Source organism: Vigna umbellata, chromosome 8, assembly GCF_029865625.1.
Source record: "Vigna umbellata cultivar VRB3 chromosome 8, Vumbellata_1.0, whole genome shotgun sequence".
NCBI classification, from domain to species: domain Eukaryota; kingdom Viridiplantae; phylum Streptophyta; class Magnoliopsida; order Fabales; family Fabaceae; genus Vigna; species Vigna umbellata.
The window spans coordinates 45,159,325-45,276,719 of NC_142172.1; the positions used below are offsets into that span (position 1 = coordinate 45,159,325).

At 31.9% G+C, this 117,395-nt stretch overlaps 15 protein-coding genes and 1 long non-coding RNA gene across 36 annotated transcripts; 9 read left to right on the forward strand and 7 right to left on the reverse strand.

Moving 5' to 3' along the window:
* Positions 1–2,425: 2,425 nt before the first annotated feature.
* Positions 2,426–5,495, reverse strand: LOC124840307 (uncharacterized). Its single transcript, XM_047316347.2, has 3 exons — positions 4,822–5,495; positions 3,825–4,172; positions 2,426–3,734 (listed from the first exon to the last, which is right to left on the reverse strand). Exons 1-3 carry the CDS (start codon positions 5,242–5,244, stop codon positions 3,117–3,119), a joined length of 1,389 nt encoding a protein of 462 aa, XP_047172303.1. The 5' UTR covers positions 5,245–5,495; the 3' UTR covers positions 2,426–3,116.
* A 13,049-nt stretch (positions 5,496–18,544) lies between these two features.
* Positions 18,545–27,256, forward strand: LOC124840310 (transducin family protein / WD-40 repeat family protein). 5 transcript variants are annotated; one of them, XM_088097308.1, is made up of 10 exons: positions 18,550–18,775; positions 19,197–19,263; positions 19,629–19,910; positions 20,399–20,987; positions 21,974–22,600; positions 22,975–23,415; positions 23,731–23,922; positions 24,312–24,368; positions 26,205–26,267; positions 26,890–27,256. In XM_088097308.1, the coding sequence occupies exons 2-10, from the start codon at positions 19,199–19,201 to the stop codon at positions 26,974–26,976; spliced, it is 2,403 nt and encodes an 800-aa protein (XP_087953434.1). In that variant the 5' UTR covers positions 18,550–18,775; positions 19,197–19,198; the 3' UTR covers positions 26,977–27,256. The 5 variants fall into 5 exon arrangements, with proteins under 5 accessions (XP_087953437.1, XP_087953434.1, XP_047172309.2 ...); XM_047316353.2 differs by having other exon boundaries at positions 19,657–19,910; XM_088097309.1 differs by lacking the exon at positions 19,629–19,910 and having other exon boundaries at positions 18,551–18,775.
* Positions 27,257–30,633: 3,377 nt separating this feature from the next.
* Positions 30,634–31,283, forward strand: LOC124840311 (Gibberellin-regulated family protein). The gene is made up of 2 exons (XM_047316354.2): positions 30,634–30,793; positions 30,884–31,283. Exons 1-2 carry the CDS (start codon positions 30,688–30,690, stop codon positions 31,066–31,068), a joined length of 291 nt encoding a protein of 96 aa, XP_047172310.1. The 5' UTR covers positions 30,634–30,687; the 3' UTR covers positions 31,069–31,283.
* Positions 31,284–33,601: 2,318 nt separating this feature from the next.
* LOC148194799 (uncharacterized) lies at positions 33,602–37,638 on the forward strand. The gene is made up of 5 exons (XR_015781793.1): positions 33,602–34,099; positions 34,193–34,488; positions 34,597–34,693; positions 34,861–34,930; positions 37,385–37,638. It is a non-coding gene; the product is annotated as an uncharacterized LOC148194799 (long non-coding RNA).
* Positions 37,639–40,182: 2,544 nt separating this feature from the next.
* Positions 40,183–41,972, forward strand: LOC124842679 (thioredoxin domain-containing protein 9 homolog). Its single transcript, XM_047319220.2, has 3 exons — positions 40,183–40,682; positions 40,828–40,986; positions 41,552–41,972. The coding sequence occupies exons 1-3, from the start codon at positions 40,383–40,385 to the stop codon at positions 41,732–41,734; spliced, it is 642 nt and encodes a 213-aa protein (XP_047175176.1). The 5' UTR covers positions 40,183–40,382; the 3' UTR covers positions 41,735–41,972.
* Positions 41,973–44,738: 2,766 nt separating this feature from the next.
* Positions 44,739–46,730, reverse strand: LOC124842681 (pumilio homolog 12-like). The gene is made up of 5 exons (XM_047319222.2): positions 46,126–46,730; positions 45,894–46,056; positions 45,639–45,802; positions 45,299–45,557; positions 44,739–45,163 (listed from the first exon to the last, which is right to left on the reverse strand). The coding sequence occupies exons 1-5, from the start codon at positions 46,728–46,730 to the stop codon at positions 45,044–45,046; spliced, it is 1,311 nt and encodes a 436-aa protein (XP_047175178.1). The 3' UTR covers positions 44,739–45,043.
* A 4,242-nt stretch (positions 46,731–50,972) lies between these two features.
* Positions 50,973–54,881, forward strand: LOC124842678 (MAR-binding filament-like protein). Its single transcript, XM_088097602.1, is given in 7 exon segments — positions 50,973–51,277; positions 51,657–51,862; positions 52,191–52,464; positions 52,760–52,867; positions 53,874–54,109; positions 54,304–54,363; positions 54,365–54,881. Coding segments are annotated over 7 exon segments (1,116 nt in total). The 5' UTR covers positions 50,973–51,097; the 3' UTR covers positions 54,417–54,881.
* A 2,866-nt stretch (positions 54,882–57,747) lies between these two features.
* LOC148194800 (putative pentatricopeptide repeat-containing protein At3g08820) lies at positions 57,748–60,144 on the forward strand. 2 transcript variants are annotated; one of them, XM_088095845.1, is made up of 2 exons: positions 58,142–58,317; positions 58,407–60,144. In XM_088095845.1, exons 1-2 carry the CDS (start codon positions 58,288–58,290, stop codon positions 59,895–59,897), a joined length of 1,521 nt encoding a protein of 506 aa, XP_087951971.1. In that variant the 5' UTR covers positions 58,142–58,287; the 3' UTR covers positions 59,898–60,144. The 2 variants fall into 2 exon arrangements, with proteins under 2 accessions (XP_087951970.1, XP_087951971.1); XM_088095844.1 differs by having other exon boundaries at positions 57,748–60,144.
* A 2,722-nt stretch (positions 60,145–62,866) lies between these two features.
* LOC124842676 (B3 domain-containing transcription factor VRN1-like) lies at positions 62,867–69,238 on the reverse strand. 5 transcript variants are annotated; one of them, XM_088095750.1, is made up of 11 exons: positions 68,778–69,238; positions 68,493–68,630; positions 66,737–66,909; positions 65,174–65,356; positions 64,836–64,989; positions 64,290–64,704; positions 64,072–64,151; positions 63,703–63,958; positions 63,554–63,619; positions 63,358–63,443; positions 62,867–63,222 (listed from the first exon to the last, which is right to left on the reverse strand). In XM_088095750.1, exons 4-11 carry the CDS (start codon positions 65,278–65,280, stop codon positions 62,989–62,991), a joined length of 1,398 nt encoding a protein of 465 aa, XP_087951876.1. In that variant the 5' UTR covers positions 65,281–65,356; positions 66,737–66,909; positions 68,493–68,630; positions 68,778–69,238; the 3' UTR covers positions 62,867–62,988. The 5 variants fall into 5 exon arrangements, with proteins under 5 accessions (XP_087951876.1, XP_087951877.1, XP_087951878.1 ...); XM_088095751.1 differs by having other exon boundaries at positions 68,493–68,639; XM_088095752.1 differs by lacking the exon at positions 68,493–68,630.
* Positions 69,239–72,353: 3,115 nt separating this feature from the next.
* Positions 72,354–80,488, forward strand: HAT3.1 (Homeodomain-like protein with RING/FYVE/PHD-type zinc finger domain-containing protein). Of its 3 annotated transcripts, none has more exons than XR_015781626.1 (10): positions 72,354–72,534; positions 73,067–73,977; positions 75,319–75,484; positions 75,575–75,698; positions 75,780–75,892; positions 76,035–76,592; positions 76,746–77,021; positions 79,067–79,156; positions 79,247–79,624; positions 79,997–80,488. XR_015781626.1 is itself a non-coding variant. In XM_088096830.1 (10 exons), exons 3-10 carry the CDS (start codon positions 73,130–73,132, stop codon positions 79,496–79,498), a joined length of 2,427 nt encoding a protein of 808 aa, XP_087952956.1. In that variant the 5' UTR covers positions 72,396–72,534; positions 72,796–72,926; positions 73,067–73,129; the 3' UTR covers positions 79,499–80,488. The 3 variants fall into 3 exon arrangements, 2 of the variants coding, with proteins under 2 accessions (XP_087952955.1, XP_087952956.1); XM_088096830.1 differs by adding an exon at positions 72,796–72,926 and having other exon boundaries at positions 72,396–72,534; positions 79,247–80,488; XM_088096829.1 differs by having other exon boundaries at positions 79,247–80,488.
* A 1,655-nt stretch (positions 80,489–82,143) lies between these two features.
* Positions 82,144–86,431, forward strand: LOC124832156 (TIP41-like family protein). Its single transcript, XM_047306289.2, has 8 exons — positions 82,144–82,357; positions 82,566–82,751; positions 82,976–83,066; positions 83,268–83,378; positions 83,765–83,824; positions 83,929–83,970; positions 84,238–84,366; positions 86,023–86,431. Exons 1-8 carry the CDS (start codon positions 82,215–82,217, stop codon positions 86,125–86,127), a joined length of 867 nt encoding a protein of 288 aa, XP_047162245.1. The 5' UTR covers positions 82,144–82,214; the 3' UTR covers positions 86,128–86,431.
* Positions 86,432–86,873: 442 nt separating this feature from the next.
* LOC124832157 (zinc finger protein 7-like) lies at positions 86,874–89,245 on the reverse strand. The gene has a single exon (XM_047306292.2). The coding sequence runs from the start codon at positions 87,843–87,845 to the stop codon at positions 87,267–87,269; it is 579 nt and encodes a 192-aa protein (XP_047162248.1). The 5' UTR covers positions 87,846–89,245; the 3' UTR covers positions 86,874–87,266.
* Positions 89,246–92,324: 3,079 nt separating this feature from the next.
* Positions 92,325–94,581, reverse strand: LOC124832154 (uncharacterized). 7 transcript variants are annotated; one of them, XM_088095744.1, is made up of 5 exons: positions 94,342–94,581; positions 94,009–94,169; positions 93,675–93,744; positions 93,146–93,163; positions 92,325–92,596 (listed from the first exon to the last, which is right to left on the reverse strand). In XM_088095744.1, exons 1-2 carry the CDS (start codon positions 94,494–94,496, stop codon positions 94,019–94,021), a joined length of 306 nt encoding a protein of 101 aa, XP_087951870.1. In that variant the 5' UTR covers positions 94,497–94,581; the 3' UTR covers positions 92,325–92,596; positions 93,146–93,163; positions 93,675–93,744; positions 94,009–94,018. The 7 variants fall into 7 exon arrangements, with proteins under 7 accessions (XP_087951870.1, XP_087951872.1, XP_047162241.1 ...); XM_088095746.1 differs by having other exon boundaries at positions 94,051–94,169; positions 94,342–94,580; XM_047306285.2 differs by lacking the exon at positions 93,675–93,744.
* Positions 94,582–95,588: 1,007 nt separating this feature from the next.
* On the reverse strand, positions 95,589–102,162 carry FUC95A (1,2-alpha-L-fucosidase). Its single transcript, XM_047306284.2, has 10 exons — positions 101,808–102,162; positions 100,879–101,024; positions 99,681–100,573; positions 99,344–99,476; positions 98,978–99,136; positions 98,077–98,301; positions 97,892–97,993; positions 97,595–97,730; positions 96,839–97,034; positions 95,589–96,266 (listed from the first exon to the last, which is right to left on the reverse strand). The coding sequence occupies exons 1-10, from the start codon at positions 102,088–102,090 to the stop codon at positions 95,951–95,953; spliced, it is 2,589 nt and encodes an 862-aa protein (XP_047162240.2). The 5' UTR covers positions 102,091–102,162; the 3' UTR covers positions 95,589–95,950.
* An 8,079-nt stretch (positions 102,163–110,241) lies between these two features.
* LOC124832131 (uncharacterized) lies at positions 110,242–112,142 on the reverse strand. Its single transcript, XM_047306262.2, has one exon. The coding sequence runs from the start codon at positions 112,092–112,094 to the stop codon at positions 110,523–110,525; it is 1,572 nt and encodes a 523-aa protein (XP_047162218.2). The 5' UTR covers positions 112,095–112,142; the 3' UTR covers positions 110,242–110,522.
* Positions 112,143–114,821: 2,679 nt separating this feature from the next.
* Positions 114,822–117,172, forward strand: LOC124832138 (basic helix-loop-helix (bHLH) DNA-binding superfamily protein). 4 transcript variants are annotated; one of them, XM_088096055.1, is made up of 5 exons: positions 114,822–115,506; positions 115,617–115,736; positions 115,926–115,988; positions 116,109–116,283; positions 116,368–116,844. In XM_088096055.1, exons 1-5 carry the CDS (start codon positions 115,189–115,191, stop codon positions 116,415–116,417), a joined length of 726 nt encoding a protein of 241 aa, XP_087952181.1. In that variant the 5' UTR covers positions 114,822–115,188; the 3' UTR covers positions 116,418–116,844. The 4 variants fall into 4 exon arrangements, with proteins under 4 accessions (XP_087952181.1, XP_087952182.1, XP_047162222.1 ...); XM_088096056.1 differs by having other exon boundaries at positions 114,825–115,506; positions 116,109–116,231; XM_047306266.2 differs by having other exon boundaries at positions 114,839–115,506; positions 116,109–116,231; positions 116,708–117,172.
* The last annotated feature ends 223 nt before the right edge of the window (positions 117,173–117,395 follow it).

Consider the following 117,395-nt stretch of genomic DNA (forward strand, 5'->3'; position numbering starts at 1 on the left):
CAAAAACAATCCCGTCGATTATAATTTTTTGTATATGAAATATTAATATTATTACCATACATTGCACGAGGTAAATCCCTTTTCTTAATGCTAAATCAGTCAACGGAAGAATAAGAAGAGCTCTTGGGTTCAGTAGGAAGGCTCCAAGCATTTTCATGATTAAATTAAAAGTTGTGTGAGTCAACTTGGAATATAACATGTTCATGCAAGGAAGGAGACATGTTTAAGGAAGTCAAACAAATATTACTCGGGCACTGTCATCTAGAATTTTGTCTTTGAATTCTGCGTTGTGTAATTTTTAAATAGTTGGATCTTATATTAAGATAAGCAAAATAAGGTGAGGTTTAAAATGGCAGGCCTATGTTACCAAGGAAAGCATCACCAACCCAAGAACCTTAAATAAATCTCGGCAACAATAGCATACACTTAAAAGAATTCTATTGTTTTTAACTGAACCCAGTAACCACATGGTGTTGTTTGGTCCACGACTGCTGAATGATCAGGAATATAGTAAGGATGATACTGTGAGTTGAAGGAAGATGTCACATTTTTTGGTAACGAGCATGAGGAAAACTACTTAAGGAGTAAAATTTGAGTGTCTTACTACTAAAGAGCAGAGTAGGTGTAGTTGTTGTATTTGGTAGGAACTTTGGTCCAATGTTGCACGAGCAATTGAAGTTTGGGACTGAATTCTGAGACGGCTAATTAATTTGGATCTTGAAATCCATTTGACCCTGCGCTATATCCATTGTTATCCTATTACAGCGCCACGGTAACTGTGTCTGCATGTGTACACAAGTACCTATACACTAGGCTTAGGATTGACCACATATTTTCCAAGTTTACCGTTTTAGAATGTACACGCTAAAGGGAGGTTGGCTTGTCTGTTTCCTTGTGTTAATTACATTCACATCTTTTAAAAGGTAAAATAATTGAAAAGCTACCAAAGCCACCTGGACTTGACTCCACAGTGATTAGGAAGACAGTTTTAAAATCTAAAGGAGGGGCGTAAGAGAACAGAGATGAGGGACCTAAGTTAATTACGTTCACCCGATCCCAGAATGTTAGTCTGGTTTTTCCTTTTTAACTGCTGCTATATGTGATAAGTTGATAGAATTTACAAATTAATCCAACCTAACATAAGTCACATTCCAGTTTCTCTAACCACGCACAATTAATTTAGCAAGCATGGGGATGGTGATGGCCATAAATGTGTACACATTTGACCTCGCCCCCACAAAGATGTGAAAAGATAACAATATTACTATTTTAAAGCTAGGTTTTCTATGAAGTACAGAAGTAAGAGCATATACTCCCATATTTAATTTATAGTTTAATGTAGTTTTAGAGTCGTTAAAATTTAATGGATGGTACACGTACATTTAAAGGAACTTTTTATTAAAGGTAAAACTATTTACCAAGAGAAAAGAAAAGCTCAGAAGATTAGCTTCCAGATTAATACATTAACTTAGACTGCAGGCCACTGAAAATGGGCAAACAAATATATCAATGCAACATTTGCGTGTTAGAGGCTAGACAACACGATTCAACAAGGGATCACTAAAGAGAAAAGGAAGAATACAGATGGAATAATTAAAATTAAGAATAAGAAACAAAGCTTAACTCATATTGACTGCTTTGGGAATCTTCCTCTAGGAATATTGCTCAAGAAGATAAACAGGTAAAAAACGCTATCTGATAAAGCAAAAGAAAACCATAAAGACTGCCTTAGAATTGAGCAAGAAAGCGAAAGAAGCTGCTAACATCCCTTGGGCTTTGGAAGCCCCAAAACTCGTGGTTGGTTGTTCCATAATCATGTTCAGACACACAAAGAGACACGCGCGCGCCTTTCATCAGAAACGTAACCAAATTAACTTTATTTATTCCCTACTCCCTGTCTTCTGCACCCTATACTTAAAAAATTGTTATATTTCCCTTTAGGTCACCATTTTCTTCCCTATGCTCAATTCATTTGACCAAGACCGTCAGAAAATGGGCGAAGGTTCCACACATGCAGTAACATGTGGAATGACAAGAGTTTTTAACTATCCCTTGCACTGACAATCATTAATTTGATATGCTTACTTAAATTTAGCAATTTGGGAGTTCTAAGATGCACATTTACTAAGTTTTAACAAATGAGTAAACAATCGACATTACAACGTCCCCTGTCTCACCTTCATAAATATAATTTGATACGAACATTTAATTAATCAATATATGATTGATGATGTGATTCAATAATAGACACACTGGACTGATGTGCCCGCAAATAAGATTGAATCCCAGAATGCGATTAGTATATACTAAAAACTCGATAACTACTGTTCTTGACGATTCTAGTCAGTGGTACCATTCCGTTTTTCTTTTGCACACAACTTTCCCATATATAAATAAATTTGGGAGAATACCCAAGACCATAATCTCTAATGAGAAATTAAAGTGAATTATGGTTACTATTTACAAGCACACAGAAACTATGTAAAAACATAATGTAAGGAGTGACATATTCATCACGAGCATTCATTCTCTGACAATTTCATTATCAGGAGAACTGACAAAATAACATCATAACACAACCGGAAATATAAAAGAGATGTTTGGTACATCAATATAGACTGAGCATTGTTCCTGTAACCCTACTCCATTATCTCGGCAAAACACCCACGTTGCCTTTTCAAGCACATAACTTCCACACCATGTAGAAGCTGTTAGCGCCAAACTGGCTGAGGTCGATGGTGGACTCTTTAATATTACCACCATCGACGCTTAGATATGTTGCTAAGTAACAAAAGTTTAATGGGTCCACTATACCTGAGTTTCGCCACCTTACCTCGTTTATGGAAGGTAAACTAAAATTAACCTCCAGTTGCTCTATTCCGAAGTGGAAAAACGAGCTCCAACTCCATAGTTGGATTCTGCATTGAGTATAAACATTCACTCAGGTGTGCATAATACCCGTGAATTTTTATGCTCTATTTACAGAACTATATAGAGGCATGAACAAACTTCCACAAAAAGAACCAACTGAACCCCCTACTCTAACCTCTAAACGTTAGTAGTCAAAAACTAGTGACTGCTATTAACAATTGCCTTGAATTGATCCTACCCCAACGTTAGATTTCCATCTTCCAGATCATGTTATCAATACTGCAATTATGTGATTTCTCCAGTGCAACAACTTTGGCTCGGTGTACTGCTAATGAGTTTTTTCCTCTGTCGTCCTGAGGAAGTTCACAAGCTTCGCTTACAGACCCTGTTCGCAAATCAGCTGGGGGAATGAAGCAATCAACTGAAAGACCCGGTACATTGAATGCAACCTCTTCAATCGTCCAGGCCTCTTCCATTTTTGTTTTAGTGTGGCTCATGGCCATCTCCCCAAACCTGAAAAGGGTTACCACAGAATGCCCAGAGTGGGCAATCATTATACCTTCCACAGGCTTGTAATCACCGAGGAATGAATTGATTGTGGTCTCCCAATAAACTGCATCACCCCCATTAGATTGGATGCGCGTCAGATGAGAGTCCTCAATGTGAACAAGAAGACCAGTCTTCTGGCTGAAGTAGCCGAACAAGACATGCCTTATGATCTCAGCAGGACCCTCACTCCGAGCCTTCAATGTTTCAGGGTCAGTACAAAGCTTCAGGATGAAGCAATCCTCACCATTGATGTTTTTCTCTCCTATGCATCTGGCATCGGCAAACATACTTGCAGTGGTTCTAGGATCAATACCCTGATCAAACAAATATACACACTTAGAAATTACAGAGAAAAATGGAACAAGCGGCACATGTGCAGTTGCAAATTTTAAAACAAAATCAACCTGAAGAGCACGCCGCAAAGGCCTCACGGGTCCCTTGGCCGTATGAGCACCGAGCCAAGGGGTGTGCCTCCAGACAAGCTTGCCATTGCAGCCAGCATGAACCTTGCTACCCCCAACTACAAGCTCTACATACCACATGTCCGGATTCATCTGCCAGAGCACGAATCCGCCAGACTCCGCACACCTAGATGAATTTCGGTTCTTCACTACCTTAGTCGCAGTTTCAAATTCAGAAGCCACCATTCTAACCTTTCCCATCGCATAAGCATTTCGTATAGAGTTCTGCAACTTTAGCCCCCCAGACGCTGCTAGGTACTGCTGCAATATGTACTGGGCAGAAGAAGTTTCCTGCAAGGTTACCCATGAACAAAATAAAACCCAAAAAATAGTTAAAAATATTAACCTATCACCATTGAACTTCACTATTAACAATTAACAACACTTTTTATACTCTAATTTTCTAAAAAGAAGAGGTCCATTTCTCCCCCTATACTGCAAAACAGTTCAATGCATCAATTTAAGAAAATTATTTGAGTTATTACCAAATGAAACTATCTCATAATACACAACCGGGTTTAAAGGTTCTTGTTTCCCTCCCTATTCTAACTATTTTTATCCCAGATTTCTGTTCTCAGCAGGCACTCTTAAAGTGAAATTACAGAGAGGAGGCACGTGACTGAGTGTGTCCCTGGTTAACGATTTCAGCCAAACACTTGGAACAAGAGATAAAACTAGAAATCCCAGAGTGAATCTTGCACGGGATCAAAAGACGACAAGGAGCGTAAAACGTTACATAAGTTACCAGAAAAGCCATATTATGAGTAGCCGAAGAGAAAACGACCAAAAATCCAAAACACAAACATCCAAACAAGAGAGAGAGAGAGAGAGAAAGAGAAGGAACGAATTCATTCACTGTAAAGTACCGAAGAAACAGCAAAACACCAAAGCATGTTCGAGAAAAAGAGAAATTGGAGAAGCGATATGACTGAGAACTCACAATGGGAGTGTCTTTAATGCTGAGGTGAGGCAAGGGGTCGGTGGAGCACACGTGAACGGGAGCGAGTGGGGCGCCCATGACACCGAGAAGGAGTCTCAGATCAGACCTCTTGTAAGACACGGAGGGGGCACGTGACAGCTGGCCCTTCATCCAGTGTCCGAGACCCGACCCGATTCGCTTGGGATCCCCGTTTTCGGAGGCGTCCGGGTCGGGCCCCTCGATAAGAGGCGTGAGCGTCTCACCAAGCGGGCGGAGACTGGCGGATCTCGCAACGGAGGAGTCTGGGTTGTGCTTCTTGCGGCGGAGGAGACCCGAAATGGGGGAGGCGGTCCGGGCAGGGCTCTTGGAGCGAGAACGCGAGGGGGAGAGGCCGCGTACGACCTCGTCTTTGAGAGCGGAGAAGAAAGACTGCTTATTTTCCATTTGAGAGAGTAAAAAAGAAAAAGAAAGAGAGAAAGAAAGCAGTCCTAGAACGGTGAGGAAGAAGTGGTGAGTAGTGAAGAGAAGGGAAAGAGAAAAAGAGAGAATTTCATAGATATAGAAAAAGAGAGTGAGAAAACGGTTTTGGAAGAGTGGGAGGAAGTGAGTTTTGTTTGGAGCAGTGTGTGTGGTTTGTGGGCGTACGAAAAAGCGAAACAGAGAGAGAATGGTATTTTATTTGCTGCTTTATGGGAAGGCTGAAAGGTTGTGATAATATTATATAGCTCTTTTTGGTCAGTTGCACTAGCAGTTGCAACCGCGGAATATTTACCTTTTTTTATTTTCTTCTTTTTTCCTACACACATGGATTTCATTTTCATTAAATCCTCTTACCACATTTTATCATTTAAACGCTCTTTCCTGCTGTAATAATGGGTATCTCTTCCTAACGCACCTTCCTTTTTTTTCTCTTTCGGAGTTCCATTTAGTTCTATGGAAGAATTGAGAATAAAAAAAATATTAAAATTAACAGTTGCTATTCAATAGTTTTCAGAATCAATTAAGAAATAAGTAATATAAAAATATACCGTAATTTAATATATTTTTAAATAAAGCTCTCTTTTAGTTCAAATTCATTTGCGTCTGTATCTCTCTCTATATAATATATATAGTAATTTAGTATGTTTCCTTTTTACCTTATGAAATATTTAAATTAATTACTATTTTTTGGTACACAATTAATTACTATTCGATAGTTTCAGTTTTTAAACATGTATTAACGTTTTTAGATATAGCATAAATTAAATTAAGAATACCTTCGAATTTAGGAGAGATTCAAGTCTTACCAAAGCAATTTCCATCCAATATAAAGGAGGAACAGATAATTGATGACATTCAAGGCAACTAAGAGTTGTTCCGGTAATAATGTTAATTACATTTTTTTTTATAGTAAAATCTTAAAAGAGTATAATTTTTTTCTGAATTCAAATTTTTAAGAGTCATAATAAAAATTACTCAGAAAAAAAAATGAAATGACACATGGATGTTGAAGGAGGATATGATATCCTCAAACATATATAGAAAGTATTTGAAAAGAAATATTTGTAATTCAATTTTTTTTATTCTTATAATGTTTTATGAAAGAAATAATTTAAAAAACATTAATATCGAAAAATAATTTAAGAAATTAAATAATTTATAATTTTATTTTAATTTTACATTATGTTAAATTTGTTAAGTAAATTTATATAAAAAAACTTGATTTTATAACTCCTATTTTTTTCTAATGTTATTTTTATGTGTTTTGTTTTGAATTTTATATTAAGGATTTTTTATTTTTTTTAGATTTTCTTAAACTTACATGTTTATATATATAAATGTATTAAAAGTTAATGTAAATATTTTGGAGTTATGTTATATGTATATTTAAAAGAAGGGATTCTATTTGTTCTTGATTAGAATCTTTTTAAAGATTAATATTTTTATGACAAAACATCACTTTATTTATCAGTTTGTTAAATGATATATTTCTATCACTGTCTTATTTTGTATTATTTTCTAATTAATTTTTATTATGTCTTTTAATAATTCAAACTCATAAAAAGTCGTACTTTTTACTTGCCATTGATCATAAAATGATTATTTTTTTAAAAGAATTACTAAATTCTCTTATAATCCCTAAAATATGTAATGAACTTCATTAAACGAATGCATATTATGTTATGCAATTTGGGTACTAATGATAGATTAATGATTTGAAACACTATAATTCACGATTCTCAAACGAATGCAAATCGATTTCGAGTATTTTTGAGGTGCTTATTAAGACTAACGAGTTAATTTTAAGTAGGATTTACAAATTTTGAGGTACTATAATGTTTATTTGTTTTGATAAATTCAAAAGAAAATTACTGCGTACAATTTTTCTGGTAAATATTTATAGATATTTTATTATATTAATGTGAATTGAAAAAGTATCAAGAATCCTTCCCATATCTTCTCAATTCAGGAATCTGAAATATATTAAAAATATAATCTAAAGCTAAGTAATTGCATCATAATGTAGCCAAAAAATAAGTAGCTGGTAACGTGATCTCTTCGCTCCTATGTTACAATTTAATTCACGTGTTGCTGAGAGACTACAAAACAAAGGAATAAAATCTCTACCAATATTGAGAAGCAAATAAAAAATGATCAGACCAAACACCTCCATGAAGTTTGTTGCGAAAGATTTCTTAAAATATCAGGTTTCTTATTCCCGGTCACGATCCAATCAAATAATTTATTTTAATTAAATATAATATAACTATTTCGTGACTAAAGTATAGCTAAAATGATCATATATTTAGTCATTTTCATAGCTAATTCATGTTTAACATGTACTTCCAGGTTAATTTATAATCATTTTCTAGCCAAACTCATTCGTTAACTTTGTTACTTTTGAATTGATGGGCTTCGGGTAAAAAATTATTACATAATAATTAGTCTTGTTGTTGAAATTCTACGTTAACAAGATGAATCACATATAAAAGAAAATCACAAATATTAGATTTATCACTTATTTTTCTATTAAATATAAATAAATAAATGACATTTTGAATATGCAAAATTTTTATATTTATTTGACATTTTTTTTCCTTCTTAAAAGTATAAAAATATTTTTTTTTATGATCATTTTATCATTATAATGTATGCCAAATAAATATAAATGTGTGTCATTTTACCATTACTTTAAAATATTACAATTTTTTTCAAATCTATTAACAATAAAATAATTTTTAAGTTGAAGTATTAAACATCGCCATGGTTGAGTTATAGAACGCTGATTTATTAATTTAACTTTCTATAAGATTGGATATTTTATTTTAAATAAATAAAAAAATATTGCATATAAATACGAAGTAGAGTTGAAAATAAAGAAGAAATAATTTGGTAAAAAGAAATCAAACTCTGAATTGAACACGTGGTAAAATAATTGATTGACAGATTGAGAGAACTTGATGTAATAAACTATAATAGGATGTCGATTTGAGAAATTCATCCCTCGTGTAAACTACATAAAAAAATTATGTTTCTAAATCTCGTTAAAGTATTTAATTTTTAATTATTTACGTAAATGATTTATTATAATTTTAATCTTTGATAAATTATAATCAATCAATTAATACTATAAAATAGTATTGTAAAGATGTAAAATTAAAATTAATCTATTCATCTAATCAACTCTAAGTGTTATTATCAACACTAGATTAGATGTTTAAATTAAGTCTTAAACATCAATTATTTATAATTAAATTTAAACAAGTATAATATGATTAACCAACAAAAACCTTAAGTATGTAGATATTTTTTATTATTAATAATAAATATAACAAATAAAGACTCAATCAATATAAAAACTAATATGTAAAAAAAAAATATACTTTCTATCTATATGCCACTGCAAAAAAAGTACATAAATAGTAATATAATTAAAATAAACTTTTTGATGATACTAAAATCAATTGTCTATATGAATTTTTAAGTTTTATCATTTAATTTTATCTAAGAAGGAAATTAATCATTTAAGCTCTGGTGAGAAAGAATTTTTTATTCATAGATGAAAATAAATTTACTTTCCAATATTAGTTAATATGTGAAACGAAAAGTACTCTATATAAATATTATAAACGAATCCCTTTTTAGGGTATTATGTATTTAAACTTGTAATTTTGACGATAAAATTTTCAACCATAAGGTATTATATATGTTTTTCACACGTGATAAAGAAAAAGTTAGATATATTTGAATCCAGTACGTGTAGTAAAAGTTGATGATTGTTTGTTGTTTGAATTTAAAAATGAGTTTATGTATAAGAGTGTGTTAGTTGTAACTAACTGGATATACCTATAGAGTTGTTGAATAACAGAAAGGAATCTTGTTGAGACTTTTTGTTTATGCAGAGAGAAAGTAAGAAATAAAGGATGGGTTGTGAGTGAAGATTCGTTGTTGTTATTGAAGAAGTGTATGAGTATGGGTTGTGTTTGAATTTGGAAACATGGTTGGAGGAGGAGGAATTGGCAGTTAGAAAGGTGGGTGGTGAAGGAAGTTGTGGCGAGACGACCTTCAAAGGGACCCGCACCTTCACTCTTCATGATTCCTTGACTTGTTCCATTCCATAGCTGCGAAATCAGTGACTACACAGATCAATCATGCAAATTTCCTGTTTAATTCTCGATCATCAACCACACCATGGTGGGTCCTATCAACTTCATACACGCCCACCGTGTAACATGACCTCAAATAAAAAACACCTTATTTTACTGCATCCTAAACTTCATATATACACATAAAATTTCACTTGTCCGTATGCTTAATTAGTATCAATTTATACAGCCTCGAGTAACCAAATCTAAGTAACCAAATCTAAGCTTTGTAGATTTGAAAACTTCAATTTCATTAGTTAAGTCTATGTAACATGGTATAAAAAAGTCACGGACAAAACTTTTTTATACTGGTTAGATTGCTTTCTGGGTTAAGTTCTCACCTTGTTTTTAGTGTCACTCAAAAAAGTTTATTAACAATGAAGGTATCTTATGTGTATATAACTTATGTTCATATCTTGTTTTTATTTAATGTGAGACTTTGTTTATATCCTAACAATCCTTTCTTCAAACAAAGGACACCTCTTTTACAACAAAAGGTTTTTTTATCCTTGAATACACTATGGTTTACATTGAGCATCTCTTGCTCTCTTTCACCACCCATGGTCACACCACTGAGCATCTCTACCTCTCATGATTTATCTAGTTGTCTATCACCGACCACCTGTCAGGGTCTCACCTTACCATGGAGAGACGTACTCATCTAAGTCTGGTCACAAGACTTGAACCACTCGCTCTAATAAACCTAACAAGTGATATAAGAGTCATGTCAGACCCAAATGAGTACTAATCTTTATATCGAAAGTCTTCATGAAAAAATGGTTAGAGGTAAGCGTGTCCTGTTAAGATGAATAGCTGTACGAAAAGGGATACTTGAATGTTTCCACTAGAGATGAGTGTACCAGTGTGGAAGGGATTCATCCTTAAAAGGAGAAAATTGTTAGCATTTCAAATGTGAGTCTAAATCCCACATTGAATTAAAAATGAGAAAGTAGAACACTATATATATAAAGGTCAAAGACCAATTAATTCATTGACTTTGAGGTTTTGAGTGAAGAGTGATATCGATTCTTTATGTGGTTAGACTTAGATCTCATTGGTGTTATATTCCTCCTCTTCCTATCCAACATTTAAGGATATCAGATAGAAGATTCGTGATAGTTAACTTTATTATTTTTTATATTGGTTGATGAAAAATTTGGTTCATACATATGAAAGATCTCTTCTCAAATACATTTTTTATACTAATTTTGAAATTAATTTAAAAATTTAACTTTTTATGTCATTTTTAAAATTGATATAAAAATTTAAAGTTTATATTAATTCAAAAATCAATATAAAACCATTTTTGTACTCTATACTTTTATACGTATTTGAAGATACATGTAGTTCTAGAATAATATCCAAACTATATCATGAGAATTTCACTACCTACAAAACACCAAATCAGATCAACAAATAGTCATCTTATATTACACACTAGTAACCATTATCCCGATATTTATATTACTTATATCAAGCTTTTTACTTCAAAATAAAATTTCAGAAACTCTTAATCTCACAAGACAACATGCAATTAGAACTCATACATTGCATAGCTTCCAAAAATTGACTAAAAAATATTCAAAGTGATGATGTTTTTAAAATAAAACTTAAACGATGGACTTTCCTATTTATAAATGTAACATCTTAATAATAAAATACTCAAAATTCACCACTAAAACTTATGTTATTCTTAATTATACTTTTTTTGTTCTTACATTTTATCTTAAATTGTCTTCACATTAATTAATTTAATTAATTATTTGATAAATAAATAAATATATTCTATATAGCTCAAACTTTTTATAGGTAAACTAAAACAAAATTTAAACAGTGAATAATATATATATATATATATATATATATATATATATATATTAAAAAATAATAATATAAAAATAAAGCACAATATTCTATATAAAAATTATTAAAAAATATGTTCCTTTATATTATTAATTTGTGTTTCATGTCAAATTTTCTCATTTTAAAGAGTAAAGTTTTGTTGTGACTTCTTATAAGTTTTCTTTACACATCTGTTAAGAAACAACTCTTGTAAAATTACACTCTCAAATCTACATAATTCATATAATCCATAGAACCAAGAAAAATTAAGTAGAAAAATAAGTGAAAAAATTAGTATATTTAGAAAATAGTAAAGATTTAAATTTATTTATAAATATTAATAAAATATTGCTTATACTAACATAATATATTGTGTTATAATATATATGTACCGCACATGTTTGAAATATTGGCTTGGATGAAATCGTATTGGACATAACATTAATAATTGATAAAATATTATTAAGTTAAAGTATACTTAATCAAATTAATTATGTTATATGAATCAGGTCTAGGTCCATTAGATAAAAACTTATAATCATAATATAAATAATATATACAAATTAAATTAGAAACGCTTATGTATTATTATATTTATTGTGCATTTTAGTAGCATAAGTTTTAAAATGCTTTCTATAAGCACATTTCAATTTAACTTGAGGAGGACAAACACTAAGACATTTCGGTCTAAAGTGTAAAGTTTGAGCTAAAAATGTTAGGAGTTAAAGTTTTTTATAAAATTAAATCAAAATATAATTATTAATACAATATTTATGAGAACATCAATTATATATTATCATGTTAGAAATATTATCTATTATATAAACTATTTGATAATATCATAAATTTTTATTTAATTTAGTATATGATATTATATTTGAAAAATATTATGCCTTACATTTTTACTCGTAAATTTTCTTAGTAATTTTGAAAAGAATAGCTTATTGTTTTTTTATTTTTTTAAATTTTTTTATTCTTCTATGTACCTTTTTTTTTGGTATATTATTGATAAAAGGTGATAATTATATTTAATATATAATGTCATTAATTCATGTCAAAGTTATTTTTGACACTTTTTTTTTCTTTGAGATGCATCCAGATTCCTTATCACATGGTTATGTATTAGGTATAATTACAGAAAGAATTACGTGATTAATTAAGAATTAAAATGAATATACAAATTTAATTTTATCCTAAAACTCTAATGCCAATTGTAAAATAAGTAATAATATAAATATTAAAACAATCGATATTTTGAATCGGTATATCTGTATTCCAGGAAAGAAAAAATGAAAGTAAGAAGATAGACTTGTTTTTCTTCTTTGTAATTTAAAATGTATAAACATATATGAAAATACAATACTTTAGTGTTTTTATCTTGTTGAAGCTCTCTTTCAATTTTATAGTATTTAAACAATCATGTCCAATTACACTTTCCAAAACTAGAAAGTGCATTTGAAATTAAGAATGAAAGACAGCATGTATTGATAGAGTTTGAAATTGAATTGGTAAAGTGATATAATTTTATTTATGGCATGGAAAAACATCAAACACAAGAATAATCAACAATGGAGCATAATTTTCTAAGGCTTTGGGGCCCAATAAACGCGTTTTAACTTTATCCTTTTCGGTGCATCCAACTAATCACATACCCTCACAAAATCTCCCACCAAAATCTTCTCATTCCTATCAAATCAAACCAAAAATATGCATACACACAAAAAATTCGTTTTTTATTTTTATTTTTATTTTTAAAAACACCTGTTTGACTTCGTTTAACATTTTCCATTATTTATTTATTTATATATTTTTCGTTTCCCTCTTTTCAACAAATAAAGTTTACAAAAGTAGCTTTATTTCAATAATAACGGTAACAATCTTGACGGCATGGCTATGATGCGAATTTGGTTTGGAGTCTCTTCATTTTTTTTTTAAAATTCTACAGTTGTAATTTTCAATATGATTTTGAAACAACAACTGAACAGAGAAGTCGTGATTAATGATAATTGTATAAGTTAAGTTATTCCATTAAAAACTCCTTTACACTAATTTTCACACATTAATATATATAAATCAATTTTTTTATTATCATAATTCTTTTTATTAATCAATTTTCACAAAATTGTTCGTTCTAAGTTTTATTTTATCTTTATCATAACTTTTCATGATAGCCAATAGTTTTTTATATTTTATTAAATTATATCTGGGTTCATTCTTGTTTCATATTAATCACATAATCAAATTAATTTGTCATTTAGTTTTAACTAAATGTTACTAAAATATTACTCAAATTTTTATATTGCCATAATTTTAAACATACAAAACTCAGGATTATGGTGTTTGTGTATGTTCATTAGCACATTGTGTGTGGTTTCTGAGTTGAGATGAGATCAGTTAGTTTAATTAAGCTGATTCCCATAGTCCAAAAACAGAAAGCATTGTAACCCCTACTTTGTTAATTAACGAACCCAGTTATCAATGAACTAGTGCTTTTTAGGTTAATCATATAATTTAATAACTGTATGAATTCTAAATTCTAATATTTTGCTTAAAGAAATATTAAAATATATAGCTTCTCTCTCTATGCATATTTTGAATTTGATATTGTACATGTGAGAATTAAAGTAATCATGAGATTAAGCTAATAATGCGTTATATGTACTGGACTAACAATTAAGAAATGTATGATATGTATGAGAACAGATTAAAAATCATTGTATATAGAGACAAAATATTAAACAAAGTGTTTTATATAATTCACATTTATTTAAAAAAAGAACACAATATTTAAGAGTATCAATGTCATGCTCAAATTAATCTTTAAACAAAACAAAAATAGAATTTACAGTAATAAGTATTTTATGATTTAGAATTATTGATGTTAGGATTCAAACAAAAAAAGTCACATATAAAATAAAAATAAAAGATGCTCTTCAGTTTATATACATATATTTTTAATTAATAAGAAATTTATGAAGGTTTAGTCCAGAACAAACAATATTTTACTCGAAGAGTAAGAGATGTTAAAGTGAGATGACCATGAATATGCAAACCATGTACTCGTGGATATTTTATTTTTTTCATAAATAAAGTAAAGAACCAGAATCTTTTATTTAACAGAGAATGATTAAAGTAAAAAATAAAATTCAACTAAAAATAAAGATGTATATGGATTTATATATTATAATGTGTGTAATTAATATTTTATTTTCGTGTGTAAACACATTCCATACGGATTATGTTTAAGATGGTGGAAATACTAATGGAATATAAAGTTGGTATAATGTTGAAAATTGGAGTACTATAAAGGTGATGTGGGGGCATGCAACTAAATAAAATGATTGGAAATTAGTGGGCCAATCTCATTTTTATCCAAGCAGTGGACAAAATTGTTGTTCCTTATCGACAAAGGCATTCTCTTCCCAACAACCTTTTCCTTCTTCATCTTCTATATATTTTTGTTTATAACTTTGAAAAAGTAGGATTTTTCCTTTTCCAGTCCCCCCTTCACTTAGATTTGATGTTGCACCCTTCTACTTCTAAACCTGCATTAACACTTCCCACTTTCCTCATAAGCTTATTTTAATTAAAACTCTCTCACATTGTCACTGTCTACAACCATAAGTGATCCAAGTGAGCCAGCTTACACATATCATTATTAATTATAATTTGACCTCTGCACATAACTTCATTAACTTTCTAACACCTCTTCAAATTCTCACTTAAATATAACTATCTACCACAACCACACCATCTCGTGTTTCATAATAATAATTTCAAAGTTAATTCTCGTTCTTATGTGGGAATAACATTCAATGGCTTCATTTGTGTATTCTTTTGCAAACAACTAATAAAAAAGTGTAACACTAAACTGTGACGTTTTTAATGGTTTAATTAAATTAGACTATGATGTTAGACATGAAACAATGATTGTGTTGGTGAATCATCATGCTAAGAAATGCACGTGAGTTATGGTCGTGTCTTTATAACAGGATCTAAGCTGGTTAATTAATGGGGGGTTTTCTGAAGGTAGGTTTCTGAGAGCTGGTACTAGTTTCCACATGGAAGTAGTCACTCGTTTGTTACACTCTGATTTTTTTTTTCCTTTTCCTTTTGGAAATGCATGTTATGTTAGTGAGTTCTTTGTAACTCTGGCATGTTGAAATATTCTTTCCCATCTTGTTGCATCTATGTTTGTTGGTTTTGACTAGAATAGCAAAAGGAATCCATGTTGTGCTGCAGTGTGCTATGTATCAGAGTAGCATAATAATTTAAGAATCAGCTCGAACATTAAAGCAGAGACTCCATTTGGGTCCCAAAACCATATGCTATCGTTTCTTTCCTCTTGCCAGCAACCTTCCTCTTTACGCGCTACAGCACGTGCCACGCAGGTTTTCGGTCTTAAAAGAGAAATACATAAGCAAAAATGTTCACTTTAGTTATACTCCTGGTTGAACTTCTCCCGGAGATATAGTAGCAATAACAGTTGAATCTAATTATACAAGATATTAACGTTACTTTTTATTCAAAATTTATGATAATAGGTTAACGAATTTTATATGATGTTTTTAGTTTTTTATATAGAACTTAAACTCATACTTAGAATACAAATTATATTGTATAGTCAAACGGTTGTATAGTAGGATTGACCGAATGAGACCTCCAAAAGGAGACGATTAGATAAATAGTTTTGTGTCAGCACTAAGCGTTACATGATTTAGATAACTAACATGCATACCGTTTGTCATAGAAAATGCGAGACTGAACGAACAACCTACAATGATAATCATGTTTAAACATCTCCTCTAATCAAGATTACTAGTAAACATTATTTAGATAATGGATAATGAAACTCATCTCAAAATCCGTAAATAAAAGTAAAAAAATAAGAAGATAAATAATTGTATATTTATTAAAATTTAAAACTTTATTATCATTCTCAAATTAATTACTAACTTAAGTGTCGATTACTTATCAATTATACTCAAACAATTTAGACTGCAACCATAAAAGGATTTGGACCGAAAACATTCAGAATTACCTAAAGTCTTTTCTCTAAATGAATGAATGATTTGTAAAAGATGTTCGACCATGATACACTGACAAAAAGTTATTCTAACAAAAATTTTATGTGTGAAAATAAACCATAATACTTTTAATATACGATGATTCATCTAAACATATTAGTCAGATGTAAAATCGAAAGAGCTAAAGTGAGCGATATTGTTGATGTGGTGGGCTCGGCTTTACAACTAATCTTCGAAGAAGAGGAAAAAGAAGACATCCCGTTGAAAAGTGAGAAGATGTGGGCAACTTTTTCTTCTTTCTTTTTCTTATTTTTTCCAAGTTGTGTAGCTGTCAAGTCTGGTGCATGACCAACGTGGTTGGGTTTTTCAGTGACAAACATTTTCTTATTTGGATTTAAAAGTTACAATCTCGCATTCAATGATGACCAGATAGATCAAAGCATGGTACCTTCATACTTATGCACCTTACTTTGTTTTTTAGTTTATGTTTTTTCTACAGATATTTATGTAACAATTGTTAAGAGTATCTCTAAATGGTATCTTACTCAGAAAATTTCTGTCCTGCTCAAACATTAAATTCATCTATTGTAACACCTTTTTATCTCAAAATACCAAATTTCCATCCAAATCATTCTAATTTTTCTTTTTCTTTTTACTAAATTGTATTTAAACAATATGACTTCATTAAAAAATAATAATAATATATTATGTATAATTTCAGTATAAAAATAAATATATGAACCGAAATAATATGTATCAAATATGACTTCCGTTTTGTGAAAAATAGAAAATTAAAATTATACTTACAAAATTCATATTCTTGAAACCGAAGTGACTTTCAAAACGAATTATCCATTTTTAAAATTATATTTTTATTTTATAAGTTGTCTTTAATATTTTTATCTTAGTTTTTAGATACATTCTCTTGAGGAATTTAAATTGACTATGGTCTCTCGCGTGGACTTAAAATTCATAAATTGACTGCGTTTCAAATATAAGTCTTAATCCTAATTTAACAAAAACCCTAATCATCTCTTTTTCCTCTAGAACTATTTATTCTCATAATAGCCAGTCTAAATTAATATATTAAAAATATAATTAGGCATGTTAATTAAGATTCCAGTTTTATTTTGTTGAAAAAAGTATCAAGTAAGATGGTTTTTGTATGACAAAGTAAAATTTAAAGATCAAAACCATATAAAAGTATATAAAAGATTGAAGTAAAAGTTGTTTAATGATTATATGACAACTTCAAAACGTCAAACAACCTTTTCCTATTTATAATTGAGTTTACCGCGTCTTTTCATTTTTTTTTAAATACTGTAATCTTATGCTATTTTTAAGATTCAATAATCTGACGATAATTTTTTTTCATCCACTCGGAATAAAACTCTCCTCATTTTATATACTACGTAGGCGTTTATATATATATATATATATATATATATATATATACACACACACACACACACATACATATATATATATAGAATATATTTTCACATTCTGATTCAATAAACAAATAAATTACTATTGTGACCAGAATAAAATTAAAGCTATTTATTTTTTAAAAATAAAAATTTGTTTTCAAAGTTTTTATTTTTATAACTCTTTGTTTATTACTTTTCAAAGTTCATCTGAATGATATGTCTTTATTTTCAATTGGGCCTAATGTTTTTGATACATTATACAATAGTGGGCCTACATGGACTCACCGGTGATATTAACTTCTTCTTATACTTCCATGTTTTTTAAAATTTTCATTTTCCCTTTGTTGTGTATGGGAGTATTCGGTTTGGATTTCGTTTGAATTCTACTTATTTCAGATTTAGCAGTTCGTAAAGTAATATGAAAACTTAGTGTTTTTGTTTTCCTGAATTAATCCAAAACTCGAAAACAGTGTTTTGAATTACCACGCCTAAAATACAACTTTGACTTTTGAGTTTATATTATTGATTTGTAATTCAAATCATGGCAATAATATTTCAGATTTTACAATAAAAAAATTGTGATATGATTCCATAAATTGTTAAATCTGTCATACGTCGAATATTTTACTTTTAAATTGTGTAATCTGCATCACTTAAATTGGAGTTTTTATGGCAAAAGTGTATAAAGGGATATTTTTCACATCTCTCACACCCATGAAGTTGGAAGAAGAAACTAACAGGGTGCATAAAAAATATATATTGGGCTTGGACATATTCCAAAACGTGACCCATAACAGGCCTAAAGAAAAAAAAACTGATAGAAGAATAATCGATAGCCAAGATGACCGTAAGAGAAACTTGAAAAAAGAAAAAAATAAAGTAAGAAAGATAGAAAAGAGATAAATGTTTGAATCAGAGCGTGGTTTGCATTGTGACATAGTAAATTTTCGTTTTCCGCTTTGGATTCCGTAAGTGTTGATCGGAGATATTCTCCAATCACTCTGTGCTGTTCGATCACCATGACCATCGACATCCAGACCTTGGAAGACAGGTACACTTCATCAACTCAACAAAATGCGTTCTCATTTTTTTGTCTGTCTTCTTCAATCCTTTGTTATTTTCGGATTTCTATTGGCTGTTTCAGTACTTCGCTCTTAATTTCCTTTGAATTCGCCGTTGCTTGTTGAAATGAGGAACTTCATGTTCTCAAACGAATTCGCTTTTTCGGTTGTATTGTTTAATACACTGAATATCATTCCTCCTCCCTTTGCATTGTCTTGTCGAATCAAAATATCGGTCTATGAAGAGAAAATATGAGCAATAGCAAACTTACTAGTAATTTGTGTCACGCCTCTTGCTTAAATTCATTGATAGTTTTCGTAATTGCTAGTGAAGTCACTGTACTCTTTTTTTTTTTTCGTTTTTGTGTTATTGATTCCATTCTAATTAGCTAATATTGATTTTGGTTCTAGGTATGTTGATTCTTGCAGGAGACAGGGTGTCTTGGCTAATTCTTCTATTTTGTCAAGTCTTTTCAAGGTCAGTTATCAATTTGAATCACAAAATCTGCTAGACCACTGGAAAATATTTCACCATTTTTTATATTCAAATATATGCAGCTTTGCTCTTGTCGTGGTTAGTGCGTCAACTACGAACCACACAAACACTTATAAATGTATAATGAGTGACTCTAGTAAGAACATTTGGTTATATTCAATTCAAAACTTGCCATATGTGGTCCAAATTTGTAGTCCTATATTCTTACAAATAACGAGCTTTTAACATGAGTCAACCCTCTATACAAAGCAGTGTATATATATTTATTACTCCATTTCTTACTGTGCTTAATCTCCCTGAGTAGGGAGCAGCGAATGTATTCATTTTTATATTTATTATGGGGTTAGGAATCTAAGCCTGACCATGATCGAACAGGCTGAGGTCAAAAAGTCCAATCATGAACTGTGCAAGCTGGAGATTTTAATTGATGACCTAAAGGATGTTGATATTGCTCCACTTCTTGACTTGTGCATGAACTTTGATGCTTCTGAAATAGAAGCTGTTGATGTTCGTAATGAATCATCATGTGTATTAAATGGAGAACATGCATTGTCATTGATGCGTGCTGTTAATAAAAAGCTTCGAGTAGTGCATCTACAGGATCTGTTGCATGGGAAGGACTTCTTACGGTATATTATGGTATTTATGATGAATTATTTTTGTATAAACGACATAATTTCTGATTTCTTGTTTGTTTTCACCTCCTTAACAAATTTAAATTGGTGACAGGGAATTCCTAGCCTTTGAAATTCTGGCTATTCCAAACATCTAACAATCTTCATGTTATTGAATTTGTGAGTTAGGTTTTTAAGTGATTAGAAAAATATCTTGCAATGTGTTTTTATATCAATGTGTCTGACATTATTATCCTGCTACTGGCTCTTTTCTCTCTAAGGATTCCCTTTGTCATTGACTGTAGCCAATTAACATAAATTCCATGAGGTGCTTTGTTCCTATTAATGATATATACCAAACTGGCTTATGTTTGCCTAAAAGTCTAAAACGTGAATGGATAATTCATCATTGGGAGAACTGGCTTTTTATGGTTGTATTTTCTGATTTTATAGGTTTTGTTGTATATTTTCTTTTTCATGACTATGTTGGATCTTACCATTAGGGATATTTCACAAAGAGGTTTGGCATGCCAAGTTTTGACATTGAGGTGCTCATGTTTCCGAAAGCTGAACTTAACGGGAAAGTTCATGCATATGCATACCCTAAATCTTGATTTCAGTACTTCCCTTACGAGTTTCCAGGAGGAATGTTTCAATTGTATGCCCAAGCTAATGCGCCTTTCAATGTGTGATACAAGGATTACAAATCTTTGGACAACTGTTGCAGCTCTCTCTAAGCTTCCTTCTTTAGTGGAATTAAGGTTTCAATATTGGCAGTATTGCAATGATGCTGGGACATCTTTTACCTCATGCAGTGGGAAGTCTGATGACACTGCTGATTTTAGCCTGCTTGATAGAATTCCTTTTATTGTTGAACCCTTGACCAATACAACTGAACTGACAGATCCCAACTTTAGTGCTGAAGATCCACTAAGGAATTTTTATTCCTTGGATGAAGAAGTTATAAATCATGATGTTCAAAGCATGGCTGAGGATTCATCTGATGACAGTGAAGTTGACTTTACTAGTCGTCATCATAGATACTGGTTGTCTTTTCCTGGGTGGAGTGCTGAAGTGCCTCTTCTTTATGAGGTAGTCAACTAAGCCACTTTTTCCCTGTTAGTAGATTTCCTTTACACTCTGTTTCTTTTGGATGAATTAGAGTTGAAAGAATTAGAAGGATGAGATAGTCACTTCTAGTTTGGATTGTGATACTCTCTCATCGTGGAGGGATGTGTGTGGGAGACAGGTTTATTTTATTTTATTTTATTTTTTAATTTTGCACTTTCTTGTTTTATTATGAGTGCTTATAATGTAGTTTTTGTTTTCTAAAAAAGTTAAAATAAATACTTAGACAGGATAAAACGTTTGTAAAAGATTTGGGATCATCATTGTTTGGTCAAATAAATAAATTATACAGAAAGGTTATTTTATGTAATATTTAATTTTTTTTACTCTCTTTACCAACAGTCCTCATAAGTTGATGTAGAATTCTCTGTTATTCTTTTTCATTTCTATTCATCCAAACAACATATATTTTCAACTCCATCTCTATCTTATTTCTTTCTTCCATTTATCCAAACAAAGTATTATAGTGGCCTCAATAATAGAATAACAGTAACAAATCTCTCTTTGTAGCTAATATGTTTTTCATTATTGTAAGATAATAAATTGCATACCATCAGTTAGTGAAAAAAAGATAATAGTTTGGGTTCTACAATAGCAGCATCATTAGAAGTTCAGGCTTGTGAGGTTATGGTGTCACCTTATATTTAATATTCCTTTATCTATTGTTTAGAATGCCATTTGGTTGTGGTAATGAATATGGCTTGGATACTGAAATAGTAGCCTGCATCAACATTGTTTTTATGGAATACAGTATTTTGAAAGTTTAGTAAATGACACTATTTGTTGAATTTGGACTACAATATAATATGCCTGTTTTAAGGAAATCATAATGAAATGCTTGATATTGAATTGCTTAGAAATGATTTCATGTTACTGTAAGTTTCTTCTGATCACATTATCCAAGTTGTTGTTTCTTAGGCCTTCTTGATCTTTAATGGTTCATGTTACAGAATGAAGATGAAGAAGATTCATCTCAAGGCACTTTTATGGAACCTATTACTGATGTTTCTATGAAGTATATGTCTCGCCATGCATCACCAATATGCTATGAGAAGCATTACAGAGAGTTCATGATTGCTTCATTGCCAAATCTGAAAAATTTAGATAATATGCCTATCAGAAAGATTGACAAGGAAAGGGCTACTGGAATATTTTCTCAATACTTTGAATATCTTCCATATAAATGGAAGCACAAAGAGAGTGTTGTAAGTATCTTACAGAAGAGAGAAATAAAATCAGGCCAGAATAAGGTGCACTCTTCCAAGAATAGGACGTCATATCCTTCTAGACAATCCCAATATTTTTATACTAGGTCTCTTTCTGCTGCTAAATTGGGATCCTCAACTTGGCCTTTCTTGCATCCCCTTTCTCTAATAGGATCTGAACTGGACAAGGGCTTTCATCCAAGGCAGTTTGAGTATCATCCATCTGACTCCAGTTTGATGGTGTTTGGAACTTTAGATGGTGAAGTAGTTGTAATCAACCATGAGAACGAACATATTGTTAGTTATATTCCATCACTTGGAGCAATGAATAGTGTTTTGGGTCTCTGTTGGCTCAAAAAACATCCCTCTAAGGTATGTGCTTATTGCATAAAAATTGATCTTGTAGTTATGCTTAGTACGGGTATTAACTTCTCTAGTGGATGCTAGCTGCAACATGTATTGGCAGTTAATCAGATTTTACATAATGTGTTGTTTGTTATACATAGCCTTCTAGAGACAAAAGTACGTTTAAATAGAGAGATACTGTATTCTGTAAGAATGCCAGTACAACCTTGCCAGCTGTAAGGATAATTGGGTATTTCGTTACAGAAATCAGAATGGGTGTAAAGATTATTTATCATAGGCAAAACCTGTTCTATTCTGCGTTGTTAGAGAATTTAATCCAGCACTTTTTTTATTTGGTTGTCAGTTTTTTATTCTTTTATTTTCCTGTTATTGCATGTCAGCTTATAGCAGGATCAGACAATGGTTCCTTGAAATTGTATGACATCCACCACATACCAAGAAAAGTTACTGGCATACATGGGAATTTTGGTCGGGTTACGTTTGATGAATTTGACCAGTTGACATCTGTACATGTTAACTCTACGGATGAACTATTTCTTGCAAGTGGTTACTCAAGAAATGTTGCTTTATATGATATCAACAGTGGGAAACGCTTACAAGTGTTCACAGATATGCATCGTGGACATATTAATGTAGTCAAGTTTGCTAATCATTCCCCATCGATTTTTGCCACTTCATCGTTTGATCATGATGTGAAGATGTGGGACTTGAGACAAAAACCAATACACCCCTGCTTTACAGTTTCAAGCTCCAGAGGAAATGTGATGGTTTGCTTTTCTCCAGATGATCAATATATTCTTGCTTCAGCGGTGGATAATGAGGTAATTTTCATTCAGTTTTGTGATTGGTTTCTGGTGACCGCATTTGAAGTGAAACTTTTTGTTATCTATTTAGCAATAGTCAGTTGTAATACTGTAATGTTTAGTTAGTAGTTACCCCTTAATGGTTCGGTAGAGTAGACTTTGAAACAATGCAAAATCTGATTCAGCTGTAAAACTAGTAACATATTCCATTGGATTCTGTTGTCTATGTAGTAAAGCAATTTAAGTTGATTCAGTACTTGTCTGTCTTTCATTTTGAATTTTTTTTTCTCCAGAACACGTTTTTTGTATCCAGACTGACATGACTTTATTCAGGTTAGACAATATCTGGCTGTTGATGGTAGACTTCACTTAGTTTTTGATATAGCTCCCACTGAAAGTTCTCAAAATTACACCCGTTCTTATTACATGAATGGGAGGGACTACATCATAAGTGGGAGTTGTGATGAGCACGTTCGTATTTGTTGTGCTCAAACAGGGAGGCGCCTAAGAGATATATCCCTTGAGGTAAAGCAATCTTCCATTTTTTCTTCTTTATACATCAACAAAATGTTACATTTACAGGAGGCATGTATAGACACCTAAAGCTTTTTTTTAGGAAATTATTTCTCTTTTGAAAAGATCCCTGGAAAGCTGCCAAAAAAATAAAATAAATCTGAAATCAACCACTACATATATGCACTTGCATGATAGAGCTGGACCATTTTTTAAAGCTAGACTTCTCTAACTTACCTGTCTGTTTATATTCCCTTTTATATTTTTTTTTCTATGAAACAAGCAGTGTCTCAGAAACCATCACAAAAAGGAACACAGAATTACTAACATCTGCTGCCGTATTTTCATTTTATTGAATTATTGTTTCATTGTGGTACGATTATTCATTTATTTTTATGCAGGGAAGAAACTTAGGAAGTTCCGTGTTTGTTCAGTCTCTGAGGGGTGATCCTTTCCGGGTAAGATATTTTTGAAAGCTTTTCCCTGCCGTCTCTTAAGGAAAAAGAAAAGGCTTAAACGGGTTATTACGAGCAATGTGTGGCTTTTTATAGTTAAATGTATTCTACTATATAGTTTTTGGATATTTTATGATTTTTCTCTTTCGTTTTTTTACAAGATTTTCTCCATAATTTCCGCCTTCTTTCTTTAATTGTTTCCGGGGGGAAACTTTCAAAATGTCAAGTAGCTTGAATATGAAATTTCTTGCAGTATTCTTGCGGAGTTTTGTTTTCCTAATTAAAGATGTCTTCCAGTTGATTGTGATTATTATTATTAGGTTTAATACATCATTTGGTTCCTACTTTTAGGAGTTTGGTTCAAAGTAATCCTACCTTTTAAAAAAGTTCAGTAAGACCCCATATTTTGTTAAAAAATGTTCAATCTGGTCCTTTTCGCTCACGCCGTTAAAAACATAACGGTGCAAATGCCACTGTGGCATCTCATAAGCACGTGGCACACGTTAATAGGTGGACTTAAATGATTTTTTAATTTAAAAAAAAAAGTCTCTGCCACGTCATCATCACCATCTCCAGACAAACCCTAATTTCTCTCCAAGAAACCCTAGCCGCCACACCACCATCCAGCGCCGTCACCGTCATCCTCGCCGGCAGCTGTCCTCTCCAACGCATCACACGCCCACACCAAAGCTATGCGACGAGAACGCGAGAAACCCTAGGTCTCCACAGTTTGCTTGCAGGTCTGATTGTGGTTGCAGGTGGAGGCAAGCAGCGGCGCGAATAGTGGTGGAGAAGAGTGGCGATTCGCGATCTGTAGCAGCTGGCGATTTGGCTGGTGGTTAGTGGTGGACGATTCTGTGGTGGAGATTGGACGGCAGTGCTGCTGGCGCGACGACAATTTGGCTGGTGCGAGGGTGAAAATGGTGAAGATTGGTGGTCGCGGCATAGTAAGGGATCGCGTTGGGTGGTGGCGCGAGAACGAAGGTGAGATGCGAAGGTGAGATGCGAAGGTGATGGAGGTGCAACATAAGGGAGAAGACACTTTGGTGGTGGCACGTGATGTGTTGGAGAGGACGGCTTCCGGCGAGGATGGAGGTGACGGCGCTGGATGGTGCGGCGGCTAGGGTTTCTTGGAGAGAAATTAGGGTTTGTCTGGAGATGGTGATGATGACGTGGCATTTGCACTGTTATGTTTTTAAAGGCGTGAGCAGAAAGGACCGGATTTAACATTTTTTAACAAAATATGGGGTCTTACTGAACTTTTTTAAAATGTAGGATTACTTTAAACCAAACCCTTAAAAGTAGGGACCAAATGATGTATTAAACCATATTATTATTATGACGTGATAGCTATTCTGAAATTCCTTATATTGTGACAACCTGACCCTTCGGCGTGTGTTTTTTCTATAACCATTTTCTAAAAATCCAATCACGGCGTGAAAATTGAAATTACTGTTTGTTGAGTAGTTTATACTTGCAAAATTCCTCACCATGCAAAAGTATGTGTAGATTGGTGACAACCCAATAACTTTGTGCCTTGTTATTGTGAGCTTTAACATAGTTAAAGGTGATTGTCTAGTTGGGAAATGCCCTTCAGAAAGAAAGGAAACAATTATTTTATATTTTCATTTATCTTGTATCATGTATTTTTGTTCTTTTTCCCTTGATATTATGAATAGGATAGAGTACCACGTTTTGTTTTTTTAATTTCGTCGTATTATGGGTTTCTCTTACTTCAGTAGATTGGAACTGGAACTGTCGCTGATCCGAAAAGTATTCGCAACATCTTGTTTCTGCAATTTCAGTTCTCCTTGTTTCATTTAAATGGTTTGTGTACAGGATTTCAATTTGAGCGTGTTAGCAGCTTACATGCGGCCAGGCTCCAAGTCTAAAATTGTCAAGGTTGTACCATATTTTCTTGTTTCTTTTGTGCATTGTTCTAGAGCACGAAAGTCTCAATGATATGTTCGCTGTTTTCTCAGTTTTCTCTTACTTGTCCAGAGTGTGAATAAGAAAAAAGAAATTGAGGTTGATGGATCCATTGAGTTCGAGCATCTGAATGTGGGAAGATAATGACTGCAATACTGATAGAAGAATGCTACATTGCTATTTTAAAAAGACCAAGTTTCATTTTCTAAAACTAAATATTTTGCATTAAAATATTTCTAAAAAAATGTTATATAGTTTGAAGAATTCTATAAGTAGTGCTTTTGTGGTCATTTGTTGCCTTTAATATTAATTGTTAAGAAGTTCTTCTGCTATATTTAAAATTAAATGCATTTTATATCTAAATGTAAGAAAGCTACATTATTAATACAACAGTCAAGTTTTTCGCCTTCATTCTTTCGTCACAGGATATTCTTTTCCAAGTTCATTTTTTCAATTTACACTCATTTCCATATATTACTACAAGATTTCTTTTTACATTCGTTCTAATTATGTCTTCCACATTGGAAGATTCAATTTGAACTTACTAAGCTGGAGATAAGTGTTCTGAAATTTGTATTCTTGTTTATTTTTGTAGATCAACTTACTAGCATCTAGTGGCCATGCCAACAAGGATGATTCTTATGATCTGCACCCTTGTCCATTTCACAGCATGGGAGCTTGATGTACGATACTGTACTTGTTGTATAGAGGTTAGTTACAGTCTGTTTCATAGAGTTATAATTTGAAGCTAGCATGCCCATAGTTTTGCTTGCTTGTAATGAAAATTTAACTAGTCTAAAATAAAAAGCATTCACTGTCTGTAAAAACTTTTAATGTATAATGATGTTATATGATGAAACCTGACATCTCATCTGGTTGTTGAAATTCTTTTTAAATCAATGCCAGCTGGGAATAATATGATGAAATAAGACGGAGATAAATTGACCGACGGTTGCACTTTACCTCAGAGCGCTTCAAGATTTTAATTGAACGATTTGAAATAATTGATTTTGGTTGTTATAATTTTTACTTATAAATTTTAAAATTAATATTTAGTCTTTTATAAAATATTTTTTTTACTTTTAAAATTTTAATTAACTGAATTTAGTCTCGCGTATATGTTTTAAGATAAATAAGTAACATTTACTTTGTGGATTTTAAGTTTTTTTTTTTTTGATATGATATATGTTGAAATGGATATTTTCTTTTCTCAAACTCTTTCCTTTCACTTTTTTTTTTTCATTGATGCAATCATTTAATGATCTAAATAATTATATTAGTACTAGTAAAAATGGACAACACACTAAAGGAAAATGAAATTGTCAGTTTTACATGCTTCTTTTTCCTTGTTAAAAGTGCTTCTTTAATTTCCAGCTTTGCAATTAGAATTGGAATAAACCTTGTCCAAAACGCTGTAAGAGTAAATTTTATACAAATTAAAAATAAAAAAATTTGTCGAACAATAAAGATCACTTTGCAAAACATCCAACTATTACAAGTTTTTTCAAATTTTTGTATTACTGCACGTTCCATCTCTCTTGGCACCATTTTCATGCCACTGTTGCGGAATGTTTGGATCATTTTAAAGTTCCTTCAAAAGAGCAGCTTTGTAAGTGATTTTTTCCCTATCATTATGTACATGATTTTTAATTTTACTTTATGTTCTTTTTAATTTATGTATATGATTTATAATTCAATTTTATAACTGTAATACATATATGATTTTTTAAAACTAAATCCAAATACAATAAGAAAAAGGAAAAGAAAAAACTTTCGCTGATTATTTTATTATTGTGTTTTCTAGTTTTCTTTAGAACTAAAATATAATTATTTTAAAAATTATTTAAATTCAACAGCTTAAAGATGACACGAGAGAACCCTAAGAGAGGAATGGTTGGAAAAGATACTATGGACATAATATTATAACACTAATAATTAAATAGAATTATAGTTTAACTTTTTGTAATACATAAGTAATTAATTAGTGTAATCTAATACTAAAAATTAGTGTTATCAAAATGTGTTAAGGTAACCTGGTTCACTACGGATTTGAGTTGGGTTGGGTTCGAAAAAAATATAATTTTGTATGTGCGTTAGTTTTCAACCTGGCTCATCCGAATTGAACCCGTGATGAGTCGGATGGATTGACTCACCAACCCACCTAATTTAATTTAATTATTTATTATTTTGTGTTTCAATATTATAATATTTTTATTATTATATTGTAGATAGAAATAAAAAAAAGATGTTTCAAGTGAGAAAATATATTATAAATTTATCTATTCAAGACTTTAATATTATAAACGAACAAGTGATATAAAAATTATCAATATTAAAAACTTATTTGTTCGCCTTTTGTGTTTGTGTTTTTTATTACGTTTGGATGATATGATTATTATATTTAGAGTTTAACATTATTTTAGAGTAAAATTTATTTAGATTTGAATTAAAAAGATTATGATTTTTTTATTTAAAAAAATTTATAATTAAGTGAGTCACTGAGCTTCAACCCATGTGGTGGATTGGACCGGATTTAATTTTTTTTCAATTTGCTAATAAATGAGTCGTGTTGGATTGACTCACTAAGTTGCTCAACCCATGATGGGTTCAGTCGCATTACCTTCAAATTTTATGAAAACAAAAATACATAAATAATTTTATAAGGAGAAAATCAAAACTTCCCTACTTTAATAGAACTAAAAATTTGTTTAAGTCTAATTTGAATCACTTGCCTATATAAACTTAGTTTGAAAATTTATTGGAGTGGGATGAAGAAATATTAAATTGTAAAAAGTATAAATGAGTTGTAATTGTAAAATTCATTTAAACAGTGTAAAAGAAGCATAAATAAAATGTTGGCATGGAAATGCTCCAATATAATCTGAAGAAGGGTAGACATTCGAAGACAAACAAAAATAAGAAAATAAATAAATAAATGAAATAATATAATAAAAATATATGTGAAATAAGTGAAAGAGCAATGAATAGAATAGTTATGAAGTTGTTGTTGTGGGATACAGCTTACATACAAGGGAAAGAAAGAGAGAGAGAGAGGACGACAACAACACAAAGTGACAAACAAGTGTAAAGCTTCATGCGCAGGTTGTCAGAAAACGCGTTTTTTCCTGCTTCTATGCTCTATATTACGTTTACAATTTTTTTCATAACAAAGACAAATTAATTTTAATACAAATAATTAATATAATGACAACGAGGGTTAATGAATTTCACCTTTTGGTGAAACCTAATATGAATCTTATGATTTAGGTCAATTTAAGTTTCTTTAACTAAGAATTCTTTGAAATTTTATGTTTAATGACTTTCCTTTTAGTTTTATATCACAAATATTTTTTGTTTGCTTATATATAGCTTTTAAACTCCGCAAAGAAATTAAATAATATACTCGAAAAATTAATTAAAAACAACATATGCAGAATTAAAAAGAGATATACAAAAAATACGATTTTTTTTTATAAATATAAAAACTAAACAACTAACTTAATCTATTTCTGAAATAAAATAAACCTAAATTCAAACCTTTTTCAGTTTAAAGATCAATTTCGTGTGATACAAAAATTCAAATTAAAAAGCACTTGTTCTAAAATGATATGCAAAAGGATTATACCATAGACTTATATTTTTAGTTTATAAATATGACGTGTATTCAATTTAAAAATATTTATAGTCTGTCACTTTAGAAAAGAAAAAACATTGTTTTTAGGTTTTGTTTAGTAGAGGAAAGAGAAAATAAATAGGCTAAGAGGAATAGATTTAAATAAAACAAATACAATTAATTAAAAAAGATAATAATTAAAATAAAAAATTATTTTATTTGTGTGAATAATGCCTATATATAATTATTGTATACAATAAAAGATTTACTAATATATGATTTTATTTATTAATAGCTGTTTATTTCTTTAAACTTTATCGTCCAAAAGATAAACGATTTTCACAATCATTTAATTGTTTCTTTTCTCTATACTCACTTATTCTCTTTTCTCGAGTTTCAAAACATACCATTTAACTTTTTAACTACTGCATTTAAAGAATTAAACTACTTCTTTTAAATTGTTGTTAGTTTCCAACAGTAAATAAATGAAAAAAAATCTTATTTTCAAACTTAAGAAACAAAAAAAAAATTGAATTTCGAGAATAAAGATAATTTAAAAAATAATTTGAAATTTCTGAAACAAAAATCATAATAAAGTAAAATAATATTTACTCTTTTGGATTATTTTATAAAATAGAACTCGACTTGGTTGTAAAAAGGCTACTATCCAGTATTCCCCATTTTCATTTACTTTATTGCTACCAACTTCATAAAGAAGTCACTGTCTAGTAGCTTCCAATTTCAAGCTTCATCACTATAAGTACACGCAGCCTCTTGCAAATGCCATCACAAAGCAAAATGAAGCTTCTCTTTGCCACCCTACTGCTTTCTTCTCTTCTTCTAAGCTCCTCTTTCTTGGAGACAGCCACGGCGTACGAAGAATCATGTAAGATTTTCAGTTGCTGCTATATGTTGTCTAAGTATACATATTTTGTGAAACTAAGTGTGATGTGTTTGTCTTGTGTGTTGATGGTAGCTTATTGCAGCAGCAAGTGTACGGATAGGTGCTCTGCCGCAGGGGTTAAGGATAGATGTCTGAAGTACTGTGGAATATGCTGTTCGGAGTGCAAATGCGTTCCTTCTGGAACCTATGGGAACAAGCATGAGTGCCCTTGCTACAGGGACAAGCTCAACAAGAAGGGGAAGCCCAAATGCCCTTGATTCCTTCAAACTCATGGAGACAGATTGTGTGTTGTGTACGTTAGTTGTTTACAAATGTTTAAGTTTTGTGTTAAGTCTAATCTGTTTATCTGTTATCTGTTATCTGTTATCTCTGTCAGCTCATGTGTTGGATTCTTGCATAATCCTAAACTTCAAGTTTCCAATATCTGTTGATGTTAGATCTAAATCCGAATAAATTAGACATTCTGCGTAAACCTTGTCTTCTCAGTTTGGACTCTTGGACCTCATCATCAACCAATGAACAATTTGCAGCTTCGAGGACTAATGTAATCAGTTAAAACTATAGTTAAGATTTTATGACAATTAATCTATGTGCTTGATGGAGATTTAAATTTCATGCCAAGAAAGTAGCTCAGTTATTTATTATCATATATAACTGATGATGCATGTACACAGAACTATCATGTCTAAGAAACATTTTCTTAAGAACATACCTCGGATTCTCCCACATGTGATTCCTGGATGGATGTTCAAAATTTAAAGCACCGTCATGATGTCACTGCGCACTTGCACGCATGTGACATGTCTGTAACATTATAGTAAAAAATACCCAAACAAGGTGCCACTATACTGCTCATACTAGCCGTGCATCTTACTAAAATGAGATTTTTTGCCTTACTCTCTCGAGTTACTAAAATGAGTTTAACATAAAAAATTCATGATATTTTTATTTTTTCAGTTAATATACCTGAAAAATCTCAATTGTTCTCCAATTTTCCATCTTTATTAGTTAAGTTCAATTAGGATTTAGACTGTTTAGTAAAAATAGTATTCAGTTTTATGTTATTTTGGAGTTTTGTTCTTGGGAAAATGCACGCTATGTAGTAGCGGGAAGCTGGTATTGGTGTATGTTGTGGTGGGATGATGTGAGTGTTGCAGCTGTAACGCCCGGCAACTCACAAGAACATCGACTGCTCTCACACGTCACCACGTGGTTTTCCAATGTGCTTTGTCCTTACTCGCACATTTTTTGAGAAAACTTTCCAGAAGGTCACTTATTTCTAAATTACTCCAAGCTAAGCACATCCTTTTAAGCTATCCTTCAACTGTATAGTCTCATATTTATACGGTCTCGAGATCCCTCTCATTCCGGTGTATGTTCGATTTGTCCATGTGCTCCTTCCATTGGAAGCCTGCCAAGAGCCGTTCCTTGTCTGTGTCCCTTACACTTCATGTCTCTTGCATCGGCAATCACTCCCCGCCTTAGTCAGTGCCCGGATGTCACAGCAGCAGTGGAGGTAGCAATGATGTGTGGTACTTGGTGCGTGTTTGGTGGTTCTGGTAATGGGGATCGTGTTTTTGGAAAATTTTCTTGCTTCTGATAGTTGTTGAGAAGCTGGATTTGTTAGTGCATTATTGCTAATAATGGATGGGCTAAAACATTCACTTACAAGTTTAATGCAATGAATAATCACTTCTTAGAAACATGTAATAAACTAAGTGCATATTTAAAAATGTAATAAGTGCTGCAAATATTGAAAAACAAAAAATGAAATTCAAATAAATAAGTTACATAAAACACTTTAATATATATAAATTCATTAAGTGTTAAAATTATTTAATTATACCAGTTTGGATAAGATATATCTTTAATCCCTCGGTTTAATATGAATGAGATGTAAGAAAAAGTCTAAACTATCCATGTAATATATTTTAATATTGCACAATTCAAAAATGTATTTTGAATTGCAAATTTCAAAATTTATAATTATATGGTTACATATTTAGATTTTATAGTGTGAAACATTTCACAAATCCATTATGAATATACAATACAGAAATATATTATGAGCGTATAATTTTAAAAAAAATGTTTTGAATTGTATAAGTCAAAATTCATAATTATGTTTTTAGATTAGAATAGGTATTTTTATTGAATTTCATAATCCAAAAATTAAAATTAAAATGGCAAATTGTACAATAATTTATTTTTCAATTAACATACCTTTTCACATTGTGTAATAGATAAACCAGTTTATTATAATTACAAAAATGCTACAATTTCCCTTTTCATTGTCCAGTTCAAGAGACTTCTAATTATACAATAAATTGTAAAATGAAAAAATGAGTCAAAAAAATCAAAGTCAGCTCCAAGGTTGTTAAAATTCTTTGATACCTACAAATAGTTTATTAACTTCAATACCTACAAAAACATCACTTGCAACTAGGGATGACAAAAATATCGCGGAGACAGATATCTGCGAGTAAAATCCGCGATGAATAGTTATTATTTATGAATATTTACTATCCACGAGTAACGGGTAACGGATATTTTATTATCCGTTTCTAAATGGGTTGGGTATACATAATATACTACCTAACTACAAAAAAAATGGTACTTAAGGGAGGTTATTTTGCGGAGGTTATAAAAACCCTCCGCAAATTAATATGATTTAATTTGGTTCTATTGAATTGTCAAAGGCCTAATCATAGCGGAGGTTTTAAGTTCTTTTTAAAGAGGTTCATAACTAACCAAATTATAATACATTTTTCTTTTTATTTTTTTTCGTTTTTCAGTCTTTTCCTTCCAAAATTTTATCTTACTTTATTTTTTCTCCAAATTCCTAAACCTAAACTTAACTTCATCAAACACTTCCTTTTTCTCATGTTCATCTACACTCTTTGAGCCGTCTTCCCGTCACAGCCATTCTCGACCAGGAAAAGCGTAATGATAACCCGCTGTAAAGTGCTGAGAAGGTGATCTTGTAGAGGAGCTTGATGTCGCCTGTCATGAAGGTGGTGAGGAGTTCGGGGTCGACGTTGGACTAGACGAGGGAGTCGCAGACTTGGGAGACGCATATACAGTCAAAGGGGTTTTCAGTTCTACGTTTTCCATTTTTGATTCAAAACTCAAATCTTAAAACTCTTCCCCAAACCTCTCTTTTAGGTTTAGGTTTCATGTTTCAGAGGCTTTACCTTTCACTAGTGTCCTCAAATTCGTGAAATCATAAAACCCTAATCGAAGATGAGACAGTTCTCAAACGCCTCCGCACTTATCGCGGCCACAACGGTATCGTTTGGTGTTGCAACGCCTTTCCATATTGATTTCACTTCCAATTCAACTTTTCAAAATTGTCTCTCACATTGATTGTTAATGGTGCAGGATATTCTGGTTAACTCATAACAGGGAGTGGGGATTATTGCTGCCCTGTACGTGTTTGATGAAATTCCTAGGTTGAGTGCAATACATTTTTGTTGCCCACCATCGTTCTTCTAATAAGAAACGCATTTTTATAGTGTAAGTGCTTTGTATGCAAATTTTGAACAATGCTACACCGTATTTTGGAAGTAGTGGTTGATGGGACAGTAAGGGATGCATGGATCCCTCTTAAAAGAGTGTGTTCTGGAGAATTAAGACTTCAAATATCAATTAGAGTGGATGACCAAGAAGGACCGAAGGTGTGCTTATTCACTTTGAAATTAGTGATTCTTTCAACCATTTAGCCATTTTACTCACAACTTTTTTTCACTACTTGGATATTCATGCTAACAATTTTCAATGTACAGGGTTCGGGTTTTGGCTCAAGCAATGGTTGGATTGAACTTGTCCTGGGAAGGGATTGTTATTGTCTATCTCAAAGGCATAAGTGATCCATATGTGAGGGTACACTACGAAAACTTTAAGAAACAGACAAATTTTATAGTAATGACAATGAATATGTTCAATTGGCTACAAACCATTTAGACGAGGATATCAATTAGTCAAATGTATAATTGACTCATGGTTGATTTCTTAAGGTGATGATATGTACCACATATTTGATTTCTCAGTTTCAGGTTAAGAAGAAGTTACCTTTTCTGAATTGTGACTCTTTATTAGCTCGTTCTCTCATTTGGAAAGGTAATAAGATCCTAACTCATTCATATGTGCGATGTATTTGGCTGGATGGCATAAATTATCATTCATATGTGCTATTGTTATTTCAGAATTGATTTTCTTGAATCTGATTGCATGAGATGAACTTGTAAATTTTACAAAGTTAATTATCAGTTATTAGATCATTGACAGATATGTGTTAGTGTAGTTTAGGTACTTACAAAGTTACATTGACATATCATTGACAGATCATTGCTGTTTTGTTTCACATTTTTTCCTTAGTTTACTACCAGAAAGCCATTTAACATTTAAATAATGAAGAATCATTTCTAAGCATGAGTCTACGAGACCTGTGAGAGTGTGCAGAGTGATATTAAGCCAAATACAAACTAATAAGTGGGCTTGAAGCAGCATGTCTATGCACAAGAAGCTTCAACAGCTAAACTCTTTGCTACTCCTTTACATGGATCTCCGAATGTATTAATTGGTAGTTCAATTCTACAACTGCTTGATCCAATGCAGCCCTGTTAAAAGATACTCTTTAGAGTAAGTATAATCCGAATGGAAAATTAGCTACTGCAGTTTCCATGATTAAAGTTTCCACAAGTCCCATGAGGTGTTCCAAAACTTGCAAATTTAATGGAGGAGATCACCTGATTAGGATAAGGGCATTCCAGTAACATTAGTAGGCTTTTCACCACATTTTTCAAGGAGACTAGTTAGAGTTAGGGTGTAGATACCTTTACCTGATTTCTTTTCATCCAGTTCTTGCTCAGAGTTATTTCCAACAACATTATTATAGTCTTCTTGTATGACAAACATGTCATTAATTTATTTATCTTTCTCCTCTGTTTCTCTCTATCTGTCTTTCTTTCTTATTGTAAAAATTTGTGTCATCTTTTGCTGGGTATGAATAACTTTCCAATTAAAGACAGTCCACACTTGGCTGAAAGAAAATATGCAAACAGATCTCTTACTTCTTAAAGTTTAGATTGTAATCTATACCAGAAAAGTCTTATAAAGAATGCAACTAAATACAAAATCATAACTCGCAATTAGCATCAATATCTGTAGTTCATCATCTTTCTGACAAGGTCAAGAACACAGCGCCACAAGCACTGTATAGAAAGCTTTAACCTTGTAATATGTTGATGATGTAATAAATTCTTTACTAGAGCTTCCAGAAATAAAGTGGAGAAGATATGAGTAGATGGGCTTAAGCATGCAAGATGATGTTCTTTTCCTAGCTAACGATAAAAATGTGAGTTCTTTGTGGTTATGTACTGACTAAATATAGGTGAACTTAATAAAATAATAAAGGTTAAGATATAAACATTTAAAAGAAATAATAAGTAAAAACTATCTACTAGGTGTCCTACATCCCACTTATGTATAATTATTGTTAGGAAATTTGCTTAAGATTTAACAGCACCCACGAAAAAAAATCCAAGTTTGATACTGTTATGTAGATATAAATAGGAAAATAATGTTAGTTAGAGTTAGGAAGCCAAAAAGTTGCTGCTACTGTAAACTACAAAGGGACTATGAAGACTATAAAATTGCTTTTGCTACTAAAATAGTTAGTTTATTCTTTAACACATTGCAACCTGAAATACAAACTCAAAAACTAACTAGATATTTGCGAACTATAGTGCTCATTAATACAAATAGGATTGCAAACACGATTGACCGTGTAGAAATGTACTGATATATCACCAGACTATCAATATCACTGGTGCACGTAATATAAGTAGAATCGAAACCAAGTAGTATAATTCCAGCAAAGTATTGCCTGATTTAATGAAATATAACTTTTAATGTCTTCGGACTTTGTAACGTGTACTGTACTTCTTGATTGAGAGGGCATATCACATAATTATACTAAAACATTATCATATAAATATAAATGTAACAAATCATTTAGAACATATAACTATTTAACAACAGATATTCAATTATTATATATATTTATTAAAATTTTATCTATTATAAATTTTTTATTCTCATGTAACATTAATTGAATCATGCTCCAATTAAAGTGCAACTAACTGGCACATTATTATACCTAGTGCATGAGCTACACGTCTTGTGGTTAGAAAAATTAAATTACATAATGGAATGAATGTGGATTACGATAGTAGCAGGACAACACTATATCAAAGTGTATATAGGCATGCCCAGATATATATATTCATTACACAACATTTGTACTGTATTTTAATTTCGATACATAAGATGATTTTGACTCAAGTATGCATATCTGTATTTATAGTTTGTAGCTGTTGTCCTCAAGTTATAAATTCGTTATACATAAGATTGATTTTTTAGAACATGTTTATTCTATTTGATAGAAGATGTTTATTCTATTTGATTGATAGAACATGTTTATTCTATTTGATTGATTTTTTATATATTATTTTCAAAATGTGAGCACATGTAATTGAGTTTATTTTATTAATATTTTTTATATTATTTCAGCAAGCTCGTGATGCAAATGAGCCAGAGTCTCCTTTGGGAACAAGACAATCATCTTATGGAAGTAACTTTTAGGAAGTTTATGATATTGTTTTAGGGTAAAACTATACTTAGTTTATTATGAATTAGGTAACATTTCTTTCTTTGTAACTATTTCTGTAATAGGATTACATTGACTTCTAGCCTATCCTTCTGAAACATACAATTGTTTCTCAATTTATTTTTCTAAATTCCTTCCTACTCAGGGGTTTTTGTTCTATGGTATCAATTTTTTATTCAGAGGAATCATATTTGTTTGGTATTTAATAATTTAAAAAAAAAATTAAATTTACTTAATTTTGAAATAAAAAAAAAAGAAGAAAAGAAAGAAATTGGTGAAAATAGGTAGTTATTATATATTTTAATAATCATTAAACAAAAAATGATATATATATTTTAATAATCATCAAATAAAAAAACTGACAAAAATATAGAAAACTTTTGTGATCAAATAGTTGAAAATAAAGGAGGTTAAAAACCCCCACAAAGTAATAGTCAGTAATAGAGGAGGTTTTTACCCTCCACAGAAAAACCTCCGCAAATTGAACGCGATACCAGGGGTCGCAAAAAACCCCCGCAGATAGTTTGTGGCGACTCAAACTGCGGCGGTTTGAAAAACCTCCGGAATTTATTTTGCGGAGGGTGAAAACCCCCGCAAATCGAAAAAAAAACCTCCTCTAAATAACCTTTTTTTTGTAGTTGCGGGTACTCGTTACTCACAAAAAAAAAATTAACTTATATATTTTTTAATTAAATTTAATTAAAAATAAAGTAAAACTATATTTTATTAGGTTAAATTTAATTAAAATTAAATTTTAATTTATATTTAATTTATATTATATTATATATATATATTGTAATTTTATTTAAATTTTATTTTGAAAATGTATAAAATATATATTTTTTTAATTTTTTATGGGTATACGCAGATATCTACTGATTTTAAAATACTTGTAAGTATTTTCTAAATGAGTATTCACACAGGTAACGAGTACAATTTTATCTGACGGATCGGGTTACGGATAAGCACTGTTTATGCCCGACCCAACCCCGTTATCACCCCTACTTCCAACTATAGTGGTCTTTGCCAACAGAATGTTTAAAACAAAGATGTTACAAAGTATATTGATGGGAATAAATAACATAACACAAAGGTAAAATGTAAATTTTAAAAAATAGATGTGCATCTAGAAATCACAAGCCAAAGGCCCAAGAAATAACCATTAATTTAGATAAAAAGATAATTGAACACACTGTTTAACTCTTTCTTTCAAAATAAATAATGTCTAGACATATTTAAGTGATGTATTACTTGACATCGATTATTTTAATTTAATTATTAGATTTTAACTCTCAACTTGTAGGATTGTGTTTGTTTCCATGAATGACACAGTTAACGTATATTTAGAACGATTAATTTACAAGTAATTGAGACGTTTGTTTCAATGGATGTAACACAATTTGTAAGCGTCGATTTACGAGAAATAAAGTTAAAGCATTCTGCGTGATCATGAGATTTGAAAGGATTAATTGTTTATATATAACTCAAAAAAATATCAAAATATTCTTAACACATTCATGTATTAGGAAGGGAAACAAGTTAACAAATCGATTCTTGAATTTGTAGAATTGATTATGAAGATGTGAAAGGTCATCGTTCAAACAAAAAAGCATGGATTCGATTCTTTAAATTTTGTAATTGATTCTGGTTGTATTTTAAAAATGGTGAATCGATTTTTCAGCTTTTGAAATCAATTCAGTGTGTTTTAATGTTTTTGATGTTATATGTTCCTGTGTCCATGTTGGAGAGAGGAATTGATTCCACGTTTGCTCTGTTCCACTTCAAATTGCTTTGTTTAATGCCACCATAAAATGTAGTCATTTAATAAAATCAATGCTAACAATGAACCTATTTTCTATTTTTTGAATTTACTCTACTGTAACTTGATTTCAATTACAATATTAATAAACAAAGACTACAAAAATTAATAACAATAATTATTATATTAATAATTATAATTATAGTTAATATTAATGATAACAAATTATAATTATAATTAATATTAATACTAACAATAATTAATATTAACAATAATTTTAATAACAATAAAAAATAAATTAAATAAAATAATATATTTAAAATTTATTCATACAAATCCCTTTTATGAATTTTAATTTTATTTTTCTAATTTTAATTTTTCTTATCATAAATAACACGTTCAATCTTATTTTTAATATAATTTCTATTACTTACATTTAACTTTATATCACATTTCTATATAAAAATAAATTAATAACGATCTATTTTTATCAATAAAAATAATTTTATAATCTATCATATTATATGCAAACTTTTATGAACTTTTCATTCAAATTCTTCTATTCATCCATTAATATTTCTTAATCTAAACAACATAAAAATAAAAGTATTTATCTCCTTAAATTCTTCAACTTACTCTTCCTAAAATCTACTTCCCCGGCCACTTACTAAATGTTAAATAGAAGAGCTTTTAAGTGTGTAAAGTGATTTTTTAGTTTTTTTCGCAAAGCTTTGGATAATTTGTCTCAGGAATAATGATCCGAGGAATTATTCATTTCTTAAAAGCAATTAACTTCTTTAAGGCAAAGAACATAGAAAACATAAGTAATATATTTTTTATTATTTAAATAATGATAAAATAAAAAAGCTAATTTTAAAAATAGGAATTAATTTAATTCAAAATTTTCTTTCCTCCAAAAATGAGTAGATAGTTTTGAAATCCTAAAAGGCAATGTTGGTGTTGTTAGATCTTGCAGTAACCTACACCATCAATATTTCCTTTGTTCGTGTTTTTGAGTGACATTTGCGGCAAACCTTAGATCCTGAATTGATTCAAAGGATTAGAGGAGAAGGGAGTAGCGAAGAACTGAGACGGCGTCTTATCGGTTAGAGAGAGATCTTGTGTGAGAGTGGTAGCGGAAAATGGAGAAGGGTAAGATCGAAGAGGTAATTGAGCAGCAAGTCCTCACGGTGGCGCGCGCCGTCGAGGACAAGATCGACGACGAGATCGCCGCCCTCGAGCGCCTCGACACCGACGACATCGAGGCTCTCCGTGAGCGCCGTCTAAAGCAGATGAAGAAGATGGCGGAGAACCGCTCCCGTTGGATCTCCCTCGGCCACTCCGAATATACCGAGATTCCCTCCGAGAAAGACTTCTTCTCCGTCGTCAAGGCCAGCGAACGCGTCGTCTGCCACTTCTACCGCGAAAACTGGCCCTGTAAGGTTCGTACATATATACATACATCCTCACTCACCTTTCATTTCCAATTCATTGGAATTTGAGTTACCTATTACGTTGATTTCTTCCTGAGAATTCAAGCTGAGTTGAAAAGGAACATTCATGTTATTGTTCGCGATTCGCTTGCAGGTTATGGACAAACATTTAAATTTGTTAGCTAAGCAGCATATCGAGACTCGGTTTTTGAAAATCAACGCTGAGAAAAGTCCGTTTCTGGCTGAGAAGCTCAAGATCATTGTTCTTCCAACTCTTGCCCTCATAAAGAATGCCAAAGTCGATGATTATGTGGTATGTGTATATACGAGGGCCGTGATATGTGTTTGCCGGGAATGTTGTGTTGGATAGGGTTTTTGCTATCTGTTTATTCTTCAGTAATTAGTTTATGTATTGATGTCTTCCAAATCTCAATTGTCATGTATTAGTTTGTTGAATATTACCCTGATTGTTTTAAAAATCATATCTATCGTGATTTTTGATTGTTTGACACTTAAAGTAGTCATATAATAACGTTGTACAAAGGTTAAACTATTTTAGTGGTGTTTGTTTCTAGGTTAGAGCACCCTGAATGGGAATCCACGGTTAGAGTAGGGTTCCTTTTCAACAGGCTTTGGGGATTTTTTAAATGGTCTGTTTACTGATATCATTAAATAGTCTGTGATTAACAGTGTGATGAGATTTTCTGTTATCACGACAAGTTTGTTCAATTTTATCCTCACTATCTTAAAAATTGTACTCATCATGAATTGTGAATTGTTGGTCATTTAAAAGGTTTTATGATGACACTGAACATAAATTGAATTTCTATTAAATTTTAGCACAAACAATATAATAATGGTGGTATGTGTGGTATTAGGTTGGGTTTGATGAACTTGGTGGGACTGACGAGTTTAGCACAGAGGAGCTAGAAGAAAGATTGGCTAAAGCTCAAGTAATTTCTTATGAGGCTGAATCATCATTCCATCAAGCAAGGTCCAGTGCCAAAACCACAAGAAGTGTTCGGCAGAGCTCAAGAGCAGACTCCTCAGATTCTGAGTAACATGCATTTCTTGATGACTTTTATTTGCCATGTTCTCCTGAGCACTCTGATTTACACTCTAAACTCAGTCTTCGCGCCATGCGTGTGTCTCTGTCTGTAAGAATTCATCTTGATTCTAGCTTAGCACATGTTTCGTGAGATCACCCCTTTTTATAGTATAATGTTTTTGAGATAGTCCTCTGTTTATGCTAACTTCATTCATCTTTGTTAATATTTTTATTTTATTAGTTTTGATCTATACAGTGCTTTATTGTTGTGTTTTGCTAATGTGGTGATGTATTATTATACACGGATGCATCGTGTATAATGTAAATGTTGGCTGATGATAAGTTTCTATGTCGGGAACATATAGAGCTATATGTTGTGGATGGAATTGGGATACTTCAAAAGAAATTACGGTTTCTTGTTATATAATACTATTCACCAGGATGAAATAAGTAGACTGCATTTGTCATGTTAAAGATAGTCAAGCTTAAGATGGGAGATTGGTCTAAATATTCATCTAAATATCAAGTATCTATTTTGTGGCAAATTGGGAATTCTTTAAGTAGAAGCATTAAGATGGGAGATTGGTCTAAATTTTCCAAGTATCTATTTTATGGGAATTCCTGAAGTAGACACTTGATGATTGGAGAACATGTAGCACTCTTTGCTCGCAGTAATATCGGTTAGAATTGTAGGATTGAGTTCAAAAAGAAGGTTGAATTAAATTATCACCATTTTTTGGAAAACAATATCACATACTTAATCAAATTTAGTAAACAAGATTGCAGGAAACAAAGTTTTATGTATAGAGAAGTTTGATTCAAAAGAACAAGACAATTTACGATAAATACATCAACTAAAAAACATAGAGAGAAAAAAACACACAAAGGTTTATTCTGTTCATTCTAATTACAGCTATATCCAGTCGCTCAATGGTTTTGAGTAAGTTAATCAATTGAACTTTTAAGCTTTACAAAGATACTTAAAACAAGAAAAAAAGAAACCTTAAGAACTAGAGTCTTCTACTTGATAACTCTATCAAGTTTATAGCCTTTTCAGAAAAAAAAAAAACTATTCAATATAAGATCAATGTCACTCGAGAAATTGAAGTGCACCACAAAACAGTGACAAAGATAGGTGATCACACAAATGTTCTTCTCATGACAATTATCAATCACAAAAAAAAAGATAATTCAAAAAAATATTGTATTGCTCAAGTCTCGATCTCCCTCGACAGGTAAAATACTTTCTAAAAAAATGCACTTAATTTCGTGTAATTTGATTTTGAAACTAGAAATATAAAAAATTTAAAACTTGATTGTTTTAGTGTATTAAAATCAGTTTTAAATGGTATTAATAAATTAAGTTATCGTTATTAAAACAATAAATTTGAATTACTTGATAATTAAGCAATTTTATTTAATTTTAATTATTCAAATTTTAAGTAATTTTAATCGATTAATTCATCATTTTAATCTAGTAAATTCTTCACTAGCGCTTATGACACTAAAAATGTTAAAACACATTTTTATCAATTATATTTTAATATATTAAAACAAATTTTAATCAATTAAAACATAGTTACAAACACATTCCAATAAATCGAAACCCAACTGCAAACATGGTTCCATACTACTTTCATAGGCTTCTTAAAACCTAAATCAAATTAAGATAAAATAAATTTGAAAACCTAAAACCATCATCTAAGACACACCTCAATCAATATTGACTTGGGATGTGCATCACTTCTTCTTCTCTCCTTAAGTCTTCCAAAAAATGGTTTGAAATTGATTATCAAATTCACCTAATGCAGTACACAGATAAGATGGTAAAATTGCAAATTCATATCATGAAAGGAACATTATATTCACATAAGATCAGTTATTAGTGATTTATTTTGGATTTTTTATTAGGGTTACTTATTTAGGTATTTTGCTATTTCAAAAGCTACATATTTAGGGATAGTAATTACCTTTCTATTGAAGTTTTTAACACATGTTTTAAAGTCACAAAGCTTATGTTTTTGCAAAAATATTAATTTCAAAAATATATGAATCATTGTGATTATGCTAATTAATATTGAGAACCATTTGTAAAATACTATTTATTTTTTAAATATATGAATCAGTTTTCATACCTTTTTATAAGTATATTAATATTAAATTAATTTTAGATATTATATTGATAAATTTATGAAATGATTTAAAAAAATATATATATATAAAAGCAAGGTTAATAAGTTATGAATAAGTCAAACAAGACGAAATTCAAGGCTAATTATTTTTTCAAGCTTAAACGTAAGCTTTTATTTAATTATAAATAAATGAGTTAAACTCTAAAGGGGAAAAAAATAACTATGCAAGGTTCTAAGGGCATGTTCTTAAAGGACCTTCAACACGAGATGCTTACCAGTTATTTTGGATTTAAGATGTTTTATGGGACACTTCAATTTCTTTTTAAAGATCTCACCAAGCAACTCAACTTTGATTTTAAAAAATTATTTTTTTATTCATTGAAGTAAGAAATGTTATTATATGCAATAATTAAACCTAAGTTTAAAAAGATAAAATTATGAATTGATTAAAGTTTTTAAAAATTTCGTTTATTGAAGCAAATTTAAGGATAAAACTTTTAGTGATAATATGACACGGTAGAAATCACAAATTTCATATTACATTTTGTAATGTATAAACTAACTCATCTAAATCACTTCTATTTGAAATTCCCTTATTAGTTCGCTACGGAAGATGCTACTGTAGATTATCTAAGCAAAACTCTCCCGGTTCGATATAAATTTATAACCATTAAATTATTTTATCTAATGGTTAAATTTGTTTTAATCGTTAACGGCCTCTTAAATGTGAAATAAATAAGAATTGAAACTACGTAATTTATTATTAAGTTAATTAACTCAAGATTTCAATTACGATAGCGTCAACATAACAATGAGCTAGAATAAGGTAAAAAATCATAACAGATAACGTAAAAATCTGAAAACTCTCGTAGATAAAGTCAGAAATGAGATATAATTGTTCAATGAATAACACTTAGATACTTAGACACTAAAAAACACCACATAGATTCAATGTTTCACTCTGCAAAGACACAACTACAGACACACTGATAGTAATAGAAAACGAGGCCAACAAATACATAGAGCAGCATCAGTACAGTCATGGCCAAACACTCTTTTTTCACAACAACATCTAATATATAACATCCCAACATAATTAAAACTCAATCAAACTAAACAAAACAACGACCCAGACACAGCAATTCATAATATAATATAATATAATGTAAACCTTCTTCAGACGCTGTTTTCTATCCTCTCACCCTTCTGCTCTTTTGGGCAACATGTAGAACCATTTTTCCATGGAGACAGCTACTCAGTCTCTCATGATTAGATAAAATGATGGCACAGAGATTTTCATGCAAAAAGCCCTGCAATCGAAACACAACCTTAACCATCCAGAACAATTATACATAAATAAGGTTTAAATAGAAACAAGATTGTGTATGTTGGAGTTGTTAATGTTATTTTTTAATTTAGAAAATGCTTATCTGACAGATTCAAACCTTAGTGTATTGCAAAGCTCTCTGAACAACGTAATTCCCGTATTGATGCTGAACAACTTGAAGAAAGTTTGGGCTCTCCATGATCTCCTCCACTATAAGAGCAGCACTTTCAGTTCTCGAATAGTGTAAAAGGTCTTCCACTACGTTGCTGGCATACTTGTCTATAGATAAACCAACAAATTTATAGCGAAGTTCTGATACCAACATTGCATTCACTTCCAACATCTTCTTTTTGACCAAAAACTGCAGCACGTAATTTCTGTGAACAATAAAATGAAACAAACGTTAGAAATTGATCAAAGGGAAAAAATTCAAATTAAACGTGTATGAAGAGACAAACCCGTATTGATCTTTTGCCAAGTCCTCAGCGTTTGAGATTAGATTCTCGATCAGAGCATAGAAGGCTGGAACATCATCGTGATGGATAATTTTTTGAATATTGCAGCATCCGTTTTTATTTACTGCAATATCACGACAGTTCTGCGCTACAACATCCAAAATAGCCTGCAAGAAAGTTTTCCATCAAGAAATGTGGGCAAATTTATCAAGAAATTCATTATTTCTGGATTAGTAAAAATTCAAGATTGTGAATTACATTTTTATGCTCGAGTGGGAAAACCTTCAGGCACTGTAGAATAACATAACCACCATTATAATTTTTCATAAGTGCAACAGTGACACCGCTCATGGCATGTGTAATTCGATCTATCGCGATCAAAACATCTTCAACCTCAAGAATCTGCTGAATAACCCGACCTCTGTAACAAGAAATCTAGGTTCATTAGTAAATAATAAATAAAATTTAGTGCAGAAGTTTTAATACGTACCCCAGATCATGGATGCACAAATCTCTCAGCTTTGGCTGGTCAACGGTAATCAAGGAGATAAAAGTGTTCTTTTGGATAACGCTGATATTTCGTGATTGAAAAAGCTTCAGAATCACGAAGCTTCCATAAGGGTGTTTTATTAACTCGTGCAAATGATACTCGAGTTCTTTCACCATTTGGAAGTTTTCCTGGATTGTGCCCTCGTCGATCTTCTGCTGAACTACACGAGACCCACGTGGATCTTTTGCCATTGAAAACCAACCTCCCCGAAGAGTTTCAAGAGTATAATGTGAGTGTGGCCAAGCCAATTCTTCACCGCTTGGTGGGCCTGAAATACCTCCAGTAGCATGAGGAAGACGATGGTGACGGCGCGTGGGAACCGTGGCGTTGGCAGACTCGATATTCCTCACGCGCTGAAAACAAGCTTCATGGTATTGGTTGGTCTGATAACCATGGAAAGTATCAAGATTGGACAAGTTGAGTGATCCCATTCGAGACGCAAGGGTTTCCACTTGAGAAGAATCTTGCAGAAATCTTGGTGAAGAAGAAGAAGAGCTTCCCACCTGCATGAAGGAAATGGGATGGTATTCGTTCGTTTGTGCCATTGCGAAAGAGAAACAGCTGAGACTACGAAAACAGATTGCAACAAACTTCTTATATAGATTCACTTTTCAGTTTCGTATGATATCAAATATCTCATTCCTACGAATATAAGTAATAAATAAATTCTATATTTTATATAATTAATAATCATGATAATTTGTTAAATCAGCGACGAAATTGTTGACTCCTAACTATAAATTAGAGTACTTGATAACGAATCCAATTCGTCATTAAGTAATTAGAGGAAATTTTGTAAATAATTAATACCCAATTGAAATAAGAGGTGAATATTTATAAAGCTTTAATTTTTTTGGACAATTTTATTCTCTCTTGATATCCACATTCGTGTTAAATGTGATAATTAAGTTAAGGAACAAAATCTAAAATTAATATTAAATTTTGGAAAAAAAAATATTGAAAAGGTATTAATAGAACATATAAATTTGAAATAACAAGTTGTACTATTAATTTCTCCCTTGTTGGGACTCTTGTTGGAAATATTAAGAGAATTAATATTCTCCCAATTAACAATGTATCTAAGAAAGTATCTTTGTATTTACAATTTCTGTTTTTATTTTTAAATGACATGTTTAATTTTTTTTTAAATATATGTTATATTAATTTAAAAAAAAAACAAACTAAAGCCACCGAAACGTCCGTTGGGTAAAATATTCTTTGAAAAGAGTATATCTTTTTAAAGACTTCAGATTCTTGGTTGGTTATTTTGGCCTTGCCGTTGGTCAGATAAACTAATTTTAATACTGTTTAAAAATGTTAAGTATGGCTGATTTTGACACATAATTTTAGATGTTTAAATTTTCATAAAATCTCAAAATTTTATAAAAGTTAATCAAATTGAATTTATAAAATAGAAACTCAATTGAGTGTTTTAAAAAGTAAAAACTCAATTTCTTTTCATAAGACCAGATGGAATAAAAAAAATAAAACCAAAATGAATTAAACGATTTCATAATTAATTTTTTTAAAATATATTTAAAAACATCAAACTTAATATCCATAAGACAAAGAAATAATATCATAAACTGAATAGAAAATTCAATTTTTTTAAGGAGTGTAGCACTAAAATTAATTTATAAATTGAAGTAATTATCCAAAATTGTTATTTTTAAATATATCTACATTATATTTTAAATTTATGACACAATAACAAAAAATTTCTTGATAGTCATAATAATTTACATTATTTTATAAATTATTATATTAACTTTACAACGTCTCAATTAAATTGTTTTTTGTTTTAATTTCAAATCATCATAGACTAATTTGGACATTTTTTTTATTTAAAAAAAAATACAAAATCATGAAATAAGACTATGAATGTTGCAGTGATACCTGAGCAAACGAAGATTGATGGACATTGTTGATTCTACTACAATCAAAACCATAAAGTATTGAAAATTGAGGATATTTATTTATAAAATGATCCACCAAACTCAGATAATGATCCTCCCAACTCAGTTCCATGTGTTGTACATTGCTTGAAGACGAAGGAACTAAATTTTCTTCTTCTCTCACCGTTCCACCACTGTGATGGTCTACCATGAAAGGAAAAGGATGATCATCATCTTCTTCCATAGCCATAGCCATTCTCCTTCAAATTCGATTCAAAGCGGGTTCATCATCTATATATACATATGAAAATATATGGTTTGATAGGATCTTAGGGTATATTTTCTGTTGTTATTTTTAATGATATATTTTAAATTTGAATCTGTGATTTAGAAAGATAACCAAATATCTTTATCTTTTCTTCACAAGTGTAATTTTTTAGTTTTTATTTTTAAATAAGCATATTCTTTAACAAAGTATATATTTACGCATTTTCAATAATTGTTATTGGATATAATATTGTTAATATTTTTAAAAGCTTAAATATGTGGTTAGCAAGTCCATTTAAACCGTATTTCTTAAAATAACAACCTATTCAAAAATGTTAATCCCTTAATAAACATCAATACTCTCGATGTATTAAAAGTTATATTATATACCATTAAATTTCATGATAATTATGCACATAACATAAATTTTACACTTAATTAATTGTCTTTTCTTTTCTGTATTTACCATATTCTTGATATATATATATATATATATATATATATATATACACACTTTGAGATCTTTGATTTATTTTTTTAAGCTCCAACATCTATTTTTTATATTTCTAAATAATTTTTTATACTTTTTTATTTTAATTTTTTAAAAATTAAAATTAAAATTTTGATGTTGTTACATTCTAAAAATTTTATTTTTATATTTTTTCTAAATGACTTTTTTATATTTCAATATCTATATTTTTTATTGTTTTAAAATAAAAAATATATTTTAAAAAATACAGAATTATTTTGTATAAAATATATTAAATGGATAAATTTGAGGAATGATAGATGGTAAATTGATATTGTTTGTTTTGAAAGATATTTAAAGATAAAATTTGTAAACGATTTAATAAGATATAATTGATAAAAAAATGTTTTGCAAGATTAAAAAAATGTTTTAATAAATTAAGCAGTAGTGTTAAAATGAGTTAGAATTTGCCGATCAACTTGATCCACCACAAGTTCGGGATGAGTTGGGTTGGAAAGAAATGAAACTTTTTCATACGAGTCAATTTTTAACTCGGTTCACTTAGAACCTAGCTCACCCGGATTAAGCATGTGGTGAGTCAGGTTAGTTACCCACATAATTTAATTTAATTATTTATTAAATATGAATAAAGAAAAAGATGTTTTGAGCAAAATATTATAAGTTTATCTATTCAACACTCTAATATCATAAATTGATAAGTGACACCAAAATTATCAACATTATAACTTTCTTATTCGTTTTTTTAGTCTGCTTTTGGATTACATTTGAGTTGTATGCTACTTTTTTTTTATTTTTGAATTGTATTTGGAGTTTAACATCATTTTAGAATTAAATTTATTTAAATTTGAATAATAAAAAGTTGTTATTTTTTTAACATTTAAAAAAAGAAACTTGTAATAAGTGTGTCAACGTGTTTAACCATGGATTTGACCGAATTTACTTTTTTTGACTCATTAATAAATGAGTTGGGTTGGGTTGACTCACTAAGTAGTCAACTTTTGATAGATTCGGGAGACCCGTTTTAACACCACTAAGTGAGATTATATATTTATATTTATGGTTGAAAATAATTAAAATAAAATATAATTAGTTAAAATTAATAAAAATAAAATATAATCAGTTAAAATTAATTTAAAATAAAATATGAATGATTTTTTATAAAAAAATTAATAGGTGTGACTAATTTAAAATAAAATATGATTGGTTAAAAAATAATTTAATTAAATATTAAATTTTATAAAAATGAATACTTATTATTAATTAATTAATTTTGTTATTAAAACTTTTATTAGTATTATATTTATATGCATTATTTCCTACATTAATATTATTTTTAAATATTTATATTTCATTTTTATTTTTGCTATTATGGTTATAGAGGTTGTAAATTTCAGAACAAACTAATAAGAAATTTGGTAACTGCATTTTTCATCCATTTAAATTACCAGGAGAATCTCACATCACATCACTTCCTTAAATATTCTTCCTTATTTATTTACAAATCTTTTAAATAGAAAAAACATATCATTCACACTTACTCTCTCACAAATAATAATTCCATTAAAAGAAACAAAAGTTTAATCTATGAAACGTCAGTTGAACTTTGTTTTTCAAGGACTCAAATTTACTTCATCTAGTCTACTGAAATAAATAAATTTGAGGTAAATAAATATTAAAAGATAGTGAGTGTTAGAAAAAAAAATTGATTTTTTCATAGAAAGATAAAAATAGAACACAACTTTGAAAAGTAAATATTTTCAATTTAATAAAAAGAAACTTAAAAAGTGTTATCTAACATAATCATGTATCTAAATATTTTATTAATATTTATATATCATGATTGATTATATCATCAATATTGTTCTAATAATTTAAAAATAATAACAAAATTGTAAATAGACTTATTCAAAGTCATTTTTCTGTCATATCATTCAAGGAATCCCAATCTCAATCTGAATTTTTATTTATTTTATTTTCTCATTTTTAACTCCTCACTTTCTGTTATGAATTGAAACAAAATCATTAATATTAACTAGAAAAGAGTTATGAGAGATAAGAGAATAATTAAACATAAGAGAAGGAAAATGTTGTCGTAGGTTTTCAATTGGCGGAGGAGGAATCGATCGCGATCGTGTGTTGTTCTGACCTTATTTTTATCACCCACATACATTTACTCTGTTTTTCGTGTTTATTGTGGCTGCAAGACAACGTCACAGAGAGAGAAGGGAAGGAAGAGTGGGTGTTGGTGGTTGTCTTCCTCATGGCAACCCTTTCCTCCATCATCTCCCTTTCTTCTCTTCCTCCTCTCCGTCGCCACCCTTCTCTTTCACCCTTTCCTCACTCTCTTTCTCTATCATTCTCTCGCACAAAACCTCGTTCTCCCTTTCTCCTTATTGCTTCTTCTGCCCATTCTTCCGATGATTTCACCTCCAAATCCAAGGTACCCTTTTTCCATTCCTTTATTCCCTATAAATATTTCTCTTCTTGCTATTCTTCGCATAGCTTCTCTTGATGTGGCTATTAATTTTCCTCCCCTCTATTGGAGTGTGTATTTGATTACAGAGTTCAATTTTTAAATAATTTCTTTTTAACTTCCTGGCGTGAACTCTTTCACACAAGCCCTTTAGGTGCTGTGAAAAATAATTATAGTGGAAAAAGAGCCTTTCTTTGCGATAATCGAGTGTAACCTTTTTACCTCGTGTCATTTCATCCGAGATATCTATATGTATTGCTAAGCTTTTGACGTACACGCTGTAAATTGCTTTGGGATGTTTGGCAAGTAAAATAACGAATTTGACTATCGAGTGTTGTACTTGTAGAAATCAGTGCTCACTGAGGCGATACAAGAGATAGAACCGCTGGATGTTAGCCACATCCAGAAAGATGTTCCACCAGCAACAGCGGCTGCCATGAAAAGGATTATATCTGGAATGCTGGGCCTGCTTCCATCTGATCAATTTCACGTTGTCATTGAGGCTTTGTGGGAACCCCTCTCCAAGTTGCTGATTTCTTCAATGACGACTGGGTATGTTCAATTATATATGTTCTACGTGCAGCCCGTTTGGGTATTATTTTATGTTTTTGCATTATTGTTTGTCTTTAAATCTCGTATTCTTTTACTTTCTTGAAACCTGCAATTACTGTCTCTTATTCAACAACTTGTGTACATAAATGGATTAGCCTTTTGAAAAAGGGGGGTGGCTTTATTTTCCAACAGCTTGGTTGAATATACATTAACAAGTGTCCCACATTATTTGAAAATTCTAAAGTATGTTATGGTGTTCAGTTTTTACGCATGACCTAGTGACGTTTACGTAGTAGGGAGCATGAAAAGTTTTCTTCGTGTATCGCAGGTATACGCTACGCAATGCTGAATATAGGCTTTTCCTTGAGAAAAATCTTGAAATGTTTGATATAGAGAAGCCAAAGGAAGAAACTACGAAGGTGGACTTACAAGGGTTAATGCATGACAGTGTAAATGTGATTGACTTTGGTAGAAATAGGAATTTGTCTTCCAAAGTTGAAAAGCTTCGTGAGGATGTTGACATTCAAGACCTTGGTGAAATATCTGCAGAAGCTCAGCAATATATTTTCGATTTGCAATCTCGTTTGTCTTCCATGAAAAAGGTACATTGTAAAATTAGGGATGGTTTTTTTATATTTGAACTGAAAGAGTTTAAGCATAGGATTCATGATGCCTTGAATGGCCTGTGAAATGTATTTTGTATTGGACATTGTTAATTCTTGATTGTCTCATATTTTATGGTATGCTTCATCCTTTGGTTCGTGATTTTTCCTTTTGTGCTTGATAATGGTTGAAGATCCTTTGCTTCAAGATCCTCAATTGCAAATAGGTCAGCAATATATTTAACTTATTTTTCTCACTTGGGTTTCTTTTCCATTTTTCGGGACACTTTTAAAGGAGCTACATGAAGTAAAGAGGAAAAGTGCTGCTCTTCAAATGCAACAATTTCGGGGAGAGGAAAAGAATGATTTATTGAATTACTTGAGATCTCTTAAAACTGAACAGGTTTTCCCCTTTTCTGGAATTTCTGAAGCATTTGGACCCGCCCCTTTAGTCTCTTTTGCTATGTTACATCTGTGGCACGTTCTCAATCGTGAAAGGATTTTTTCTGATATAATTTTTCTCATATTTAATCTAGTTGTTTTTCTTGCTTTTTTTAAATTGCTGTCAATGATATGATATTTGGAAATCTTTTATCCATTTAACCGAACATAAGTGGTGAGAAGATTTTTTGTTGTTCTGAAGGTTGTCAAATTGATATTCAAATTGTGAGTCGTGAAACTAACTTTTGAATCATAGTCTATGGAGCATAAATTTGATCGAGTTGTAATGTTTAGGGATAGATGATGAAAATTTACTTTAAATATATGATATAGATGATGTATAATAATTTTAAACTAGAAACAGGTAGAACAAAATTAGTAGTATATTTGAGTTTGTGAAGCCTTTCTTTTAGAAGAATGGAAACAAAGCAAAGAAATTGCTTAGAAGAACACATGCATTGAATGAATGAATGACAAATAAAGCAGTGGAATAATAGTGAAATATTGTATGCTTAAAAATTCTTCTTCAATTCCTTTTCATTTTACAACTTTAGCTTATAAAACTTTTCATTTTCATGTGAAAAAAAAGAGAAAATAAATAGTGTAATTCATATACATGATACAAAATTGCTTAGGTTCATTTTTGTATGGTAAGATACAGAGTCGCGAGGTTCATCTTATGATATGAATGAATAGTTAACTGAATTTATTGAATTATTGGATTCTAATAGTGAATTGTAAGATTCTCATAGGTTTATGTCTCCTGGTCCTCAATACTTGTTTTTTTTTTTCCATTGCTACACTGGACGTTTGATGAATTCAAGTTTTCATTCAAAACATTTGAAGATGACATTATTCCTTCTTAATCATGACATTATTAATGTGAATGCCTAGTTCATTTAACTATATTTTCAGTTTTTTTTAATTAATTTTATTAATTTGGTTGGGTGTGTGTGGCTAATGAGCAGGTAGCTCAGCTTTCAGAATTTTCATCCCCTGAGCTGAAGGAAATCATGCTCTCTGTTGTGCATGGTCTTCTTGCTACCCTTTCTCCTAAAATGCATTCTAAACCTTCCACCATGTCAGAAGTTGGGCCAAAAAATGTTAGAAGTGAGGATTGTGCTGAGGTTGTTGAGAACTCTGCTCTTCCTTTTCAGCCTGTTATTTCCTTGACTAGGGACTATCTTGCCCGCCTGCTGTTTTGGTTAGTTCCTCCCTGCTTTTGATTACATTCCTTCGTACATGTATTTTTTTATTCGCAAGAACGAGCAATTAGTGTTAATACTGCTGTAAAGGAGATAAAGAATTATTTCGAAATTTGTTAATTATGAGTGCAGTGTTTGTTGATGATGAAGTTATGAAACAAAACTAACATTTTCTTTATGTTTCCCCCTAAAGGTGCGTGCTGCTGGGATACTATCTGAGAGGTCTGGAGTGTAAAATGGAATTGATGGATTTGCTTGACAAGTGAAGCTGAGAATGATGCCCCTGGCAGTCAACCAATTGCTTGAATGAAGTTCGAAATTCAGTGGTTCAATCTGTATATAGATGTGTGTTTCCGACAAGAATTTTTCTTCCAACACCAGGAGATTCTGATACAGACTCTAGTACTGATCACTTCTGCTAAGGAGTTATCTATGCTTACTGTACAAAGTTGCATTCTGGCACTTACCAAATCTCAGTCTCTTCTAGTGTCAGACCAACAGTAGAATCGAAGAGGGTTGACATTTGTTTTGGCCGGGGGACATGTTATAGAACATGTTATAGAACATGGAAATGCTGTTACACAGTACCAATTTATTTATTAGGTGATCTAGATTTTATATTTCTACTTGTCTCATATTTAAGTCTTTGTCCGGGTAATATAGACATTGCGAAGATCAAATGTTAAAACTGTTTAAAATTTTCTGCAATTATTATTTTAGTGAGAAAAATTAATTCTCTGGCAATATCAAATTGCCAATTGTAACTTTTTATCTAAAGTCTCAAGTAACTGTGTGTAGCTATAAGTTTTTTCTTATTTATTTCATAAGAGAAAATTAAGAAAAATAAAATAAAATGAATATACATATAAATTAAAAAATGGAGGTTATTTGAAAAAAAATATTATAAATGAATATGTATAAATTGATTTTAACTGATGTCGTTTTTATTTTTGAGCAGTTTTCCTGTACCTCCATTATTTTTTTCTTGCACATCCAAAAATTTATATTATGCTTTTTTAATTAATAATAATCTACGCTGGTTATTTTTTATTTATTTTAACTTAATAATAATAATAAAACATATTAAAAGAATTAAAAATTTAATATTTTAAATGAAAAAATTAAATTAGAAATATTATTTATTTAAATTTGATAATCAAAATATTGTTTTTTAATATTTAATATTAAAAATTTAATATTTTTTTATATAATTAAATATATATTAATATTTTAATTTATAAAATATTATTTATTAAAATAAATAAATAAAATATATTATAAAATTAAAAAAACTTTTAAAAAAATGTTAACCAGTTACTGTTCCAAACAAGGTTAACATATTTTTTTAATTCTTTTTTGTTTTTAATTTTTTAATATGTTTTATTTATTTTGGTTTATTAAATAATATTTTATAAATTAAAATATTAATATATATCTAATTATATTAAAAATATTAATTTAATTAAATATTTATTAAATAAAAAATATTTATTTATTATTGAATTAAAACAAATAAACTTTTAATTTAATATTTTTTTAATTTAAAATATTAAATTTTATTTTGTAATTTATTATTATTATTATTATTAAATAAAAATTAAAAAAGTAAATTAAAAGAAATTAAAAAAAATAACCAGCAGATGGTTAAGTGTTATTAACGAAAAGGACATAATAGAATTTTGGTTTAATAGGTTCTGAAGTTCCTATATTTGCGGGTTAGTTTCAATTAGTTCCGAAACCTTCTCCCCTTCCCCTTCCCCTTCCTCTCCAACTCCAACCTCACCTTCTCCCATCTTTGGGAAACTTTCTTCTCACCCTCCCACACCCACCTCTTCAACATCTACATTCACGCTCATCCCCCAATCCAACCGTCAAGCGCACCTCCCTTGCCTCCACATCTCTCATCGTCGCTTGCCGTCTCATTACTGCCGCACTTCTCCACAATTCCCCAACCTCTACTTCGCCCTCTGCCGTCGTTTCGGAGTTGCGGTGGCGCACCAATGTCTACGGTTCAGGTTCGTGACAGAATCGACGTATCTGATACCGAGAGAAGCATCTTTGATAGGCTTCTTGCCACTCTTCAACACTTTGATCTTAGCTCTATGTCGCGGGTGGCTGGATTCGCGACAAGGTCACACACTCCATTCATTTTTAGCCCTAATTCCTTCCTTGTTATTCTTTTTGTCCTCTTTTTATTTGTTCTATTCTGCAGCTTCTGGGAAAAGAGTGCTATGACATCGATATTGCTCTCTCGACAGTTTTTTTTTTCTTCCAAACTATTTCGCAATATGCATAATTAAGTGTTTACTTTTTTTGTAAAGTTTTTTTTATTATTATCCTTTCTTTTTGCAGCAATATTCCTGACCAGTCCAAACATTTGCAGCAACTCCTTTCTTTTTTCAATTTCTTTTTATGTTGGAATCGCATATATGCAATGTTGGTGTTATTTGTTGTAATGTCTGAGAGTGATTTGAGAAAAATAAAAATAATTTGGAGGTGCTGCCAAGTGCCATATTAGGAATCTGGCCGGAGAAAAAGTTGTCGCCGAGGTAGAGGTGGCGGAGGAGGGGCGCGGCGGCGACAGGGAGATGGCGTGGGTGTGTGGGTGTGGGAGGGCGAGAAGAAAGTTTCCCAAAGATGGGAGAAGGTGAAGTTGGAGGGGAAGGGGAAGGGGAAGGGAAGGGGAGAAGAGAAGGTTTCGGGAAGGGGAAGGGGAGAAGGTTTCGGGAAAGGGGAAGGGGAAGGGGAGAAGGTTTCCACACAACGTGCCACGTACTAATTAAAAGCCACCTCAGCATGCCACCTCGCTAGAAAGTTAACACCGTTTACTAAGATTAACGACAAGGACATTATTGATTCAATTTTACCAAAACAGGGACTCAATTGATCACTTCCAAAATTGAAGGACCCAATTAAAACTAACCCGCAAATATTGGGACTTCCGAACCTATTAAACCTAGAATTTTTTTGGAGATGTGCTGGGACGGAGAACTATTCCTTATGTTTTCTCCTATATTCGTTTATAAAGTTGGTTAAATCATATCTATACCTTATATGAATTAATATACACGTCCTGGACTGATAACAGGTTATGTTGGACACAGATCTACTGTAATTTGACCCAAAAAAAATTTATTCGTTACTCAATTTGCTACTAGCATAAATATTTACTTAAAAAACAGTTATAAATATTTTAAAATCTAAATACATTTATGAATATATGCATATATTCATAAATATTTAAAAAATATATATTTTTATAATTTATTAAAATAAAATTATAAAAATATAAAATAAAATTTAAATTTAATTTTAATAAAAATTAACTTTATAAAAATATAAATTAATATTAATTTTAATTAAATTTAACTTAACAAAATATAAATTAAATATTTATTTTATTTTTTATTGATAACAAATATAATACGCCGTAAGAAGGTATTTTAATCCTTTATCTACAACCCACAAAAAAATCTTTTTTGGCATCCCGTTGTATTCATCTCTCTCATTGAGTCCATTTTTATCTCTATCTTTTTAACAGTACATGTCAAAAACTACTGCAATATGTCAACCATTAATGGTAGGTTTCTTTGAATGAAAAAACATATTGTTATAATTTGTCCTAACTTAGTAGCAGTGTTTTTGTTTGAAAGCAGTTTTTGTCCTTCCTTGGGATAGCAAGGAGTTACTAGTATTTTTTTTCCTTCGTACATGCCATGTTCATATTGGAGCGTGACAATGAGAGTTCTTAATCAATAATCTTGTCTTCTGCAAGCTTGCAACGATGGAGGACGACTCCTAAAAAGAACATATGTTAACACAACATTCGTTGACATCAAATATGTAACAATTGCAACGTACTTCAAATGAAAATTGAATCAAACAAGCATGTTCACCCTGTCTCACGAGTTGGTCGTTCCCACCACCCAAAAGTTCAAACCCATCGTTGCACTTCTTCACTCTCCCTGTTCATGTTCCATTGCAGAACCCACCAACCTTGCCGACCTCCTACAAGGCAACCTTCCATATTCGTACCTTCACCAAATCCACACACGCATTTTCCAACTTGGTGCACACCAAGACAACCTCGTTGCCACGCGCCTCATTGGACACTACCCATCACGCATTGCTCTTCGCGTCTTTCACCATCTCCAAAATCCAAACATCTTCCCTTTCAATGCCATCATCAGAGTTCTCGCCCAAGAGGGTAACTTTTTTCACGCCTTTTCTCTGTTCAAAGATTTGAAACGGCATCCACTTTCGCCCAACGACTTTACTTTCTCTTTCCTCCTTAAGGCATGCTTTCGGTCCAAAGATCTCCGTCACGTAGAACAGATTCATGTCCACATTCAGAAGACGGGTTTCCTCTCTGACCCTTCTGTTTGCAATGGCTTGGTTTCTGTGTACGCGAAAGGGTACAACCACTTGCCATCTGCCCGAAAAGTGTTTGATGAAATTCCTGACAAAAGGTTAGTCAGTTGTTGGACTAGCTTGATCTCTGGTTTTGCTCGGTCTGGACAGAGTGAGGAGGCTTTGCGGCTTTTCCATGTGATGATTAGTCAGAACTTGCTTCCCCAAAGTGATACTATGGTCAGTGTTCTATCAGCTTGTTCTAGCCTTGAGGTGCCAAAAATTGAGAAATGGATTAACATTCTTTCAGAATTGATTGGTGATGGAGTGAGTACTAGAGAAACTTACTGTGATTCAGTTAACACGGCGCTGGTTTATTTGTTAGGTAAATGGGAGAAAGTTGAGAAGAGTAGAGAAGGGTTTGATCGAATTTCTGCAATAGGAAAAAGAAGCGTGGTTCCTTGGAATGCTATGATAAGTACATATGTTCAAAACGGTTATCCTGTGGAGGGCTTAAGTCTTTTCCGTACGATGGTAGAAGAACCAGCCACTACACCTAACCATATCACAATGGTTAGTGTGCTTTCAGCATGTGCTCAAATTGGTGATTTGAGTTTTGGAAGTTGGGTTCACGATCACCTAATATCTCTAGGACATAAAGACACCATTGCCTCAAACCAAATTCTCGCCACATCTTTAATTGACATGTATTCAAAATGTGGCAATTTGGATAAGGCAAAGGAAGTTTTTGAACATACAGTCAGCAAAGATGTGGTCTTATTCAATGCGATGATCATGGGTCTTGCAGTATATGGTGAAGCAGAGGATGCATTGAGACTCTTCTACAGAATGCCAGAATTCGGCTTACAACCCAATGCTGGAACGTTTCTTGGTGCTTTAAGTGCATGCAGCCACTCTGGACTATTGGAAAGTGGGCGCTGGATATTCAGAGAAGTGTCCCTTTCCCCTAGTCTTACATTGGAGCATTGTGCTTGTTATATTGATCTTCTTGCAAGAGTAGGATGCATAGAAGAAGCTATGAAGGTTGTGATTTCCATGCCTTTCAAGCCTAACAATTTTGTCTGGGGTGCTTTGCTCGGAGGCTGCTTGCTCCATTCTAGAGTGGAGTTGGCCCAAGAGGTTTCCAGGAGGCTTGTTGAAGTAGACCCAGACAATTCTGCAGGCTATGTTATGTTGGCAAATGCATTTGCATCTCAGAATCAATGGAGTGATGTCTCGGAGCTGCGGTTAGAAATGAAAGAGAAGGGAATCAAGAAGCAACCAGGAAGTAGTTGGATTGTTGTGGATGGAGTTGTGCATGAGTTTCTCATTGGCTGTTTGTCACATCCTAAAATTGAGAGCATATACCATACATTGGGTGGATTGGTGAAGCATATGAAAGTAGCAAGCCATTGCCTGCTTGTATGCTGTTGTTAAATAAGCCGTGATTGCAGCAACAGGAAATTGCGCAAGTAATTTCTTGTCAAAGCTTGCACCTTTGGTTATATGAGCAAGGAGTATTTTTGAGGGAATTAAACTTCAATGTTGATTTTTTTTTATCTTTGACCATTTATCAGCATGACGACAGTTTTGAGACTAAACCCCCTGGGTGGTTGTAGATTGTGTTGTGAATAACAAGTAATTAGGTAGCATCCTCCTGCATGAGATGTTCATTTTATGATCACACTCCACTTATACACGACCATTTAAAGGTAACTAATTTTTTTTTCCATGTATGAATAATTTATTAATTATATATATCTTGCATCAAATATAAAAAAGTCAGTTTTTTTTGTCAATGTAAAATGAAATTACAACTAACAAAATGTGTGATATTTATACATTGTACTGGAAGGTAGTATGAAATTTATCGAATTTATCAAAATCTTTCTTAAAATAATCCATAAAATACATATACTTTTAAGTACCAACACAATTTTTACAAGTTATAAAATTTTAAAGGTTAAATTTTACTTTTAGTTTTTTAATTTATTTTTTATATTGAGTTTGGCTCTTCAACTTTATACACATTTCAATTTAGTCCATGTTAAGTCTGTAAAATGGTTTATTTTTGTCATTTCCATCACAAAGCTTACGAAACATGATAAGAGTATGATATGATCACTATATACTCACCTACGAATATGAGTTCAATTATTTTCTTGCTTGCAATATTTTATTTTTTTAAATAACGATTGAAAAAGTTATATTTGTGGCTAGGCAATTTTTTTAAAAGTTACTATTGTTGGTCCTCTAGGCAGTACATTAGTGATTCTGTTCAGATTTTGTAAACTGCTTTTTGAATAGTTGTGTTTTCTTTTATGTTTTGTTCAGAGTGCAAAGGCTTAAATGTGAAGGTGTGCTAAGTCCCTATTTTCTTGTATTTTTCATAGTTAATAGCATTCCTTTTGGGCCTTGTTTAGTTCTAATTTTCTCTTTTTTGTTCAAATTTATTTATCATTGTAAAAATCTTAATTTTTGTGAAAATGTGTTAATTTGGAGTTTTTATATAGACTTTTTGTTAATAAGTTTAAAAGTAAATTCTGACAGCTTTGATTACTGCTGCATGTTTGATTCATAACTTTTTTCATAGTTATGTAATTAAATTGATTCTTTTTGCATTGCTTTATTGATTCAATTATTTTTAATTTGGATGTAAGAACGTAATTTTGAAAATGTCAAACAATTTGTAGAGGTGTTGACTTTAGAGTTTAGTGCAGTTCATTTTCTTAGCTTGCTGGTGCAGTGAACTTGAGAGGAGAAGCTTGGGTAATTCTGTGCTGTGATAAACCCTGCAGTTCCAATCCAGTGCAGTTAAGGGTAGTCATTGCTGAAGTGTGAACAAGACTTGAAGTAGGCTGGAAGTGGAGCTGAAGAAACTGGCTGTAGGCTGTCATTTCTAAAGAATTAGAAGCTAAACAGGCTTGGAAACTGCACCTGACCTGAACGTGACTTGATGGAAGAAGCTTGCATGGCAAGCTTGAATAAGCTGGAGATGTGACCTGAAGCTGGTTGGACCAAGGGAAGTAACCTGCTCCTGCAAGTTGGGACTCAAAGAGACAAAATTAATCAAGCTAAGCTGACCTGCACTAGCCTGGCCTGAAGATTGGAGCTGACTTGTTTTACTTGCTACCTATTAGTCTTGTAATTGTGTTTTAACTAGTCTAGACAGATTGTATATACTTTAGACCTGTCATTGGCAGTTGCTTTATGACTGTTTTTAGGAAGTTTTATAGGTTTTCCAGTTTTAAATCACAGCAGCATATATAAGGCTTGTTCATAGACAGATTTACTTGTTTACAATACAGCTTCCTTAGCATAGTTTTCAATAGTAGTAAAAGCTCTAGAGTAGGTCCTGTAATTGGAGTTCTGTCCGTTCATCTGAAGTTCTCTTGCTGCCTTATACTCCAAAGGAGCTAGGTTGCAAGTGCTTCAGAATCTTTGTACTTTCACACCAGTTTACATCAAATTCAAGTTAGTTTACATGCAATTTTACTTTTCTTGCAAACTTCTACAGATTCCTCTACTGCTTTTGCCTTTACGTTTCTGTCTTTTACTTTCTTGCACATTTACATTTGATGCTTTTACAATGCTCTCACTTCTACATCAGAATTCATTTTTCTGTTGATGATCATGTGGCTTTTACTTTTGTAACCTACTAAACTCAATTATGGATTCGTGCTGAGACTTAGTGAGTATAAAGTAACCGCCTATAGACCAAGGAATCCGAAATGATCCTTGGCCATCAAAAGTAAAACCTAATGAACATCAATTGAGAGTTATTGTTTTCTTGTTAGACAGCTTTTACATGCTTTTCTTTACTGCCTTTAGAAGCTTTCTTTAAATTCCCAGTTCTGCATTTGATTTCAATTCCAGCACTTACTTTCTAACCTGTTTTTACTTTCAACAATGCAATTTAATCATTTGAAACTCATTCCAAACGTTTGATTTCAGTTTTGTTCCAGATTACTCATAGGTAGTAATTCTCGTTATCTCCCGGGCACCAGTTTTTCTTTGTTTTGAATGTTGAGTTTTGATTTCTGCTGCTAAATTCCAGTTCCAATTACTGTTTCATGATTGTTTCTACATAAGATTCATGCTTCTGCATTCAATAATTACAGATTTAGCTCTTAGTTTCCAGTTCTAGCCATTTAGTTAGGTTTTCTAGGTAGGTAGTTTGCTAATTTTAGGAATTTGATGTGTATATATTGTCAGCATCTGTCTCATTCATTGGCTTATTTATTTGTTCATTTGGAAGACCTCTCTGCTACTGCACCTTTGTCTGTTAGTAACACTTCACAGAAGAAAAAAGCTTCAGCTACCTACCAAAACTAACGAACACATTTAACTATTAAGTTGTGGGAACCAAAGTACGCATATTCATGGCAGTGTTTACACGTTGTCCCTGTCCACAAACCTAATAATAGCATTGCAAACATGATAGCGTGTTCAGGTTCTGTATACAAGTTTGAGGATTAAAAACTAAAATGAATGGGCAATTTTACAATAAATGCTTCAAATGAATTCTCTAAGATTGTCCCCTAAAAATATGAACATCAAGTACTAAATCTTCTTCGTTTGTTAACTCAAAGACGCAAACATTTCCAGGTTGCAACTTACATTCTTTTGCAAATGGGCTCCAACCTTGAGACAGCTTTGTTGGAACAGCACCAACCAGTTTTACCCGCCATGATTTATTCCCAAACTGTAACGTCACCTGTTTCTTGTGGAAGTACTCTCTCACAAAATCAAGTGGTACACGCTACATCAAATTATATTTCCATCAGCTAGATATGATACATCAATTCTAACTATCAACAAAACTATAACAAATAACTAAAACCGATCACATATGGTGGCTAATAGCAACTTAATTTGCTTCATAACTAAAACCTACCGGTCTGAAATCTCCCCTATGATTTGCCCTTATTTTGAGCGTGAAAAAAGGATTTACGGACGTGAACTTTGCTGCTTCTTGCATAGCTCCATTTGTGAATGGCATGACAGAAAAACCACATGAATTTAGAATGAACCCTACACAATATTCAAATATCTTGGAAGATGTTATAAAAGTAATTAAAGCTATTATTTACCTTTGATGGAAAAAGTATCAATACATCTCAAGTCTTGGATTTTCGTAAGGTCAACATATTCTCTATCTGATTCAAAGGAAGAAATCTACAGTCATTACTTTACACAAATAGTACAGTGTAATTTGAAAGAATAACCAACTTAAGATTACCTTGTGAACTCGAACATTTATCTTGTGAAATTGGAATTATTGACACTTTAAAACATGGATCTTGGCTCTTGGTTAGCTCAAAAATGCAAACATCCCCAACATTCAAATAGTTATGTGATACAAAAGCCCTCCATCCCTTGAAAAATTTGCCATTCTTTAATGAAACGTGCCAAGTTCTCCCATCCAAGACTTGAAGGAGGATATCTTGTTTGCCGGTTTCCTTCAAATACTTTTTAGTAAAGATGGACGGAATGACCTGAGTTTATTCTTACAAAAGTTAGGAAATATAAAAATAACGTAATTATTCCGGCTTCAAACAAAAAATATTGAAAACTATGTTAATGGTTAAAAAGAAGCTTGACAGCTCACCAAAATATATCCATACACGTTTGTATCCTTCAGGGTAACCATAAAAGAAGGAGTTTCAGATCTGGTTGCACCACTATTCTCTGAAACAATCGAACATGATATGTCATGAAAAAATCACTTAAAAGCTCAAAAGATCCCTATAAAGAAAAGGATGGTCATGAAATAGATAATGTTTTAATCTAACGTTTCCTTTTTAAATAACTCCACAAATCTAGTACCTTGAAGCATATCAACTTTAACTTGGACGTGCTGAGGTAAACTGGAGCCTGGCCCAATTGGGTGTTTCCTTGGTTTCTTAGAAAGCCCAGGAAGAGATGGTGATGTTGGAGCTACCTCAAACAAAACATTACTAGAACTGTTTTGAGTGTTGTTGGAGGGATAATTTATTTCTACGGCACATGTATTGTATATGTGTACCTCTAATGTACATGTTTGTTGGTATTTGAACGTCACAAGATGACCGTAGCCAAGGGAGTAATAAGTGGCAAATTCCTTCCATCCCTTTTCCAACCAAACATTACCAGCACCGTCTTTAGTCCAACATAGTTCCCATTCAATGCCATCGGGAACCTTGAGAAACAAAGGGTTTAACAATCTACCACCATATTTCCGAGTGAACTCCTTTGGAATCATCTGCAAAACTTTATGTTAGAACACATGAAGAAATTCACAAGTTTCATCCTACATTTATATACCATGACAAAAGTTTCAGTGGAAATGGAAATGAACATAGAGAAAGAGTATGTAAAGGAAATAATGCTCACAATTTTTCCCTTTTGGAGAGTAGTATCCACAATAATCTTGAAGAAGCGGAACTCGGAGGGAAGAGGATCAATTCCTGGGCAAGAAGAAGTCATGGCTGATGTGACTCGGTTGGAATAAAAGGTCCCTGAGGTGAAACTCAGCAGGTAGCTAGCACTAGTGGAATCAGAAACAATGAATCAGCCGCCAAGAAAAACACATAAAAATCACAAAAGCAGCTAGCACGGTAGAGTGAAAATGGTAGACAAACCTGTTCATACAGATGGCACGCACATTGTAAAGCAGAAAAATGGAAACAAATTCAATTCAGAAACATTAATTATTTTCAACTTAGCTACACCTAGGATAGGGTGAGGACAGAAAGCATTGGCGGCTTGGAAATAGGGTGTTCGCCAAGTGCACCTTATCGACAGGAAATAGAGAAAATATCTTATGATGATTCTGCATTTATCCATCAAGCTTCTTAGTGTGAGGCAAAACCAGCATGCAATTAATTTGATCTGATGATCTTCGGGGTTTTAAACTGTGAAAAAAGTAACAAAAAATCTTTTCTTATCCTGAGCAGGTTCAACCACGAGTAGGAGTTTAACATATGGCTAGGGGTGGACAAAATAAACTGTACTGGACTGTATTGTTAAAAACTACACTAAACTAAAAACTAGTTTATCGGAACTGAACTAAAAAGTAATTCAGATGAAATGAAATGAACTATAATTTGCTTTATGAAACTGCAGTATACTAAACTGGTCTAAATTGCAATGAATTATAATATAAATTGAACTGAACTAACTATACTAATTTTTAGAATATATTCAATAGTTTTTTCTGGAAAAAAAAAATTCTAAAACAGAAACTGATAAAACAAAATAAGTTTCACTGTAAATTCAAATCTGCCCCATGTGTTGGTACCTAAAACCAAGAAGCAGTTTTATGAACACAAGGCCTGATAACATCATTCCTTATAGGATAAACAACATTCAGAAAGTGTAAACACAGAACATAATACTTCAAAAATGAAGTCAGCAAGTTGAGTGCTCCACAATATTATCATCCATAACATATGAAAGCCACGTAACTACTATTTACTATTTCCAGATCCATCTTAATAAGGCACGGGTCCATTGATCTCAAATCAAGAAAATGCATTTCTTTATACCCATCCTAATTAGTAAAGAGGTCACAATTATGACCCATTAGAACAGGGACAATGCATTGAGGTTGACATCCTTAATATATACCTCCTGGAATAGATCCCAATTTCAAGATTAGATTTTTTAAAGAATATATGAGAATTTCATCATTAGATAAGTTGCATTTTGTATTTTCTCTCTGTATCTTAGCCTTTTCATTTCCTCCTTTCATATTATTTTCCATGAAATTACCGTTTCCAGATTTTCGATTTCTTTTCATCCCACATACATATAGCACTCATAATCTTTGCCAACTATGTATAGTCAAAAGGGGTATAACATTCTCCATATTGTTCAGCTTTATCTTCATGAATATCATAAGCCTAACTAAAACTAAAAAGTTCAGTATTTGGAACAATCACTTCCTCACAGATTTCTCCTAAACTCTATCCTCCTTCAATCAAAACAAACTAGTTATCCAATGTCACCCCGCCGGTCTAAACGCGGAGTAAACATAAAACCAGAGTTAACCAATGTGCCCAATTGACAAAAAAGCAAAAAGATCATATAACACCCTTTCAAAGCAATAATCTTTCATTAGTTTCCATCAAACTCCTCATAAAAAAAGTCTAAGCTTTGAACAACATACAACACTAAAACATACATAATCTTGAAAGAAACCTAGAATTAGCAAACAAGAAGATAAACACAACACAAGTCATTGAATTCATGAACGAAAAAAGAAAGAGAAAAAGTGTGTAAAAGAAAGACACCAATGGCAAATGCAGCAAGCCTCCCTCAGCTCCAAACATTAAGACGCCTCGCTCAGGCCACAAATGTCAGGGTCACGGTGAGCAGTAGCACGGCAGGACCAGGGCAGGTCACCGTAAGTTGGGTTTTCGTTCAAGCTATCCTTCTCTGACCACGTTCTAGGACAAAATGGAAACTGTGGTGTGATGGAAAACAATAAGGTTTAGTTGCTGGATCTGGGAGAAATTTGAAAGTTTATTTTTGAATTTAAAAATAAATAAAAATGAATTTAAAAATAAAATCTGTAAAAATTAATATAGAATTTAATTAACGTTGCTTGTTAAAAAATTTATTCAAATTATAATTTAATATAAAATAATACAGTTAACTATAATTTAATATATTCATAGTTAAATGATTTTTATCCACTAGTGTAACAGATTGCACTGACGAGGGCACACCATCTCATCATTTAGTTTAGAAGGACAAAACAAACTTGTGCTATTTTGGGAAACAGCGACATAATGTCCGAATGAATCCCCTCTTACCATTCCACTTATGCCACTCACAAACAACTGTTGTCCAAGTGTTGTGTTTTCACTTGCTTCCTAATGTCACAACATTGCTTTATATCAGTTCATTAATAATCTTTTAAATGAAAAATACAGTGTCATAATTACAATATTTTTAGAAGAATATTAACTCCTGAATAATTATGTAATATATAAATATTAAACCGATTATTAATATAATTTATGCACATATGTTAAATTTTAAATAGAAGGTAGTAAATTTGATTTAAGATGTCTACAATTTTTATTAAACATGTGTCTATAATTTCAAATCCTTTTTCTAACAAAATTGTCATAAACTAGACTCGTAACCATTATCTCTTTCTACTTATCTTATTTGCTTGATGTTCACTCTTACTTAATTTTATTTTTATGAAAAATTAATGTAGAATTAATAACATAAAATAAGAATTTGAATTTTCCACGTTAAAATTGTTGTTATTATTAGTTTGGATTACTGAGTACATTTGTAGGTGGTAAATATAAATTTTAAGTTTGAAATAGATTGTAAGTATTATACCTAGCAGTAAATTTAATTTTCTTACATCAGGTAAAGTTAATTTTGCATTTAACTAACATACCGTCCTACATATATCAGGTTTTTGTCTTAATATCATGTCGAGTATCAAAATTATTTTATTTTTAATTTATATTAATAATCAGTAATAAAAAAGATAATATCAATCAATTTCAAATTAGTATTTATTTTCAAACATATATTTTTATCATATGAATTTTTATTATTATATTTATCTCTTCAATTATTAATATACTGTTATTTTAATTAATATATTTTCGTATACTTTTTAAAACTACTTTAAACCTGTATTTAAATATTTAATAATTTTATTTTTCTTTATTTTAAATTGCTAGAATTTTTCAATTTTCAATTCTATAAGCTGACGACGGCGCCAGTTACTGCCGGAACCAGCGCCGATGTCACAGATGCGTGGGCAACTCTATCAGCACAAGCGCCGCTATCGTTTTAACCTTTTTTCATGCTTAAAACTGTGTGTGGGAAGGATGATGGAGATGGTTCGGTTTGTGGTGTTTCTGTAGGAAGTGGCGAGAAATGAAAGTGATGAAAGGACGAAAAGGAATGGAAAGAAATATGATGTAGCGGGTGATGAAAAGTAGATGTCATCTACCCTTGCAGAAGAACATTTTGATGAAAAATTACAAAGCATGAAGAAGCGAAATTGCGCACCTAAGAAGGAATTAATGTAAGGGAATTGTCTCTAGATTCTCCAACTCGAAACAAATGATATTCTGTCTCCTCCTACGTCAAATTTTCAATTAACCTCCCTCTCACTCTCGGCATTAGCCTTATATAATCTTCACGTTCCTGCAAATTCTACCCAGAAGTCATTATTCACCAAATGGATTGACCCTTTGCCAGAGTTCTTCCTGAATAAACCTTGAGATTTTTCTACTACAGAGCTTTTATGAGAAAACAAAAACCCTAAATAAGAGATTTTTGGATTAAACTTACCTTCACTACGAAACTGACCGATTCTGATTGGGCTCAAGCATGTGAATCCTACCGTGAGTCCAAAGTTGACAGAAACCATTCAAGAATGCGAGAGAGGATCTCCAAAATGTCACACAGTAGGTTTTTGGAAATGCTAGGGTTTGGAAATGGCTGAGAGTAAATCATGTACCATGTGTTTGAAAAAGTGGAAGATCCCGTGTTTTTGACCAAAATCTGGAAGCTCGAAGAATGTGGAAGCACAACCGTTTTTGTTTTCTTCTGCATCAGAGAATGGCCCACCTTATTGACAGGAAAGAGAAAATATCTTGACTGTGATGATTCTGCCATTAATTTGAACAGATAATCTTGGAGATTTCCAACTCTGAAAAAAGCAACAGAAAATCTTTTCTGATCGTGAGCAGGTTCAACTACGTATTACACAGATCTGCATGACAACGGCATTTATGGAGTAGCATCTCATCGTTATGGTGGAAGAGTTACTTTTGAAGCACTACCGAATCCTCTCTTACCATTCCACTTATACTAGTTACAAACAACCCTCCAAGTGTTGTGTTTTCACGTGCTTCGTAAAGGATTTTCACAACATTGTTTTATTCATTAATAATCCTTAAATAAAAAATACAGTGCCATGATTATAACTCTTTGGAAAAAAAATTAGCTACTGAATAATCATGTAAGATATAAATATCGAACCGATTATTAATATAATTTATGCACATATGTTAAATTTAAATAGATGGTAGTATAATTTGATTTAACATGTCTATTTTATTTTTTAACTTTTATTCTCTCTTTTTATTAAATACGTGTCTCTAATTTTAAATTCTGTTTCTAACAAAATTTTCATAAGCTTCAAGTTTTAGACTCGTAACCATTATCTTCTACGTATCTTGATTGCTTAATGTTCATTCCTAATTAATTTTTATTTTTATGATTAAAAATTAATGTATAACTAATAATATAAAGTAAAAAATTTGAATTTTCCATGTTATTATTATTATTATTATTACTATTGGTATTATTATTTGTTATTTTGAATTACTGAATACATATTTATGTGGTAAATATAAATTTTAGGTTTGAAATAGATTGTAAGTATTATACTTACCGGTAAATTTAATTCTATTACTTTGAGTAAAGTTAATTTTGCATTTAACTACCATAACATCCTATATTTATCAGGTTTTAGTCCTAATATCATGTCGAGTATCATGATTATGTTTAGTTTATATTAATGATACCAATATCTCGTTATATTCAATATTAACAATTCAACATCTTACTTATACAATACATTGCTAATATCTATGACAAACATTATATTTCAACTACATAAGAACAATTACAAATATCTCAAAAATCATCACCTATATTATCCACATCAAAATACTTTAAATATATATATATATATATATATATATATATATATATACTTTGCTAAATTGCGCATGCTCTTTTTTAACAAGATTTTTGTAGACAAAAATATCCTCATATATTATGGATTTTAAGTTTTAAAGTCAAATGTATTTGAATAACAAGAAACCTCCAACCCTTACTCACCCCCTCATTCCTCTCAATCCTTTCTTTTTTATCTCTCTCACTCCAACATTTTCTCTGTTATTCCTACGATAGCCCCAACTAAAAAAATCAGAAACACTCGCGGTTAAATAATTTCTTACAAAAAAAGATTTTATAATGAGTTTTCATTTTATAATTTTTGTCTTATATAATTTTATCTAATTTTCACAAGCATAATGACATTAAAAAATTGGTAATTGGCCTGAAAAAAAATAAAAAACATTTGATGTTAAACAATTTCTTAAAAAAATGATTTTGGAATGAATTTTCATTTTATAATTTTTGTCTTATCTAATTTTATCTAATTTTCACAAGTACAATGATGTTTGAATGAATTGGTAATTGACCTAGAGGATTTTTGTAGAGATGTCAACATCCGCATATGATGAAATTAGAGAGGTTAGTAAAGATGATGAAATTAGAGAGTTTAGTAAAGATGATGAAATTAGAGAGGTTAGTAAAGATGATGAAATTGAAAACCTTTGCTTAAAAATGAATATGCCAATGAATTTACAAATGTAAATTGTTTAACTGTGTTTCTTATTTTTTTCAGTTACACGGCTACAGTAGGAATGACAGAGAAAATGTTAAAGTGAAAGAAATGAAAGAGAAATAATTGAAAGGAATGAATGAGGTGAGTAAGAATTTGGAACTACTGTATAGATAAGGTATATATATATATACATATATTCATGAGTTAGGTTGAGTATAGGTAATGCGCTGTTTATTATGTGCCCCTCGGCTAAAAATTTCTGTTCATTACCCGCCTGTTTCCCTAACAACGCATACGTAAACTTTTAATATTACAACACTCTTAAAAGATAATATTTTCAATAGTTGAAAATTTTTGTCCTGTTAATTTTTCTTTATTTATTTTAATAATTTGACAAGTATATGCACTAAGATAATCCGTATTATTGTATAAGTTAGCATATTAGATTAAATCATAAAACTATAAAGTGTATTAATTTGTAGTTTTTTTTAGTTATAAGTATTAGTAGTGGGCCAGTCTCCAGAAAAAAGAGGTCGGTTGAAGGTAATTTCTTCACGCACCCCTATGTTTACTTCCTTCACCCATACTTTTAGAATTTCAATTATACTCTAACTGAAATTAATAGAAAATAATTTTTTAAGTTCTTCCGTGTTTTAGTTATAGTTTCAAACTGTGTAATCATATATATTTTGGATTTCATAATTTGGAGTTCAAAAATTTTATTTTTATATGTTTCATATGGTACAATTTAAAAGGTAGATTTGCATTTTAAATTATACAATTTGTAATAAAAATTTGAATTTTAAATTGTATAATTTGTTATATGAATTTAAAATATATTTCCAAATAGAGAAAAAAATCTTCCAAAATCAATCATCTTAGAAAAATCACAAATCGAAATTTTAAATTATATTTTGAATTATATAATTTATAATCTGAGTTTATATTTTTGATTATATAATTAATGATATAAACTTAAAAATTAAATTTCGAATTATATAATATATAATACAAATTTAAAAACAATCAAAATGTAAATTATATATTACAAATAGTAAAATCCACAACGAAAAAGTCTCTCCTCCAATAGCACTGTTGTCCCTTTTGACGTGGCTTTCCAAATTTTGGGCCATATTCTCTCCCACAAGGAGAAAATACTAACGCTAGGTTCCAAAGGCATTCTCTCAATAAAATGAAACGGCTCTTCAAAGTTCCCAAATGGAGTTGGGTGTAGGACGTTGCAGGCTTTCGGCAGTGGAGGTGTAGGCTTTCGACAATGGAGGACGCTGATGCTGTGAAAGAAGGGATAATATTAGGATTTTTAATATCTTTTAGTCAAGGATAGTTAGGTAATTTTGGTAAGACTATGGGGGTGTAAAAAAGAAAACATGGAATTGCAGTAAGAAAGACCCCTAGATGAAATCCACGAAGATCCAGTACCCGCCGTTGTGTGTTTGGTGGCCCATATTTGGAGGAGTAAGAAATATAAACGAAGCACCGTTTTTTTCTCACTTTGGCGCTGAGATTGAGAAAAGGGAACTCTCACGAAACTCAACTCTCTCTTTCTCTCTCTCTCCTTCACCCTCTTCTCTCTGCAGCCAATCCCCATTTCAGATCGAGCCCTTCTTCTTCCTCCACCCTTTCCCATTCGCTGTGGTGACTGCTCTCTCATCTTCACCACCAAGAGTAAGTTCCTCTTCCACACCACTTTCTTCTCATCTCGTATTAACCGTCAGCTTCTCTGACTTTGTCTGCTTTTCCCTCTTTGAACTTTCCGTCTCCTGTTGAATATTTTTATTTGAACTTGTCCCAGCTTAAGTGAATGATATCCAAACAGCTCCCTCTCTTTTGTTCATCTGTTTTGTTCATTTTTAGGCAAGGGCTTTGTTTTTTCATCCTGTGGAGCCAAATGCTTAAATGTTCTGTGACATTGTTCTGCCATTGTAGGTGTTGTTTCGGAAGTTAGGAAGTAGATTTGGAACTGAAAATTTCTTGCACTGTGCCAATGCTGGTGGTTTTCATTAGCAGTCAAAATCTATTAACAATTGGCTAATTGGCGTATATGTGCTGCATGAAGAGTATTTTGATTGTTCTTTTAGTTTTAATGTTTGATTCACTCTCCCACTTCCGCATCGTGTATATAGTTATGTTACTGCTCCAGATACGCAGTGTATAATCTCAAGTTTTATTTTTATTTTTTTTTTTATTTTTTTTGTAGTTACTTGACTCACGTTTAGACTATAGTGGTGGATGCTGTGGTGTGCGGTTTTTCCTCGGACCTATGACTAGACCATTTGGAGAATTGACAAGCAATAACAGTGCCGCTGGAAGGATGAGTACTGAACGATCTGAATTGTCTGAAAAAACACAGTTAGGGACTGAGCATTTACTAAAGGAACAACGGGAGTCTGGTACTGTGTTAACCAGTTCAGTTATCCATGAAAAATCAAATCAAGTTTCTGCTAATGCGACAGAGAATTCTGTTATTTTACTGCCTGCACCACCTCAACATGACTCAGAAAAGAATTGTCAGACTGTAGAAGGTTCACACCTGCAACAAAGTACCGATAAAGAAGTCTCTTTACAGTTATCTAACGACAAGCCAGAAAACCCATCCCAACCATTGTCTGAAAACGAACCTGTGGAATCCGTTTCTGCCTCTGCTGGGGATGGCCAAAAGCAATTCAGTCCAGCTCAAGCGAATACAAGTTATGTGAATAAATTGTTGGATCCACCTTCTGAAGATGTTGTGACCAGTATTTCAGAAAAAGTGTCTAATAGCCCCGCTAATTCGCAATTGAGGCGCAAGGGTAAAAAAAACTCAAAATTGTTGAAGAAGACATATATGCTACGATCAATAGGAAGCAGTGACAGAGCTTTGCGGTCAAAAACAAAAGAAAATCCCAAGACACCTGAACCAAGTAGTAATTTGGTTGATTTTAATAATAATAATAATAGCAATGGTGGAGGGAAGAGGAAAACTAGTAGGAAGAAGAGAAAGAGTGGAGAGGTTGGAATCACTGATCAATTCTCCAGAATCAAATCTCACTTAAGATATTTATTAAACAGAATAAGCTACGAGAAAAGCTTGATTGATGCTTATTCTGGCGAAGGCTGGAAAGGATACAGGTGTGTACATTTTATCATTACCTTGTGCCTTGTATGGCTTGTAACCTATATTTGCATATTTGCATTTGTATCTTGATCTATGTTAGATATCAGCTTATGTTTATTGATTTAATTTCTGTTGGTTAATTGGTGTGAAATCGAAATGCAACTACATCTGAAATATTCTGGAGGCCTTACCATAAAATTTCATGGTAAGATGCTTTGTAACTTACCTTTTACGGAGCAAATGATTGTATTGTATTAGCTGTTGTATCCGGGTATCAGGACTATTATTGCATGAAGTCTCATTATGATTTCAGAAACAGTATGCAATTGTGTGCTGAACGAAGACTCTCCTTTTGTTGCACAGTTTAATGGGATCTTTGGATTTGACTTTGTATTTAGATCTTATATCAAATGTTATTTTGATCATTAAATCCTTTCCAAAAATAAATGTAATGGATTTAATTTTACGAATTCCTTACTTTTCTGGTACTTCAATCTTTTTTATCATGTGTTTATCTTTACATATAAGTTTTAATTTTCTGGGAGGTCATGGTCTGTTTTATGTTCTATGTTACAACTTTTTGATTTGCAATCATTTACTCCATCTTGATCCTCAATGGACATGGCTTTTGATAACATTGCAATCCATGGCTGGCTTGGCCGAGATCGATGAACGTATACCATTTGAAGTTTATCTTAATTACACAATTATTAATGTGTATCATGATGAACAACTTTTTATGATTTCTATTTTATCTTTAATTCTTCGTGTGCTTTGGGATTCAGTCAATTTGGTCCGTTGCAGTTTTCTTCTCTCACCTTTCTATCTCTGACCAAACTGTCTTGAAACTAATCTTTTTGTGGAGTATCACAACGTTACTACAGGATAAAGCAACTGAGCTATTAAATCAGTCATTCAAAGCTTATTACCTATGTACTTCATTTTATTTGTGTTGTTGAACAAAAGCCTTTTTAACTCACATTTTGGAAATTAAATATACGCACTATAATCAACACACACTTCATATGCTGCATTTGTAATTGAATGACCTCTTTTCAGTAATTATTTTTATTACATTCTTTATTCCTACCCTTTCTGTTTTTGTAGAGATGAAGATATTGTTCTAGACTATTCTGTAACTTTTATTGTAGTCTTTGATAAGAGCTTGTCTGTTCTTGTTTTCTAGGAGTTTGTTTTCTCCTGTTTTCTAGTAAATCCGAGTATGATTTGTAGTTGCACTGCTAAAAAAGTATTCTCATGCATTTGTGAAACTTCAAATGCTAGAATTTTGTTTTCATTTTTGTTCTCAACGTGGGTAATTTGTGTCTATTGGTTTGATTGTGATTACTTTGCAGTATGGAAAAATTGAAGCCTGAGAAAGAACTTCAACGGGCCAAGTCTGAAATTCTTCGACGCAAATTGAACATTAGGGATCTATTTCGAGATTTGGATTCATTGTGTGCTGAAGGAAAGCTACCAGAGTCTTTATTTGATTCTGAGGGAGAGATTGACAGTGAGGATGTAGGTTAATATTTTATATTTAGTTCCTGAATTTTGTATTGCTTTTCTAGGGCTTTTGGAGATATGAATACTTTGAAGTTTATGGTGCAGATATTCTGTGCAAAATGCCATTCCAAAGAGTTGAGTTCTAATAATGATATAATTCTCTGTGATGGTGTCTGTGACCGAGGCTTTCACCAGCTCTGTTTGTGTCCTCCGTTGTTAACTGAAGACAGTAATCCCTGGTCTACCTAATTGATTAGTTGCTCTGTTCTTTCTAGTTATTTATTATTTATGTTACTTTTGTGAATTACAGTTCCACCTGATGATGAGGGTTGGTTATGCCCTGGATGTGATTGCAAAGATGACTGCATGGACCTTATTAATGACTCCTTCGGAACAAGTCTCTCTATTAGTGACACCTGGGAGGTCAGTGGGCAATTTTAGTGTCTTATCTGTAAATAATTAATGTTTTGGATCTTTCGGTCAGTGGGCAATTTTAGTGTCTTATCTGTAAATAATTAATGTTTTGGATCTTTCTTTCCTGATCATGTCTCTGATCCTTGTTTAGAGCGTTTTTCCTGAAGCAGCAGCAGCTGCTGGGAATAATATGGATAACAACTTGGGACTCCCTTCTGATGATTCTGATGATGATGATTATAACCCTAATGGTCCAGAGGATTTGAAAATTGAAGGAGATGAATCAAGTTCTAAGGAATCTGACTATGCTTCTGCTTCTGAGAATTTGGAGGGTTCACATGGGGATCAATACTTGGGCCTTCCATCTGAAGATTCTGATGATGGTGATTATGACCCTGATGCTCCAGATGTTGACAATAAGGTCAATGAAGAAAGTTCAAGCTCTGATTTCACATCTGACTCTGAGGATCTTGCCGCTGCAATTGTGGATAACACATCCCCTGGACAGGATGAGGAAATCAGATCTGCATCATTGGATGATGTTAAGCACTTGAGAAGTTATGGCAAAAAAAAGAGTAAAGCTGGTAAGAAGCTATCTATGGCTGATGAACTGTCTTCTTTACTAGAGCCAGATTCTAGTCAAGAAGGTTCTATACTTGTTTCTGGGAAAAGGAATTTGGAAAGGTTGGACTACAAAAAGTTGTATGATGTAAGTTCATTTTAATGACACGTCGTTTAAAATTTATTTTGTAGGTTATACATATACATATACAAGGGTGAGTGTGTAGAGTCAAACAATATTTATTGTCCCATTCTTTGGTTTTACTCTCCCAATATTTAAGCAGCTATGTTTCTTTTGTAGGAAACATACCATAGCGATACTAGTGAAGATGAAGATTGGACAGCCACTGTTACTCCTAGCAGAAAGAAGAAAGACAATGCGACTCCTGTGTCTCCAAATGGAAATGCTTCAAATAATTCTTCCATGCACACTCCTAAGAGGAATGGCCATCGGAATAAATTTGAAAATACAAAAAATTCACCTGCCAAATCACTGGATCGCGATGTGAAATTTGATTCCAGGGAACAAACGTCTAGATCTCCAGGAGGCAATAGACTACGAGAAGCAGTAGTTCAGGTAATGCATTACCATCTAAATTTGGTTTTTAAATTTAATTTCTGTTTGGAGAATCTTTCATTTCAGTTTCTAATTTGCATATTGACTTAATTTTTTTACTATTAAATCGTGTCCCCTAGATACACTAATAATTGCACTTGCAAAATTAAAGGTGAAGATCCTTTTGGTTGGGGGGAATGTTGTTTCTTTTATTGTATGACTTAGAATATACTGCGTAGAAAATCCAGGGTTTGCCTGAAATACGGAAAATCCATTGGAATAATATTGATGAAAATATTTTGTTTTACTGCTCAACTCATACCTGATCCTTTTATTTGTGAATAGTAATCATACCTAGTGCATTACATAATTATGTATTCCAATTTTTAATATTTGTATTGTTAGTCATTTGAATTTTTTAAATAACTATATTAAATATGATTTTGTTATCCAAAGCATGATACACTTCAATATGTAAAACATGAAACGGTTTTAAAAACGTTCTAAAATTTGTTTAGTTTTTTAAAAAGTTATTTACATATATGTGTGTGTGTGTGTATGTATATTTCCAAGAGCTTACAAAATTCTAAACTTTTAATTTACTAAAAAGAGAAATGTGGGTTACAAATAGTAGTTTCATGTTTATTTGCTTAATGTTGAACGTATCTATTTTGAAATAATAAAGGGGAATTTGAACTACTTAGACATTGGAGTCATGGCATTGATTTAAAATTTAATCTGGACGAAGTTGTTGTTCAATATCTTGAAATCATTGATGAAAAATACTACTGCATTATCATACTTTTTGGGCTGTGTAATAGATTTTGTATTAACATGTATTGTGATTGAACTTATGTTTATTGTAATTTGTATGTATAATTGTATATATCAATTTGATTTGGATTTTGAATAGACAATCTTGTTCAAAACTATTGAAAATTATACATGTGTATGTATCATCCTAAGAAGATCTTGATACTGCACCAATATCAGCTAAATACCACAAACGTGACCTGGAGAATAATTCTTACATTAATCGTCATAAAATTTTAAAAAATCAACGATTTGGCTCTTTGTACTCCCTATTGTCTAGCCACGTCACATCCTCCTCTCTTCTAGCCTCTTAGTACAACCATTTTTGTAGATTACCACTAATGAAGTTGTCTACTTTGATTGTGATATTTATTTATTGTCCGTTGTAACAATTTGTACCACAATATTGGGACCTACTCTTATATTTTAAAGCTTTATTTAGATAATGTGGTATTTTTAACTAAACGTTTTTGTTTAATTAGCTTTTTCAAAAATGTGCCACATAATTAGCTTTTATGATTATTTTATTACTAATCAAGCAGAAGTTGACGCTAGTTTTAGATAAACTATACTCAATCTAAACTTTTCATCAATGATAAGTATTAATCATCTTATTCTATAAATTTGACATGCAAATGTAAATCGTTCATAATGTGTCTTTGTGGATGATATAGTCCAAGTTGATGATTTGAGACGCGCCAATTGAAAACTAAAGTCATGGAGAAGCCGTGTTAAAAGTATTTTTTGTTGATTAGAAGTGAGACTGAGCATATAAAATGTAAATATACTAACAAGAGTTATCAATATCGCACAAGTTGCATGTTTTAGGTGATTTTAGATTCTTATTATGAAGTATCAAGGATGCTACACTTCCATGTGGATGAAATGATGAAGTGTTTTGTGTGTAATTGTTTCAAAGTGCTTATCAAACCCAGGGAAAGTTTTACCTATCTATAACTATAATTACTCATGTTCAATGGTGGATAGTTATAGTGTTGGAAGTGAATTGCAAACAAGTGCAGAAAATGGTTTATAATGTGAGTGTGTTGTCCAGACTTGAGAGAAAAATGATAGACAATCGAGTGTGTTCATAATGTTTTTTAAAAGTCAAACTGCAATCAGCCTCCTCTATGCTGCATCAAGCCATCATCCACCTTTTCTTGGATGCTTTGAATCCTGCATCTCTTTATTTAAAGTAACCTGTTTGTCTGGTAAAAGGTTTGTCTCAGGATTGCCTATTGTTGTATTTTCAGAGACTTCACATATCTTTTAAAGAAAATCAGTATCCAGATAGAGCTACTAAAGAAAGCTTGGCACAGGAACTTGGACTTACTTATCAGCAGGTAATATCTTTTAACTTTACACTTTACAGTGAACACAATTTATCTTTCGCTTGTGACTTTCTAAATTTCCCATTCTTATTTCACTTTCAGGTTGGCAAATGGTTTGACAATACACGATGGAGCTTCCGGCACTCATCACAAGCTAATTCAGGTAGAAATACATTACGGAAAGCTACTGATAGCAGAGCTGAAAATGAATGTGAATCCCCGGAGGTCAGTGGAGAAAAAGCAAAAGCCCCAAGCTCTGGAAAAAGAAAGCATTTGTCAGAAAACCAACTATCTGAAGACAATGCTCATCAAACCCAAAGGGGGAAGAAAATGAAGACAAGGAGAAGGAAATGATGTGTTAATACGAACTCGGTTTTAACCTTCTTTAAGGCTTCAAATTAAACTATCCATCTTTTTGTGAGATCGTGATCCCATGAGATGATCAGCTCGGATCTCGATGGATTTGTTCCATTCAGGCAGGTAATCATAAGATATGCTATATTGTTTGTATTTTTTAAGAATAGCTTTCCAGGTATTGATCTCAGGTAATTTGGTTTTAGTGTTGCTCCTCATGCAAACACTAAAATAGTTCACTCAGTAGTTTTTCAATTTTTAGATTTTTTATTTATTTACAGAGACTCAATTACTTGTTCCAATATGTTTTTTGCTCCATTACAGTGCAAAAAAGCTACAAAAAAACAATGAGAATAGGGGAACGATTTATCTTTGTACGTTAGGATTCAATGTCATTACTGTATTAACCTGCAGGCAATCCCTAGTAAATACAACAGTTCATTTGTTTGTCGTTCACAGCATATATGGATAAGACGCTAATCTTTGATTGATTTTCAGGGTTGATTTTTTTGGTAATCCCAGTCTCCTTAAGATGTTTGTTTTGTTGTGTGTGGCGGGATGGGGCATCATATACTTCAATTGCTGCAGGCTTCTTATAATGTTGAGAAGCTATTTTTCATGTCCAAATGAATGCCCTGGAACTGACACGCATGATGATAAGCTATCTGTTATGTGTTATTTGGTGGACTATTGTGTATACGTGGGGAATGCTAAGAGGAATGGAATTAAAATTAGGCATTGAGGGACACGTGATTGATAATTGTTTTAGGTAGTCATTTGTAAGAACTGAAGCTGGGTTTGTGATATATTGTAGTTGTGGAAACTGGGATTGAGCCAACATCAAAGGGTCATGATGTTGGCAAGAGTTGAACTTGGCTAATCCAGATGTGTCATGCCTTCAACTACTACAACTTCTTTAGGGGTCAACTGTACACTTATATTGGGTGTGGATATTTAAAAATTTAGATAAAGTTTCATTTCTTTTTTGTATCCAATCTTTTTCAAGATTGTCCTTAAATATTATTTTTTTCAAATAGTTTAACTTTTATTTTCAGCATTTCATATTGTAATGTTAATTTCTTGGGAACTGTTCCATTTAGTTTTTTTTTTCTATATCTTATAAACAAATAAATAAGATTATATATATATATATATATATATATATATATATATATATATGTGTGTGTGTGTGTGTGAGTGTGTGTGTGTGTGTGTGATGTTTGTTAATTTACGTAAGAAGTTTTTTTAATTGGTATATTTTAACAAAGTATACCAAGATTTAAGTTATAAAAAAGTTTTCTATTAAAAAAAATACAACTTTAAATTCAAGATATTTTAATAATTTTAAAATTTAATTTAAAATAAAAGGTTATATTAAAAAAAATACAACTTTAAATTCAAGATATTTTAATAATTTTAAAAGGTAGTTGTTTATCAGGTATCTTTTATTTTATTTTTTATTTTAAAAAATAACTATCTTTTATTTTATTAAATTTTAAAATTATTAAAATATCTTTGGATTTAAAGTTGGTTTTTTTTAATAGAGATTGTTTTTAACTTAAAATTTGGTATACTTTATTAAAACGATTAAAAGAATCTCTTACATAGCAAAATATATATATATATATATATATATATATATATATATATATTTCAAAATAAGTTTAGACAGCATTATTTAAAATATATTGTTAATTATTTTTAACTTATCATTTCAAAATATCCTATAATAAAAATTATCTGGATCAAATATTGTTTTGGAAACAACTTAAAATATATATCAAAAATGTAAATTTAAAGCTTTCTAAATCTTTTATCCGGAAATATTTTGAATATTTATCCAAGTGTTGCATTTTTTTGGCATAACTTCGTATTTCTCTTGTTTATGTTGGACATCACCTGAATATTAGTGCTGGCTTAGAAAACTGGTAGGCTTATTCTGGTCGTTTATGGAAGATTAAACCTTAACTCCATGTTTTTGCTTTTGTTGAAATGTGAATTTGGTTGTGTCCATTCAATGTCTTAATACTAAGTTTAAGTCATTGTTTGAAATTTGATATTTATCGAACTTTGATCTTATTTAAGATGTACCTTTTTGTGTCTGAAAAATGGTATACAATAATAGCTAATTATTGATATATTTTTAGAAAGAAAATTTAAGGAAAGACATAACTTTAAATGAGATATGAGTTTAATTTATTAAAAGTATTTGATATAACTCTCAATCTAAAATATGTATATGAATTTTGTTTTCTATACTATGTTTAATTTTTTTTCTCACTGTCTAATATCAATCTTATTTTCTGTTTAACTTTTCACAAAAGTGTGGAGAAATACTATAAAATGTTTTGTACTATAACAATTTAAATTTTATATTTCTACAACTAAAATTTCAAAATATATCTAAAATTACTCTAAAAATTAATTCCATAAGTATATTTTGGAATCAATTACGAAACATTTGTTTTAAAATGTACTTTTAGAATGTTTCTGAATAATTTGTAAATTTTAATATATTATGGGCTTTATTTTCAGAAAATAAAAAAAATAACAAAATTATTTTGATTGTTTTTCTGTATAGCAAGAAATTATGGAAGTACAAAAGGCAAGGTATGTGGCTGACCAGAAGGCCCATTTCTAATACCCAATTCTTAAAAGAGAGTCTCTGTGACTGTAACTCGGGAATCACCCAGTGAGTTGAAACCCGAAGGCGAAGATGGATTTGGAAGTCGACGAGAACAACTTGAAAGCCGCCGGCGCCGAGCTCTTCGCCGACGATGGCCGACGAGGCATTCGCATCAGTGGTTGGTCGATCGAGACTCGGAGGCACTCTATACTGAACTCTTCCGCCATCCAGGAGTGAGTGATTATCGCATCACACTTAACCTAGCTTCTGTAATTCTAATTCGGAAAACGTTTTATTCAGTTGTACTTTATTTTATGGAAGAAGAAGTTGTGTTCTAGTGTTGCTTTTACAAGCTTCAGCGTCCTCATCGTGTTTTGGCCGTTGATATTTTGGAAGAAATATCAAAGAACTTCGATTTGATGATGGATGTGTGCTTTTCAGGTGGGAACAGAAACTCAACACGTCTCATTTACCAGAAATGGTTTTCGGGGAGAACACTTTAATTCTGAGACACTTTAGCAGTGGCACCAGAATTCACTTTAATGCATTTGATGCTCTTTGTGGCTGGAAACAGGAAGCCTTGCCGCCAGTTGAAGTTCCTGCAGCTGCTAAGTGGAAATTTAGAAGGTAAGCTGTTGGCATGTTCACTTTCATATTTATGCATTGCTCAAAATTCAAATGACATTGCTTAGGTTCATTTCGTCTTTTCTTTCTCGCAAGAGATTTGTATCTAGTATGAAACTGCCTGGTAATTGTTCGTGCAGTCTACCCCTCCCATTGAATAGGATGTGTAAATGTCTGAATTACCGTTGTGTTAGTTAGTCTCACATTCTTTTGGGGGAAATGTGCAGCAAGCCCTCTCAGCAAGTAATACTAGATTACGACTACACCTTTACAACACCTTATTGTGGAAGTGGCAATATTGAGATTGATAAAGATGTGGTACGCATTCTTTCTTTGTTTTTCTACAGACTAAGCTGTCTTCCTGAATGCCATTTTTTATATATGAGTCACCAGTACAATTCTACGTGAGTTTTTTTATGCCCACTGCCACATATTGATTATTTTTTGTTATAAGGAAACCAGGAAACTTGAATTAGTATTTTATTTATGCTTTATTTAAGATATATTTATTTATGGTAGAATGAGGGAGAGATATCGAAGGAAACCAGTGATATCCTTTGGGAAGACTGCAAGGATCAAATTAATGTAGCAGCACTTGCATCCAAAGAGCCCATACTTTTCTATGATGAGGTCTGTAATGAATACATTGAATGATTGCTTAGCAAATTTCTGTGCACAGAACTGCTTTTGTATTGTAATGTCTCTATGAGAAACAATTTTGCGTGGTTCATGAGGCAAGAACTAAGTGAAAGAAAGGAAAAAGATATAAATAACATCCTTATTAGTTCTTTAGTATAGTGTTTCTTTTTTAGAAATTGATCATGCTGTTTGTCTGCACATGTGAAATAGTTTAGTGAAATCGGCTATATATTAATGATAGTCAAAAAGAAAAATCCTAAATGAATATGCTCTTGTTTTACTTCTGAGTGCCTTACATATAACAAATTGTCGACATTATCTTCCTTGATGTTATTTACTTCCATCCTAAATAAATGAATCCTCATTGTGAACAACAGGTGGTGTTATACGAGGATGAACTTGCTGATAATGGAGTATCACTTCTTACTGTAAAAGTGGTAATCACTAATTTGGTTTCTTCTGTTGATAGGAGATTTGATTGCTGTTATGCAAAACTAATATGATTACCAATGCCTGATGATATTGCTTCTTGGTTTTACAGAGAGTAATGCCAAGCTCTTGGTTTCTTCTGTTGCGATTCTGGGTGAGCTACTCTGTTTCTATCCTAAATCAGAAATTTCCTTCAGTCTGAAGTGATGTTTCACTAGAAATTTAGTTATTTCATTTTTACTAGTACTCTTATGGTTGATAGTGTAATTTTGGTCTTATAAAATAAGGAAGTTATTGCCAAATATCTACAATACCTCACAAACATTGAGATTAGGGTCCTGGTGTCAGCAGCCCATTTTATGGCATCATCACCACTTTCCCTAAACTTGAATTTTAACTGAATACTCTGGTACTGATGCAGCTTAGAGTTGATGGAGTGCTGATTAGATTGAGAGAAACACGTATGCATTGTGTGTTTGGGGGACATACAAGTCCCATTGTACTTCGAGAGAGTTGCTGGAGAGAATCTACATTTCAAGCTTTGTCTGCAGTAAGCTTCTGCTATGCACTTGTGCTTCGTTCTTTACATTAATTCTGAACATTACTCTCTTTTTCTGTTGTTGGCCATAGTAAAGAGAGAAAGTAAGAGGGTTGATGCTTGTCTATTAATCTGTGCTGATCTAGTCAATAATCTGGACTTTAGGTTGTTTGTCTACTCTTTTCTTACTTCACTGTGTTTGTTTGTTTGTTTTGTTGTTTGAGATCCTAGATGGAGTGCTAATGTTAACTAAATGGCTTCAACAACTCAAAAGGGGGATTAATTTGGTTGTGAAGCCAAGATTCTTTGAAAAATCTTCCTCTTTTGAAAGTGTTTTATATATACATACATATATATACATACATACATATATATATATATATATATATATACATATATATATATATATACATATATATATATATACATATATATATATATATATATATATATATATATATATATATATATATAGTACAATTGCAAGCTAAAAGAAAAGGCTGTGTTTAGGTCTCTAATGAAGCACTGGATTGGAGGTGATATTAAGGGCTGCCTATAGTACAATTTCACCTTCTTAAATCACAAATTTATAATTCTTGAAGGAGTTGTTTAATTCATACAAGTTTACAAGTGTCTAAAGCCATTGATCTATATTCAAATTCTGCTCTGGAACAACAACACATATTTTCTTGCTTTTCCAAGAGATGATATTCCCTCCGATGAATACACAATATCTTGTGGTTAATCTTCTATCAATGTGATAGCCAATACAATCTGCATTACAATATTCCCTCCAATGAATACATGATATCTTCTGGTGGATCTTCTGTCAATGAAGTAACTGAGAATGCAATAAATAACTAATTGGGTATGTGAGAGACCAATACTGTGAAGTTACTTTCGAGGGCAAGCTACTTTGTGTGGAGAAGGGAATGAATTAGAAATGCTAAGTAAATTTTCCTGTTGCTGGTTTAGTATAAAAAACGAAAGATGATTTTTAAGTTCTATTAGATGTGTAAATAATAGAAGGGAAACGTCAAGCTTATAAAATCATCATTGTCAGTTAAATACAATAATAAAATAAAATGAAAATGCTGGTCCCAGGTTGACTGTCATTTTCTTGTTTATTCTGTCATGTCCCTGTTTGTCTGGACAGATTGGAATACGAGGCCATGCATTTCCTCGAAATATCTTTACTAATCTGGTATTTTTTGCTAATAAACAGAAGGAATCACAGGCTCTTCTTTAGTGAGCAACGAGTGTATCTATCATAATTTATTTTAAAATACAACATTGTCTTGGTCAATTAAAACTAAAGGATGGATACATCTCTTATTTACTTTATAGTAGTTTTTTTCCCTCGAGAAAACATCTAATCTCTCGATTATTTCTCCTTCCCTTTAAAATCTTTCCAGATCCTACGTGTCTATTTCCAAGCCTTGTGACAATGACAGCCGGCCCAGTGAGTGGTCGCTGTGATAGACTATGTTTTAGTTGCTTTGATTAGTTTTTTCTTGTATCAAATTAGATTTAGCTTTTTGTTCCCATGCTTTCCTAATATTCTTTTACTGCTTTTATCTCTGTAAGTTTTCTTTGGCGTGGCTGTAATAAGTTACAACTTATTGTTGAGCGCCTTTGTCATTGCATTTGATTGTGTTATTGATGCAGCAAGAGCACCCTTTTGATTCTGGTGCGTATGGTGATCCAAGCTTCATCAGCCAGAAGCTCCCCATCATAATGCATACGACCAAAAAGCTTGTAATTTCCTCTTAAGTTACAAGACTGTAAATTCGCGTACCAGAGAAGGGTTTCTGATAAATTCTTATGTTGTTCATATTTTATTCATCGTTTTACCTGGCTGTTAGAATTTAGAAACCATAAATATCTTCTTATGAGATAAGCTCTGGGTGTTTAGTTTTTGTACGAAAGGTGGGGGGATCCAATTTTAATGTGAGGGACTCATTTCACATGGAAAAAAATGAGAGGTTATACTTAAAGGTTGACATTTAAGCAACTTTATAATCTATTTCGCAAACTTGTGCATTCGGTCACACTTTTAACTATTATATTTATTACAGCTACAGCTTTCACGTTCTTCTCTAAAGTATATACTCTTTCATTTTAAAGAAGCTAAAGCATTCACTTTAAGCTTTTCCTGGCTGTCTTATTATCGTCGTGAATTTTGTTCACGAAATACCATTCTTAAGCAAGAGAAATGGTTGTTGTACATGTCACTTTCTACCCTATTGGATTGTTTTTTCATAGTAATGTATGCGATAGATGATAATAAATCATCACGTAGGGTGAGCAAAGTTGGAATATCGCGTATTTTAATATTGGCAAAAAATGCGTTGTTTGAAGTTTGAATGAAAATTATAGGGACTATAGCTCAATGTAATAAATCCAGAATTTTCTCTGTACAAGGACGTTGGTAGTAAATACTGCCTTGTTTTGGAAAGTTCCATTCGAATTTGTCATCTTTAATTAAAATCTAAGATTGGGAATTGAGGCTTTACATATGTTGGAAGCATCCTTATATTGAACGTACCTAGCACCCACAAAGTGTTTGTGGTACATGCAGGATGAAAATCTGAGTTTTAAGGTCGAAAAGCAAAGCTTTTGTCAGTAACATGGCATGTGAGCGCTGCATATCGGGAATTATATCAAAACTAAAAAGAACTAAAATAGATAGCCAGGGTGTCATAATTTGGGTTTCGGGTGCTGAACATGTAGTCAAATATAGACAGGGGAAACTACAAATCTCCTAGCACATACTATGCAGTACTATCATCTTAGTTATTGACTCTTCCAGGTCAAGTGTCTTCTACCTGTGTTTTTTCCCCTCCATATGTTAAGGATCAAGCTCGAGGCCAAAAAAGGATGATAAAGCTCAAAGGTGAGGCCAACAACTATCAGAGTCTGAGGTCTAAATCAAGCTTAAGTGGCTCATGTGGTGGCTGGGGCTGTTGTGGAACCAAGCGAAAGCTACCTGGCCACACCAGATCTGTTTGATCCTCTGACGAGAACGGCGTCCAAGCCATCGCAAGCCTTTCATGTGCATCATGAAAGCTTGGTGCCACCACAGTACCATCTCTGCATGGCTTGTGCACGAGTGAATGGGGCTGGACACCGAGTGATCGAAGCATAATTGGCGTGTTCATGGAGAAGCCCATTACTGTCATCGACCTCTGAGATTGGTACCTTCTGGCAGCTCCCCTTTCCCTCTTGTGGGCGTTTTGATGACCTCCTAATGCCTGTGAACTGAAGAACTTCCTCATGCAGAAGTTGCATGAAAAAACTTTTGTAGTGGTTGGTCTTGATTGTACATCAGGGCCTCCAACAGTTGAGAGTGAAGTGCCTCCTATGTTCAGGTTCAACCACTCTTTGGGGTTGTCATCCTCACTTCCATAGTTGTCCTTTTCTCCGTTCATCACTTCAACCGGTTGCTCTTTGGCTGTTGATACGATTATTTCATCTACTTTGATCATCATTTCCCCTAAATTCTCAGATAGCTCTGATTACCAAGGGGAGTTGAATACATGAAAAAAAAGGCTGATTGGAGTCCTTTTAAGTTTAGACCAAAAGCAGAAAAACTAACCGAAAGGGGTATCAAAGTGTAATGGAAGTGAGATGGGATGTTTTTTATTTTTTGTCATCCGAATCAGTAACCCCACCTGTTGATGCTTGGTTCTGTAGGGAACAATGCTTATGTCATCTCACTGTTGGCTCCCTTCAGGCTTAGGATTCCCCACTATCATATTTTCTTCCTTTTCCTCTTTTCTCCTTACAAAGTTCGATCGTTTCCTGGCTATCTTAGGAATACCTATAGAAATATAAGTTTGACAATGCTAAATCATTCCATCCCTTGTCAAAATCATATCTAATTTTATTTGAAGTGCCTGCCATGTGTGCTCCTAACACCATCCTATACGCTATACTTTTTCCTCTAGTAGGATAGGTATTAGATGTGATGGGGTTTGCAAGATGGAGTCTTCATGTTTATCCACTTAGCTCACTGCTATATCAATTGATTTCTTTACATCCCACCTTTTATATTCCTTTTGATAGTGAAAGTAGGATCTGACTTCTGAGTTTATGCATATGTCATGTAGGGTTGGGTTGGCTTTTCATTGCTTTTGGATTTGATGTTGTGTGGGGGAGAACAGTACCTTCTTATTTCCAATAATGGTTGTAAAAAAGTTGCAAACAGGATAGCAAGGTCCATTGCTATTTCAGAACAGTTTCTCCTGTTGACCCATGGCATCTGCGTGGGTGTTTTCTTGTAGGGGCTTTTTGGAGTTGGAGTGTGCATACATATGCACAAAGGAAGAACTACAACAAGTTCCACTTTGCACATGCACTTAGTTTATCTATCTTTTTCAATGGTCCTAAAAGAAGGCACTTGTACTTGGTCTTTCCCTCATTAAACTGAGTCATAACGGGAAAAATTTTCATTGTTTCCCTGTTATGTAAAGGTGGTTGCCCACAGTTCACCACACTTTCTCTCTGAAACAGATCATAGAAAAAGACACTTCACCAACCAATCCCAGCTCTGCTTTGTGGAGTGTATGTAGATTGAAGATAAAAAGTGTTTGGTCCTTGGTCCTTCATTGCATAACACCGAATTCATCCAACAGTGTCAAGGTTTCTGTCTCGTTTCCACTTTCCAGAACAACTATGGATAGCAAGAGATATTTCCAGATTATGTTTCTCGCTACAGATATTTACGTATGATAATTTCTATCTTCGGATTTTCGGATGGATAGTAATTCAGAAAGTCCAACTTAAATTCATCAAACAAGATAGTACAGATGTCAAATGTTGTATAAATTAAAAGATGAGATGGATTTGTCTGCATAAACATGCAAGAAATGACTGCTTCTTTTGTCCGCATTAATCATGATCTGATCAAAGAAGACACCACTTTTTCATTACAATCTCATCGATACTTACCCTAAATGCTGAAAGATTGAATATAACAGAACCACATATTAAATTTCGGACTTAGACCAAAATTTAGGAATTTTGTTGCTTCACTCTCCCTCATATTATCATATTAAATTGTAGGGTTAACCTCAAATTAAATCATATATTCTCTTCATAATTTTTAGAGATTTAAATTATAACAAGTGTGAAATTATACATTATAGTTCTAACCTGACTTTTACATCATGTTAAAAAATAAATTTTAAATCTAACTCAATTTTACAAAATCAATTTATAAGATAAAATTTAAATCCACTTATATGTTATAAATTGGTGTGAAACTTTCAATATTCTTCTTTTCGGACACTTTAAACATTACTCACCAAAATAAAAGAATTAAAAACTATTGTTAGTAAATGATATTTAGTGATAGTTTAAAGTTTTGCTCACAATTAAGTTACAACAAAATTAACCATAGAATTTTTTTAAAGAATTAAATTTTGGTTTAATTTAATTTTATAAAATTTTGAATAGAATTTATAAAAAATAATGTATTAACTTTCAATACGTTCATTTCTTTTTCTATTTTTTTAGATAAATTCTTGAATGTTTACAGCCTTCTAACTGTTTATTGTAGTTAAAGAGAAGATTATGGTTTAGAGCATTTTTATTTTAACATGAATGCTGTAATGCATGAACAGCAAACGATGTATGTTGGAAATTCTGCTGTATAAGATGTGTAGTGTCATTGTGATAAATTCACGAAGTTAAAACTATTACATTGTTGTGATTGAAGAGATGATATCCTTAAGCTTATCTTATTTCACTTAACTTTGTGTATTAGGCACAATGCTCGAGATAATCTAATTGCTTAAAGTTTGATGAATAAGTTTTTTTATCTAATGAGAGAAATACTCGCATTTAAAGGTTTTAGAATTGTTCTAAATCAATATTACTTACAATAATTGCCTTCTTCAAGGTCAAAACATTCTTAACAATAAAGGAGCAAAGTAAAGGGTATAAAAGATTGATTAAAGTTATGTTGAGTTAGTTTGATTATGTGATACATGGAAGGAATATTGTCATTCATGACTTTTGCCCACCATGATCCGATCATTTCAATTCATATAAGAATGATGACTTGATAATTCTAATGAATGGTGCGCACTTAAAGTTTAGTTTTAGATCTTCAAGTCATCACATGAATGAGAGAATGTTAAATTATATTAATTTAAGATTGGTTTATGTAATTTAAAGTATAACTTTGATGTACAGATTCTAATGTAATGATTATTAGAATATAAAGTATTAAAGTTATAGGGATTATTTTAGAGTTATTAAAATTAATCCCTCTTTTCTCACTCCAATAAAGGGCATTTTGGTATTTTATTAAAGTTGATTAAATATCATAAAAGAGGAAAAAGGTTTTACGAAGTAACGTCCTCTGAAAAGAAAAGAAACTGTGACTTTGAGAAAGAAAAACATCTTTGACAATTTCTATATCATCAAGAAAGCATTAAAGAGGAGTAAGTGAAGGGAGAACATTTGACAGGAAGGAACTATACAATGGATCCAAGTAAGTTCTCTTCTACTATGTATATGAGAATAATAAGTATTATGAAAATTTAAGATCCTGTGTGTGTTTTTTTTCATTTAATTGAAAAAATTAAAGAATTGCTTATAAAAGATAGACAGGTTAATGTTGTTAAAAACCGAAGGTTTCATTAAAGTGAGAAGATATTTAAAGATGAACACAAAATCTCCTAAGTGACAACTACATGTTAGTGTAGCAGCACATGTTGATGTTCAGTTAGATAAATTAATGTTGCTAAAAATCAAAGGTTTCATTGGAATTATTTAAAGATGGACATGACCCGCTTTCCCCCATGTGAAGTGACAAATACATGTGAGTATATGTGCTCCCAACTAATGTTCGACTTTAAGAAAATAATTTTCTGCTAAAGAGGGATATATAATTTTGAGGATGCAAAGAACAGTGTAGTTTGTGTGGTATATATTTTATTGAATATTTTAGATGCTTAATATGTCTTAGTAATTATCCCATAAAATTACTTTGGACTTTTCTTTGAAATATGAAATTTTAAGTTGCCACTTTCAAGGGAATAATTTCAATTCTTTGACATTAATGTTATATTTTAGCCTTCCTTATATTATTCGTTCTAAGTTGGTATATTTTAGTCTTTATCTTATATTATCTTTCATATTTTAGTCTTTATCTTATTTTCTATGCTAATGGACGCTTCAAAAATCTTATGTGTTCAGTAAATTTGTAAATAAAAAACATTTCCTATTTTTTGAAAGATTTTGGACATAATTTAACAGTTGTGTTGTTATTTTTAGTTAGTTGTCCTATTGGAATTCTGTACTTGCTGTTGGGTAATGTCACTTGGATGATTAAGAATACTTCATTAATTTCGCTGCGGCAGTTTTTAATATTTACATAGTTTCAAATTTACTACTCATCCAAATCTACACGGTCATACAAATATTTAGACAAGAACAAATACTTTAAAAATACAAATATCAAGACAGAGACTATTCTTGTAAATACTGCAAAGTATAAGACTTGTTTGCAGCTTAACTCTGTATTACTATCGTGTAAACTTTTACAGTAAAAGCATAATAAATTTATTATATTTGTAGATTAACATCTTTTTTATGCTTTTATACATTAAAGCTATAATTGATTGATCAAATGTTAAATGTTTTATTAAATATAATATAATTTCAAAGTAAAAAACAAATATATAAAGTTTAATTCATGTATGACACTAGAATCAATTGAAACAAATAACATGTCCAAGAAAATGATTAAACATATCATTAAAAATACAAGCTTAATTGCCTTCCAAAAAATTGCATAACTAAATTCCTATGTAAACTACCATTAATCTTAGTTTAACCTCAACCAACATAACTTCTACTTCGATTATAATTTGATACAAGTTGTCTGCAATAAGGGCCAAGAAAACTCGTTCATGGCTAATTTAGTGCATTGCTTGATAAGTGATCAACCACAGGCATTATTTCGAAAAATATTTAAAAGACCAAAAATGTACAGCAATTAAACAAAGCTGGATACAAGAAGAATAAAGAACTAATCCTGAATGTTGTTCGGATTTGGGGAGAAAAATGGTTTTCAGTGTTGAATAAGTACCACAGATGATAATAACATAACCGATGAGTCTAATTCGATAGTCCAACAACTGTTACTTCGCAGAAAACACTACTCATAATTATTGGCCACCCGTATCCTCAAAGGCAACTATGAAAGTTCAACAGCTTCCTCACGTACCTGCAAGAGCAAAGGAAATCATAACAGCGTAAGTCTGAGATTACATGGCATTAAAGATTTTAGACAAATTCAGATTATTTTGCTCGCGAGTTTTCATTACACAAAGGACATTGTTTTTCGGAAATTATATATTCCGTGTGCATGCATTGTATCTGTTATATTGAAACCGCCAAAATAGCAAGAATTTCCAAAAATGCCTGTGGTGATAAGCCAGTAAATACTATGACGAACTAAGAATGCAACAACTAAAAGTAGTAGTAAGCAATCTCGACATGTTCCTTTTTATGATAAAAACACTTGGAGAACACTTATCATATAAAGGAACAAGCCAAGGTTGTAATCATCCTTTACATGAAAGGACAGACTGTGGTTTTTGACAACCATGCTTAGCTGCCCGAGACTTTCAAATTGTCTTCGTAGGAAGAATTTCAAGGCAGCAATCTCTATAGCATAAAAATCTCATCTTTCAGAGCAAAGGATTTGAAGTTGGGTCAAGGAGGTATTTTAGTTTTTTTAACCAAAATAATCAATGGGGACTTAGAACCTCACCTCAGGAATCAGGATCACCTGTGAAAGGAATGTAGTTTACTCATTAGTAGCATTATAAAACTAATGAAAGGGCTGGACATACAGCCATTTCAAGGATGACTCTGGCATGGATTTTATTTCTGGTATACTAAGCAAACGTGTGCATGGAATTCAATAAACTGACAAAAAAAATGCTCAAATAGTTCATCCAAGTGATTTTTGGCGGGAAGCCTCCGCAAATCTTGTTGAAAACCGTAAAATATTTTATATTTGGGTAAAAAACAATTGAATAGAAAGGCCAGCAAAAGTAAAATGAGATACAATAAATGCTCAACGCATGAGATTTTTCCATACTGAGATTAATAATGAAGAATCCAAGCAATAGATAGACAAAAATGCACGCTCAAAGAAAATAACTCAAAAAAACACTTGCTTATCTGACTACTGCCTCAGTTCATCTCCAAGAATAACCAATCACTTTTATATGGTTTAACCGAAAACATTACTGAATTTATAATTTTGAACGAAGGAAAACAAAAAAAGAACCTACTATGCAGCATTCTTCTCTCGCCATTGGAAGATGATCAATGTCCTGGCGCATCACCCATCTTTTCCATTCCCTATAAATTTGAATCTTAATACCTTCTTATGAGCCAAGCTAGACAAACTCACAAATTCTACCCAACTCATGTCTTCGCATAAAGCAACAAAAGACTACCTAAATTTACCATCCATCATTCCTATAATATAAGGCTTTTATATATAATCCAGAACATTAGTAAGATTTTTGGGTGAGGCAATGGAATGATATGCTTAAAAACAAAACAACATAAACCATTTTCACATTCTCAATTTTCATGCATCCTAGAACCAGCAAGACTCACAAAGAGACTACTAGCGATCTTGACAAGAACGACGGAAGGTACCATGGGACAGCTCGCAACAGGCACGAGCACTGACAGCAACGTGTGACGTCATGCAGGTAATAGCCATTGTACTTTGCAGAGGTAAAAGTGATTGTGTGCAGCCCAATTGCCCCAGATTCCTGATAAAAAAGAAAATACAAATTCTCAATATAATTCAGAATGCAACAAATTACAAAATTAATTCCAAATTGAAGAAATTAAAACGATGGCAGATTAGCAATTCGTTTTGAAACGATATCATTTTAGTTATCGTTAAATAAGAAGACACAGAAAATCGGCGAAAAGCGAAACCTGGTAGCCGGCATGGAAAAGCGGCGGGACTGGACGCGAGGGGCAGTGACTGGAGGCGGACGGAGGCGGGGAAGGGATGACGGTGCCGACGGCCGGAGAGAAGCCCTAGCTGTGGACATTAAGGAACGAGAGAGAGAACCAGAACGCCAAGCCATTGCAATCCAATCTGAGATGTTTTAGGGCTTTGCAAGGGTTTAGGAGTGGTGGCTGGTCTATTGAGTGAGTGTGAGAATCATAGGTTTTGCTTTGCTTAGGTATATCATGGATATAAAACGATGTCGCTTTCAGTTGCTTCCGATTTTTAACCTTGTAACGGTTTTCTCTAATTTTTTTTGGACATTTTTCTTTTATAAACTCCATAAATGTTTCTAAAAGAAAGCATGATAAATAAACTTTTATTTTAACCTAAATTAATTTTTGTATAATTTACAATATAATTTTTGTATAATTTTATGATTAATAATGACCGGTATCAATCAGGTCAGGATCATTTTTATCCAATTTTTTTGTATAATTTTTTTATATATATTACTTCAATTGAATATTTAATTAAAATTTAAAACTATGAATGCAAAAGTCATTGACATCTTTACAATAAAAATTGCTTAATTTCCTTAAGCTTCCCATCCAAATAAAAAAATTAATAAACATTTTTTCTCCGTCTATTTCTTAAATCCAAATAATTTTAAACACCACAGCCACTCAATTTCTAAACTTTTTCTAGTCTCATTATGATTTATCTTTTACGTGTCTCCCGTCTCAACAATGCATTAAAAGTTCAGCTTAATAATATGCAAAAGTATTAAAATAAAACTAAATTTTAATTAAATAACATGATCAAATCTTATTATTCTGATAATCTTACATTTTTTATTAGTTTGTATATCATGCACTTAACTTATGACTTTTTTAATCTATTTAACTTATCATCTACAAAAAGGAATTTTTCTTTATACATTCCACAATTTTCTTGTGGAACCTCTCGTGCATTACACTTCCATATATTATAATCTGAAAAGTGTATTATTTATATTGGTAAAAGCGCACTCTAGTCTTTCTTTTATTATTATTTACATTCTTAAAAGCTCTTGGGAAAATGAGAGCCATGACAAAGTCACATTGCTCAACCTGAACTCTAATTTGGAAAGCCTGACCTGTGTTTAGTTTAGATAAAAAAAAATTGAAATATGCTTAATAAACTTCCATGCAGCAAATTCCAATACACATTGAGGAGGAAAGAAAAAGAATGCTGATTGGAAATAAACCCTTTTTAATTCTCCCAATTCATATTCAAACATAAACACCTAGACAACATCCCTCTACATATTCACAATCAGCAGAATATCTATGATCCATTGAATTCGAGTGAAGTTGAATACTAAAATGACAACAGCATTACACAGATTTTACGCATCAAACCATAAAATAAATGCATCAATGAAAACAAAATATTGGTTAAATTACATCCTCAGCGGCTATATGAAAAGAATAATCTTTGGAAGCAAGATAAATGTATCTTGATCCAGTAAACTGCATCCAACATTGAACCCATGACAAATTGCAAAAAGCAATGCCTGTTACTTAGAAGTATTATTAGAATATCGAAGGATTAATTTTTCTGAGGGAGAGAGTATGTCTTCACGCACTTCAATAGGTTATTATATGAGTAAACTCTGCCAGGTGATAAACTTGTTAAGACCACGGTTCCTCTATAATGTAGTCTTACTTGGGAATTCAGCTTTTCTGACCAAAGCCCAACTTCACTTAGATCTCCTTCTTTCCAGCAAATGTTGACTGTTACCCCGCCACGAGCTTTCAATCCTTTCACACAACCATTGGCCCATTTATCGCGTGGCAATGCCGGAAGCAAGTAAAGGTCCTTCATTGTGCTTTGAACAAGCATTTCTGCTATTGCTCCAGAAAAACTGCCACCAAAAAGAGTTTTTTTTCTATCAGGAGTTCACGTGGTTGCTAAAGCAATAGTCTCATCCAGGCCACGTTTCTATTTGTGCATTTAACTACCAAGAATATGGGTGAAGTAAACACAATACTACTATTCCTGAGGGTCCACTTAAAGATTTAGAATGTAATGAATTTTTTCACAGTTATGGAATTGCTCAGTTATGCTCTGTAAGATGTTATAGAAGAAATTAAGGGAAGTCCTGGGTTATAATGTTGATAAGATGCAATGGTATATATTCAACAAGATATGATAACCACACAAATGTTTAAAAACAGGGAAAAAACTTGCATCAGTAGGCAGATTTATCAAAAAACAGGGAACGCATGAAACAAAAGTTGAAGCCTTAACATGACGTATAGAAATTGAAATTCTACTTAGTTTCTTGGTATTGAAACTTAACAGTTTCTGCAACAGCAGAACTACTCCTTCCTTACCCAGATATGAGAGAGAAAAAATATACAGCCCAAGCTTTTTAAGTGATGAAAGTGCAATTGACAAGATACCTTACAGTCCTTACAAAAAATTGAGCCTTACCCAAAGTTAGCATCAATCTGAAAAGGGGGATGTGTTGTGAACAGGTTGCTATAAAGTCCTCCTTCGTAATCACTTTCATGATCAGGGTCTACCAAGACAATCAAGTGTTTTATCATACGATACGCATGCTCACTATTATGAAGATGTGCCCACAATGAAGCTTTCCAAGTTGTCGACCATCCTGGGCCATCATCTCCTGTAATACAGAGTGAGAATGTTTACTATTGAACGAAAAAGAACACAGATTTACATTATGTATCTCGTCCTATATAAGGTTGAACATAAACATACTAATCCCTGCTTTCGTAGAAGTAAAAATAATTCCTGGAGAACCGTTACAGTCGTCAACTAAACTAACTAGAGAGGCTTTAAGCTGACACATAGTTGAAAATAATCTCTCTAGTCTCAACACAAAAAATCACTTCAGCTATTCATAAGCAAAAAGACAACTATTAGAGAGTGTTTTAATTACTATACAACCATTTTTAATCCGTGTTAGTCTCAGAGACTAAAAAGAATTAAAATGATCATCAAAAGTTTAGTTACTAAATGGAAAATCATTTTTAAGTATAGAGACTAAAAGTTGTAAATTTATGGGGGGAAAATGAGTAATTAAACCTATTAATAATTATATATGGCTGTTTCAAATTATCTAAGAATCTGAAATTTCAACATAATGAATAAGTTCCAGACATATTGCATGAAAAAAATATTATCTCTTGAATGATTTTAGCTCATAAAGTTCTCATACAAGACCTCTTTTAATTAGACTAGATTCCACAGCTTTACAGAGGACTGGAGTTTGCTCAAGACTAATCGTGTGCCCTGGAAATAGTCCAAACAGATGTGAAACATGTCGATGATGTACATCTGGGTCCTCAAAATCTTCTGCCTGAAAAATAAAATAAGGCGCTATAGTAAACATGGAATTGCTGGCAAACAGTCAAACTTGTTCGTTGCAAATCAGAACAAAATATCAGATGACAAGAACTGGCCAAATGGATATTAAATGGATGGAAGGAAGGAATACAAATAATAAATATAATTTCTTACCCATTCCATAATGGAACCATCTCTAGAACGTTTTGTCGGAGGAAGCTTAGACTGATACACAGTGACTCTTTTGATGATTGCGTCATCGTGTCTTCCCAAAACCTGTTTTTCAGATATTTAGTGACCAAGACAAAATTGGGATAATATGAAACTAGTATTGGTTTGAGTATTAAGATCATTCTCACCTCAGCGGCAGAAATGATTATAGAGAAAACTTCTTTTATGATTGAAATGTCCATGGTTGATGAGTAGCTCACACTAGCAGGCTTTCCGTCTGGTGCAGTGAACATGTGCTCTGGTGAAGTTGATGGGTTAGTTTCTAATAATCCACCACGGCCTTCAATCAACCAATCCAACAAAAATGATGCACATTCTTCCAACAAAGGGTATGCTTTATTTTTAAGAAAATCCTAATGTAAAAAAAATAAAACAAAATCAACCATCACTTACCTAGTAATTAATACACACAAGATACTACACAAAACAGATACATTTACTAATATAACATTTACAGGAAAAATATAGCTATATGTGCCATGATAATGGGTATCTAATAACTAGTCTATATTTATAACCTCAAAGGTTCGTTGGTAATAATAGCAGTAAATAAGTTCCATCCTTAAATGAAACTTGAAATCTATAATTGAAGTTGTTGGTTGTGGTTTGAAAATCCATTTGAAAACAGTATGTTGCTCCCTGGAATTATTAATTGTCACAGCTGAACAAGGCAATATTTGGATTTGTATCAATTTTGAAATTATATTGAGTTCATAAATCATAATAACAAAAAATAGATCAACTGGTCATATAGAGAACCCTATCATGATATGAAGATGAATAACCTCTTTCAATATTTCAGGTCCAACACATAGTTATGCCATGAAAATAGAAGCAGACAATTGCATTCATGAAATAGGCAACTGTACAAGTATAACAGTTCATCATCAATAATTTCAATAGCTATCTAAAATTAATCCGTCTGAATAGGCAACTGTACAAGTATAAACAACTCGTTTCACAAGATCAGTTTTGAGTCAATACTTTTAAATCGAGGCTTAGATACTTTACTGAAAGATCTGAACTTACTTTGTCCATTGTATAAGTATAATGCTCCCATAAATGGGCACAAAGCCAAGCTCCACCCATAGGCCATAAAGCCCAAACAGCCTCACCTCTATCTGGTGATGTTTTAGCCCATATGTCAGAAACTTGATGTGCAACCCAACCATTTGTTTCATAGTTCACCTGTATGCAAAAGATCAAAGGAAAATATGGATAGAGCATATAAAATTCAGGGCATGGTGGGCAAATGGTAATACGGTAGACTATATTTTCTTGTCTTCTTGTTTTGCTATAAAGGATATAAAGTTACTAATAGCGGAAAGGGTGGATCTCTTTCTTAAATACAATGCCAAGAATAATATGAAAGCAAGAGGGAAAAGAACAAAATACCTTTGCAGTTTTTTTACCATTGGCTGACAAAGACGAAATGAAATCAAATAAGGGCTCTTGACACTCTTGTAGGTTGCTAGAAAGGGCTGGCCAATAATTCATTTGAAGATTAATGTTCAAGTGAGGAGCACCACTGGATGAAGTACAAAAAGAGACAAATTACAAACTCATAGCAATTGTTCGTGAAAGTACTTCTACATACTATATTTAATACTTCATATCCATGCGAAAACTCTACGCAACCTTATAAACAAAAAACTATAGTATACAATTTCCTTTTTATTTATTTATTTATTTATTGCTAGATGAGGGATGAAAAAGAGAAGGGAAAACATACTCCCATGCAGGCTCAACATCTTTGTTCCAGATACCCTGTAGGTTTGCCACCTGAGATCCAGGACGTGAACAAGAGATTAGGAGATATCGACCATATTGAAACAAAAGCTCAACAAAGGAAGGGTCCTCATCAGTTTGAAAAGATTTGACTCTTGCTGAAGTTGGAATGGTGTCACCTTCCTTTTGAGAGATGTTTGTTTGAGAGGAAACTGACTGCCTTTTGAAGAAAACAGATTTTCCCAAAACAGTCTTTGAGCTTTTAGAGAGTTGCAATGAGACGCGGTGAAATAGATTTTGATAGTCATCTATGTGTCGTGCATGAAGATCAGCATAAGAAAAACTTTTCACGGACTTCATTTTACTGAGGGACTCAGAAGTAGGGTCCTTCTTTGAGTCTTCAGGCATAGTAAATGGGCCATCAAAGGAAGAAGAAGCTGTCAAAAGCAAAATAGCCGAATCTGAACCTTCAACTTTTAGCTTCCTATCATCTAAAACTTGTATAACCCCGTTACTAATCTGCATATCAAAAACTGCAGAAAACCGAATCCCCATTGGATTGTCAATTGAATTCAGTCTCGGTCGGATCCTACTACCAGGACATCTCCCTTCAATTATTATCTGATTTTGGCCACTTATCCTTGAATCATGATGCATTTTGCTATCAAAATACACTGTAAATGATAATGACCCAGGTTTGCTTGCAGATAACCTTGTCACTATTACTTGGTCTGGACTAGAAACAAAATGCTCTCTAGTAAATTCTACATCACCCACAGAGTATTTTACTTTTGCGGTAGCAGTATCCAAATCCAGCTCCCTGTAATAAGACTCCTTTGAATATTTAAGATGGGAATCATGAAACTCTATCTTGATATCACCGAGAAGTTGGTATACCTTCATGTCAAAAAATAACAGTTAGGAAAATGAGTACCAAGATTGTATAAAGCTTCCTTGACTCATGCACAAATGAGAGCACCAATAAGCACACATTTAAAAGGGGGCCTGGGGGAATGAATGGATTACTAGTTGAATAATAAAATTATGAGATTTGTATTGTAGAAAATAGCACCTAATCAGATTCCACTGTTCATATATCATATTACCGGGTTGTCAACCCCTGACATCGGTTCAGTAAATAGTATATAGTTCTTTGAAACTTAGAGCAAGGATGGTTATATGAATTGTGACATATTACATACATCGGAAGGCTCTCCTGACAACTTGACAGCTGCTGTGGTAGCTTCAGAGAATTTTCTATCATCAACGAGCTTTCTGACTTCAGCCAGTGCTTGTGGAGCACTTTTGTTGGTGTAGTCTCCAGGGATCCCAGTCCAAAGTGTGTCCTCTACAAGAAATTTTAAATCTTCACATTAGAATGCTTCAGGAAAGAGAGAGACATAGCTCATTCGTTTCACCTTGCATAAAATAGTAAACCATGACCATGTCCTCGCATTTCATCCCACTTATATAAGTTCTCAAGTACAAATGCCTATAGTGTCACCCATTAGACGAAAAAAATACTTACAGAAGAAGAAAATAAGAAAAAAAAAAAGAACTAATTCCTCTCATAAGCTAATTTTAGTTTCCACCTGATTAAAACTTTTAGAAAAACTAATAAGAAAGTTTTTATAAATTAACTTAATGATAGCTAGTTTGAGCTCATGAAAGAAACTTAATTCACTTCTCTTCGTTATTTTTTATTCTTACAGGTCTTTAACCAAAAAAAAATTATCCAAAGAAAAGAACCTCAGTAAAACCACACCAGAAAAAACACCCTTTCTAAGTGGAGAGCAAACCCCACACCAGAATGCCATACTTCTAATCGGGACTCAAGTCCCGTACGTACAATTGTATTCCAACAAAGATCTTGAAGGAATTAAGGACAATACGCAGGTGTGTTTTGTCGTTCACATCATTAATCACAAACACGGTGAATTTTAAGAATGTAACTTATACAGGGTCAGATAGTGATAAAGGGTATAAAAAATTATTAAACGGGGAAATAAAACATAGTTTAAAACTCTTATGACTACCATACAACAACAACATCACTTTCATTGGCCTTTGGATCGAAGTAACGACAATTAAAGCGAAAGTTTTCCAGATTAGAGTTTGAAAGCAAGAATACCATTGAGCTGGAGAAGTTCGGAGGGTACGCCACCCCAAACCATGGCACCGAGACGGCCATTGCCAATGGGGATGGCATCTGTCCAGTGAGTTGCAGGCCCAGCGAAAGTAACCTTCAAGGGCCTTGGAGGAGACTCATCATCCCCTGCATTGGTTGAAAGTGGCTTCCACCACGTACTCTGTGGGGTGCTGCGCATAGTAGCCCGTACTCCATCTTGCATTGCCCAACACAGTAAGCAAGAGAAGACGAAGGACATCAGAAGTCGGTGGATAAGAACCTTCATAGCTGTTGGTATCTCTACTCTGAATGAACCTCTTCACACTCAGTTTCCACATACTATTTTATACCACAAATTATTGTACCTTGTCTTCTACTTCTTCAGATTTCTCACTATTTTAACATTCATTCCCCCAGTAAGAGGAAATTGCAAATTTATTTATTGTAAGCTTTTTATTTCAATATTTACAATTAATAACATTAAAAAAAAACGTGGAACTTTCACTCCTTTTAGTTCTTCTGCTAAATAAATTATAGTCTCGCTGAGCCAATAACTTATGTATTTTTTAAAATTATTTATAGTTATTTAATTTAAAATACTTATTTGTATTCCATTTTTATTTTATGTTGATTTTTTAAATATTTTTAAATTTCCTTTTTATACTTAAATTTTTTTTTATCGTAATAAAATTTTCATGGAAAGTAAATACAAAAAAATTAAACTTTTGAAGAACAAAAATATATCTAAGCTTTTGAAAGAAAAAAAATCAACTGGGAACTAAAATAACTAATTTCAATTTTATATTTTAGAAAACTATTATGATAATGTTACGTTTTTTATAGACTAATAAAACTTTTGTTTTCTTATTCAAGATTAACAGTGTCGATTAAAATAAATTTTAAATCGGGTATAGATACTAAAATTGCAATTTTCTATAAAAAACAAAATTAAAAATTAAAAAAATTATATGGATCAAACGAATGATGAAATTTAATGAATAATATGATTTACTTATTATATTAATTTTTTATTGTAGATAATGGTTTAGTTTAAAAGAATTATTCAATTTAAATAAATAACTATTTAAAGATAAAATAATCATTTTAATTTAAAAATTAAATAATTTACTTTTCTTTATGATAATAAAAATATCATAGAAAGAAGATGAGCTGTATCCACTTTTCTTTATGATAACAAAAATTAATAAATTTATTATTATTATTATTTTTATTATCACTATAAAATTAAATATTATTTTTTTATAAGTTTATTATAAATAATTTTTTTATAATATTTTCAAAAAACAATTAAGTTTAAAAAACCAAATAAAAATAGTGAAATTTTAAAAAAATCATTTAAAGGATAAAATAATTACTTTAATTGTAAAAAAAAACTTTTATTTAAAGATAAAATTTGGAAAATAAATATGAAAAAAATTCGTGTAGATAAATAACTCAAAGGGATTTTTGTCTGATTTCTTATCATTTAATTAAAATAAAAAGCATTTCATGATATTAAAGTATAGATATAAAGGAGAAAAAAAATCCATCACTTGTTTCAATGATATATTTGGTTTAAAAGATTATTCGCAATAAAAAAATATACAATATTGTATTCCCTTTTGAATATACTTTTTTATATTTAAAATCGAATTTATTTTCTTTAATTGTTTTGTTTCAAATAATTTATATTACATGAATTAATAATATGACATGAAATGATAAAGCAACTAATCAAAATTAGCTGTAATTGAACAGAAGTAACAGCGACTGCTTTAAATTAGACACGCGTTTGCTGGTCCACACTGACTGCGTATTTCTCTGGGAACCCACCCCCCACAACAACTACTCAACATAACAAATCTTACTAACTTATATGTTATTAAAAATGTCTTATTTAATTAACTAATAATTTATAAAAAAAATTCAAGTGCTAAAATATCTAACAAGTCATATAAAAACGATAAAAATAAATTTAACAGTAAAAAATACCATGGAAAATAAAATTCAGAATTGTAGATTTAATAATGGATGATTTAAAAAAATTCCCACGTTTTAGAATCAACAGTGGGACTAAAGTGTATAATAGTTTGATATAGTAATAGATAATATGACATCAACCTCGAAAAATGGTGTTTGTTTCTTTGTTGGGTAAAAAATGGGATATATTATGATTTGCATGTGATGGGAGTTGTGAAAGGTGTGGGAGAGCGATGACAGCTATCCAATATTCACTCTCAGATGTCTTTTTTGAGAGAAACTCCATCAAATGTTCTATAAAATAATGTTAAGTTTTTTCCTATTCTTTGAGATGCAATATAAAATTATGAATTTTTAAATTAAATTAATTGTTTTAAAAATGTTTCTCCCTTCGCATAGAATTTATTTCATATAATCGATTAAAAAGATAATGAATAATTTTTTCTATAATGGATTGACAAAATAATGTATTTATTACTTGCGGACTAAATTACATATGTGAATTGCCAAGTAGTTTTTCTCTTTATGAATGTTTGCTTTATTATAATTTCTAAAAGGAACATCTAGACGTGTACACCTACTACCAAACAGTTTTGCATTTGCAGTAAGTCAACACTCAACTAACTTTTATTTGGGAAAATTGAAAAGAAGATGGATTATATTATGAATTGTCAACTCATTTGATAAAACCAGTATTATTTGTATAATATTTTTAAAACGTATTTATTAAAATAAAAAATATATAAAATATGGAAGATCACGATAAATTTGGAATAAAAAATTATATTTGATTAAATATAATAAACTATATTTATTATTAAAAACTCTGAATAAATAATGAAATAAAATATTAAACCATTTATATCACTCTATGAATAAAAAATAAATTATTCAACTCATCAATATAGTGGTTTTTGTCGTGAGTAACATGAAAAACTTTGTTTATTAAATTATAAGAATCTATTTCATCTCTTTTTTTAGAATTTTCAGAAACCATTTATTGATTTAAGAAATCCTAATAACATAAAGTAGGTTAATATTCAACCAAAGACTATAAAAATCCCTTTTTTAAGTGTATTCTAAAGCATAAATGTATTAGTGCATAAAATGTATTCAAAATATTTAACAGACTATTGGTTTCAAATAAAACAAAAATTTATAAAATTTGATGAGAATTCCTACTACCATTCTAAAGTGACTAAGACTCAATTTCAACTCTAAAACACCAATTTTTCTAAGGGATCCAAAACCCAATCGTACTGCTTTGCACCTATTTTGATCAATTTAGTGACTCAAATAAGTCACAATACACTAGCTAAGACTGCCCCAGCAGTCCAATTGCGCTTTAGGCCCCAAATGCCCAAAATCACTACCTCACTTCCCCCAATTTGCCCTAAAACACCATAATTTCACTTAACTTTCCATTTCATTCAAGCTATAACAGATTTATCACTCCAAGCACTTCCAACACGCCCAATTACAGTAGCTAGATTCAACCAATTCAGTTTACAGACCTCATGCTACAATATCATACATCACACGCATCAACATGTATGACCCACTTACTTTAGAGCTTAAACAAGCAAACCAAACAGCACACCCATTAAGGAATTTAACATACATACAAATACTGCAAGCAAATTGAAAACAATATCTAACTCTCCTTACCTTGGAGTTGAGCAGTACAATCCACTAGAATGCTCTAATAGTGCCTCACACAGCAAGGACCCGACCAAACCCCGCTGAAGAAGGATAATCTAATCGTATGGTTGCGAAGCTCACTGCGCTGCGATCACTTGAGCACCACCTAATCCAACATGCAATGGTTGAATGTGAGGGAATGGTAGAGAGAAGGCAGAGCAAGGTTAGGGAAAATAAGAGTTCTAGAGAGAGAATGGAAAGTTGGCTAATGAACTCAGATTTTGAAAGGTCCCTTCTAAGGTCATGATGTCCTTAGTTTTACGGGTCTGACTGCCTCAACCTAAGGCCCAATAACCCTACATTTTCAGGCCCTTACAATTTGATTAAAAATCAAAGTCAAATACTCCTTTTTCTACTTGGTTTTGATATGTTTTGGTTTGGCAAAAACTAAAGTCTAATATTAAAAATAAGTAATATAAAAAATTCTTAGTTACTTTTTATAAAGTCAACATAAATAAAAATATGTATCTTTAAAAAAATTCTCAATATATTCACTTTTACTTTCTATAAAAATACAAACATGTGTAGTTAAATTACAATAAATAGTATTTTTTAAGCCAATTAACAAATAAACTTGTTATATAACGTCCATAAATAATGAAATTTATCTCTTCCTAAGTATTGGATTTTTTTTAAAATTGATATGTTTATTAAATTTATTTTCAACAATATGCATTTTTTTTAATTTTTAAAACAACAAAAATAAAAATAATAAGAATCTAAAATTTATTATGGTTCCATCTTTTAAATCATTTCAATAATTACAGTCATTTTAAATAAAAGATTAGAAAAATACTTCATAGACTAAATCAAATTAAAAAATTATTATTCTCACAATTGTATAGTAATACAACAAATAGAGGAACATTTTTTCACTCTTTTCTATCTATTTTCATAATTGTAAAAGAATATAAAATATAAGAATAATTTCAATAGGCAAAGATGAAAAAGTGGTATTAAGTTTAGGTTTGGGACATGTATTATGGAAAGCTTTGTTTATTTATATATATATGGATGACAACGGGTCGGGTCGGGCACGGATAGTGCCTACCCGCAACCCGATCCGACAAAAAAAATTCATCCGCTATCCACACGGATACCCGCTTAAAAAATATCCGCGGATATTTTAAAACCCGTGAATACCCGTGGATATCCGCGGATACCTGCAAATATTAAAAAAAATTATTTTTTAATAAATTATTAAAATAAAATTTAAATAGAATTAAAAAAAATATATAAAATATAATATAAATTAAATTAAACATAAATTTAAATTCAATTTTAATTAAATTTAATCTTGTAAAATATAAATTAATGTTAATTTTAATTAAATTCAATGTAAAATATAAATTAATGTTAATTTTAATTAAATTTAACTTAATAAAATATAAATTAAATTTTTATTTTTATTTTTTACGGGTAGCGGGTATCGGCGGGTACGGATAGTATAATACCCGCACCCGACCTGTTTATAAGTGGGTATTAAAATATCCGCTACTCGCGGGTTATGGGTAATAGATATCCACGGGTATCAACTATCTGTCGCGCGGGCGCTGATTTTTTTACATCCCTATATATATATATATATATATATATATATATATATATATATATATATATATATATATATATATATATATGGGGTTTGGGTATTTTAATAATTTTCATTCTCAAAACTTAAAAAAAAAAAAAAAAAAACCCCAAACCCTTACTCACCTCTCTCATTCCTCTTAATCCTTTCTCTCTGTCATCCTACTGTAGCTCCAATTGAAAAAATCAGAAACACTTGCCTTTATTCAATTTCACCATCTTCACTAATTTCTCTAATTTCATCATCTGCATATGTTGAATCATCATCTCTAAAAAAACCCTCGAGGCCAATTACCAATTCTTACGGATGTCATTATGCCTGTGAAAATTAGATAAAATTAGATAAGACAAAAATTATAAAATAAAAACTCATTATAAAATCATTTTTTGTAAGAAATTGTTTAACAACAAGTATTTCTGACTTTTTCCAGGTCAATTACCAATTCCTTTATGCTTGTGAAAATTGGATAAAATTAGATAAGACAAAAATTATAAGATCAAAACTCAGTATAAAATCATTTTTTTGTAAGATTGTTTAACGGCAAGTGTTTCTGATTTTTTCAATTGGGGCTACAGTAGGGATAACAGAGAAAAGATTGGAGTGAGAAAGATGAAAGAGAAAGGGTTGACAGTAATGAGAGAGGTAGAGTAAGGGTTTGGGGGTTTCTTTTTTTTTTTTAGTTTTGAGAATGAAAATTATTAAAATACCCTTAACCTTAGAACTTAGAATCCATAGTATATAAGGATATTTTTGTCTACTAAAACCCGGTACACATTGCTAAAATGTACCAACTGAAAAACAGGCGTACGCGCGTTAGCAAACCCATATATATATATATATATATATATATATATATATATATATATATATATATATATATATATATATATATATATATATATATATATATATATATTATTAAAGTACTGTCTCGAGGAATAGAACCCGGTAGCACCAATGTAATAATGGAAATTATAATTACTAATGATCAATCATAATGGAAGGTCTTAACTCGTGGTAGGTCTAATTATGGGTAATGGATACACAAAATCATGGAACATTTAATAATGGACAAGGGTACTGTACTAATCCTTTGTATTTGAACATGGTAGAATATATCTGTATTTCTATATTTATGCATTCAATTATTTTAATCTTTGATTTTAGTTCGTTGTAATACACATATACATTGTTTATGATTTATTTAAATATAAGTAAATAAATCAATGTAAATATGAAAAGAAAAATATATCAACATAGTTAAAAAAACATTTAAACATAATCATATTATATTGACCAACTAATAATTTTTAAGTATAATGTTATAATTCTTAAAATTGATTAAATGCTGTATTCAATTTCGTGGTATATAAAATTATTAGGTCAACTAACAACGATCACAGCATACCTCAAGTGGACTTCATCACCCATATAAAAATAAAAAATAAAAAGTCCTACAGTAAGTATTAAAAACCACTAACCCTTAATTTAAACATCAAATGTTAATACTTTTTAACATCTAAAAATAATACATCGACAATAATTATTTTATAGTTGTATTACAAAATTAAAATATATAATCGTATAAAGAAAATTAGTTAAGCAATTATTGTGTATAGTCGTATATGACTGTAATATATGACATTACGCTTGGTATATAATTTTTTATTCTAATAAACAGCGATTGTAGTGGTTTTTTAAAAATCTGCTCAAGATAACAGCAAAGTGAATTATTGACTAATATACAAATTAATAGTTAAGAATAATTAAAAAGATATAAAAAATATGTAATAAACATATACTCATTTAGTTGTATTGGTGTTTTTTGACAAATTTATAACTGTTTAAATACTTATTTGATCCATATTAATTACCTGCACAAACTTCATGTGGCTAAAAACAAAAATCCCTAATAATATAGACTAAAATATGTTGTATCTTTTATTTCTTTCAAATTTGGATGACGAGAATTAAAAACTGTCCCCTCGTAAATTCTAAAATAAATAGTTTTAAAAATTAATAATTAAACATAAAGATCTCGTATACAAGTATATAGATTAAAAACTAATAAAAACCAAGTTATACTATCATATTGATATTTAAGAAAATATATTCAAATTTTATGTAGGTGTAAATTTATAAGAGATATTTAAAAGTGACAGACAAGAAAATCTGTAAGCCCCCTAACTCACCCCTCTCTTTTTTTCTTTCTCTCTTCTCTTTTTCTTTCCCTGATCTCTAGTTTTCTCTCTTTCTCATCTTCACACAGCAGCCTCTAAGAGATGGATTTCTAAAAATAAAAGTAAAAAAAATATTGAAAAGTAAGAACATTAATTTTTAAATCATGTATTACAATTTACAAAGATTAAATTAGTTTCGAATTGATGAAATAAAAACACCTGTTGAAATAATTTTAATTATAAGTACTATGTATATAATAATAATAATAATATGAAAAAACATATCATATTCTAATACTATTTTAAATAAGATGGCTCTTGATATATAGCATGATAACATTGGGTTAGATTTGACTATTCAATCTCCATTTTCACAGGTATAAAATCATTCTCATATTCTGATTTCTGTGCATGTTGTGTCACTCATGTATTATTTTAAATATTAATTAACTAGTTAAAAAGAATAAAAAAATACATTAAACAAAACATGATATTATTAAGTATTTAATGTAAAATTATAACATTTTTTTAATTAGATATAAAAAATAAATTATGATTATATAAATATCAAAATATCAAATAATAATTGAATAATATCACCCCAAAAAAATCACGTGTTATAAGTAAGTTACAAAACTAAGGAAAAAGCTGATATAAATTTATTAAATTTCCTAATAAATCAAAGGTGTTTTAATGCTTTAAAAGACAAATAAAAGAATAAGATGAGTATTGAATTGAGTATGAAGACAATGATGATATATCAAATACTAATATTTATACACGGTTAATACCACAAATTGAAAAAAATTTAGATAATACTCTTGAGAACATACATGCTTATTTGTTATCTCTAATATCTTGCATTTGTACACTTAGAGTGATAGAAGCATAGTAAACTTAACATCTAAATTTGATAAAATATTTTATTGAAATATATTGATATAGGATAAAATTTAAGGATTTAAATCTCAAATAGCCTTAATCATAAAAAAGAAACTAAAACTTCATAAAAATTAAATTAAAAAGACTTGGAAATGAGTCTTACAACTAGTTGACATGAATACGACCTTATATGTACATACAGTGCTCTAATGGCTATGGAACTAGAAATGGCACATAAAACGTTTGTATAACTATAGTGCTCTAATGGCTACTGGGTATTGCAGAAATATAACCATAACAGACACAGTTTAAAGTTGTTTATTGTACATACATTACGACATAAACTTGTCCTGCTGAGAAGTTAAACTAGTCATAAATGGTTGCCTAGGATGTTTTGGCATGAATAAGAGGCAAGTCAACTTCATCACACCACTCAATATACCTAGTTTCGTAATAAGAAGCCTTGGTTTGGTTGGGCAAATAGCTAAGCCAAAACTCTCCACCAATTCTCCACTTCAAGACACTCCCTTCCATCTCTTTGCTCAGTCTCCAGCCCACTTCCTCTCCATATTCATCTCCTGCAATAATCACCGATCCGCTTTTAGTAAACGCTCTGTTTCCCCTCACATATCGCCCTTTCAGTCCATGAACACGCTCATCACCCGTTTCACTTGTACCCTTCAACGACCCCACTTCCAGGCCCGTACCATTATCATGCAAAACCACGTCGAATATGGCTGCGTTGCCTTCCGCATCTTGGTCCATTCTCCAACTCCTACTTCGTGTCTTCCTCGACGACCTCGCCGATGCTGTCACGTTAGAACCCTCGGACTTCTCCAAATTACCCTTCACTACCTTTTGGAGTTCCACTTCGCTCTCTTTGTTCTCCGTCGACCGGCCCAAGCTCAGCCCGCCACAATAAGTCGCTCCTATCTCCGGGCCAACCCACACCCGAACACGGGACGGAAAGTGTTTCTCCTCGAGGAAATCCACTTCGTCGTTTTGGTTGAAACCTAGCCTCGCCACCTGGAGGCGTATGTTATCCAAGCGTGCACGAACCTGGATGTACCCGTCGCAGAATCCAACGGTGTACTCTATCTGTACGTGTGCCTCGAGTTGGTGGTGCGCCAGAGCGTAACGGAGAATGGACTCCTTAGCGTCGATGCCGCAGAATTGACTTTTTTGAGCGTTGCTTCGCACCAGTTTCATATTCATCACCGGGGAGTATCCCTTCAGAATCCAAAGACCGTGAGCCTCCGTCGCGTAAGAGAATCTGGGAGAAGGCAAAAGCGTTTTTAAACCTAACCCTACGCTCAGTTCTTTTATCATGTGCAGTTTTGTTATGATGTAACCGAGGGTGCGCATGAAGCAAAGTTCTGTGTCGACTCCGACGGTGATGAAGAAGGTGCGGAGGACGGAGGCGAGTTTGGACGACGTTTCGAGGGTGGGAGTGAGGAGGGAGTGGAAGTAGAGGGAGCCGGCTTCGGGGGGTGCTTGGAACGCGCAGAGCCAGAAGAGGCGCATGGTGAAGACGAGGTTGAAGAAGGTGGAGAGGGACTCGGGTGTGTGAGAGTCCATGATCCATGCGATGGGGTCGGGCTTGAGTTTCTGCAGCTGGGAGCGGGGGCAGGTGCTATCGTGCGCCGTGGGAGAGCTGGATATGATTTCTTGGAGCAGTTGGAGGAGGAGAGGGAGGAAGGGGTTTTGTGATGAAAGGTGGCATTTTTCGGAGACCCACAGAGGCTTGTGGGCGTTGTGTGGGTGAAAGCCTTGCAAGCATACGGTGAAGGTGACCACCGCTTCCGAGTCAGACCCGGAGGTTCTATCAGCTTTCAGGTGGATGGAACGAACTGAGTTGTCCTTCTCCTCACTTGCCAGTTCGAACATGAGTGGCGAGTCAGACTCTGTCCACTCCAGCGAGTTGGGGAGCTCACATATCCATGACCAAACATCCATTGTGTTTGCTAGTGGGCTGTGAAGTGTGTAGGAAAAAATTAGGGTAGCTTATGTGGAAGAGAGAACGGGGTTTTAAAGAGCGAACGAACGATAACGGGGTTGCCAACTTGGAAGCAGTTTAAGCCACGCAGGGATGAGGAATTGGTGGTTGTAATGGAAGCTTTGTGTCGTATTTGAGGTTTTAGGTTGGATTCATTGATGGCGCCACTTTTCTTTCATTTTCTCTGTCTTCATGTTCTGCTACTTCTATGGCTGTAGAATTCACTCCAATTTCTTCTCGTGTCCATGTGATAACTGCATACGTAGACTCAGGTTTTGTCATGGTTATGGTTAGCTTATGGGCCACGTGTGGCCCAGTGAAGTTTCCAACGAGCTTTATGAATCACACAAACAGGTATATAAATCAAACTATTTCTTGTCTTTTCTACAATCATCCAATACTTATTGCAAGTATTTTAGTAATTAAAAAAAATCACAATATATAAACAAATTTTAATTATTTTCCTTCCTTTTAAAAATTATTAATGATCATCCCACTCTTTCTATACCATACATTATCAGTTATATATCTTTTATTTTAAGAGATGGTCATTTTAAAAAAAGTATTAACAAATTAATAAAATGCAATACACTCAGATCGTCTTATTAGTTTTTATTTTTATATATAAAAATAAATTCAAATATCATGTCATCTGTTTTCATGATGCACGAAGTTAACTCCTACAACTATTAACATTTTTCTTTTTTTATAAGTCAGCTTCTAATATATTATTATCTAATTATAATTTTATATTTGTAAAAACTCAATAATTTTTATTCAAATATTAGTAATTATTTTTATTTGAAGAGGTCATTTTATGTAAAATTTCATCTGATGAGCATTATTTTTTTTTCATTTTTTTTATTTATTGGTGTATAATTTTATATATTATCATGCCAATATATTACTTTAATTTTTCGATCAGGACTACATAAAGTTGAAAGATAACTTGACAAATATTCAAAATAATGCAGTGATAAACTTATTAAATAGCAAATAATAATAAGTAAAATATACTAAAGACAATAAATACATTTTAAAATATAAGAAATAATAAAAAGATTAAATAAACCATATTAATATATATATATATATATATATATATATATATATATATATATATATATATATAACTTTAGTATAATATATTAAATTTTAGTTAACAAAAATATTCTTATATATAATGGGTTTTAAGTTTTAAAGTGAATGGTATTTGAATAATTTTATTTTTAAAATTAAAAAAAATAAGAAACTCTCAAAATCTTTATTCACTTCTCTTATCTCATTTCTCTCAACTCTTTATCTTTTATTTTTTTCATTTCTCATTCTTCATTCCTCTTAACTCTTTATCTTTTATCTCTCTCATTCCAACATTCTTTCTGGTCATTTCCTTAAATCTGTTTTTCATTAACATCACCAACACTTATATTATGGGTAGTAAAAAGGAAAGCCTATAGGCTGCCCCTAACCCATAGGGTTTTGAGGATATTTAGTCTTGTGAGCTTTTCTAACAAAGGGCCTTTTTGACCATATGGGCTTTTTTTGGCCCAACCCATGTAGGTTAGGACCAAATTCTATGATAGGAGCTTATTTGACAAGTTTAGTTGCTGTGTGAATGAGAGAGAGATGACGAAGATGAAAGTGAAACAAATTAAATAAATAAGAAACATGAGTTAAAATTAGATGAGTGTTTCTGATTTCTTTTTATCTTAAAATAAAAATAAAAATTATTAAAATAGTCATATGTCTAAAATATGTCTTTTTTTTTAGTGAATGATAACTTTTTGTCAATTAAAACTTGATTGTAAACCTCTCTTTATATATATATATATATATATATATATATATATATATATATATATATATATATATATATATATATATATATATATATATTTCGTGCTTAATTTTAAAAATCCTTAACGTTAAGAGACATAATTTTTTGGAGGAGAAAAATGCATGTCCCCTATAAGTTATCCACAATGTATATTAACGCGTGAAAATTAGATTTTTCTTAATTGATTTAAGGAAGAGCAAGTAAAAAACTCATAATATCGTTACTAGATTTTGATTTTGTAATTGAGTACGGGCTTATGTCAAAACATCTTCATTTTTTTAATGTATTTATTTTCAAATAACAAAATTAGGAAAAAAAAAATTAAGTAGCATCTTAAGTTGAATTAATAATTTATTTTTTATACGTAGGTCAATCATTCACTTATATTTTTTACTCAAGTATTTGTTTTTTAATAAAATTTATGTAACTATTTTCGTTAAATTATAAATTAAAGATGCCATGTATCATAATGTAATGAAAAAATTACTCCTATATTTAAAAAAATAAAACTCAGTTTTGTAAAAAAAAAAAATTACAAAAGAATCATACAACTAGATATATCTAGATATAAAGAGTAGATTACCAATTAAATATTTGTTTTATTTGACCAATTTGGAAAACTCTATTTAGTCATGATTAAACAATTGTAATAAAAAACAAAAATTGAAACCACTCTTCTGTATTATAAAAATACTGCAAAAAATATTTTATAAAAGAATGGAAAATATAATTCTTAGGTGTAGTGACAAGAAAAAAAATTGAAAAATTAGAAAAGTTTTAATTTTTTTTTTCACAGAAGGAATTTAATTGCAAAATGATGACAAATGAATTGGTACAAAATTTGAAAAGTAGAGCAGTAACTAACAGTGGTAATATTGGTTAGGTAAGAAAGAAGAGGTTGAGGGTAGGGGAAGCGGTGAGAGGAAAAAACGCGTTGGAGGGCTCAAACACGGTTTTCTCGGGCCAGGTGGGTTTGACCATTGGTTGCCGAAAACCGAAGCCGTCCTCGGAAAGAGCCCACTTTCCCACTCCACACCACACCCCACCCAGCCCATCCCTCTATTTTTGTTTCTTTCAAACATTTTTCACCAATTACTACTCTCACGACATAAACATTTACATATGTCCCTTCCACACTCTTTCTCACTCGACACTTGTTTCTTCCTTTCATTCTCTTTCTCTTTCTCTTTCGCCCCTTTCTTTCCCATTCTTTTTCCATGGACCCCAAGGACGAATTTGAACTCACAGGGACCACTTTCTCTCAGTTACTATTCGGAGATGATCTTGATGCAACACCTGCATTGCCTCTCCCTCACCACCACTGCTCTTACGATCACCACACCCTCTCCGCTTCGCCTCTTTTCTCCTTTCACAAGCCACCCAAAATGCTATGCTTTGGAAACCATCAAACCCAACCCCACATTCCTCCCACCATCGTCACCCCTCAGAAATCTGTCATCACTTCCAGTGACTCCTCTTCTGCTTCCTCCTCCAACCACACCAACACCGCCTTCACTTCCCTATCCAAGTCCACTGTATGTCACGCTCTCTCTGTTTTCTGGTTTGTCAACCGGAAACCGGTCATGGTAGTGTTGTTCCCGTACTACCTTCTTTTTTTGGCTTTTCATTTTGTCTTTTGTTTAAGAGTTTGCAGAAAAAGCGGAATGGGTTGGGACAAGAACCAGTCACCAAGGTGGGTGTTGGAGGCCAGAGACTAACTAAAAAGACCAAGGCAGAGAACCCCACCTCAACCGGACATGCAAAGGTGAGGAAAATAATCGACCGTGGATTGTTTGCATGTCGTTTTCTTCTCTGTCTTCACTTCGAACTCTAACTTTTCTCGATGACAGATACACGGCCTGTCGTTTTCTAATAAAAAAAATGTCGTATGGTTTTTAAAAGGGTTGTTATTATCATGGTTTCGTGTGGTTTGACGAGTTATTTGGAATATCAGAGGAAGGAGAAGCTTGGGGAAAGAATTGCAGCGTTACAACAGCTTGTTTCTCCCTTCGGCAAGGTGACTGAGATGCAGTGTTTTTACATTTGGAATTTTGTAAATTTTTATGTGGCCAAGGTCTATTGAAAACGGGGTTGACTGAATTGAGATTTTGAGTGTTGATCGAAACTGCATGTGCAGACAGATACAGCATCGGTGCTTCACGAGGCCATGGGATATATAAGGTTTCTTCACGACCAAGTTCAGGTCCTGTGCTCTCCTTACTTGCAAAGCTTGTCATCGTCACACCACCAACACCAGCACGTGAGTCCCATCCCATCTTTCATCATTCTCGCACTCTTCTTGATCGTGCAAGGTTTTTAATTGAATTCATGGTTTTGTCTCAATCTTTGACTTTGCGAGAGACTGTTGAATAATGCAACTGATGTCACGATTACAGGCAATTTTGTCACAACCTTTGATGTCGTGAAAAATCGTAGAGAAACGTAGTACGAAACAGTCACAACTGTGGTTGCAAAACCCCGATATTGTGGATGCAATTGCGTGTTTTGAAAACCTCGATCATGAGTATGATTTATTAGAAGTAAACAAAATCTATAACTAGCAAAGGTGGGAGTTGCAGGGCCCGCTTGATGGGGACAATACTGCAGATATTATAGCTTACTTGAAAAATGCTGATAGTTGTTTGTAGTGAGTGAACAGAGTCAACAGTGTGACACATTGGCATATAAGGTAAGTATTGATGACTGAAGAGATTTGGTGTGTGTGCATTATTTCAGGGTGATGGAGAAAACAACGAAGAGGAAGTGAAGAAGGACTTGAGGAGTAGGGGTCTGTGCTTGATCCCAGTGGGATGCACCGTACACGTGGCGAGTAGCAACGGTGCTGATTTTTGGTCACCCGGTGCAATAGGGAACAAAGTTTCACCATCAGGGAAGAAGTAGTGAAAAGAAAGGAAGATGAATGAATGGTTTTGAAAATTTGTAGGCTTTTGGGAAATGGGTTCCTATGTCTGCCCAAATTGGAGTTGTACTCAATATGACAGCTTATCTGGAGATGGATGGGTAAGGAGGTAAACTGCAGGAAATGGCAAAGAGGGATAACAATTAACAAGAGTGGTTCAAAGTTCACACATGAGGTACAAATCAGAGGTCATGATTTTGTCCTTAAATATGTAACATCTCTTTTTGAGGTCCTTTTCTCAGGACAACAACTATATCTATATATATTATCATTATTCTATACATGGAACCAACCAAATATTTTATCTAGGATTTAGGGATGTGTGGCCTTCTACCCTCAACTACCACTCTAGGATTCCTTCTATTTTTATTATATATTTTCTCTCTAAATTTCAATTCAAATTTCACCTGTGTCCATCCAAACAATCGTGTTAAGGTATTTTATTGTGGGTGTCGTCTCATGTGACGGGGTTTTTGTAGTGTTGTACAAAATAATATTACGATA

Coding starts and splice junctions, on each gene's coding strand:
- FUC95A (XM_047306284.2), bottom strand. CDS start 102,090: ATGAAGGTTCTTATCCACCGACTTCTGATGTCCTTCGTCTTCTCTTGC. Junction 100,574..100,878: donor TGTCAGGAGAGCCTTCCGAT/GTATGTAATATG, acceptor TTTGACATGAAG/GTATACCAACTTCTCGGTGA. Junction 99,137..99,343: donor ATGGTAAAAAAACTGCAAAG/GTATTTTGTTCT, acceptor TTTTGCATACAG/GTGAACTATGAAACAAATGG.
- LOC124842676 (XM_088095752.1), bottom strand. CDS start 65,280: ATGCAGAATCATCATAAGATATTTTCTCTATTTCCTGTCGATAAGGTG. Junction 64,990..65,173: donor CTGTCCTCACCCTATCCTAG/GTGTAGCTAAGT, acceptor TGATTCCACTAG/TGCTAGCTACCTGCTGAGTT. Junction 64,705..64,835: donor CTCTCCAAAAGGGAAAAATT/GTGAGCATTATT, acceptor AAAGTTTTGCAG/ATGATTCCAAAGGAGTTCAC.
- LOC124840311 (XM_047316354.2), top strand. CDS start 30,688: ATGCCATCACAAAGCAAAATGAAGCTTCTCTTTGCCACCCTACTGCTT. Junction 30,794..30,883: donor CACGGCGTACGAAGAATCAT/GTAAGATTTTCA, acceptor TGTTGATGGTAG/CTTATTGCAGCAGCAAGTGT.
- HAT3.1 (XM_088096829.1), top strand. CDS start 73,130: ATGACTAGACCATTTGGAGAATTGACAAGCAATAACAGTGCCGCTGGA. Junction 73,978..75,318: donor GAAGGCTGGAAAGGATACAG/GTGTGTACATTT, acceptor ATTACTTTGCAG/TATGGAAAAATTGAAGCCTG. Junction 75,893..76,034: donor CTATTAGTGACACCTGGGAG/GTCAGTGGGCAA, acceptor ATCCTTGTTTAG/AGCGTTTTTCCTGAAGCAGC.
- LOC124832157 (XM_047306292.2), bottom strand. CDS start 87,845: ATGATGATCAAAGTAGATGAAATAATCGTATCAACAGCCAAAGAGCAA.
- LOC124842679 (XM_047319220.2), top strand. CDS start 40,383: ATGGAGAAGGGTAAGATCGAAGAGGTAATTGAGCAGCAAGTCCTCACG. Junction 40,683..40,827: donor GCGAAAACTGGCCCTGTAAG/GTTCGTACATAT, acceptor ATTCGCTTGCAG/GTTATGGACAAACATTTAAA. Junction 40,987..41,551: donor CCAAAGTCGATGATTATGTG/GTATGTGTATAT, acceptor GTGTGGTATTAG/GTTGGGTTTGATGAACTTGG.
- LOC124832138 (XM_047306266.2), top strand. CDS start 115,189: ATGGACCCCAAGGACGAATTTGAACTCACAGGGACCACTTTCTCTCAG. Junction 115,737..115,925: donor CCTCAACCGGACATGCAAAG/GTGAGGAAAATA, acceptor TTGGAATATCAG/AGGAAGGAGAAGCTTGGGGA. Junction 116,232..116,707: donor CACACCACCAACACCAGCAC/GTGAGTCCCATC, acceptor GCATTATTTCAG/GGTGATGGAGAAAACAACGA.
- LOC124842681 (XM_047319222.2), bottom strand. CDS start 46,730: ATGGCACAAACGAACGAATACCATCCCATTTCCTTCATGCAGGTGGGA. Junction 45,803..45,893: donor TCCCACTCGAGCATAAAAAT/GTAATTCACAAT, acceptor ACTTTCTTGCAG/GCTATTTTGGATGTTGTAGC. Junction 45,558..45,638: donor TTGGCAAAAGATCAATACGG/GTTTGTCTCTTC, acceptor TATTGTTCACAG/AAATTACGTGCTGCAGTTTT.
- LOC124832156 (XM_047306289.2), top strand. CDS start 82,215: ATGGATTTGGAAGTCGACGAGAACAACTTGAAAGCCGCCGGCGCCGAG. Junction 83,825..83,928: donor CACTTCTTACTGTAAAAGTG/GTAATCACTAAT, acceptor TTGGTTTTACAG/AGAGTAATGCCAAGCTCTTG. Junction 84,367..86,022: donor CATTTCAAGCTTTGTCTGCA/GTAAGCTTCTGC, acceptor TTATTGATGCAG/CAAGAGCACCCTTTTGATTC.
- LOC124832154 (XM_047306286.2), bottom strand. CDS start 94,496: ATGGCTTGGCGTTCTGGTTCTCTCTCTCGTTCCTTAATGTCCACAGCT. Junction 94,170..94,341: donor TTTTCCATGCCGGCTACCAG/GTTTCGCTTTTC, acceptor CTTTTTTATCAG/GAATCTGGGGCAATTGGGCT.
- LOC124840307 (XM_047316347.2), bottom strand. CDS start 5,244: ATGGAAAATAAGCAGTCTTTCTTCTCCGCTCTCAAAGACGAGGTCGTA. Junction 4,173..4,821: donor GCATTAAAGACACTCCCATT/GTGAGTTCTCAG, acceptor GTAACCTTGCAG/GAAACTTCTTCTGCCCAGTA. Junction 3,735..3,824: donor CTTTGCGGCGTGCTCTTCAG/GTTGATTTTGTT, acceptor TTGTTTGATCAG/GGTATTGATCCTAGAACCAC.
- LOC148194800 (XM_088095844.1), top strand. CDS start 57,999: ATGTTCACCCTGTCTCACGAGTTGGTCGTTCCCACCACCCAAAAGTTC.
- LOC124832131 (XM_047306262.2), bottom strand. CDS start 112,094: ATGGATGTTTGGTCATGGATATGTGAGCTCCCCAACTCGCTGGAGTGG.
- LOC124840310 (XM_047316353.2), top strand. CDS start 18,744: ATGACCATCGACATCCAGACCTTGGAAGACAG. Junction 19,264..19,656: donor TTTTGTCAAGTCTTTTCAAG/GTCAGTTATCAA, acceptor ATGATCGAACAG/GCTGAGGTCAAAAAGTCCAA. Junction 23,923..24,311: donor TAAGAGATATATCCCTTGAG/GTAAAGCAATCT, acceptor ATTTTTATGCAG/GGAAGAAACTTAGGAAGTTC.